The 142,581-nt window shown below is 51.5% G+C and overlaps 15 protein-coding genes across 15 annotated transcripts; 7 read left to right on the forward strand and 8 right to left on the reverse strand.

Moving 5' to 3' along the window:
• Positions 1 to 6,994: 6,994 nt before the first annotated feature.
• On the reverse strand, positions 6,995 to 8,338 carry IUM83_19439 (Rio kinase; the record flags this gene model as incomplete). Its single annotated transcript, XM_067944489.1, has 2 exons — positions 6,995 to 7,480; positions 7,556 to 8,338. 2 exons carry the CDS (start codon positions 8,336 to 8,338, stop codon positions 6,995 to 6,997), a joined length of 1,269 nt encoding a protein of 422 aa, XP_067789553.1.
• Positions 8,339 to 26,677: 18,339 nt separating this feature from the next.
• On the forward strand, positions 26,678 to 27,087 carry IUM83_19440 (uncharacterized protein; the record flags this gene model as incomplete). The annotated part of the gene is made up of 4 exons (XM_067944490.1): positions 26,678 to 26,809; positions 26,867 to 26,898; positions 26,971 to 27,005; positions 27,074 to 27,087. The coding sequence occupies 4 exons, from the start codon at positions 26,678 to 26,680 to the stop codon at positions 27,085 to 27,087; spliced, it is 213 nt and encodes a 70-aa protein (XP_067789587.1).
• A 247-nt stretch (positions 27,088 to 27,334) lies between these two features.
• IUM83_19441 (NADP-dependent malic enzyme) lies at positions 27,335 to 36,610 on the reverse strand (the record flags this gene model as incomplete). The annotated part of the gene is made up of 2 exons (XM_067944491.1): positions 27,335 to 27,534; positions 36,322 to 36,610. 2 exons carry the CDS (start codon positions 36,608 to 36,610, stop codon positions 27,335 to 27,337), a joined length of 489 nt encoding a protein of 162 aa, XP_067789568.1.
• Positions 36,611 to 36,637: 27 nt separating this feature from the next.
• On the reverse strand, positions 36,638 to 36,930 carry IUM83_19442 (NADP-dependent malic enzyme; the record flags this gene model as incomplete). The annotated part of the gene is made up of 2 exons (XM_067944492.1): positions 36,638 to 36,838; positions 36,898 to 36,930. 2 exons carry the CDS (start codon positions 36,928 to 36,930, stop codon positions 36,638 to 36,640), a joined length of 234 nt encoding a protein of 77 aa, XP_067789569.1.
• Positions 36,931 to 41,531: 4,601 nt separating this feature from the next.
• On the forward strand, positions 41,532 to 42,756 carry IUM83_19443 (Leishmanolysin M8 metalloprotease; the record flags this gene model as incomplete). Its single annotated transcript, XM_067944493.1, has 2 exons — positions 41,532 to 42,659; positions 42,745 to 42,756. The coding sequence occupies 2 exons, from the start codon at positions 41,532 to 41,534 to the stop codon at positions 42,754 to 42,756; spliced, it is 1,140 nt and encodes a 379-aa protein (XP_067789570.1).
• A 3,835-nt stretch (positions 42,757 to 46,591) lies between these two features.
• IUM83_19444 (uncharacterized protein) lies at positions 46,592 to 46,933 on the forward strand (the record flags this gene model as incomplete). The annotated part of the gene is made up of 1 exon (XM_067944494.1): positions 46,592 to 46,933. One exon carries the CDS (start codon positions 46,592 to 46,594, stop codon positions 46,931 to 46,933), a length of 342 nt encoding a protein of 113 aa, XP_067789571.1.
• Positions 46,934 to 46,947: 14 nt separating this feature from the next.
• IUM83_19445 (uncharacterized protein) lies at positions 46,948 to 47,766 on the forward strand (the record flags this gene model as incomplete). The annotated part of the gene is made up of 1 exon (XM_067944495.1): positions 46,948 to 47,766. The coding sequence occupies one exon, from the start codon at positions 46,948 to 46,950 to the stop codon at positions 47,764 to 47,766; it is 819 nt and encodes a 272-aa protein (XP_067789588.1).
• A 157-nt stretch (positions 47,767 to 47,923) lies between these two features.
• On the reverse strand, positions 47,924 to 48,139 carry IUM83_19446 (uncharacterized protein; the record flags this gene model as incomplete). Its single annotated transcript, XM_067944496.1, has 1 exon — positions 47,924 to 48,139. One exon carries the CDS (start codon positions 48,137 to 48,139, stop codon positions 47,924 to 47,926), a length of 216 nt encoding a protein of 71 aa, XP_067789572.1.
• Positions 48,140 to 65,337: 17,198 nt separating this feature from the next.
• On the reverse strand, positions 65,338 to 109,839 carry IUM83_19447 (succinyl-CoA:3-ketoacid coenzyme A transferase; the record flags this gene model as incomplete). Its single annotated transcript, XM_067944497.1, has 3 exons — positions 65,338 to 65,475; positions 68,144 to 68,586; positions 108,966 to 109,839. 3 exons carry the CDS (start codon positions 109,837 to 109,839, stop codon positions 65,338 to 65,340), a joined length of 1,455 nt encoding a protein of 484 aa, XP_067789573.1.
• A 9,412-nt stretch (positions 109,840 to 119,251) lies between these two features.
• Positions 119,252 to 120,562, forward strand: IUM83_19448 (uncharacterized protein; the record flags this gene model as incomplete). Its single annotated transcript, XM_067944498.1, has 1 exon — positions 119,252 to 120,562. The coding sequence occupies one exon, from the start codon at positions 119,252 to 119,254 to the stop codon at positions 120,560 to 120,562; it is 1,311 nt and encodes a 436-aa protein (XP_067789566.1).
• A 4,190-nt stretch (positions 120,563 to 124,752) lies between these two features.
• IUM83_19449 (uncharacterized protein) lies at positions 124,753 to 125,340 on the forward strand (the record flags this gene model as incomplete). The annotated part of the gene is made up of 1 exon (XM_067944499.1): positions 124,753 to 125,340. The coding sequence occupies one exon, from the start codon at positions 124,753 to 124,755 to the stop codon at positions 125,338 to 125,340; it is 588 nt and encodes a 195-aa protein (XP_067789567.1).
• A 765-nt stretch (positions 125,341 to 126,105) lies between these two features.
• On the reverse strand, positions 126,106 to 127,473 carry IUM83_19450 (uncharacterized protein; the record flags this gene model as incomplete). Its single annotated transcript, XM_067944500.1, has 1 exon — positions 126,106 to 127,473. One exon carries the CDS (start codon positions 127,471 to 127,473, stop codon positions 126,106 to 126,108), a length of 1,368 nt encoding a protein of 455 aa, XP_067789565.1.
• An 810-nt stretch (positions 127,474 to 128,283) lies between these two features.
• IUM83_19451 (uncharacterized protein) lies at positions 128,284 to 129,122 on the forward strand (the record flags this gene model as incomplete). The annotated part of the gene is made up of 3 exons (XM_067944501.1): positions 128,284 to 128,859; positions 128,958 to 128,989; positions 129,053 to 129,122. The coding sequence occupies 3 exons, from the start codon at positions 128,284 to 128,286 to the stop codon at positions 129,120 to 129,122; spliced, it is 678 nt and encodes a 225-aa protein (XP_067789592.1).
• Positions 129,123 to 132,738: 3,616 nt separating this feature from the next.
• Positions 132,739 to 133,270, reverse strand: IUM83_19452 (Bzip transcription factor; the record flags this gene model as incomplete). Its single annotated transcript, XM_067944502.1, has 2 exons — positions 132,739 to 133,145; positions 133,252 to 133,270. The coding sequence occupies 2 exons, from the start codon at positions 133,268 to 133,270 to the stop codon at positions 132,739 to 132,741; spliced, it is 426 nt and encodes a 141-aa protein (XP_067789584.1).
• Positions 133,271 to 133,573: 303 nt separating this feature from the next.
• IUM83_19453 (rna polymerase ii mediator complex subunit 10) lies at positions 133,574 to 133,912 on the reverse strand (the record flags this gene model as incomplete). Its single annotated transcript, XM_067944503.1, has 1 exon — positions 133,574 to 133,912. The coding sequence occupies one exon, from the start codon at positions 133,910 to 133,912 to the stop codon at positions 133,574 to 133,576; it is 339 nt and encodes a 112-aa protein (XP_067789591.1).
• Between the last annotated feature and the right edge of the window lie 8,669 nt (positions 133,913 to 142,581).

Here is a 142,581-nt window from a genome sequence, read left to right on the forward strand (position 1 = left end):
CGTCCGACGTAAAAGGTCGGATGGAGGCGCATGCTAGACGGTATGTCTAGCGTGTAAGCGTTGCCGTGCCGTACCAACACAGTGAACGGCCCGATGAAGCGAGGAGCAAGCTTACTTGCTCCGAAATCCGAAACTGCATGTTTAGGCAGGTTTTGCGTAGCTAACAAAACCAACGAACTAACTTTGAATTCAATTGTGTTGCCTCTGCCCACATTGTCTGCGTTCAGCTTCTTTTGATCAACAGAGGCTGCTATTGCATCCTGGACAAACCGGATTACGGCTTGTCTTTTGGTAATGAAGTTTATTGCATCCGAGCTGAAGTCATTCACCTCGCTCTCCGCTAGAAGCCCGGCCTCGGCGAGGTTCTTCGCGGTGTCTGCGCCCTGCGCAGACCCGTGGTCTTTGTCCTTGTTGTTGGGGGAGTCTGCACCTTGCGCAGACTTATGCGTTTTGTTCGTTGTTGCAGCTGGCACTGTACAAGTGTCAGCGGTTTTCTGCGGCTGCTGTATTGCAGTCGTAGATCCTCCCCCACTAGAAGTGGGAGCCACCACTCCGAGTAAACTCGGCAGACGGGGATGTCGCGTGGCATTCACGTAGAACGTTGTATGCCTGGTCGAGGCATGCACTGAGTTATTGATGGCAAACTCTGGCATCGATAAGCACTCGCGCCAGTATTGGAACGAGTGAGCGTAGCTCTTCAAAATGTCGACGAGCACGCGATTCACGCGCTCGGTTTGACCGTCCGTCTGCGAATGATCCGCAGTCGACATTTAAAGTTGGCTCCCAAGTAGTGTAAACACTTCTAGCCACAGGTGCGCTGTGAAGCGCGGGTCTCTGTCCGACACGATGTCGGTCGGCATGTCATGGTGTTTGAACACCATGTCGACGAACAGACGGGCCGTCAGCTTCGCGGTCACCTCTGCCGGCACCGCAGCAAGATGTACCATCTTGCTGAAGCGGTCGACGAAGACCACAACACCGGTATTCCCTCCGCTGTCCGGGGAAAGACCAAAGATGAAGTCCAAAGACATGGACTTCCAACACTCCGACGGAGTCGGTAGTGATTGCAATGGAGCCTGCGCCATTCGCGCAGGCTTTACGCGTTGGCATATCTCGCAAGCACGGATGTACTTGCGCACCCACTTATACTGGTGGTGCCAGTAGAAGTCGCGCGTGAGAAGGACGTATGTCTTCTCACGTCCGAGATGTCCCGCAGTCGGGGCATCGTGATATTCGTACATGATCCTGAGTCGCAGGTCAGGGTCATTCGGCACGACAACGCGATCCGCGTTGTCGTCGACTGCATTGTAAAGCAGTAATCCGTCGTGCACTCGAAAGCGGTGTGCACGCGCTCTAAGGTGCTTGGGCAACTTCTGACGGGACTTGTCAGAAGGCGCTGTGCCATAGGCCAGCAAGAGCTTCGTGTCCGCGTCGTGCGCGTACGCGGCCTTCACATCGTCCAACCGAGACGATGTGGGTTTGCTTGATCGCATGACGTCAATGGCATTGACGTCAACAGCTTCTGCGTAGTCCGGCCGACGTGATAACGCGTCAGCCACCACATTCAATCTTCCGTGTTTGTATTCGACCCGGAAGTTATACTCCGCAAAGAATGAGAGCCATCTCGTCATTCTTTGGGATATGTGTGGTGACTTCACTGCAGTGTGCAGTGATGCATGGTCGGTGTAGACCACAAATGGTCTATTTCCAAGCAAATACACTCGGGACTTTGCGAGTGCATACTTCATGGCAAGGAGTTCCTTGTCATGCACCGGATAGTTGCGCTCAGCTGGCTTCAGCTGACGCGATTGGTAGTAGACGAAACAATAACGGCCCTCGTAATCGTGCTGCGTCAACGCGCATCCGATCGCGAAATCGGATGCGTCACACACTACGTGAAATGGGCGATCTTGGTCAGCCACTGCCAAGATCGGCGCCTCCGTCAAGCCCCGCTTGACTGCATCGAATGCCTTTTGGCAATCGGTTGTCCACTTCCACACAGCTTCTTTCTTAAGAAGTTGTGACAGCGGCCCACGTAATCCTCCACGTACTTGCACAATTACGTGGCCAAGCCAAGGAACTGCCTCAGTTCCTTGACACTTGAAGGCGTTGGCCATTCATTAATCACTCTGACCTTTTCCGGGTCAGGGCGAACACCATTCTTCCCTGCGAGACACCCGAGGACGGGTATCTCGCTCGCCCCGAAGATACACTTCTTCAGGTTCGCGTAGAGCTTATGCTTTCGCATAAGCTCAAGCAGCTTCCGGAGATGCACCCGGTGCATCTCAATGTCGATCTTCCTGTCCACAGCCCGGCTGTGGATGAACACATCATCGAAGTAGCTCGGCACGAAGTCGCGCACCGAGCACAACAAGTGCGTCACGCACCTGTTGAAAGTCGCAGGGGCGTTCTTAAGCACCTGTGGCATTACTAGCCATTCCCAGAGCTTGCCGCTTGGCGTGCTCACTGCCGTGAGAGGGATATCGCTCTCACGCATTAGGATTTGATAAAATCCATCTCGCAAGTCCAGAGCACTGTAAACGGTGCTCCCGGCCATCGAATCGATGATAACATCTTTTCGTGGTATCGGCGTCTGCACCGGTACCGTCGCATCGCTCAGCTTATTGTAGGCATGAACGATGCGCCATCCGCCCTGTGGCTTTTTGACACAGAACGTCGGAGCACTGTGCGGGGACTCTGATTCCCGCACTTGTCCTGCTTTGCGACGACTTTCAAAGAAGTCGTTGATTGCTTTTACTTGCTCTCGCGGCAGTGGCCACTGCCGCGTAACACAATACTCCGTGCCCGGCACGAGATCAATCTCGTGATGAACACCCTTATCCTGCGGAAGCTCCGCAGGAATCTCTTCCGGGAGTACGTCTTTGTACTCCCTCAACAATTCGTGATAGGGACTCGACTTCAGCGAGTCCCAACCTTGTTCCTCGAAGCGCTCTCGCTTCGTCTTCGCACTGAGAGTGTCTTCACTCTCAGTGGTACTTCCCATGAAGAGCTGCCTCAGCTCTTCGCTCTCGCTCTCCGTTCTTTCGCTGTTCGAAAGAACGCAGACCTGCTCGATGCGTCCATCGTGCAAGTCGCGCGTGAAGCGCTTCCAGCTCATTACTGGAAGCGAAGTCAACTCCGACGCCGTCGTCGGAGGAGTAGCGAGTTCCATTTCCTGATACTGGAATCCAGTATCGGTGCGCGTCAAGACGTTCAACGTCTCGACGCCCGGTGTCACCGCTCAGTCTGCTCAGCAGACGGTCCGAGACTTGCGCAGCATTCTCCGCATGCGCCGTCTTCTTGTTGTGCGGAGCCCGGCTTCCCACGGTGGTTATTTTGGCCCATGTCCGGCCATGGACAGTTGTTCGCCGGCGGACCCTGTCCGCGGGCGCGCGGTATCAAGCCCGACTTGGCCGCATGTTCCTTCGTGCAGCCCGGCTGGACGACAGCATGCAAATCGCGTCAGTGCGGGACGTTTGCAACCGTCCGTACTGTTTATAGCGTCAACTCCCGGAGTGGACACGCCGTTGTCACCTCGACGCCATTCATTGGTGGAGCCCCTCATGACCGAGGGTGCGTCGGCTCCCGGAGTCCACGCGTCGTCGTCGACCTGACCTCTTCGGGTCAGAGATTGTCCCTTACACACTTGAACGTGGGTGTTGGTTCCCGGAACCAGCACATCTTTTTCTGGTGACGTCGACAGCATTGCCGACGTTGGTCTCACTTGTGCGCGCCCTCGCGCACTTCCTGGGCACTCCGGGACAGCAGCATTAAGCACTGCCTCGACTGGTGAGCCGCGCGCACCCGCTGGTGCGTGCGCTGCGGTAACAGGGCCATCGCTCTCTGTTCCGCTGTCGTGGCCGAAGCGCACGCTCGTGCGCTTCTTCCAGTCTATCACCGGATCATGCTGTGCAAGCCACGGCATACTCATTATCACGTCGAACTTATCGTCCAGGTCCAGGACGATAAAGTGTTGGACAAACACTCGTTGTTTGTACGAGAAGTGCACGTTCACGACGCGCTTCTCAGTCTTTACGATGGCACCTGTTGCCAGTCGTACCTCCAGAAGACTTCGAGGTACATGTACCTCCTCGAAGTCAAGTCTCGGCAGGCTTCGTAGTCGAACAAAGTTGTTTGACGCGCCTGAATCTACCAATGCTCGAAGAGTGTCACTCGCTCTCTTCGAGTAAACCTTCAAGATGACTAGGTTCGGCCGGTCATCTTGTTTCTTGCAGCGAGAGCTAGTCTCACTGGGGGCTGCAGTCCTCAGTGTCGCGTGCCCGATGTCGGCACGCGCGACTGCATTACCAGTAGGGCGCCCCGCGCCTACTGGATGTTCGCGTGTTTTGTTGGTCCGCGGCGATGCCTAGCATCGCCACGACGGCCACCTCCAGGGGGCATGGGAGCTGTGCACTCTCGTGCAACGTGACCGATCTTTCCGCAACGGAAGCATCGCACGTTGCCTCCCTGCTGCTGGTAACCAGCAGTTGTTGCGTTCGAGAGGTCCATTGGTTCCGGACCTCCCGTCCTCGCTACCGGGCGCGGTTGCGACCTCGGCACGTTCACATGCAGTTTAGCCTGCCGCAGGCTAAACTCTTCTTGCATGGCAAGGGTGATTGCAGCTTCGAGAGTACTCGGGTATTCTCGGAAGAGATAGGTCTTCACGGGCCCATCTCTAAGTCCCTTCATGAACGTGACGACCTTAGTCGCCTCGTCAATTGGATTAGTCACGATATTTGAGACCAAGTATCGTGCGCGCTGCGCGTAAGCATGAACGTCATGCTTACCCTGCTGAAGGTCGAAGAACTCCGCCCTCGACCGGAACTCGTTTTGCGGGGGCTCACACGCTTGTCCGAGCTCCTCTTTGAATACTTCGTACGTGCTGAAGCATGGTTTGGTGTTGCGCGCGGCGGTCTCGTGCTGGGCTGCTCTGAGCTTGAAATCACAGGGGCCAGCGGTCCAGAGCTTAGCAGAGCCGTGCTTAGCGGCGCAGAGCTATGATTAGTGGTGGAGGGGTCGGCGCGACGGTGCTTGGTGGCGCGAGGTCTAGCGGCGCGGGGGACGGGATCATGTCAGCGACTGGTATTGCAACGGTAGGTTGTAGACTGAGGCAGGAAGCTCGCTTTAGTGACGGCTTGGATTTTCAAAACACAAAAGCGGCCGTTTCTCGAAACTTCGTTTAAGTTCGAAAAACAATCGCCCAACTTTAAGCGCGATTATCTCGATAACTCTAAAAGGTGCATTAGTAACATTATGTTCGCCGCCGTCTCATATTTGACTGAATCGTTAGAGACCAGACACTTAACTTCGGGGATTACTGGACATGTTAGCCTTTTGTTTAGTGGTAATAACGCCACTCGCCGTGTGTTTTAGCTGTTTGTCCTCTCATATACCCACGGTATGCATCCCAAAGGTTCGTGAGGATGTGAGTAAATGATGGTCCCTCCATCGCGTAAACTCCAAGTGCATCGCCTGAAGTGTCTCGTTGGCTGACGGCAGTCTTGATTATCGGTGTTACAATGAGCCCGTACAGCCGACAATTGGATGGTAGCCCGCCTTCGCTGTCATCGTCACCAGTTCATTGTGGTGCGGCCTCCGAGTAGGAGTGCACCATCGAAAATTGGTGCGATTCGTGACGACGAAGTCGCACCTGGTGTAGCGCCACTACAGTGTTCTATCCGAGGTGATCGCCGCACTGGCGGTGTTCTCTCAGGACTTGGGGTAATCGAGAGCTGGAAGGTTGGCCGCTGGGTGGGCGATGCTGGGGAAACCCCGCCGGTAGCTGGGATTCCTCTTGAACCCGTGGACTGGGGGCTATCTTGAGCGGGTTGTATGTCCTCAGGGCTTAATGTCGCTTGTAAGGACCTTCTTGCAGATGGCCGCGGAGAATAAGGTTAGGATCGTTGCATAATACGTCTTCTACGGGCTTGGCTTAGCCGGAATGACGGGTTTGCAACGTTCTCGCTGCTGGGGCCGCCATCTTCACCCTCCATGGCATGAAGCAACACTGATGTACTCAGAAAAATCATCGAATCTATTCTATACGATAGGTGCGGCTATTCGGCTGTCGGTTAACCAGGATCGATTCAATCAATCGCCCTTGGAAATTTAGAGTAAAACCCGCAATATATACTTCACGTAGCTTCCGACATGATTCCAGCATTATCTTTTCTCACATCAGACCTCGGAAAATACAGTATAGAATTGAATTGCAAAGTTTCAAATTCCATAATAGTCACTTCAATAAATTCGTGACCAGTAATACATATTTATTCCAATTATTTTCTATTGCAAAATGTTTTGTACTTATTATTTGAATGGAAATCCAATCAACTGTTTTTCCTGTCTCCGAAATAATTGCACTGGAGACCTTGATGTCCAAAAATGCGTATTTCCGTACAAAACCACAGTAATTGCAGTTCAATAATAAACTTTTCCGAGGTCTGTCTCCCATGTACCCGGTGAATGAATGTCATGGCGTCACTGATCCCAACAACACGATCGCTGTGAAATCGCGCCTTCCATGCCTTAAAGACTCTGGTGAGTCTGTCGACCTGCTGATTCACCTGGTGGACTGAAGATACGTCGAAGTGGAGAGGATGGTGATCGTGCGGTGAGCTATGACGGAAGGCCAGGAGGAATTTACAGGCATGCACTCCGACGAGTATGGGTGGTGTAGCGTTCGCCAGAATACAACGGAAACCGGCGGAGAAACAACTACGCCGACTGTCATCGAGACTTTTGCGAGGTTCATTCCTATGAAGCTTCCCACTCAGCCCTACGATAAGGCGCATGCGGATCAGTTCGCTAAGTTTGTCGTGTCATCGGGAGAAGACGATGGGGCAGAAATCTCTCGCATGATGGAAACACTTCTACTAGATGATCCGGTTAGCTAAGATATGGTCGCAACATAGACATTTGATCCAGTTTATTTTTTTCTCTTTTTTCATGCTGTGTTGCAAACTATTCAAAACGCCACGAAAAGTTCTGTACGTTAGAGTGACAACGAAGATAAGTCGCCGTTCTCGTCGATGTCCAATCCGTCCGTTGCGAGCGCGTCGTCTAGCAAGAGTCGTTCCATCATGCGTTCGATTTCTTGGTTATCTTCAACTTGAGTTTTGACTACTAGTGCCATGAACTGACCAATTTCCCCCTCCTTGTCGGGGTTTCCACACTGAAAGTGCATCGGCACCAAGCGAATGCAAGCTTGCACAAGTGTCGCAGCAAAATTGTCGTCGTTAGTTGGCGCATGGACAACGGCCCATCCTGTCTCGTCCGAGTTTAATCCTGGAAACTCTTCGTCCGCCTCGCAAAGGTCTCGCCACACCACCACCATCCGTGACTTCTCGACATAGCGTCGCACCACATGATACCAACGCAGATTGCACACTTCCCCGTTCTCTCTACGATGAGGGGAACAAAACTGAAATGCCAACGAGTTTTCCGGGTCGGGTAACCCATCATACACCTTCCGTCCTTCCTGCCGATATGGCATCGACGTCAGCTCCCAGACCGCGTCACAAGTCCGTTGAAAGGTAAAGGGAACTCTGCCTACCCCAATCCTCTCCAAGTACTCAGTATCCTCGTCCATTTTCCTCGTTGGTTCCCCACTCAAAATTCCACCCGGCGTCGGCGTCACCCCAACTTCTTGGAAAACCTCGTCGATCCTTTCATAAAGAGCGTCCAGATTTTCGAAATAGGTTTTGTAGAGCATGGCATCCTTCATTCCGAGCCTCGCTTTCTTATCGAACAGTTCGGGAACCTCCACGGAAGTCAACTTTTCGACTTCGCGCATCCGTTTCCTCAGCAGTGTCTCCAAATCTTGGATCATCAACGCGTGGCTATTTACTGCGGCTCGGAGTCTTTTCTGAAGAGCTTCAGATTCCAATCTGCTCTCGTACTGCCTGGTGGCGATGGCTTTCCAGGCCCCGAGAGCCAACGTGTCCCCAGGTGCACTTTGCGTTGTCTCTCGACGTTTGAATTGCTGCAATTTGGTCAATTGTCGGCTCAATTCGGCGTCTTGTAGCCGCAAAATGGCCCGTTCCTCCTTTTGGCGCTTGCGGTAGGCATCTCGACGCTGTCCGGCTTTCTCCTTGGCGAGCTCTTGTTTGGACTTTAATTTGGTGGCGCTGATCAACATTTGTGTGTGTGGGCTATAGATCTGGTCTGGTGAGGCGGTATGAAGCGACTGCAGCAGCGCGTCTGTGTCGGCCAGAAGCTGCTGATTGTCCAGGTCTTCGAGCGTGATGCCGTGGTCCGGGGCTGGACGAGAGTCATGCGCCGACAAAAAGCCGCTGACGCCGCGCAGGAGCTGGTGTCTAGCATGGTCGTCCGACATGACTGAGCGAAAGAGAGAGTGATCAGGTGTGTGGCACAGTACCGTACCGGGTACACGTGTACACATGTACACATGTAACCCAGTTGTGTGCTTAGTCATTTTTTTGTCGCGGACAGTTTGTGGCGTAGGTAAGGTTACAAAATAGGGATTATTGTGAAAACTGGTGATTTTGTCACTCCGTATAGCTCTGTAAATCAGGGCTGTGAGCAAAAACGATACGTGGTAATTTGTACTGAATAGGAAGTTAATGTGTGTACTAATCTGAGTAAGTCGGCTTAAATAGGAGTGGGGAACTGGGCTCTAAAGCCATCTTGTCAGAACAGAGTGGTGAGGGAGAGAGACAGCGGAGACACGATGTATGCCGCAGAATTTCGATGGAGAGCTGTGGTTAAAGCCACCCAGCCCTGCTGAGTGGCGCCTTGACTTGGCTTACCGTAGAGATTAGTATCAGGGCGCAACGTTCTAATATCGAAAGCAGCTAGCGCGGCTACGATGCGCTCTTCCGCTCTCGCGTAAAGGTCATCAAAGGTGCCATCTGGGTCGAAGGGAAACTCCGCGTCCTCGACACGGACGCTGGTTCTGCTCGTCCTGGTGATTCCTCCTCTTTTGACTGATATTTTGGCTAGTGTTTGCATAACCGCTTGCTCGGTGGATTTATTTGTGCGGACTTCCTCGGAATGCCGAGGTTGGAGCTGACATTTCAGCCTATTTAGAGACCAAATCGGTTCCGACTCTAAAATAGCTTTGACGCGATGCTCCATAAGACTGATTATAATTAGGGGTTCCCAATTCTAAATAAGGGATGGGTCGAAATAAATAAGGGTTCCCGTATCTAAATCAGCCGATTTACTATCCGATTAGACATTCTGAGTGCTTTTCACAATAGTAAACTGCCCATTATTATACGTACTATCGTCAGAGCAATTATGGAAAAAGACGAGAGTAATATTTAGCATACCTAATCGTTTAATCTACTGTTCGAAACATGGACGCATTCTTCGTCCCCCGCCCTCCAAGTTTGAATTATCCCGCCGAAACGCCAAGGCTACTTCCGAATTCAAACCCCCTCAGCAAACCCTATGTCTTCACACCATGGCCACCGCTACAATGTAGCAACAATGGCAAGTGGTTCACTGTTACGCAAGAAGTACCAGGTTATCCTCGAGCACCGCTGGCAGGTGACGGATTGGTGAGGCGGGGTAAGCGCCGACACCATTGCGCATTGTCAGTTTGGCGTGGTATTTCCTGGTGATACTAGGTCATATAGGGAGTTGGTCGGCACCTCAGCAAATATCGCATCTTTGGTGATAAAGTATAGATCCTCCCGAGACCATGCCAAATCGCATGAGGGGCCTATTAACCTACAAAAGACTAGGTAATTCGGGATAATCTATGGTTTTTCGTGTGCAAATCAGTCGCTCAAGAGACGCAATGTAACTATTTGAATATCACGCTTTTCACGAACTCCTGCACTTGAGCACTCCCATGCCAACTGTAACGCGCTTACGCTCGCTACCCTTCGATCTTATCCAAGTGCATCGACTCGAGCATGCACTGGTTCGATCGGGAGCGAGATCAACACGTAGAGGCGCGGGTTCTGAGCGAAGTATGAGGGGGCATACTGCTTGCTCGGTGTGGTAATGCACAGACATGGTATTGAATTGGTTCGAATATGAACCCGCTAGCATGCGAGGACACATCTCGGCATCTGTCCAGTCACCAGCGTACCGGTCGAGATCATTAACTGGGGTTCGTCAGTGTGCAGGCAGCACTGGACACACTTACACTGGTATTTTGACTTTGTCTTGTATGTGGGCATGGAAAAGTCTACGTAAATCGGCAGAACACACAGCTACACGCTGAAAAAACCGTGATTTGCTGGGAGATCGATTTAATCACGATATGCCTGCCGACTCGAGAAAGATGTGTCTCCTCAGAGAACCACCACTAATCCGCGCAGTTAGGGGTATTTCACCATCTACCGGGTATCCCGCTGGGTTTATACCCGGTCCCAGTAAAAGACCCAGTCTTCGACCAGAATATGCCGAACAGGGAAAGCGTTCAACGAGAACCCCCCGACGATGTGATAGGAAGGTCTAGTACGCACCAGCTATTGTATACTGTAATATCACATTACTATTGGTTTTCTCTTTGAACTAAAAGGTTGAAGGTGCCAAAGTTTTTCAGAGGTACAGTACATGTATCTATATTCTGTTTCATGGGACATGTCATCTACTGTGATTTGCCAATGACATAGTGTGGGTATCTAGATACCGCATCGCCCCTGTCCTAAGCGAAGTTTTGTCCTAAGCGAATTTTTATTTTAGCCAATGAAAACAATGCATTGACACCACATGTCTGTAGTTAAAATTCCATGTTGACCAGCTAATTATAGGCTGCCACCAGCCATTCGGTCTCAGTGTTCAAAGTGCTATGGGTAGACCACGCACCACAGGAACCGGCAAAAAGCCAAAGCGCTACACCCGCATTGCAGTCGACAATACGCACAAGCGCCGCCTTCTCGAATTCCTGGCTGCTGACTATTCTGTAAACGAAGCTATTCCACACTTCTACCCAAATTGCAGCGAGTCCGATACTCTGCGGAAACAGAAGCAGATTTCAAAATGGAAAAAGCAACAGGGCCACATTGTAGCGGTCTGTGATGAAGGAAAGGGTCACCTCAAGAATCTACGCTACAGTGGACAGGGCACCGTCCTCTCTAGTGACGCTGAAGGTGATATTGTGCTGTGGATCAACTCTATGCGTAAGGATGGCTGTCCTGTTTCGTGCCAGATGCTTAAGTACAAGGCGCTGGAAGTTGCAGCCGACGAAGGACTTTCCCTCGCAATTTTCAAGGCGTCTCATTCATGACACTGTCGGTTCATGCGCAGACACAAGCTGTCTATTCGAGCACCGCAATTTTATGCGGATGGACGCGGGTTCAATTCCCGCCGTGTCCATACTTCGATTTGTCCAAAATACCAAGAATTATTATAACTTTTACTTTTTATCATTTAATTCTGAGACTTGGCAACAGATGTACCGTAAACTGTGTACATTGCAGTTCGCTTAGAACAGGGGCGATGCGGTACCTACAGACAACGACGGATAAATCCGGAGTCACTCAATAACATCCTCCATACTATAAGGCAATCTCCGCTCCCGACACAAGAATCCGGAGAGTAAAAATTCTGCGATTGGATTGGTTGATAAACTAACCTATGGTACAGAAAACGAAGTTGAAACCGTGTGGAAAAGCAAAAAAAAAACGTCTTTTTAGACAGTTACCTTCGGGTACCTAGGAATTGTTTTTTGATGCTGCGAATTATCGCCTTTGTCGGTATGGCGTTCCACACAGCAATAGTGACATGAATAGCACGAAGGCGTTTTTCTTTTGACGTGCCTCCAGTAGCTTTAGCACTATTTCTTAGCTTCGCTTTTTAGTGGCCCCATGACACCAGCACTAAGCGGTTGGCACAACGGTGAGCTGTTCAGAGGCAACCTCACACCCGGATATGCGTCATGCTAACCTCCCACACCGCAGCGCTGCTCGCTCTCCCCCCCCCCCCCGCGTGCTCCAGATGCCCCCAACCACGTTCCCAAGACGGAGGCGCTTCAGCTGGTCCGTGCTCTAGTCCTACAAGGGAACTGGGTGGCTCATGAGCATGGCCTTCCTGGACTCAGGGAACCTCGAGGCGGACCTGCAGAGCGGCGCCTACACGCGCTACCAGCTGCTTTACTTGGTTCTAGTCAGCACGTCCTTGGGAGGGTGCTGGCCGCCCGCCTGGGGGCCACCACCGGCCGCCACTTGGCCCAGTTGTGCCGCTTCGTACCCTGTAGCCGTCACGTGCTCGACGCGCTTCATTGCGCAACTGACCTCAAATCACTGTGTCGGCAAAGGAGTTTCGCTTCACACCACTCATTATCTTTACCTTTCTGATTGGCTCTAAAATAATTCATTTAAGCGTTTCATTGGATAAAAATGGGGTTAGATGTTGTATGGGGATCGAATGGGGATCTGTCTCGCCCGGATTTATCCGTCGTTGTCTGTACCGCATCGCCCCTGTCCTAAGCGAAGTTTTGTCCTAAGCGAATTTTTATTTTAGCCAATGAAAACAATGCATTGACACCACATGTCTGTAGTTAAAATTCCATGTTGACCAGCTAATTATAGGCTGCCACCAGCCATTCGGTCTCAGTGTTCAAAGTGCTATGGGTAGACCACGCACCACAGGAACCGGCAAAAAGCCAAAGCGCTGCACTCGCATTGCAGTCGACTATACGCACAAGCGCCGCCTTCTCGAATTCCTGGCTGCTGGCTATTCTGTAAACGAAGCTATACCACACTTCTACCCAAATTGCAGCGAGTCCGATACTCTGCGGAAACAGAAGCAGATTTCAAAATGGAAAAAGCAACAGGGCCACATTGTAGCGGTCTGTGATGAAGGAAAGGGTCACCTCAAGAATCTACGCTACAGTGGACAGGGCACCGTCCTCTCTAGTGACGCTGAAGGTGATATTGTGCTGTGGATCAACTCTATGCGTAAGGATGGCTGTCCTGTTTCGTGCCAGATGCTTAAGTACAAGGCGGTGGAAGTTGCAGCCGACGAAGGACTTTCCCTCGCAATTTTCAAGGCGTCTCATTCATGGCGCTGTCGGTTCATGCGCAGACACAAGCTGTCTATTCGAGCACAGCAATTTTATGCGGATGGACGCGGGTTCAATTCCCGCCGTGTCCATACTTCCTGATTGGTCCAAAATACCAAGAATTATTATAACTTTTACTTTTTATCATTTAATTCTGAGACTTGGCAACAGATGTACCGTAATCTGTGTACATTGCAGTTCGCTTAGGACAGGGGCGATGCGGTACTGTATGTATGGCATTTGTATTGAACATGATTACCTGATGATTACGCTTAACAACCTTTCTCATTTGTCATAAAAAGGTGGAATTGCAGTTGAAGTTTTGGTAAAAGGGCGCAAAATGCGCTATCTCATCACGAAAGGGTTAAATCAAGCATGCTACATGTATCGAGCAGAGGACCAAGCGAGCTAAAAAAAAAACTCAAGTTCGAAACTCTCGCCAATCAAACGAGCACAACGATTAAGGTTTTAGGGTGACCGTACCGGTCGAGCTATCCAGCCCACAAATGCCAAATTTGGCTTGGATTTGGTTGCAGGTGGCACCAACAGTAGCGCCAAATGAGACCCCGCCAAACAAATTGACGCTTATTTACGTTTTGACGTTTTCGAGATATCGGCGTTTAAAGATGTGCCATTCATTTTCGCACTTAAATGAATATCGGAGAAATGGGCTTTTTAGTTTTTATGACCGTTAAAATACTGGACTGGAGCTCACGCAGTCCAAGATTAGCAAAGATGGAGGGAAGGCAGGAGAAACCAGCTTCCACGTGGGCGCCCGTGCACCGTCAGTCGAAGATGCGGACTCTGCAGTCGCCTCCTCTAGCTCGGACGACGTGTTGAGCGCGGATGAAGGCAGTGACTGGTCAGGGAGTTCGCCTATTGCTTCTGTGGTTGACGATGGTGACTACGAGACAAATGAAAGCTGTGAGGAGGTTGATGCTGAGGAGGAAGACCTCGCCTCGTACCTGTGTGATGGAAGTATCGCTGATCAGGTGCATTCTCTCGTTGCCAAAGACCCCTGTGAAGCTAAATGCTTGAAATATATAGAGAAGTTGCTGGAGATTTTTTTGCTGTAGCTTCAGGGAATGGACAAGACGGAAATTCAGACCAGGGTTTTGACAGCTATTTCCATCCTTCTATGTTCTGACAACACGGCGGTGCGTCGAGGACGCGGGGAACGAGATAAGTTCCATTACGTTTTACCTATAGTGGGGCGGGTGTGTGTACAGAGCTTTTGTGCCGTTGTGTCGTGTTGGGCCCGAAGAGTGTTTGTCGTTGAAGTGGGTGCGAGTGTTGGTCCTGTCGAGAAATACTCCTTTTGTCTTGCTTGAGCTTCTTCCAAACTCTTCTGAGCACGTTCTACGATCTCCTGTCGCTCCTTCGCAAAGTTCTTCGCGAACTCCGCGAGCGTCACATCATTCTCCGATTGCAGCAGGTCTTTCATCTCCTCTGCCACGATGTTTGACACCTTACGTCCTGTGTCAAGTTCGAATGGCGCGAACTTCGTAGACGCGTTGACGAGGGTCGAATGCGCATGTTCGATAGTCCCTAGGTGCTTAACCCAATCGTCACCGTGATGCGAGATCATACATCGCAATGCATCTTCGAGCACGAGGTTCTGGCGCTCTGTCTGGCCATCTGCCTGAGCTCGGTGCCCAGTTGTCATGCTGAGTTTGATACCCATCAACTTCATCAATGACTTCCAAAATTCCGAGATGAACTTCGAGTCGCGATCACTGATGATGACCTTCGGCAATCCGTGATGCCGAACAACTGCATCAAAGAACACTTTAGCCGTGTCCTTCCCAATACGTTATTGCATACTTCGCTCGCTTGGACAACTTGTCCACTGCAACTAGTATTCCATCAAACCCTTCCGACACTGGCAAATCCGTGATGAAATTGACGCCACTTCCCAGCATTCCTTTGGCACTGGTATCGGCATCAGTAGTCCTTTTTCTTCTGTCTGCTGGACTACCATCGTGCACAAGTCTCACATGTGCGAACGTATTCCATTACGTCGCGGTCCATAGTCGGTCAGTAGTACCATTGCGCTGCTTTCAGGTACGTACGTCGACTTCCAGGATGCGCGGACGTCTTTCCATCATGAAATTCGATCATGACATTTGTGCGAAGTTCTTTACCTTCGGCACACAAAGTCGGTAGACAGTTTCACCTTTCGTCTGTTCGAAAAACAGAAGCCCATTGTACTTGACGAACTTCTCCTTTCCTGCTCCATTAGACCACTGTTGCTTGAAAGCAGGGTCTGATTCGTATCCTTCCTGAAACGCTCTTTTCGTCTCAGGGGGCCAAGTGCGGACTTACAAAATGATAGTCGACGCTGTTGACTTGCTGCTGTACTACGCCAACAGGGCGACTCTCCCCACGAATGTCGACATCGTCGAGTAGCAGGTGAGTATCATCCGTTGACAAGTTGCGCAACACTGCAGACTTGTGGTCATGAACTGGTGCAGGTTTCTTCGCGCATTTGTCGTCGCAGTCATGAACCGTATACGTCACATCCGGAAGAAGTGGTTCTTTCTCCTCTTCGTCTTCCAGTCCATCTGGTGGAGGCCGTGAGAGCGCATCCACTACAACGTTCATCTTACCTCGCACATGATACAACGTAAACGTGTATAGCGAAAAGCGAACCATCTTTGGTGATACTCGTGAGTGATGCAACATCCACGAACAGGCTGTGTTATCCGTATAGACGTCGAATGGACGTCCATTCAGATATGTGTCTCCACTTCTCCGTAGCCACTTCGGTAGCAACTAGCTCCTTCTCATGCGTAGGCCATCCACGCTCGTGTTTATCCAACGTTTTTAATAGAAGACAATCGGATGATCTGCTCCGTTATACTTCTGTGACAGAACTCCGCAAATACAATGTCCTGACGCGTCCGTCGTCACGATAAACGGTCGCTCAAAGCCCGGCAACTTCAGCGTAGGCGCTTGTTGAAGTACGGCTTGAGATGCAAATACACGTCCTCCACATGCTTCGTCCAATTCTATGGGGCATCTCCCTTCGTCAAATCCCTCAACGGACGAGCAATCTCGGCAAAATCACAGATAAATCTGCGATAATATCCTGCCAAACCCAAGAAACTCAACAACTCCTTTCGATTCGTCGGAGTCGGATACTTGGCTATCGCTTCCGTTATACGTGGATCAACGCTTACTCCTGCCTGTGAGACAACATGTCCTAGGAAAGCCACTTCGGACTGATCAAACGAACACTTTGCCATGTGCACAAAAAACTTCTCGTGACGCAGTACCACGCAGATGCTCCACATGCTCTTCCATACTCTTCGAGAAGACGCAGACGTCATCGAGATACACGACGACAAATTCGTACTTGTCGAACAGCTTGCGCATGAGCCTGGACCATGGCCCTGGCATCCCAGCCACTCCCATGGGCGCTACACACCATTGATACGTTTGCTTGTGTGTTCGAAACGCAGTGTACGGACGACTTGACCTCACCACCAGCATTTGATGACATCCCTGCGCAAGGTCGATCAACGTGCAGATGACACAACCTACCATCTTATCGAACAACTCCTCGATTAATGGCAACGGGATCTCGGCAATGACAGTCATGCTGTTGAGATAGCGGTAGTCGAACACCCAACGCAACGGAATCTTCAAATTGCCGCTACGCAACCATTCAGCCCTTTTCGGTATTTGACTTGTGACTGGGTCCTTCTTCGGGATAGCGAAGATGTTCGAAACCCACGGCGAGTTCGACACTTCAATCCATCCTTTCTTCAACTTGTCTTTGACAAACTCTTCGAAAGCATCCTGTTCCATCTTCGACATGCGGAACGGTGCACGAGAGCTTGGGTGATCCCCCTTCTTCAACGTCACTTCAAATTTGACTTCACGCATCGGAGGCAATCCGCCTGGTAATTGCTCCGGAAACACATCCTTGAACTCCTTACCGACTACGTTGAAGATCGGTACTGGAATTCCTTCCACTTCGGGCACAAGTTGTATCTTCACCCGAAACACCTGCTCATACTCGCCTTCCTTCAAGTTGTGCGAGAACGACGGTGCATCGACGTCGATGAATTGCATCCGGTCACGTATGACAACCTCCTCCTTTTGCCAATCCACTTGAGGGTTGTAGTCCTTAAACCACGGTTTCCCCAAAATGACGTCGTGCGACTCCGGCAACTTCCATTCCACGAACTCGATTGCTGGAAAGAAGTACCCGTACGTTCGGACTTCACTGCGTTCACCTTCAAGGTCTCCGTTGTACTTGTTTGTTGCGATCCTTGCTGAACCAACTTCACTGGTTGCTTCTCATGCAACTCAGCTTCCTGCTCTGGCGGCGATCCGCACACACCAGACTCCAATTCCAGTTGCATCGCATGCAAACTCGGTTAAAAAATTTTGGCACTTTTAATTTTCTCTGGAGATACGTTTTTCGACTGGCCATTACAAATACTTCCACTACGTATTTTCGGGCAACCGATAGCTCAAAATGACCACAGAACATCGGGCTCTAACGTGATATGGCTGGTTACAAAATGAACCAAATGTAGATAAGCGTCATTTTGTTCGGCGGGGTCTCAAATGCCAAACAAAAAATAGCTTTCCGATCCCAGCGATATTACTGTGGCCAAATTTGGCCGTGAAAATAGCTTTGAGTAGCGTGAGTAACGTCGGCTCACAATCAAAATGAGCGGCCACATGAGGACCAAACTGTCGGGTATCGGGAGATAAAGCTCTCTATGAGGCCTGGATAGAAGTTATCCGTGATGGTGACACAGACATCACGTTGGCGGGGGAGGAGGGGGGGGGGAGGGGGAGTGGCTACATGACCTTGGTGGCGGGCGCCGTCGTCGATGGGGCTCTTGTGGCGCAGGCCCAGCAGTCTAATGTCTACCGGCAGGGGCTCTGGACTTGTTTGGCGCCCGATCAGGTCGTGATCCCCCCGGAAGGTACCTCCATACCACGAGGTGTTCGTTCACTGGATGCAGCTTCGTCTTCATTGGCTTCGTCCAGGAAAGCTTCCACCCACCTCGCACCAGCATCGCAATCCATTACCTCACGCATTGTGTGACAGGAAAATAGCAATACCGCTGTGAGATTTCCACTCGCCGTTATGGATAGAAAATACTTGCTTACAATGCTTAGAAAGTTCGGGTTCGCCGAGGATTTCATCGAGCTTGTGGAGAAGCTTTCGCTTCGCGGTCAACGGAGAAACTTCAGAACCGATTCAAGTCGCTTCAGGCATCAGACAAGGGTGCCCTCTAGCACCACTACTGTTGATAAACTCCTGCGACTAGCGATAAGACAATGCCAGACCATACAAGGGATTAAAGTAATTCAGTCGGAGCAGAACATAAGGCACAAATTCTCAGCCTTTGTGGACGACTCCACGGTGTATCTGGATTATTGTAATCAGCTACCACAAGTCCTCCAAACTGTGCACCAATTTGGACGCTTGTCCGGGTTACAAGTTCAGCCCACGAAAAGCAAATTTATCTTCCTCAATACGCAGGAGCAGAGGCCTGTCTCCCATGGGACTCCCGTTCTAGCATCAGGAGAAACTGTGAGATACCTTGGTCACCAAGTTGGGCTTGGCAACCTGGTGGAGATCAACTGGGCAGATCGTAAACGTAAGCTGACACGCCGATTAGCCCCACAGCTGATCGAGTAGCAACGAATGTAGCAGAGAGAGTGGACTTGCTCAATGTGGTATTCCTACCGTCTCTTCTGTTCATGGCTAGTGCATTTCCGTCAACAAAAAACATCGTTCGGGACTTGGAAAATCGTCAAAAACATTTATTGTAGAGAGGCCTCGCGCGAATGGAATCCTGCAGACACAAGATCACACCAAGTCTTGTTTATATACCAAAGAAAGCAGGCGGCACTTGAACAAGGGCCTAAAGAGCCAGCGAGTCAAGCACACGCTACTCTGGCTCCTTAGCCCGGATGATATATACCGAAAAGCGTGGCAAAATTGGCTAGCCACAACGATTACAAGGAACCTATGGCAAGAACCTTGGGTAATGCCTAGAGTGTTCTCTAAACGGGGGACGCCAGAAAACTGGAAGACCCACCGGTTCCTCTTCCAAGAAGACGTAAGTCTTTGGCTAGCACCCACAGGAGAACAAAGACTACAGAGACAGCAACGAATTCAGGAAGCGTGGCTAGAGTACAAAGGCCAGATCAGATCTTGCTTTGGAAAGAGCACGAAGACATCTGGACGGTTCGAGTGGCAGTGATTTTTCCACTAGAACTACCAGACTACACAACCAACATGCCAAACCATATCGGGAAATACTGGTCCCACATGACCTGGGCGGACAATCCATGGATCCCAGAAGTGGCAAAGGATTGCCTGGACCGCAAAACCTACATGAAGACCGCAGTAACCTCCATGCAGATAACCAAAGATACTCCAAGGGTGTACACGATCCGCATCCCAAAACGTGAAGTTGGACAGACAATGCATGGGGCAAAATTGCTAGCACGCTGGATATTAGCCATCTTGATCTGTCCTCCAAGCAGTTCACGGAAAGTCGTCATATACCAGCGGCTGAAATTACACTCCGGCATGCAGATTGTGAGAAATTACGATATAGCTGGTCTTTACTCTCATCCAAGCAACCCCAACATCGGATGGGCACCAAAGATCCACCGGGATTCGGCTAATGCAAGTCGCCAACCAAGTCGAGTGGAATATTCACCCAGATGATGAGTTATTACCTGACGCAGCTCAGCTCAAGGCATTAGCCGCCTTGGAAGGGCTAGTATTTGACTATCACCCCCAGTTACACAAAGTTCCTTGGGAAGTAGCGAATAGGATAAAAAACAAACATGCATTGCAGGCATTAAAAAAGCAACCATTCAAGCAAGCGAGAAAGTCGTTAGGAAAAGGACTGACACAAGCAATCACGAAGATCACCTCGAGAGACACAGTCGATGCGTGGGAAGGAGGTCAACTGACCCAAACTCCACGGCAAGTCTGGGACAAGAAAAATATGGTCACGAGTTTTCAAACGTGGGTATGGTACCGCATCACGGTTAACCAGCTGAATCTACGACACGGCTCGGAAAGAATAGCTGGCTATGAAGACGAAGTGAGCGAGTCCAACAGACACATATTTTGGGAGTGTCCACGGGCAAGCAGCATTTGGTTAAAGATGGTCAGCCACGGGACAGGATACAGCATCACGAAGACAGATCTACGGAAATTTCTGGGCAACATCAGCACCCAAAGAGCCCACCAACCTCCCAACGCATACAGGACGATCTCCAACAAGTCTTCGGGAGGTGGAACGAGGAATTGGCTGGATACTATCGCAAAAATTGGTAGGTCGCATGTAGCGTCACCCCGACTCAACTTTGGATCCACAGGATCCGAGCTGTACATGAGAATGCCACCATGAATGAGAACGTCCAAGAAGCCGCTATCTGGACTGCGTACTTCGACAACTTCGACCCATATCGAGACGAGATAAGTCACCCTAAAACACGAGGTTAAGCGGACTATATCTCCAAGTATGCACCGAACGCTTTGCGGGCGAGACACAGATAACGTCTCATCAGCAGAACGTATCAACGCTGCAGGAATTCACGCTGCCCGATCTAGGATTAGTGCAGCGCATGAGAGCTTACTAACTGTCTATCCTCTAGAGTAACTAAGTGAATAGACGCACATTCTCTCTCATCACAATGTTAAGTGTACATATAACGTAGAATACCAAATAGTACGCGGTAAAGTATTTGAACACTCTGTGAATTAAACGCCCTCTTCTAGGGCGTTCTACAACTAATACAACACCACCAATATAGTGCGGTCTAACTTGAACGCTTATCGTGTATAACACACTCCTTTGCACTGACGGGCGGTATGAGGCCTGTGCTGCTCACAGCCTCAGATACTTGTAGTTTGTATGGTGTTTGTAGTCGCCCGCCCGATCGATACTTAGTTTAGTTTAGTACAACGCGTTTTCTCTTAAAGGAGTCCACTCTGGTGGAGCTCCCGCAATCCCAAAACTGCTAAGTGGGCGAACACTGCGTTGACGTGTCTGCTGTGCGTGTTCACGACCTCTACAAACTCGACTCAAGTGGCAGCGTAAAGCTGTTAGGTTATGAGCCCAAAGGGAGACTCTTCCTGTGATTACGTAACGTGAACAATGTCGCGCTTTCCGTCAATGGCAGATTTGCTCAGTGGTACGGCATCGACACCTGGAAGTCGGCGGATGATGGCTGTGTCAACTCCATCATCGACACCAATGCCAGTACCAGCATTACCGATGACGAGTCTTGCTGAAGTCTCTGTTCTGCAGCCTCCGTCATCAGCAGTGCCGTACACCAGTTTGGAAGCGGAGTCCCAGCTGCAAATGTAACTGCGGGTGTTCAAGTTCCTGTCGTGAACACTGTTTCACAAGTGGCGCCGCCACGTTCATCGACCGACGTGAACAAGACACCTCCAAAGATGGCAGGCAGTTTTAATCTTTATCGAGCGCAAGTCAAGGCTTATTTGCACCGGTTCAATACGTGGGGTCTAGTGGATGGCACCATTCTGCGCCCTGCTGTAGCTGGTCCTGCTCAACAACAGTATGACCAGTTGGATTTCTTTGTGAAGGATACTTTGCTTCGTGGGGCAAAAGTGGAGGATGCTGAGAGGATGTGTGATCTCCCCACGGGAAGAGAGATGTGGGAAGATTTGGAAGCTCATCATACTAAAAGAGAGTTTTCAAATTATGTCTGGGTGATGAAGAAATTTTTTCATGCTACCTATTCTCGTGAGCAGACGATGGATACTTGGCTGCAGGAGATTCACGACACTCGCCGTGCACTGGCGAATTTAGGTCGCGTGATAGATGATGATCTTACGGTAGATGTGATCCTCATGGGTGTGGTGCACACTCACAGAGCAGTGGTGCGTCAGTTCTCGCGGATCATGGTTCCTGGCACACGGCCAACGCTCCAGCAAGTACTGAACACGCTGAAGTCTGAAACAGAAATGGATGAGCTTGTTCGTGACGAGGACGAGGACACCGGGAAGATCATGCACGTGGCCAAGAAGCACAAGACTGACAACGATTCTTGACAGCAGAATAGTGGGGGCAAGCTCAGCACCGGACATGCAGGAGGAAAACCTCATGGTAAGGGCGGCGGATCCAAACGAAAGAAGGGAGTGTGCTTCTATTGCGGCAAGGAGGGGCATTACCAGAATGTGTGTCGAAAGCGGCAATTTGATCTGAAACATGGTGCTGCCGGTACGTCAAAACAAGGTGCTGGAGGCAAGTTCAACAGCGATGGTGGCAAGAAGCCAGGCCCGAAAGGCGGTCCCCCTCAGCCATCACCATTAGGAATGATTGGACGTCTGGAAAATACGTGTGCTATAACAAACTCAGAGTTGAGTATTGCTTCTCCGCCGAATGTATCTAATTCTTTGGAGTGGATTTTGGATTCTGCTGCAATTACTCACGCCTGTGCTGACCGATCGCTCATGCTCCGTTTTCCGCATTTTGAGGAGACGAACACACCACATGAGTCCTGGACCGGCGAAATTACAAGGGAACATTTGGTATCAGAATTGGAAATATCATTTGTGTCCACAGAGGATCCGCGTGGAAATAGCGGAGGCAAACTAAGGTACACTTTGACTGGGGTTCGTAATGTTCCTGGTTGTCATGTGAATTTGCTGAGTGTGAATGTATTGGCGGAAGAAGGCTGGAAGTGCGAGCCCAGATACCCCGAAAATGGCCCTCCACAGCGTCTAATGTGGAAGGATGGAAGAGCAATTGTGTTTGAGAAGAGTAATGGATACTATCGTACTCGGAGTCATCATGCACCTGCTCGTGTCGTCGCGTCTGTGGTTTCTACCGATAATTCTCTGTTTCGGTGGCATCTTCGGTTCGCACATATGAATGCTGACGCATTGCAGAAGGTCTATCGTAATCAGGATGTTACCGGGATGCAGATTCCTCCTAGTGAGCAGACTGGAGAAGTGGCTGACTGCTTGAGTTGCACGTTGGCCAAGTCGCGGAGAATGTCCTACAAGCGGTTGCGGTCGCGGCGTTCAATTCGCTGTTGCGAAAAGTTGATGTCTGATGTATGTAGCTATGGAGAAAACACAGTTGGCGGAAAAACAAAATTCCAACTTGTCGAGGACGAATACTCTCGTTATTTATGGGGCTTCTTGCTACAGCAAAAATCTGAGAGTGGTGATAACTTGAAGACGCTCATACTACAGCTACATCAAAGTGGACTGCGCGTCAGATTTATCGGTTCAGACCAAGGAACTGAGTTCAAGAACGAAGCCTTGAAGAAGTACATGCGGGAGACTGGAATTCGCCCTGTACGCACAAATACGTACTCGCCCGAAGAAAATAGTCTCGTTGAAAAGATGAACAGCATAATGCTGCGGGCTGTTCGCACGATGTTAGTGACGACAGGATTGCCGACGAGTTTGTGGAGAGAAGGATTGAAATTTGCCGTAACAGTTTCTCGCCTACGAAAGCCAATCAGGGTCGTACGCCGTACGAGCTCTATGAAGGTCGGAAACCTGATGTGTCTGGCTTACGTGTATGGGGTGTGTGCTGTCACGTATTTTGTTCCGAAGAAGAAACGGAAAGGCAAGCATGCTCCAACAGCGCGGGAGTCACTTTTCCTCGGTTATCCTGAAACGACGATTGGGTATCGCATGCTGGATCTAGTCTCGGGTCGAATTGTTGAATCACGCGACGTAAAATTTCGTGAACAGTGGACTGTAGCAGGTGACTATGTAAGTCAACTATTGGAGAAAGTATACTCTCATCAGTTAGGTGTGGTGCTACCCGATACAATTCCGTACGTAAAGTTGCCTCTTCATGATTACACGTGCTCCGATTCTGCCAACGAGGTCGCCGTAGCATCTCACGACTCCGGTGATGAGAGCATGGATGACCAGGAAGTTGGAGACGGAGGCATTGGCAAGAAGAGAGTGAGAACTAGCGGTACGGGGAAGATTGAGGCGGCCGAAGCTGCCTCTATTCCTGAAAGGCACAAATGTACGGGGGAGCTGGCCCTGAGTGATGATGCGGAGAATTCTGACGATAGTTTACCTGCTAGTGAAAATTCGATCGAGTATGGTGATCAGCAGCAAGACGTTGAAGGTGATCAGCAAGGCAGTCGCAAGAAACGAAAGCCTGGGTTGGTAAAATACGAAGGAAAACCCGGCTTGGTCGAGGTGAAGCAGCCTCTTCGTTCGATGAAGACACAGCCTGAGCCTCTCCGACGATCAACTCGCCTTCGCCGACCAAATATTCGGCTCCGTGGGTATTCGTTGGCGAACTATTTTATTTCGACTATGGACAAACTGCCTAAGAATGTTCGTGGAGCAATAACTGGTCCTGATCGAGATAAATGGCTAGAAGCACTGGAAGTTGAATTCAACCTCATCCAAAAGAACGAAACGTGGATACTGGTGGATCGTCCACCAAACAGCAAAGTCATGACAAGTCGTTGGGTTTTCGTAATTAAACGAAATCAACACGGAGAGATTGAACGGTATAAGGCCAGGCTTACCCTTCGAGGCTTTGAGCAAGTATTTGGTTCGGACTATTGGGAAATTTATTCACCAGTAGTTAGCATGGAGGCAATTCGTGTGGTGATTGTTTTAGCATTCTATTACGATCTGGACCTTCGTCAAATCGACTTCACTACAGCTTTTCTTAATGGCTGCATGGACGTCGATGTGTACATGGAGCAACCAGAATTATTCAACGATGGGAGTGGTCGTGTTTGCTTGCTGAAGAAAAGTTTGTATGGCTTGAAGCAGGCTCCTCTCATCTGGAATGAAACTCTGAAGAAATACTTGTTAAAACTTGGTTTCAAGGCTAGTGTTATTGCAGATGGTGTCTACGTGACGTGGATAGGCGACACCCCCCATGTTTCTTACAGTCTACGTCGATGATGTGGTCATTGCTGCTAAGACCGAACACATCGAGTGGCTAATCGAAGAGCTCAAGAAGGAGTTTCAGCTGAAGGATTTGGGCGAGGTGAACCTGCTGCTAGCCATGGATGTGAAACTTGAGACAGATCGAGTTACACTTTCGCAGGAGTCGTACGTTCGCCATCTTGTGGAGAAATTTGGTGTATGTGACGCTCGTGTTGCACGTACTCCAATGGATATGAAGGTTAGGCCAGCCAAACCCAAAGAACCGTATGGACCTGAGGTGAATCGGTCTGATTTACCTTACCGTCAAATCGTAGGCTCGCTGCAGTATCTGGTACGTTGTACGCGGCCCGACATAGCGAATGCAGTTTCAATTCTGAGTAAGTTCATGAATTGCTACACGGAAGAACACTACACTTTGGCTCAGCGAGTGTTAGCATATCCGAAAGGATGTGCTTCCTATGGGCTGGTTCTACCGAAGAAAATTGCAAAAGAAGATTCGTCGATTGTTGGCTACGCGGATGCTGATCTCGGCAACGACCCTGACACTCGTCGTCAATTTCGGGTCAAGTGGTGAAACTTGGTGGTTGTGTTATTGCTTGTCAGAGTAAGCATCAAGATGCTGCACTCACCGACACATGTAGTGCAGAACTGACTGCTGCAAGTTCATGCGCCGATCGAATTCGATGGCTACAAAATCTGCTTGTCGAATTAGGAGTGCCTGTGCAGTTTCCTGCAACATTGTGGACAGATAACATGTCTGCCGTTCAAGTGATGACACACTCAAGCGGCCACCACAAAATCAAATGCTTAGATTTGGCAGTGTACAAGGTCATTGACTACGTGAATGCTGGTTACATGCAGATCAAGCATTTGTCGTCAGCCGATATGCCAGCAGATGCTCTAACCAAGGCGCTGGGAAAGAACAAGTTCCGCAAACACCGAAAGCAATTAGGTGTTGAATGCCTGTGCACTGAAGAATCTGAAGTGGGTCAACCGGATTGATGATGCAGACTACAAGTTTCGGGGGAGTATGAGGCCTGTGCTGCTCACAGCCTCAGATACTTGTAGTTTGTATGGTGTTTGTAGTCGCCCGCCCGATCGATACTTAGTTTAGTTTAGTACAACGCGTTTTCTCGTAAAGGAGTCCACTCTGGTGGAGCTCCCGCAATCCCAAAACTGCTAAGTGGGCGAACACTGCGTTGACGTGTCTGCTGTGCGTGTTCACGACCTCTACAAACTCGACTCAAGTGGCAGCGTAAAGCTGTTAGGCGGTTTATAACAATAGACCGCCGTGTACTATTCGGTATTCTACGTTAGTTTGTCTTGAGATAGCTGATAGTAAAAGTTACTGTGATTGGCTAATACATGTACCAAGTGCACTTTATGATATGAGAGTGATTATTTTGCCCGACTGGATTACCCTTTCCCTAGCAAATCGATTGCTCCTCGCACTGCGGATAGTATACCTCGCGTATACCGCTGCCAGCCACAGAATTTCTGAGCGCCAAACGGGGAGGGGGAAACGGAGCGCGCCGCCTTCGGCGGCGGCGGAGCTGCTTCCGCCGCGGGAGGACGGCGGCGGCGGCACCTCGTCGGCGCGCAGTATCATCATCTTGTTCGGCGGTGCAGATAGAGGCCGACGCACGGGACTCGGCGGAGAGACACACGGACGGCGAGTGCCAACGAGAGGCAACGGCGCTCTGCTCTGCTCGCTTGCGCCTCTTCCGTAAGAGCTTCGTGAGCGCGTCGCGACCAAGCGGGCTCTGGACACGGTGGCGTTGATGAGGGTGATTTCGGCTTCGTGGAGACAGTATGCTAGGACGTTGGTGTGCACGCACCACGGAAAATACAAATCCAAGTCAACAAGCAAGCGATCTCGGCAGGAAATCCCGGCGGAGGGCTGCAGTGCACAGGTGAGACTGGTCTTGGTTTGGTCTGGTCGAGCCTAATCGGGTCGGATTGCCATCCAGGTCAGTCGGTCAGTCGGCAAGTCGGCAAGTCGGTCAGTCAGGCATGTCAGTCAGTCGAGTCAGTCGGGCCAGTCGGGGGCTCACGCAGCAGACTGATTTCCCAGCCAAGTTGAAATGCACTCCGCTTTTGTCTCCAACGGTACGTAAGACCAAGCTTGACGTCTATTACAACAATTCAAATATTCTAACACTTGAACTAAAATACAGGCGGGACTGCTTGACCTTGTAGGTGAAAGTTCAGCTCTCGGACGATACCATGAACGTTGTTATATCTACATTGTTCAGATAGAGAACTGATGTCATCATTGTCAGCCCTAAAACGACTTCCGTTCCTATGAGTGTCTTCACGGGCATGTTTGTTGGAATGTCCACAGAAAAAGTTTTGATTCGGGGACCCAGGTGGTGGACCCGTGGGGAGACGCAGTTCGAAGGCTGAAACAAACGACATATAGACTGAAAAGGAATACATTAATTGGTGTTAAAAGATTGCAAAACGGCAGCGGATTGAGCGCATAACCGTTTTTCTTCTTGCAATGCCACCTCGAAATTATGCTCGACGCAGGTGTTCACGGGCTCGTTGATGAGCCAGACGAAGAAACCGGCCGGGTGGCCGTAGTGAGCGGGCGGCGCAGCCGGTGCGGCGGGGATCTCATGAAAGCGCACTCTCCCTGCAGCGACAAGAACAGCACGTCCCTCATGGCCCACGACTTGCCGAATGCCGAAGTAGTCGTAGATCTCTGGACGACTGCAAACGCTGTTGATGTTTAACCGCCCTGTATTCCAGAGATGGCTGGTGTTGCACTATGTTACTCGATGACATCCCTGGAGTAGGAGAATGTTGCACGAATGTTAATTGATGACATCCGAAAACAGCCCCAAACGACAGTTCTTCGAACTGCGAATTATGATGGATCTAACACTAAAAGACGTGTCCATCTACGACCCGATGGGTCTGAGCTTTAAGCATGGTGTTCGCGCACTTGCAGAGAAGTTGGTGTTGACCCCGTCGGACTTTGCGCTAAGAAAGTATAGAGTGCAGTGTTTCACGTATCCGACTATACGTATACAGTCATTGCGTTGCTTGAACCGACTTTTTGTCCAGTCGGGCTTGTTCGGGCATCAGTCTGGTGAAATCGGGCATGTTTCGCCTGTCTCTTCCACGCCAGTCGGGCTAAATAACGCGTGCCTTATGATATACTACAGTGTTTTGCCTCAATAGCGCAGCCATCACATCTAATAACCTCGCAGACTATATATAATCACCCTGTTTTTCACGAACAGCAAGATTCAGCCAATCACGCCATCGACAGTATGGTTCCGCCAATCAAATTACCACAACCGAGGACATAGGGGAAAACGTCAAAACAAAAAGCGTCACACTCATGTCATTGCGCGCCAAGATCACCTTGGTCGGTCGGAGCGACCGGAGCGACTCGCTCCTCATTCTTTCATTAGCCAAGCCTAACCAAGTGCGGTCGACTTAGAGGCTGCAGCGCCTGAAGTTGAGCGCTTGCGCGGCATCATTGCGACCTACTCCCACTCGTAGGCGACTAGTAAAACCTCTGTCACCCCATTTACTTGAGAAATTGTATACAAAGTACGACTGCGCTATTGAGGCAAAACACTGTAGTATGCGGGAATACGATGCGGTATTTGAAGAACTTTTTTTGAAGAACTTAATCTCCTCAGTAGATCATCCGCTCGCGCTATTACTCGCTGAACTAGATCCCATCCTTTATACGTACTGTATGTATTATTAAATAATAATAATAATACCGAATTTCCTTTGTAATAGGGCACACTCGTTTGCCCAAAAAAGATGCAAGGATTTGAAATACAAGAGTAGAGCTCCCTAAAAGTTGTCTTCCTGTTCAATGTGATATCAGTTTTGCAAATTTGTTTGGTAATTGTTAAAAATCATATAATGTTTGTGCATTTAACTACAGTTTGTCCCTCCATACTCCTATTTCGGTTTGGTCCGTTTACGAGCCCTGCAGTAGTGCTGTGTTTGGTTGTCTTTGATCGGATTTGTTTGTTTGTTTTGCGTTTAGCACTCCTTTTCTTCGGATTTGGTGAGCTTCGACCTATGTTTGTTAGCCATGTAATCAGTGTCTCGCTTACATCATCCCGTCGAAGCTTTTTATGGAGTCTGGTCGTTTATATGCTGATATTACTGGGATAGCAGTGACCCCGGAGGGAGTGCTGTGGCCAGCCCAACACACATTAATTAGGCGTCCGGTAACTGGCTCCAGTAAAACTGAAGCCGGTAAACTGAAGCCGGTAACCAGTATTGAAATTTTGGGCCTTTCCACAACCGGTCTGCATCCATCCGAAGTCATCAATCGCTTACTGGAATGTGTCGGCTAATCTGGATGCTGTCCAGCCGAAGCAACAGATCAGATAATGCTTTCGGACTACAATGTGAGCCGGCCTCTTCGTTGCCGGCGAGCACCTCGCACGCAGTCAGCAAAGACTCACTAAGCACATTAGTGGATCAATGCAGCAAGACGACTGAGCAAATAGAAACTATATAGATCTAATCCTTGCTCTTGGACTGACCGATTTAATATCATGTGTCAGGCGCTTAGAAACAAGAGTTATAAAAAAATTATGAGGAAACTGTGTGGGAGGATGTCACTGTTTCTACACATGTGCAAAATATGTACTCGGGTGCCCTTTGACAAAGGATTATCCCAGTCGTACGAGCTCCCATTGCTATTGGCCAATCTGCTTTTCTTAGGATGTGAGGGAGGTGCCCTATTACAAAGGAATGTCGGTACGCTTACGGTACGGTACATGTAATGGCAAGGCGGCGATCATATTTTAGCGCCTCAGCACGAGCGCCAACTGGATCTGACGCATCCCGATGCAAACGATATCTTTTTTGCCAGGGTACTGGTGATTTGTCCGCATTTTTCAGAGTGCCACCATTTGTTGGGGGAAGTCATGATTTGACTACCGGTAGATTAGTGAAACAGTGCCAGCATTTGGCAAAAGTCCGATCAGCATGGAAAAGTGGCTGGCAAATCGAAGTCCCGTGCTTGGGGAAATGATAGATTCGGCATAAAAATGTCCAAATTGTGCGACAAATGACAGAATAGCTACATAGCTTACCTTGCCAAGAATAAAACATTTGTTAATACAGCTGGGCTGCAACCAGAATAAACACAGTAATCAATCTGGCAAAGTCTGCTCTTTGCACGTTTTGCTTTCGGCGATCTGACGTGCGTTAGTAAAGCAACGGTTATTATACAGTAACTGAAGACGTAAATCCATGGTGCGATGAACTGCACATCGCGCGTATTATAGTACTTGCGTTGTCGATCGTCACAACTGGTCAAACCGGTTCACGAACTCCGTGTTGGAATTGTTGTCATTTTGCTTTCGATCGCGCAACGAGTAGCCATGAGTGTTGGTCAAATCCTGTTATTGTCCATTATACTTTTGGTTGCCCAGCGAGGTCTTCTCTACGAACTCAAAACAATTCAAGATGGCAAGGTTGTCTCATCCCGATGCTCCAATTTTGCCTCCGCACCAGGTTGGGATGCAGAACGCAGGTATCAACCGGTTTCTTAGCGGCGTTGAAGAAGAGCGGCAGATCACCGTGACAAGCGCCGTTGGTGCCATTGCGAGCTCTATCAAGAAGAAGGTAGAGCTAAAGGTATATCTATCGCTTGGATTTACGCCCGAGAAGGTCAGGGGGCTTTTGAAGGTGACGGGCCGAGAAGACAAAAACTACGGACGCTACTCCAAGTACTTTTTCCGGTACTACGTCAAATACTTCGATGCTCCGATATCGCATTTGCCGGCCTCGACTGTGGAAGACATCATGAAAGCGCGACTTAGCAGTTGGCTTGACGGTTTGCTGACCCCACCGCAGGTCTTTCCGAAACTGGGACTTACCGGCACGTGGGGTTCAGCCAGTGGGCAGGAGAACTACAAATACTTCTTGCAGTATCGAAAGATGTACAGCGATCTGCAAGTTAGGGAATCCAAACCCATCAAGGGCTTAGAGAAATATGCCAAGTCCACAAAATGGACTGGTAGAGAAAAAAATCATGGTTGATACCCTCCACCTGTTAACCCTGCGGAATCTCGCTACATCTATCAATTGCCAAATCTACGATAGGGGTTGTCAATTGTGCAGCAGCAAGCATTTTTTTTTTTTTGCAGCAAGACCGGATTTTTTTGCGGTCATCTGATTGGCTGAGAGTGCTTTTTGCTACCTGCACAAAAATCGATGCTTTTTGGGCTGCAGCAGCAAGTAGAATTTTTTTTCGCGGCCAATACTGCCGCGTATACTGTATGAGCAGTAATCTCTTTAAGAGCAGCGTTCTCTCTCCAGCGATGAGGTGGATGTTCAACGGGTGGCTTACAAAGACAATAAAACATGGGAAGTGTATTATCACGCCGTAGTGTCGGTAGTGGCGCCCTAACTTACCTGTTAGTTTTTTTTTACACCTAAGTGACTTCACTTTTCATCAGCCGGCCTGTATGCACGTAGTAGAACAGTTCAAAGCGTCGTTTAATAATAAGCTCTGTCATATCCATCGTTTGCGACGCTTCCAAGAGGCTTCGTTTGATGAACATCTGTTGGTATTGTGCGCCGCGAGTGTAGACAGGACTGATGGTATTGTGTACCGCCAGTGTAGACAGGACGGACCCAGCGAAGACTCATCCGGAGATGGGTCGGACCCAGCGAAATCTCGTCCGGAGATGACACCGCGGTGTACGAGTTGACGGTGGGTACGGCACGTGCCTAGCCGTGATGCGGTTGGATAGACCGAAGACTAGCACGGAGTCCTCGGTAGGGTAAACAACATGATGAGAGGCATCAAGGAGCACAAGGGGAACAACAGGAAGAGGAGGACAGTAACGTAGATTTAGGCTTAACGATAAATCATACTTCGGCATTTGCCCTCTTCCACACAAGCACCAAAAACAACAGGTTAACAGCTGCACACACTCTAGCCCACGACGACGGACATGACGACGTCCAGCAAGAAGGCCGAAGACATCCTGGGAAGCGACAACTACTTCCACTGGGAGTTCGCTGTGCGGATGACGCTGACGAGGAAGGGGCTGCTGGCGCACGTGCAATTGGTGAAGGACCCGAATGAGGTCACCGAGGCCTGGTTGCTCAACGACATGAAGGCGCTCGGACTCATCGCCTAAGGGGTGGCGGTGGAGCACCACACGAAGATTCGGTCGGCCACCTCGGCCATTCAAGCGTGGAATACTCTGGGAGAGTTTTACAACCGGACAACGATGCATAACCGCGTGGCGATGACTCGTCGCCTCCATGAGTTCAAGATGGAGCAAGGCTCGGCGATGGCGAAGCATCTGGACAAGTTCGACGAGCTCATCGTGGGCCTGCAAACGCTAAGCGAGCCGCTGGACGATGGCCGACAAATCATTATTTTGCTGAGTAGTCTGCCTGCTGAGTACGAGTTGATCTCATCGATCGTCGAGAACTCCAAGGACGTGACGCTCATCGAGGTCAAGGAGAAGTTGCTCAAGGAGTACGAGCGACAAGAGAAGAAGGAGTCTTCGGAGCGTGCGCTGAAGGCTACCTCGTTCGGAGGTAAGGGTAAGAACCAAAGGTTCAACAAGGTCGGCAAGGGGTTCGACCGGAAAGAAGATTCGCGTGGCTGGGACGGGATCAGTAGGCTTGACGGGCATCGACAGCAAGCAGATCCGAATGGTGGAGGTACTCCACATACCCGGCCTCGACCGACGACTGCTCTCGGTTGGAAAGTTGGCTGAGCGCGGCATGAACGTGGAGTTCCAGCGCAAGTCGTGTGTCATTTGGAACAAGTCGACGGCGATCGCTTCGGGGAAGAAGATTGGCAAGGCGTACGTGCTGGAATGCCAGCAGGACACAGTGTACTACACGGAGTACTCGGGGGTCGAAAGCGGGTGGGATCTTTGGCACGCTCGCATGGGACACCTCAACGACGACTCGTTGGCGAAGACTCGGCAAGCCACGACTGGGCTGCCGATGACCCAGAAAATGGTTAAGACCCTATGCGGCGGATGCATGAAGGGCAAGCAGACGGTCGCGCACTTCCCATCGCGTTCGTTGACGAAAACGACACGTCCGCTAGAGCTCGTTCATACGGACGTGATGGACCCCATGAAGACGAAGTCTAAGGGCGGGGCCAGGTATGTGCTCACCTTCGTGGACGACTACTCGCGGCACGTCGTGGTGTACTTCTTGACTAAGAAGAGCGAGGTCGCGGTCAAGTTCAAGCTGTTCATGAAGCTGTATCAGAATCAGTGGGGAGAGCGCATCAAGTGTCTGCACTCGGACAATGGCAGCGAGTTCGTCAACAAGTCGATGAACGAGATCTGCCGGCAGAACGGGATCATGCACCAGAAGACCGTCCCGTATAGCCCTCAGCAGAATGGAGTGGCAGAGCGGATGAATCGTACGATCATGGAGAAAGATCGGAGCATGCTGCATTACAAGGGTGTGACAACGTTGTGGTGGGCAGAGGCAGTCAGCACGGCAGCGTACTTAATCAACCGGTCGACCAACAGTGTGCACCCAACGAAGACTCCGTACGAGTTGTCGTTCAAGGTGAAACCTCGGTTGGACCACTTACGTGTGTTTGGATCGATCGGGTATGCACACGTTGACAAGGCAAAACGCACGAAGTTGGAAGCAAAGAGCTTCAAGTGCATGTTCCTGGGGTACGCCGAAGGCTCGAAGGGTTACCGAGTGTACGACTTGGAGTCAAACAAGGTGAAGGTGACCAGATCGGTGAAACTCGACGAGCGAGAAGTAAATGGCATCTACGACACGGCGTCCACCGAAGACTCGGTGACCATCCAAGTGACGAAGGATGGAGAGGATGCTGCATTATCGGACCCTGCGCAGCAACCTACGACTGATAACCCATTGGAGTCAGTGGGAGACACCGCCGAAGACTCGGAGATGCGAGAGGCGGAGTTGAACGAGTCATCGGTACAGGTTCTGACGAACTTCCAAAGGGTTGGGGATCCAGCGATGACGGAGGAAATGGTGTTCCGCCCAGAACCGGAACGAATCCGGCGCGTACGTGAAGCTGCTATTCTTGGAGATGGATTAGCAGGCACTGAAGACTCGATGATGCACAGCAGCGAAGACTTGGACAACGACGATCACTTCTGGCCTCCATCGCCTAAGCCACGAGGATAACCTACTTGCAGAAGCTGTGTTGGCGTACGCTGCAGATGTCGGTGAGGCGGACGACCCGCCAAGCACGTATCAACAGGCGATGCGTAGCAACGAGTCTTCGGAGTGGATCAAGGCGATGAACGCGGAGTTAGAAGCACACGCCGACAATGGGTCCTGGACGATGGTGCAAAGGACTGCGAATGCTCGGCCGATCGGATGTCGATGGGTGTTCGCGAAGAAGCGCAACGAGCACGGCCAAGTAATCAGGTACAAGGCTCGCCTGGTGGCGAAAGGGTTCAAGCATAAGTTTGGCGTAGACTTCTTCGATACATACTCGCCAGTGGCCAACATGAACTCAATCCGAGTTGTGTTGTTGTTGGTGGTGGCGAAGGCGTACGTGGCCGACCAGTTGGATGCGGACACTGCGTTCCTCAACAGCGGACTCACGGAGCGAGTGTACATGGAGGTGCCCTATGGCGTCGCGAACGCGAGGAACATGATGTGCAGACTCGAGAAGGCGATCTACGGTCTGAAGCAAGCAGCGTATGCTTGGCACAAGACTATCCACCGAGTCTTCGTGAACATCGGATTTCGGAGTTGCGGTGCCGACCAGTGCGTCTACGTCAAGGGCAAGGATAACAAGTACGTGTACATCTGCCTGTACGTGGACGACATGATCATTGCGGCCAAGACGACTGCCGAGATCCAGGAGGTCAAGGTGGCGCTCAAGAACTCGTTCAAGATGAAGGAGTTGGGCGAAGCCAAATTCATCCTTGGTATGGAGATCAACCACGACTACATGGCCAAGACGCTCATGATAAAGCAGACGCGTTACATTGACGACGTGGTGAAGAGGTTCAACCAGCAGGACGCCAAGGTGGTGGTGCACCCGTGCGAGTCGGGTCTGAAGCTGACGAAGACTCAGTCACCGACGACTCACACCGAACGTGAGATAATGCAGGTAAAGCCATATCGAGCACTCATTGGATGTCTGTTGTACATCACAACGTGCACTCGCCCGGATGTGGCATACATAGTCACACAGTTGTCGAGATTCTTGGAGAATCCTGGGCAACAGCATTGGAAGGCTGCGGTCCGAGTGCTCCGGTACCTAAAGAGCACCCGAGACGTCGGCATCATCTACAACGGCAACGAGGAGAAGATCGTGGTCGAGGCGTACACGGACGCGGACTGGGGCAGCAATCTGGACGACCGCCGCTCGCTGTCCGGAATGATGGTGATGATCAGCGGGGCGCCGGTGGTCTTCAAGTCGAAGTACCAGCGCACGGTGGCGCTAAGCTCGGCGGAGGCCGAGTACATGGCACTCGGACTGTGCACCCAGGAGGTGCTGTGGGCCCGAGCCATGCTGAAGGACCTGGGCCACGAGCAAGTGGGAGCTACGCAAGTGTGGGAGGATAACCAAGGTGCCATCGCGTTGGCAAGTAACGCAGGCTACAACGCTCGAACCAAGCATGTGGACATCAAGCACCACTTTGTCCGTGAGAACGTGGCGCGGGGAGTCATCGCGGTCGACTACGTGCCGACGAAGGATCAGCTCACCAACATGTTAACGAAGGCTGTGGGAACCAAGCGCCTGCAGTACCTGCTCGAGGCGAGTCGAGTCATCGCCAAGGCTGCTCAACACTAGCGGCGAGTGGGAGTGTTGGTATTGTGCGCCGCGAGTGTAGACAGGACTAATGGTATTGTGTACCGCCAGTATAGACAGGACGGACCCAGCGAAGACTCATCCGGAGACGGGACGGACCCAGCGAAGACTCGTCCGGAGATGACTCCGCGGTGAACGAGTTGACGGTGGGCACGGCACGTGCCTAGCCGTGATGCGGTTGGATAGACCGAAGACTGGCACGGAGTCCTCGGTAGGGTAAACAACATGATGAGAGGCATCAAGGAGCACAAGGGGAACAACAGGAAGAGGAGGACAGTAACGTAGATTTAGGCTTAACGATAAATCATACTTCGGCATTTGCCCTCTTCCACACAACCACCAAAAACAACAACATCCAGCAGACGTAGACGCCGCAACTAAATGCATCGGATTGAAGCGGATTATTGTCGGTCACAATACGAAATGAGTGCAAAACCCTGGTTTTTAGACTCGACGCGAGAACTTCGATTGCGGTCGTATATTGCTTGTGATTGAGAGGATCATAGCAATATATAATTTTCGTGTGCGTTTCGACAATAATACTACACCAGTGAGCATTGTTGAAGTTGATTGGCACGAATATGGAAACGAAGCGCTTGCCGTTGCACACAACAGGGTCAAACGGACTACTGCCTTCAAAGATGCACTTGCCGTCTGTAAACGTGTACGCCTCCTCGGCTGTGCGCTCGGCCTTCGAGGTGGGGTTGCTCAGCGCGAAGCTGATCGGCCGCTTGCTGATCTCGCACATCTTTTGGCACACCTCCTTGCTAAAGGCCTCGGCAATCGTGCACACACCGATGAGGGCGGTGGACTTGATCTGGTCGATGGCCGACAGGAGGTCCGGGCACGCGGGGGTGTCGTGGGCGAACAGTAGCTTGTGGTGCTGCAGGGACTCCTTGCAGGACTCGACGATCAGGCCACGCGAGTCCACCAGCCAGATCTGCTAGCCCGAATCCTCCACTGACTTGCCGGTCGCCTGAGCGATGGCCTGGGCGATCAGGTCGATGATGCTCGTACCGGCTCCGAGGAACAGGAAGATCTGCTCCGAGATGTCCTTGCCCGAAAGAGGCACAGCGGCCAGCAGGCCACCGAGGACGACCGAGGCCGCGCCCTGGATGTCGTCGTTGAACGTGCAATGTGTGTTCTGGTATTTGCGAGCAGGTTGAAGGTCGTCGAGTTGCCGAAGTCCTCGAACTGCAGCACCTTATCACCGTACTTGGCCTTGGCGGCGTTCATGGACTAGTCCACGTGAAGCGCTGGGCTAACCGGTAACATGGTCGTGGTCATTTCTTAGGAATAGCACAGCGCTGGACAAATTTAGCCTATTCCGCACGCTTATTTTTTGCGGTAATTTAAATATATTCGGTCCAGTACAATCCTGGACACATATGTAAGTATAATCCTGGGTAATCCTGGACGATTAGGGCTAAAATAATCCTGGCATCGACAGTTCCGAAAAAAATTCTATTATGCTTTATAATGCGTTTGTCGTTTTCACCTAGTGTTTTGCCCGAGTTATAATATCTGGCGCCCGATATAAAAACAGATGGCCACTAACTCGACCAAGTTATTTTCACCAGTCTCGATCTCGATCTCGATTTACGCTATCTGTGGTCGAATTGCCGATCCAAAAACGCAATTCGGCCCGATTTATTTTAAATCGCGATGGCTGTGTACGGATTATAATGCCGTGCTTTATATATATATAATATGCAATTGGACACTTACATCTGGACACTTGACGAGTGGTCGGCAGATCGCGCTGCCGATCTGTCGAAGCACCGCAGTTTCCGAAAACCTTCATCGTGCACAAGTGCAGCATGCACTCTCCCTGTTGGAATATGTCACCACAAAGCTCACACGCACAAATACAACTTGTTCTTGGCGGTAAGTTGGGGAATGGCCGCAGCCAAGCTCCTTCTCCCTCTCTCCTAGACATGCATGCAACCGTTAGACTACACTACCTCAACTGCCTCGTCCCTTATCTGCTCCAGCAGCACTTCACTGTAACTTCAACAGCAGCAACTTGGAATGCTTTCCAACACTCCCGACTACCGTTGACGAGCTGTTTTTCTTATGCATGTGTATGGAATCTGTGTGCAGTATGTTAGCGATATATTTTGGGCTAACGTGCGAACACTGCAACGTTGGTACAAGTTGGTTTTGACCGATGGTGTGGTTGATGAAGGAGATCGAACTAACCGCTCGTCGCGTTGGCCGAGTGCCGTGGTTACCCGTGTTCGAAAGTACGTGAAAGCCCACCCTACATTTTATTTAGAGGAGGTACAGCGGTTCATACGAAACGCTTTTCCTAAAGTAAACTGGTAGCGTAGTATCAACATGTGGTCTTACATGGCGGGGAGCTGCTCACGCCACAGAGAAGCGGAAAACCCAGTGTTGCAGGAGCCGCTCGTGCACTCACAGACGAAGCTAACGAGCCGTTAAACACGTCCAACAGAGCCGTATCGGACCGGCGACGTTACCTCGGTGTCCTGAGAACCAACGATGCGCCCGTTATGTTAAGTAGGAAGAGGTGGTGCGACTTACCTACGCCTGGAGGTCGATTTACTACCGTCTCGCTTTTTTATGTCTTCGAATTATTTTATCTCAGAGATCGATCTAAGCCCTAAATCCGAGCGACAAAATATCTGCAAACCACAATACTTGCTGGTGCACAATTGACAACCCCTAATTACCACATGGTTTCTTGCCAAATTTAGAATAGGGATAGCTCTGCCGGTACGGTCACCCTCAGTGCTCCCCCTACTAAGTACGCCCGAAGCAGGGGAATTGGCGCTCTCCTGTCGAATCGAATTCGTAGGGAGCGCTCAAATCCCGACGAGCGCGCTCGCAGGCTTTTTGCTGCTCGTGCTCGTGCCCGCGAGCAGCGCTCCCGCTCAGTTCGTGGGATGCTTGGGTTAAGTATGGTTACGATTGAATATTTATGCATAAAAGACATGACGTGCACTTCATAAATTTGTATTTGTTCTTGCCGACAATCCGCGAATTACGCCTGGAAAAGGCGTAGGGGAGCGCAGTATTTAGGCGTGAACAACAGAAATAGCTAAAAACTTGCGTTATTGCGCTATAACATTGAAAACGACGGGTCGTCCTCCATGGGAAACGTCATGAACACCACCTTCAGCACTAATATAAACGTGCACCTCTCTAACCACGTATTTTGAGGTATTCGCTGATCGTGTGCCAACGTTTCTCAGCGATATCTGTACCGTGATTTCGTTAAAGGGCGAATTCTGTGACCTTTTACAAGTGAATGCCTTATATTTGTACAGAATAGTTAATAATGGTGGCTTGCGAAAGGGTTGAGTATCTTACAGTTGGCAAAAATTCTGCTGAATTACTACTTGCACTTGACGAATTTGTTTTTAGTCTTGCCAAATGTCACCGCACTCCGCGAATTACGCCAGCAAAAGGTGAATTCTGGGCTCCAGTATGGCTTCAGTGCATTTGGTAATCTGCAAAGTCACAGCTTATACTAGGGGCTGGGATTGGAGGATTCTGAATCGATTTGTGTTTAGCGACGAGGGTATATTTTTTGCGGGCATCTCCTGCGCCTGCTTCGCAGCCGCAGCATCTGCCCGGTACGTCTTAATATGTAGACGTAGGAAAAGATGTATGATAGGTGTCAAAGGGGGTCATCTTTTGATTTGATATACCACGGATATAATCCTATTTGGGCTGCGATAGAGCATTAACGTTGCTTCGTATCCCAGTTTAAAAATCTGCGAGCGTGTCTCTCCTGCTATTCAAATAAGATTAAGGAGTAACTAAAATAAGTCGCCGTTCTTGTCGAACAACCCCTCTGTTGCTAGCGCGTCGTCCAGTAAGAGTTTTTCCATCATTCGCCCTAACTCTTCATTATCTTCAACACCAGTTTTGACCGGCAACTCCATGAACTGGTCGGCTTTTCCTTCTTTTTCCGAGCTGCCATCATGAAAATGCATCCGGACTATGCGAATGCATGCCTGTACAAGTGTCGTCGTGGGATCATGGGCGCCACTTGTTGGAGCATGCACCACGGCCGACCCCGTCTCGTCCGAATTCAATCCAGGAAACCCTTCGTCCGCCTCACAAAGCGCTCGCCAAACCATCACCATCCGTGTCTTCTCGACATATCGTCGCGCCACATGACACGTCGCCAAATTGAACACTTCACCATTCCTATTTTGATGTGGAGCAGAATATTTTAGTGCCAATGAGTTTTCCTGATCCAGAAATCCATAGTACTCTTCTCGTTCTGTCTGTCGATGCGGACCGATGCCAATCCCCACACTGCATCGCATGCCCGGCGGAAGCTAAAGGGTACTCTACCCACCCCAATCGTCTCGACTCAAAATCCCTCCAGGAGTCGGCGTCACCCCAACTTCTTGGAAAACCTCATCGATCCTTTCATAAAGAGCGTCCAGATTCTCGAAATAGATCTTGTAGAGCATGGCGTCTTTGGTGCCGAGTCTTGTCTTTTTCTTGTAGAGGTCGGAATCTCCCTCCACGGAAGTCAACTTTTCGACTTCGCGCATCCGTTTCCTCAACAGTGTATCCAAGTCTTGGATCATCAACGCGCGGTTATTTACTGCAGCTCGGAGTCTTTTCTGAAGAGCTTCAGATTCCATTCTGCTCTCGTACTGCCTGATGGCGATGGCTTTCCAGGCCCCGAGAGCCAAAGTGTCTCCAGGTGCACTTTGTGTTGCCTCTTGACGTTTGAATTGCTGCAATTTGGCCAATTGTCGACTCAATTCGGCGTCTTGTACCTGCAAAATGGCCCGTTCCTCCTTTTGGCACTTGCGGTAGGCATCTCGACGCTGTCCGGCTTTTCTCCTTGGCGAGCCCTTGTTTGGACTTTAATTTGGTATCGCTTGCCATAATTTGGGTCTTTGGGCTGATGTTCTAGACTGAAGTATGAAGTGACAGCAATAGCGCGTCCGTGTCAGCCAGTAGCTGCTGGCTGTCGAGGTCTTGGAGCTCCAGGCCATTGACCGGGTCGATGGTAGCGCCGTGGAAGTACAAAAGACCGTCCATGTCGCGCAGGTGCTGGTCATCTGTCATGGCTGTTAAGCACACACGTGCGATGTCGGCAGTTGTAGAAAGGATATCACTTCATGGCCGAACAAGAAGGCTCATTGCTCTCCGAGCACTATACATGGTGGCAATTCCGTTGAGTGAAGAGCGCATTTCAGGAGTCTGTGCTTCAACTACCAGTTTAGACGCGCCATGCCAGAGATCTACACAAAGATAGCTAATACGTTGGTGTACTTCTCGAGCAGAGCCACAACCATGACCTCTTCTCGCCGGGAAGTGCAGTTCATATCCCAACCAGCGAATAGCGACCAAGAGTGCCGACAGTAGCGAAAACCCTCGGTGCGAGTTCATCCATGGAGTTTTGTTCACTACGAAAGCGTGCCCTGGCGCTGTTTCTAGCTTGGTACTTGTTTCAAGTAGTGGAGAGCTGCATCCACGATTCGCTGGAACACAAATACGTCACAGGGGCCCAAAACTACGACAACAGTCACCCTTTTCAAGTGAGCGAGCGGAAGCGGAGACTGCGGGATGAAGACAATACACAACGGCAACTGGAACATACAATCTACCAACCCATCCGCATCACGTCATACTACGACAATTCTAGTTTGAGCCACCTTACAGACGCCACCCGCGCACGGGTCTTTGAAGTCGTTGATGAAGCTATTCGGCGTATCAGCAGGGCCCTTCAAGTCGTTCCTGTTAGTGGCAACCTTTTCGCGGAGCGCTTTTGCACCAGCTCATTTTCTACCACCCCACCAGTGTGCCATTCGATCTCGCAGAACCAGCTATGCTTGGAAATGCCGATTCCAGACCAGCACTTCGCCTCGCTGCGGTACTGCGACAAATGCACCTCGAACGGCTGCACGAGCGATGCCTGCACAATTTCCCCACCAGGAACAGGAGTTTCAAACTCGGACTTTGTGATCTACGTTCGAGCTGAAAACACTACAAACTGCAAGAGCGGCAGCACGCTGGCGTACGCGTCGACGTGCCAGCAAGACCAGTACGACCGCCCTACGTTCGGCATGGTCAACTTTTGCCCGCTTCAGATCAGTACGGCAGACTCTGCGTTCGAGCGCCAGGTCTCCACGGCTCTCCACGAGTTTTCACACTCTCTCGGGTTCTCGGCGCGCTTCTTCCCTCTAATGCGTGATGAAGACGGAAACCCGCGAACGCCTAGAGACGAGCAAGGGAACCCACCAACGTATTTGGCGGGGACGTGTCCGAATAACAATAAGATCGACTACTACGTGGAGCCTGCCAACACAACAATAAAGTATTCTACAGAACGAGGCCACGTCGTGGCCAAGATGGTGACTCCGCGCGTTCGGGCGTATGTGCAAGATCACTTCAACTGCTCGACACTGGAAGGCGCCGAGATTGAGTCGCAGGATGGAGGCTGTCTGGGTTCTCACTGGGAAGAACGCCTCTTTGAACCCGAGTACATGTCCCCGGTCGACAGCTACCGCAATGTCTTCAGTGCTCTCACCCTCGCATTTTTCGCTGATTCGGGCTGGTATCGAGTGAATGCTTCGACTTCCGAGGTCATGCACTTTGGCCAGAAGAAAGGTTGCGCCTTCGCGACCCAAAAGTGCGTGGATCCGTTTACCGAAGTTCCGGTAGCAGCAGACCACTTTTGCACCTCCAGAGACTTCCAGGGTTGCTCCGTCGACGCTACATCACGCTCGGTTTGCTCGCTTAGCACCAAAGATCAGGTCATCCCTGAGGAATACCAATACTTCCCGAGCAACCCGGGAAAAGGAGGGGTAAACATCTTTGCGGACTACTGTCCGCTGAACGTTGGGTATGTGAGTGGAGACTGCACGATCTCGACGAATCTGCTCAAACTTGGTGATACAGATATCAACGCGTTCGGTGAGACCTACTGCCCCACCTGCAAGTGCACGTCCACTTCGTTGCGAAGTGTTGATTCCTCGAACTGGAACATTAGCCCAAGCAGACAAACGGGATGCTACGCGATGCGATGCGTTGTCAACGCTTCCGCTACAGTTGTTGAACTGACCATCCCTCGGAGTAATTCGAGCGATACGGTGATCGTCAGCTGCGCCAGAAATGGAGAATCGCTCTCAGTACCAGGCTTTACGGGCACCATCACCTGTCCTGACCCGCTTGTGGTGTGCGAAGTCGACGATCCCAGTCGCATTATACTGACGGAGGAGCTAGTTGGCAGTGACGGCAACACTGGAGATATCAACGTGGCAGTTGGAAGCGACGACGACCTTGGAAGTACTTCGGACGCAAGTTTAACTAGCGGTAGTGAACCATCTCTAGGTGACAGTGGAGGCACCTCGAACTCCACCAACCATGGCAGCACTAGTTCTGGAAGCAGGACACAAGCCACCACCGCCACGATAGCCACGGGAACAACAACCAATGGAGCTACCGAGGAGCGTTTAACTTCATTGTGGATAGTGCTTGGTGGGACATGGCTAGCCTCACTGTTGCAGCACTGAATACTGTACAGATACGTGTATGTAACCGCGAGATGAATGAATTTTCGCATGAAGTTTGCATCCAGTGCAAGCGCGAGTCGTGATTCAATTGACGATGCGACGGGTTCCGTATACATGTACGAGCTTCGAGTGGAACGGCTGTCGTCCTTTTCCGCAGTGCGGTTCATTCGGCGGGAGAGGATATTCATTGAACCATGCTGCGATGTTTTGTGCATTTGTATACGTCATCGTCTTCCTCGATCCCTCCACGCCCAAGGCTCTTCTCGATACAATAGCCGTGACCTTGAATTTACTGCATTATTTTTGTTAGTTTCTCGCGCGCCAAGCTGACTTGATTCGGTATTCTTACATTCAGAACGATTTTGTGTAAAACATAAAGGCCTGCGCAGTGAAGATTCGTTCATACTCTCACTATTCAGGCATGGTAGCAGCTGCAAAATAACATCGAGGCTACTATCCAACATGATTTTGGCACTCGAAGGGTGGACGTGTCGCTCGAAAACGTCAGCATGCTACTAGTTTTGTGGACAAGGATAACTTAACTTCATACTTGTCCATGCAGCACTGTGAAAGCAGTTCGGACGACAAAAATACGCAAGATTCGATCCACATGATGAAATTGGCACAGACTGACGCTGTGGCCTTCGTAACACCTGCCTTGTAGACGGGCTGCTTCCCAAACGGCCGGCCGATGGGGAATCTGAGAGATCGCTTGCTTTCTACCAACCTCGCCTAGAAGTGAGTGCAACGCAACGATTTATGGCAGCATATTCTTGACGCTGACATTTACATATCAGGAGACAAAGCACAAATACGACATCACCGCCATTCTTGCGGATTTCGCCGTACTCTCTGCGTAGCTGGCAAGGGAGTAAGGTTAGCCAATGGTGCCAATCGATAAGTCTTCTGGAACATGGCGCAAACTCCGTCCCTTGCGGAACACACACACCAAACCAGTCCTGCGCGTTGTAATTGTACTTATAGTTTATCCAAACCATGGCCGCCGTTCGCATCTCACGTTGTACATCAATGCCTGTTAAAGTCCTCTCTTATAAGATAACTCGGCACACGAAGTGGTCGTACAGGGGCGCCCTTTCTGGAGAAAGCACTAAGCTTCGGCTGCACTTAACACTTCAACGTGATGCATGCATTTCCGGCACAATTTGCTATCATCTATCTGGCGCGCTGAGGACAGCCAGCCCCAGTCCTAGTGTATTAGTCCGCGTGCTTGAGTCCTACACTTGTAGGGAGTCCTATTAATACGGCTGGACTCCTGCAGATTGTCGGATGGCGATAAGGAATCCGTCAGTGACAGGAAGGCATTCTGCTCACACATGTCAATTCAGGCTCGCGCTATGAAATCCGCTGTATAGTTCTGCTCCTTTACGTCCAGCGCAATCATGAGCAACATCCATCGCGGGAACAACTTCAAGCTTTGTCGCTCTGAACATGTACGCAAAAGATGTCTGTGACTGCTGCTTGGGAAAAGAAAACATAGGTTGCCCTCCAGCACCGCAGACCAATCACTCGACAAGCGGCTATGCTCACGGTTGAAACAAGCAGATTTGCCAATAGATGAACGGCCTTGGTCCACAGTATAGGGCCAGAATATCCACTCCAGGAAGTGTTCGCCGGTGGCTAGCGATCGTGTCTGTTGCTGCTTACTTTGCTCATGGCAGTGCGATGACACCGTGTCCTGTGTCGACAATATTGCGTGTACCATCCTGTTTGCAGCCGAAATGAACGGCAGGATCGATCGACGTATCGTGTAGACGCCACTTGTCTCCAGTTGTTTTGATTCGTGTTTACTCTGGCCGCTGTGGTGCAAACGTGCACTCAAACCCTCTGCGATGGTGAGAATAGACAGCCGCACCGCCTCCAACGGAGATTCCAGTGCTCGTTGCCGCCGAGGTCAGTCAGTTCAAAAGAATCCCGGAAACTGAGATGTCGACCGATGCCGCGCTTTTTGACGAGGTAGCAGCTCTGCTGGGTCCAAATTCTGCCAGCTTGGGTTGGAGCAAGGAAGGCATGATGAATAATCAATGCTACTTACCACCAAGGCCACTGCTAGTAACCGACTCCCGAGCCTTCAGCTGCATCACCCCGCAAAGGCAAGCACTGAAGCGCAAAGTTCGAGAAGAGAAGGAGGCCATTCGCAAGCGGCAGTACCATCAGCGCGTCAAGATTGAGCGTGACGCCCTTCGTCAAAAGGCGGAGGCGTTGGCTTTGGAGCTTCGTGGGCTACAGCAAAGCAAATGCTGCCAAAGCGGCGAGGCAGGAGCTGACGGGTTTCCCCAGATGTCTTCTTCGTGGAAGGGCTTAGCAAAGTACCAACGTGATCAGCGGAAGAAGGCGGAGATGGAGCAAACTCGACTTTTCGCCGCCGCAAAAATGCAAGCTGTGTATATTGGACAGCTTTGCGAAAAACTGCCGGGCAGCTCCAAGAGCTCCAAGTCAGGGACTTTTACTTCGCAAGGAGATGGTAGTTCAGCGTCGAAAATGTCCGTCGTGGAATCATAGCACGCGCAACGTTGTTGAGAAATCAAGATGGCTGCACAGAAATGGATACCCTGAACTAAGCCGACAACCTCTTTTTCCTTGAGGCAAGCAATTCCTTCACGAACGACTGTCGCGGAGGCGTTAAAATGACGCCAATTTGCCTGTCATCAAACCGGTGGACTCGTAATTACTGATCGACATCTTCTATCAACGTCCGCCAAGCCGTGAAATAAACTTCCTTACCGCATTGGCGCTGTGCTGGCTTCACAACTGACGTCCACACAAGTCACCCACACCGGTCTGTAAAGTCTCGGCGGTACTTTATTGAACCACGGCGACTAGCCAAGTCGAGTGACTGCTGCATCGACGCCAAAGTACATGTAGGAAGGTCGGCGATTGAGGATATTGGCGTCGTGGATAGCCCATGAGAAAAACATTACTTGTAAGAGTGAACATTGCACTTAGCACGGTAATACACGAACGCGTACTGCCTACTTATCCTTTTGAATCGATTGGCGCCGTCTTGGGTTGATTTCATCGACAGCCAGAACCCAGTCGAGCCTGCTTTTCTTTTTCTTTTTTTTCCTCCGAAACACTTTGAAGATGTTCCACACCACTGCACCTGCTACTGACAGACTACCAGCATTTTAAAAGAATTTTTGCTTAATATAATATATACTATATATAGTATAAATTAATACACTTACACTGTATTCGTACGTTGCCTAACGTTGCCAACGCAGCAGCTGTCCTCCTCGCGGCAGCGGCGATGGTGAGAGTGGCAGCTGAAAGGCTGTTTGCCGTCTTTCCACTCTATTCAATGCCAACGCATCAGTACAGTATACTACGTAGTATGTAGAAACAAAGCGTCAAGTCGCGCAGCGATGATGTCCTCCGAGCCAACGCGTCTGGCGATGACAGCATTCCTGGGCCCCGGTATCGAGCGCCGGGCTCTAATAGAAGAAGACGGGAAGACCGAGCGGCCTGCACCTGACGACGGAATCGGAACTTTACCATCAGACGAACTAGGCAGCATCAAGACTTCGACCAGTAACCCGGCGAAGTGTGAGTCTCAACCGGCCGTGCGCAAGACTCGGCGCGAAAAGGAGATGATTCGCAATACCACCGACGGCTCAAGACTGAGCGCGACACTTTACGCAAAATGGTGGATGGGTTATCTCGACAGCTTTAGGAGTCGCAACGGACCCAAGTCAACTCCACGGTAGGAGCGCAAGGAGTCATGGTAAAGTCGTCCTGGAAGGAATATGCGCTGCATCAACGGGATCTGCGAATGTTTGCGGAGACTGAGCAGATGAGGCTCTTCGCTGCAGTGAAGTTGCAAGCCTCGTTCATTAAGAAGTTATGCGAGGAGTTGTCCAATGGCGCGACGGATTTGACGCCACCGGGTCTCGCTGGACGTGTTTCTCCACATCTAAGCCGTCCTCCAATCGATGAAAGCTTGTATCATGCTCTGGTGAACCAAGCGACCGCGTGTTATGCTCAAATCGACGACGTGCTGGGCGAATTCGACCGTGACGGAGTAACCACATCAGTGCATCGCAACGAATGCGATGGAGAAATCCAGTACTTTCAGCACCTCAACCAGTTCACAGAGCCATATGACTACCAGCACACGCACCAAACGATGTGGAAACTAGCCAATCTGCTGCACCGACACCAGGACAGACGAGATTTGCAAGGGCCGGGGACTCCGAACGACACGGTTGTCATTCGGTTCCGATTGCTCCGGACTTTGGCAAATGGGGAGACAATTTCAGTGCTGCAGCGGTATGTGCAGGAAGACAAACGCACGGTTTTCATTTGGAAGACGCTGTCGGAGGGTGAAGACGCTTTCCGCGGAGCGCACTCAGAAGAAACAGGGTGGGTTTGTCTGCAGCCGTCGACGGAGGAAGATTCGACTCTTGTGAAGGTCTGCGTGCGCCAAGTCCCCTTGAAGGTTCAAGTTCCATATCGATGTGATGCGCTTGCGGAAGAATTTCACCAGGTTTTACAGAACTCAGTAAGCGAGGATATGCTAGAGACAGTGCTCCGAAAATGAAATAAGAAATTGAACTCGATTTTAGAAAACGCGTAATAAGTTAATGCAATAGCATGACTTTCAATAATAAATATCGCAATAAATAAAAATATTGATAGGGGTCTGAACGGTGTAATGGTTGGGGAACCCTACCAATCCATGCACTGGGGTTCGAGTCCTAGATGCCATGAGCATCCAGCGTTTGGCTAGCGTTCCGCTGACTCTCCTCATACATTTCGTCGTAGCCGGGGTGCTTGATCTTGAGAAGGCTGATAAGATTCGTGTAGCCGGTCCCTGCAGTTTGCTTGCGGGCCTTGCCGCAGTGCGTGCACGAGAAGAATCCGTCGCCACAGTCCGCGAAGAAGAAGGTCAAAATTGCTCGTGAGGTCGGCATGGAACTTGTCAAATATTAAAATGAGGCAGCCAACATGACTGGAAGCAGCAATCCATGCAGAAGACTGGAGCCAGTCGTTTGATGGAGGCCGGTTCGGGCGTATTTACGCCAGGAAAATATCAAAATACCTATTAAGGACATAATTTCGTATTGTACGGTAATCTCGATTTTGCTATAATAAGTTATTCCGTCAATATAATACAACAATTACTGTATTAATATTATCTTTCCGAGCTCTGGCTAGAGATTTCTAGCGCGCTAGACAGGATGTTGCTGGATGACACGCTTGAAGGCATTGACATTTACTAATAATGGAACGTCGAACTACATTGCGCTGTATTTGCCAAAAAGAAATATGTTATTAGAAGAAGAATTAAATTTGATTAACTATTTAGCGGGCGTTTCGTTTTGCTAGCTACAGGTAGACCGATTGGCTACAGTAAACAATTTGGTCTTATCTTGGGATCCAAATTGGTTGGCTTGGTGTGGGTAATCGTATTGATGTCGGTGCATCAAAACCTAGTCGTTTAAGCACGCCAGCAACTGCCTGTTTGGATAGCTTGAGCGTATCGGGATGCTGGAAGATATACTGGCAATGTCTACCAAATGATTTCACCAATCTGAATATTTGGCTGGTTATCTTGTGTTTCATGTAAGTGCAATTCATTGCGTAATCGCCAAGTTGAATGAAAACCTATTGCTGTATGAATTCTCCATAATATTAGTAAAACCTTGTGTTGGTGTCTCCATCCCGCATCGATGTCTTGTGGTTGTGGAAAAAGCAAAAGCCGCCAGCATAAGTATGTGCGGAAAGCGTTTCTCCATGGATTCCAAAGAGTCACCCACATTTCATGTATTGCAGGGCATGTGAAGAAACAGTGTTCAACTGTTTCAATGGCTGTACATGATTCCCGAACACATTCCTGTACTTTTGGAAGGCGTGACTTGAGAAAGTAGAGCCTTGAACCAACAATCAGATCTCCAAAAAACAGTCGAAGCATGACGTCATGGATTACAGGAGTAAGATACCGGCGCAGTAGATTGTACTGGGATAGTGTCGAATGAATTCGTATTGTTGAACAACCTAGCTCTTCCATTGGATGAGTGCTGATCACGTTAGCAGGTCGTAGAAGTTCGTTCCAATCTGTCAACTGAAGGTTCAGGAAGAATCTGGTTCCTTTGTCTGTTATCACTCCAAATGTTGGTGGAAAGTCATCGGCCGTACCAGTGTGCAAATCTTACAGAAAAACCCGTAAGCAGTGGGCCAGGGATGACATTCATCCAGAAAGTCAGCTACACATCGAAGTTGTTTATGCGCTAGTTCACGGCACAGGAATCTAAAGTTATTTGTTCCTGTTCCCAGAGGTGTACGAGCCGCTTCTTGACGAACTTGAAAGGTTGTTGATATATTCCACCAGATTGGACTACACAGCGCGTATTGAACCTCTTTTGCTCTCGTGTACTGTAAAGAGTAACGGTGAGGCCATTTTAAACGGTTCCAATCCTTAATAGCTGACGCCACCAAATGGGTAACTTCGTTGCCCTCCAACCAGGCAGTTTTGGTGGGTTCTAGATAAGAAACTCAGCCGACCACTTCCGAGAAAATGCTCCGTATCGTTGGAACAATAATTCCGTTATTGGACGGTACCACACAGAGTCTGTATCTTCATTGTGAGTTTGCAGCGCCTGTATAAATTGTTGAAGTATCTTAAAACACTGTCTTTTGACAATTACTGCGATGTCCGGTACACCAATTCCATCTTTTTCTCGTGGTAATATCGCCATTCCTTTTTTTACTATGTTTATTCCCCCGGATCTTGTTGACACTCTATTGTACAGCACGTATCGTGTCACAACACCTTGCCACTGATTAATAAAACGAAGTGGGATATTAACTGTGGTTGTGAAGTACCAAATCGTTGATACTATCATCGCTTGAACAATTAACCGGCGCCCCATTAGAGTACGTGCCCTTCCCTTCCACAAGCGAAGACGATTCATTAACTTTTGATCCAAAGTCTCGGCTAGTTGGGTGGAGGTATCAAAATTTCCGAACGGAATTCCAAGGTATTTTACGATCTCGTCATTCTGCAGCAAATGTAGCGGTTCAAGCTTGGGTGCTGAGCAATGCCTATTTAGACTCATAATCACACTCTTGGCAGGGTTAAGCTTCGCGCCTGATCCAGCACAATACATGTCAACTATTCGCAATTGTCGTTGTAGATGTGTTACATCCATTGAAAACAACACAGTGTCGTCTGCGAAAAAGGCCACAGGAATCGATACCTCCTCATCAACCGCAACACCGCACTGCCGTTGTGCACGATGCAAATTTCCCAAAGGTTCCAGAGCGAAAGCAAAAAGAAAAGGTGATATCGAATCACCTTGCTTAACCCCTCGAGAGGTCTCTAGAGCAGCTTGCGCCCATCCATTTACCATTAATGACCATTGTGACCGACTGTAGAGGAGCTTTATCCATGTTAAAAACGTGGGTCTAAAACCTTGACGCTCCATTACTTTCAGTAAGTAGTCTCTATTCACGCGGTCATATGCTTTGGCAAAATCAAGAAATGCAGCAACAGCTTTCCCCCCTCGACTAGTTACCAAATGTTGAAGATCTCAAACTAGCATTCCTTGGTGATGAATGGATCTTCCAGGAATGAAAACTTTTTGATCTGGATGAACTGGCAATATCATGAAAGGTTTTAGTCTCTCTGTCAGTGTTTTGGATAGTGCCTTGACTTCCACGGGCATTAATGTTATCGGTCGATAATTACCAGGGTTCGAACGGTCCCCTTTTTGAAAAGGAGCACCACCGATGAATACCTCTGGTGTGGTAGAAGTTCTCCCCGTTGCAGTTGATATCGAAACACAATGCGTAGTATTTCTCCAAACACCGCAGAATCAATTTGATAAAAGGCTGTGGTGAATCCATCGGGCCCCGGAGCAGAATGCCCGCGCATGGATCGTATTGCATCAGCTACTTCTTCCCCGGTTAGCTCCGAATCAAGAATTTGTTTTGCTTCCGTTGTAAGCGTACGATCAATTGAGTCCAGTAATTGTTGTTGGGCGGCTGTGGTTCACTTTGCGCGTATCAAGAATCTTCGAGGATTTTCCCCCAATGACGTTGAAAGCCACTAACAATGTCTGCTGGGTTGCTAGATACTGTTCCCTCTGAGCGCATTTTCGAATCCAACGGTGTATGTCGTAGTTCAAGACGTGGAGAGCGAAAGATAAACGTCGAGCTTTTCTCTGATTCAGTTACCATGCGTTCAAATCCAACTGTACTTTGAAACGCCTCCCATTCTTCCTTACATTCCTCGTATCTCTCCTTTGCAAAATAAAGATCTAAAGAGATCTACTCGTTGTCGCTATCTCGAGCAGCAGCCGAAGCACATTATTCCAATTGCTGTCGAGCATGGGTGAGTTCAGTTCATGCAGTTGCTTTTAAATTATGCTGGCATTTCTTGAGGTAGCTCTTCATTCGGTGTTTCCATGTTTTCCACACAATTCCGGAGTTCCTCGAGGTTTTTAGAATCTGGAGGACCTTTTTAGCTTCCTCCCGTATATCATCTCGGAGTTGTGGTATCTGAAGTAACCAGTCAGGAAGTCGCCAAAAACCCGGCCAGTGGGGTGATGCCACGATGTGAGCTCAACATGGTGAGCTCTGTGGTCACTGCCTTCCCAATCTTTATATCCAGAATCATGATAACTTGATGATATCAAATCGTTAGAAATAAAGATATAGTCTAGACGAGGAATTGGACCCGAAAATATGGTTGAGTCTGGATGATGGAGTCTCCATGCATCTACCACATTTAGGTCTGTCATCCATGATATCAAAGCATTCCTACTGGAGTCAGGTCGAGAACATGCAGTGATCGTATCAACTCGCGGATCCAAAGCTAGATTAAAATCTCCACAGATCACATGGATCACATGAGTATTGTCTCCATCATTATCAAAATCAATCGGAAGTCGTTCAAATAGTGCCTTCCTCGAAGCCGCATCGTTTGGTGCATACATGTATGAATATAGCATATAGTTTCTCCCCAGTCCATCTTCACCAGCAGGTATCGATTCTGAATTGTTGCTGATGAAACAATCTCCGCAGTTTCAACACCCGGGCAAGATCCGTGAATAAGGGTTGCTACACCCCCACTTCTTGGATAAGTAGTCTGCGGTGCCGCACCATTTCTATCCGAAATAAATATTCGTCCTTCAAAACTGTGCTGCACCAAGTAGCTAAATCGATTGACTTGATGTCGGTTTTTAAACCGCGTTTCTTGAATACATGAGAAATAAAAATATTTAAGGTGCTGCGATATAAGAGAATGTCCACCCTCTTTTTACTCCATGCACATTCCAGGTCAAGATCTTGCAAGATTGAACTAGATCGCATTCGGCGGCCATATTAATCGTTGGCGGCCGCCTTCGTAGCTGGCGACAAACTTTCCAGTTTCACACTCGGAAGTTCCTGAACAGTCAGTGACCTTGAACATAACTTGAGCATGCCAACAATTAGTGAGTTCTTTGGCAGCTTTTGACTCAACTTCTTCAGCAATTGCTGGCCTAATGAGGACTCCATCAATTTCAAAAGGGTCTGATCAGAGAGAAAGAGTGTGTTCTCCGCATCGAATAACTTCCTCATTTACCCCAGTCAGGCACTCGATCCATTTAGTGGAATTGGTCGGAAATGGGCACATCGCATTTAGCAATAGTTCAAATGCACTAAGCAGCCGTAAAATGCCCCATTTGGCATTCACTTTGTCACTTCGGTTTTCCCGTTCCTCGACCAAAAACTGCATGAACGTTTTCCTTGTTTTTCCAAGAGGTAGATGACATGCAACCATGCGCTTGTTAAATGGTGATTCACATTCGTCCCCGCCCGTTTTGCGAGGACGCGGTTGAGCAGGTGGATCGAAGCAAGCTCTTCGGCATATTGTCCACCTTCTGCAAGGTCCGCACAAAGCGCAGTAGACCATGCCAGTGACATCGCCGTGATAGACGCTGCAATCTTGCCCATATTCTTAGAGGTCTTCTGAAGTGTTTCACTTGCCTTCAAGTGCTGCATGTTTTGGGCAACGCGGTCCTCATGAGATTCGAGTTCTGCTTCTTCAGCAGCGACCAGGATGTCTTCCTCCGCCACTAACGTGCTATTAGATGTGTTTCCAGAGGTGGAGGAGCGACGCTTCGTTGGTAGAGGCTCAATATCCTCTTGGGTTGCCCCGTAGGTGATAGATGAGGGATTACGAGAATGCCAGTAGTTGTGCCTAACGTGACGCCTGGTTCAAAGGTTTCAAACTCACAATCCATAATTTCGAGAGACGAGTATGGATTTTCATCCGCAAACGACGCCTGGGATCGATCAATGCGCTTGAAACCGGTTTCCACACTCATGCCCATGTCCACATCCTCGTCACTTGCATTTCAACGTCAAACCCATCCGTTTCTAGCTCTGTGGAGCATGGGTTGTGAAGATCACCATTCGGGTCTTCTGGGCATTCATCCACCTTATTTTCGCTTGATGATTGAGAATGTTGGTTGCTTACAACCAGCTCAAATTGTTCTCGTTCATACAAAGAACTCGCTTGTAACGGGGTTACAAGCACAAGTGGCTACAAGCCACTTGTGATTTTAACAGATAGGTTATCTGTTAAAAGTTTTGGATACTTCCTCACCTTGGTGTAAGTCACACCAATGGATACATTGAAGTGGGCCACCACAATGAGTGGTCCACACCTACCCAAAGATCCTATTGATAGAAAGCAGCATCTTTCTACCAATTAGAGACGTGCATATTGGTGGGCCAGCCGCTGTCAACCCCTTTCATAACGGAAATTCCCGATTAATACCCTCTATCCAAATAGTACCCTCTCAGAGTAACCCGGTAGTAACCCTACAGTAACTCACGTACCCTACCCTGCTCTGATGACCAGTCATCTTGTTACACCTCATTTCACTGACAGCAACACTGTCATTAACTCAGTCTCTGCTGCTGGGTTTGCAGACAGCTACCTGGACTGGCACGTTGCGAAGCACGACGTGTATGGTGAGCAATTCTGTACAAGCTGGGAAGCCGCTGACGAGGACCACGAGGATATGGACGACTTTAACCTGGACGAGCTGCACGACGCTCTTGATGATGCTGCACTGATCGACGAGTAAGCTAAGGTAGCGATGTAACCTTTTGGTAATACAGAGTAACCTTTCGAGATTTTGTGAGGGGTACTATTAAATAGTGCCCGGGGTATTATTCCGTAATTTCCGTTATATGATAAACAGTTTTAGCAGATTTAGGAGGAAGATCAATTTACAAACAATACAGTTCTCATTTTACCTAATCTAAGTCACTTGGAGTCTTATCTGATTTATATTATACTTGTATACTCAAGTATAATTAACCTAAGTAATTACTAAGTACTTACGCTTCCTCATACACGTTGCGCAACGTGTAAGCAAAAGTAGTGAGTCAAGTTAGACCCACTACAGCTGGTAGCACTTGGTAGTCCGTCCAACGACCGACTGCTTGACGTTCGTGCGAGGTGTACGAACGCGGAGCCGAGAACCACATGAGCACGGAGGTGCCCATGGAGAGCTCTAATACGCCTGCAACGCATGTTGCACGCGCGGACTGCCCCCACCTGTCTGACCCAGAGTGAGAGGCCCTCCAACGACTGTCAACAGTGATTGGGGAGGCGGCGATAGCCACAATGCTGCGTACGCTATCGCCGACAGAGCAACATGGTGTTGCTCTGGGGTTCATCATGAAGGAGCAGCGTGATGCTGCTTCCTCAGTGACGGCGTCGTCAGGGACGACACCGCGTGCTCAATCATTAAAATTGAGCGTAAGCAATTACGTGGGAAGAGAGGGTGAGCCTCTCCTCCGGTGGCTTGTCGAGCTCGACACAGCCATAGCGGCTCGACGCATCGTCGACCCGCTGTCGAAGGTCGCGATCGCCATGTGTTGCCTTGGCGAACGCGCAAGGCGTTGGGCGTATGGACGCCGGCTCTCCGATCCTACGTGCTTCAGCACGTACGAAGTGTTCAAAGAGGAGCTCAAGCAAGCGTTTGAGCCCCCGCAAAACGAGTTCCGGTCGAGGGCGGAGTTCCTCGACCTTCAGCAGGGTAAGCATGACGTTCATGCTTACGCGCAGCGCGCACGATACTTGGTATCAAATATCGTGTCCAATCCAATTGACGAGGCGGCTAAAGTCGTCATGTTCATGAAGGGACTGAGAGATGGGCCCGGGAAGACCTATCTCTTCCGAGAGTACCCGAGTACTCTCGAAGCTGCAATCACCCTTGCCATGCAAGAAGATTTCAGCCTGCGACAGGCTAAACTCCATGCCAATGTGCCGAGGCCGCAACCGCGCCCGGTAGCGAGGACGGGAGGTCCGGAACCAATGGACCTCTCGAACGCAACAACTGCTGGTTACCAGCAGCAGGGGAGACAACGTGCGATGCTTCCGTTGCGGAAGGATCGGTCACTTTGCACGGGAGTGCACAGCTCCCATGCCCCCTGGAGGTGGCCGTCGTGGCGATGCTAGGCATCACCGCGGACCAACAAAAACGTGAACATCCAGTAGGCGCAGGGCGCCCTATTGGTATGCGGTCGCGCGTGCCGACATCGGGCACGCGACACTGAGACTACAGCCCCCAGTGAGACTAGCTCTCGCTGCAAGAAACAAGATGACAGGCCCAACCTAGTCATCTTGAAGGTTTACTCGAAGAGAGCGAGTGATTCTCTTCGAGCTTTGGTAGATTCAGGCGCGTCGAACAACTTTGTTCGACTACGAAGCCTGCCGAGACATGACTTCGAGGAGGTAAATGTACCTCGAAGTTTTCTGGAGGTACGACCGGCAACAGGTGCCATCGTAAAGACCGAGAAGCGCGTCGTGAACGTGCACTTCTCGTACAAACAACGAGTGTGTGTCGAACACTTTATCGTCCTGGACCTGGACGATAAGTTCGACGTAGTAATGGGCATGCCGTGGCTTGCACGGCATGATCCGGTGATAGACTGGAAGAAGCGCACGCTCGTGGGCTTCGGCCGCGACAGCGGAACAGAGAGCAATGGCCCTGTTACCGCAGCGCACGCACTAGCAGGTGCGCGCGACTCGCCAGTCGAGACAGCGCTTAATGCTGCTGTCCCAGAGTGCCCAGGAAGTGCGCGAGGGCGCGCACAAGTGAGACCAACGTCGGCAATGCTGTCGACGTCAGAATAAAAAGATGTACTGGTTCCGGGAACCAACACCCACATTCAAGCGTGTAAGGGACAGTCCCTGACCCGAAGAGGTCAGGTCGACAACGACGCGTCAGCTCCGAGAGCCGACGCACCCTCGGTGATGAGGGGCTCCGCCAATGAATGGCGTCGACGTGACGAAGGCGTATCAAGGGAGTTGACGCTGCAAACAGTACGAACGGTTACAAACGTCCCCTACTGACGCAATTTGCATGCTGTCATGCAGCCGGGCTGCACGACGAAGCGCCATGCGTTCAAGCCGGGCTTGATACCGCGCGCCCGCGGACAGGGTCCGCCGGCGAACAACCGTCCATGGCCGGGCCTGGACCAGAAGAACCACCGTGCGGAGCCGGTCTCCGCACAACAAGAAGACGGCGCAAGCGGAGAACGCTGCGCAAGTCTCGGTCCGGGACCGAGACTCTACAAGAACTGTCTGCCGGGCAGACAGAGGCGGTGGCGCCGGGTGTCGAGACGCTGAACGTCTTGACGCGCACCGATACTGGATTCCAGTATCAGGAAATGGAACTCGCTAATCCTCCGACGAGGGCGTCGGAGTTGACTTCGCTTCCAGTCATGAGCTGGAAGCGCTTCACGCGCGACTTGCACGACGGACGCATCGAGCAGGTCTGCGTTCTTTCGAACAGCGAAAGAACGGAGAGTGAGAGCGAAGAGCTGAGACAGCTCTTCATGGGAAGTACCACGGAGAGTGAAGACACTCTCAGTGCGAAGACGAAGCGAGAGCGCTTCGAGGAACAAGGTTGGGACTCGCTGAAGTCGAGTCCCTATTACAAATTATTGAGGGAGTACAAATACGTACTCCCGGAAGAGATTCCTGCGGAGCTTCTGCAGGACAAAGGCATTCAGCACGAAATACTGTGTCACGCGGCAGTGGCCACTGCCGCGAGAGCAAGTGAAGGCGATCGATGACTTCTTTGAAAGTCGTCGCAAAGCAGGACAAGTGCGGGAATCAAAGTCCCCGCACAGTGCTCCGACGTTCTGTGTCAAAAAGCCACAGGGCGGATGGCGAATCGTTCATGCGTATAACAAACTGAACGATGCGACGGTACCGGCGCAGACGCCGATACCGCGAAAAGATGTTATCATCGATTCGATGGCCGGGAGCACCGTTTACAGTGCTCACAACTTGCGAGACGGATTCTATCAGATCCTAATGCGTGAGAGCGATATCACTCTCACGGCAGTGAGCACGCCAAGCAGCATGCTCTGGGAGTGGCTAGTAATGCCACAGGGACTTAAGAACACCCCTGCGACTTCGCGCCGAGCTACTTCGATGATGTGTTCATCCACAGTCGGCTTGTGGACGGTAAGACAGACATTGAGATGCACAGGGAGCATCTCCGGAAACTACTTGAGCTTATGCGAAAGCATAAGCTCTACGCGAACCTGAAGAAGTGTATCTTCGGGGCGAGCGAGATACCCGTCCTCGGGTGTCTCGTAGGGAAGAATGTTGTTCGCCCTGACCCGGAAAAGGTCAGAGTGATTAACGAATGGCCAACGCCTTCAAGTGTCAAGGAACTGAGGCAGTTCCTTGGCTTGGCCACGTACTTGTGCAAGTACGTGCTTATAATGCAGTCGACGACAACGCGGATCGCGTTGTCGTACCGAACGATCATGACCTGCGACTCAGGATCATGTACGAGTATCACGACGCCCCGACTGCGGGACATCTCGGACGTGAGAAGACATACGTCCTTCTCACGCGCGACTTCTACTGGCACCACCAGTATAAGTGGGTGCGCAAGTACATCCGTGCTTGCGAGGTATGCCAACGCGTAAAGCCTGCGCCATTCGCGCAGGCTCCTTTGCAATGACTACCGACTCCGTCGGAGTGTTGGAAGTCCATGTCTTTGGACTTCATCTTTGGTCTCCCCCCGGACAGCGGAGGGAATACCGCTGTTGTGGTCTTCGTCGACCGCTTCAGCAAGATGTACCATCTTGCTGCGGTACCGGCAGAAGTGACCGCGAAGCAGACGGCCCGTCTGTTCGTCGACATGGTGTTCAAACACCATGGCATGCCGACCGACATCGTGTCGGACAGAGACCCGCGCTTCACAGCGCACCTGTGGCAAGAAGTGTTTACACTTCTTGGGAGCCAGCTTTCAATGTCGACTGCGGATCATCAGGAGACTGACGGTCAAACCGAGGGCGTGAATCGCGTGCTCGTCGACATTTTGAAGAGTTACGCTCATTCGTTCCAATACTGGAGCGAGTGCTTATCGATGGCAGCGTTTGCCATGAACAACTCAGTACATGCCTCGACTGGGCATACACCGTTCTACGTGAATGCCATGCGGCATCCACGTCTACCGAGTTTACTCGGAGTGATGGTTCCCACTTTAAGTGGGGGAGGATCTACGACCGCAATACAGCAGCCGCAGAAAACCGCTCACACTTGCACAGTGTCAGCTGCAACAACGAACAAACCACATGAGTCTGCGTCCTGCGCAGACTCCTCCAACAACAAGGACAAAGACCACGGGTCTACGCAGGGCGCAGACACCGCAAAGAACCACGCAGAGGCCGGGCCTCTAGCGGAGAGCGAGCTGAATGACTTCAGCTCGGATGCGACCAACTTCATTACCAAAAAACAAGCCGTAATTCGGTTTGTCCAGGATGCAATAGCAGCTTCTGTTGATCAACAGAAGCTGAACGCAGACAATGTGGGCAGAGGCAACACAAATGAATTTAAAGTTGGTTCATTAGTTTTGTTAGCTACACAAAACCTGCCTAGACATGCAGTTTCGGATTTCGGAGCAAGTAAGCTTGCTCCGCGCTTCATCGGGCCGTTCGCTGTGTTGGCACGGCACGGCAACGCATACACGCTAGACATACCGTCTAGCATGCGCCTCCATCCGACCTTTTACGTCGGACGGCTGAAGCCATACCTGCAGCACGAGCCATCTAGCTCGGCTGACCCGAAGCCTCGGCAGGAGCCGAGGCAGAAGCGGAGGACTTGGCCTCGGCAACGAGGAGCCTCTCCTCCAGCGCGCGGACGCGCTGGAGCAACCTCTTCATCTGGGTCCCCAGCTCGACCTGGATATTCGAGGCGGCCTGCGAGACCGCCGCGACTTGGGCCTTCTGGTTCGCCAGCTCCTGTTTCAGGGCGGCGAACCCAGCGCCCTGTAGACGCTCCACGGCGGGCTCCACCCGGTCATGGAGAGACGCGTACTGATCAGCCCGGGGCTGATCATACCCGGGGCGTGTTCCCACCCCCGCCACCGCCGATCCGTGACGCCCGCGGCTCAACCCGCTGGATTGTTGAGCGGGTCGTTGACCATAGTATCCCGAAAACGAACCCTCAAGGGGCTCGTTTTCGTATTCGTTGGAGAGGATTTCCTCCCCATCGAGATACATGGGAGCCGCGGAACGACTTGCTGGAGGACGTTCCGGAAATGGAGAGGGCGTACGAAGAGCAGTCCGCGCTGGGGCAGCGGAAGTAATACGAGCGCTGCGATCATCGCCAGCGCCCGAACCCTCACGTGCTAAGAACTTAGCACGGAGCTCTTTGAGCCTTTCGGGCACACGGAACGACGTGTACCCGTTCAGGTCGCGGTCGCTCAAGCGGACCGCGCCTGGGAAGCACTTCGCGCACTGAAAGCCCTCGGGCACAGCGCACGGCACGTTCGCTTCTTCCGCCGCAACGTGGAGTTGCTCCAACTTTCCACGCTTCGAGTACGTCTCAAAGCGATCACGCGCTTGCTTAATCCGATCACGGTAAGCACTCGGCTTCTTGTTGAAGTTTTCAACAAAAATGTTCCAACTTTGACAAAGTGCCTGCCATTCGGGCACTTTGCTGCGAGAAGATGTCTTCTTGCTTTGAAACCATCGGAGCTCATGGAAGAGTCCGATGTAATAATCGCGCCTTTGATGCGTTTCCGCATCAAAGTGCAGCTCGGGAGCCACGGCGTCATTTTTGATGGCGCTACATACGTACAGCGGCACCACATTCGGAGGTACCGAGTTCCCATACCGGTCCGTGATCTCGGACGCGGACGGCATCCACGGATCGCGCGCTGCAGGCACAGCGTGCGGAGAGCCTTGAGCTTTGAAATCACGCGCTGCAGCAGCAGCGCGCGTAGTACTGAGAGCCCCAGCGGAAGCGAGTGGGGTATCGCTCTCAGTTCGCGAACACTTCGGACTCGAAGCGTCCGAATCGTCCCCTTCACGCGGGCGAATGTTCTTGGCATGAGGGTCGAGCGATTCGCTCGACACTGAGTCTTTGCCCTTTGAGGACGAGTCCTCCTCGCCCTCCATGTCTTCATCGTCGTCGTCGAAGTCGACGACGTCGCCATACTTCGCCTTCTAGCGTTCGAAGTAGTCGTCGATGGAGAGATGACTCCCCACCGACTTCGAGGTCTTCTTCTTTTGAGGCGCGCTCATCGTTGAATGAGCGCGGATTTCTTCTCCAAACGCGGAGGATTGACGAATGGTCAATTCAGAAGATTGACGTGCGGAGACCCCGCGCGTCTAACCTTAAGGGGGGATGGTGTAACGGGGTTACACGCACAAGTGGCTACAAGCCACTTGTGAATTTAACAGATAGGTTATCTGTTAAAATTTTTGGATACTTCCTCACCTTGGTGTAAGACACACCAATGGATACATTGAAGTGGGCCACCACAATGAGTGGTCCACACCTACCCAAAGATTCTATTGATAGAAAGCAGCATCTTTCTACCAATTAGAGACGTGCAAATTGGCGGGGCTTTGACAGCCAGCCGCTGTTAACTCCTTTCATAGATGATAAACAGTTTTTAGCAGATTCAGGAGGAAGATCAATTTACAAACAATACAGTTCTCATTTTACCTAATCTAAGTCACTTGGAGTCTTATCTGATTTATATTATACTTGTGTACTCAAGTATAATTAACCTAAGTAATTACTAAGTACTTACGCTTCCTCATACACGTTGCGCAACGTGTAAGCAAAAGTAGTGAGTCAAGTTAGACCAACTACAGAACTCGCTGGTAACTTCGACGTTATCGTAGGCTGCAGGACACGTCTTGGCAACGTTTCGCAGCAGCTGAGTCTTTTTGATTTTTTCGCAGTCGGGTTCGTATCATTTGGCTGTTCACCGTCTGGTGGAAGTACCACCGCATACGGCGATTTTCGGAAGCCGACAGCACGTGTCGGCGGAGCATCACATCGTTTTCCTCGAGCAATGTAGTACTTACGACCACAGATCAACTGGTTGGTGACGTATCCACCCACTTTCAGGCACGCAGGAACTTCTTCTTGTCCAAAGTAGAAACCCCACGTGGATGTAGTTACGTGCGTTTCCATGGTAACGTCACGTGGCGTCAGGAAAAATGGTCTGGCGCCAAGTCGAGTCAAACCCATGAAGAGTTCATTGGCAGTTTCAGTGGAGCGAACTCCAAAAACATCAAAGTAGAACTTGTTGTCAAAAGGCGATTGTCTCTTGATCTTGAACTTGCGACCAAGTGGGTTGATGTCTTCGCCTACCAGCTTTCGTTCGGCTTCACCGGAACGAACATGAACAAGTATCCCACCAGCAGGTGCTTTTTCCACAAGAACGACTTCATAGCGCGAGAGTAGTTCTTGCACAACAGCGTTTCCATGGTCCTGAAGGAAGGAGTTGAAGATGACAGGCATCGCGACGGTCGTGCAGTACGTTCCGGAGTCAATGATCACAGCATGCGTCGTCGACGTTGGCATGAGTGGATGGTTCTCCGTCACTAGCGAGAGGTATTGCGACGCCGATGTGTCGTTGCGCTGGTACGCTTCAACTAGTCGCGCCGCGTCTTCATCAGACAAGCGCGGCTCAGCTAGCATCGACTTGGAATGACGCACACGCTCATATTCCTGCGATCGGAGGTGATCCACCATGGAGATCATTGTTCTCAAGGGAGAGGGTTAGGGTTCGTTCTTCTAGGGTGGTAGCAAAACGATTTGTCAAGAAATATATTATTATATTCTTCATGTACTACAGTAGGGACCCGCGGACACTCCCGATGCAGCTATTAGTCCAAAGTATCGCAAAAGAGAAGAAGACTGCGAGATTTGTTTTGGCATCTTCAAGTTTGATTACCAAGTTCTGGAACTGTGCTTTCTCCAAGAACATTCTTGCTATTGTTTGCTTGATCTGGTTCGGCGCCGGATCAATGAGCATACATGAATACGATTTTTTGTACCCGGCACAGGGTATGCAACGCAAGGTAGAAACAGTACGAATGATAATCAACATCTAGAAGCGCCGACATGAGTTGTCCCAGAACGGAACTGTGCCAAGGATCACTCGACACTCGAAACAGTGGGAAACTGTTTCGAATGCTTCGCCCACAAGGAGAGCGCATTAGTGGCACTGGCTAACACTACTTTCGATTTGAATGAGCCTTTGAGTCATTGGCAAAATGAAGGTTCGCTTTATGCGGTATGAGCGGATGAACTTCTCGCCATGCTTGCCACAGATTGTTGAGGATGATCAAGAGCTTGTCTAAAAAGCATAAAGCGGAATTGTTTCAGGCCAATTCCAATCAATATCTCATAACTTTCGGTTCAGTATAGTGTGACGAAAGCACGGAGTCACGAATACTGAAAATTGTAAGGATGAAAACTGATGATAACTGCGTTGGAAATACAATCTTTCAGACAATTGAGAATTGTGTTTCGGGTCCGTTAGTTTCAGTTTAACTGGCGTTGCCTATAAGAAGGGACAACGACCGAGTGGGAAATCGAAAAGTCATAATTCCGGTTTTTTTTATGGAGGAGGCAGCGCTGTCATGCACACTAGATATGTATAATGATTAACTAGCTACGATATATGACGTCTGCGTGATAATCCCCCAGGCAAAGTTCCCCCTCTCGAGCTGCACCTAAGACTGGTGCAAAACCCTACAAGTGCAAGCGGAGAAAGTATTAGCCGCAACTGCGTCGCTTTCTGCGGAATTTCAATGCCCGTTTGGTTGAGTTAGGCTGGATTTATGAAATCCAACAAGCTGATGAACCTGCCCAGCGCTCCCAGTGAAAAAGGCGAGTACAATTGATGACCACCAGCTCAGTCTTGTCAACAGCCTTGCCGACACAATGGCAGCCGTAATCCACGTTCTGGCTGTCATACTAGCAAATGCTCAAGGCATAAAACAATTCGGTTTGTTTGATTTCCTGAAAGGTTTATGGCAACTCCCACTAGCTGAGTGGTGCCCGGAGATTATGTCTTACACGACTGATGCTAAGATTTTCACGCCCAGGCAAGTGCCCCAGCGATGCAGTGTGTTGGAGTGCGTACTCAAGCCAGTGTTGAACGAAAAGACACACAACTTGTTAGTTAGAAAGGAAATTTGAGACTGAAGCCTGCCTGCGCAGTACTTCCTCTGGTGCGTACTCGGTGCTGCACTTTCTACCATCACTCTTGCTGTTCTCGTATACCTAACTACAGTATACTACTGTGTACGTCCTGCGGTTGAAGGCTGACTCCAACACGCCCTCCTCCGAAGGTAGTCACTTCGAAATATGCTCCTTGGTCATGCCGACCATGCCGTTTAACATCTCGAATCGGTCGCTTGCGAGTGGCATCGTCATCGAGTCTGATGGGTTAACATCAGTCTTCACATTCCACAGTTCAACTGTTTTCTTCACCACTTGATCTCTGACGTAGTGCCAACGCAACTCAATATGTCGGGCCCTTCGGCTGTAAGTAGGATTCGTGGCCATCACGTAGACATCCTGGTTATCAATTCCAAGTCGAGTCTCCATCTTCATCATGGAGAACACCTCGATGAGATCGTTACGGAGGCCTTGCCCTTCCATACATGTCTCACAGGCAGCGACGTACTCTGCCACTGCGGTGGATTGGGCCACAATCGATTGGCGGCGCGACGACCACGAAATAGCACCTCCAGCTATGTAATGCACATAATCGGTAACGCTCTTTCTGGTGTCGGGATCGTTGCCCCAGTCTGAGTCACCATACCTGTCAATAACGAGGGTATCTGGGCCTTGTGCAGCTGCATCTATTAAGTACACAGTGCCTTGAGCTTTCGTACCTACGAGGTACCTCAGTAACCTTTCCGCAGCGCCAATGTGCTGCTGGGTTGGGCTTTGCACGTAGCGGCGTAGCTGTCCGACAGCATACGCTAAGTTGGGTCTGGTACAAGTCGCTAAGTGAGTACCCGCACCCACCCGACAGCACCGTTCGGGTACCCGAACTTTACCCGGGCCATTATATACAAACAGAGCCATTCAAAACAAAATGTGCAATATATTGTGAGTTCATCTTTACTGTCAGTCGATGAGATCGCTATTTGATCTCACTACGAGAATATAATCTAGGATTGAGGGAATTCCGCGGTTTTCGCATTACGGTTCCCGCAGTAGAGAATTGCTTCCGATACGGCGCTTGACGCCGGAATGCTCAGTACTGCCCTTGCCACCATCGCAAGCTTCGGATATGCTGGTTTACCTGTGAAGTTCCACCATTGAAATATGTCGAGGCTGGTTTTGTCGTCTTTACCCAGGGAGAAGCTCATGTATATGTCGGATGGAAGTCCACCAGCCCCACAGAGATTGGAGCCACAATCTGTCACCGCCGTACAACAAGAAGTGTCGTGGATGCCAAAATCTAAAACAACGATTCTGTAAACACTCCTAACAGGAAGCTGGCTGTGTGAGAGACCCAATCCACATTTTTAACTTGCAGCGTTCGAGTACACAGTTTAAAGTCCTTTGTAAGATAATATAGTGTCACGAACATGAACGACCTGCTCTTGATTGAGTTCGTCCACAAATCGGTGGTGAACCCAGCAAAGTAGTCACTGAAATGTGTATGAAATATTGCCTGCAGCTTCTTCCGGCTTACAACCGTGTCGGATTGAACATTATTTCGTACTGTGTCGGGACGGGTAGAAGCTCGCTTGGGAGTCTGTAGCCTTCTCGCTCTCCATGGTGGCTGGGTTTGGAGATGTTAGCGTTCGCCTAGTCAAGCAGCGGCGCCGTGATGAAGAACGGGTGCTCGTCGCACGGGATGGTGAAACACTGAAAGCACTGGTACTCTCCCAGCGTCTTGAACAAGTGCTGTCGTTTCTTGGGATGAAAAAGGCTCGGATAAGTGGACTATATCAATAACAAAGGCAAGCGGTTGTACGTAAACAACATTACAGATACACTCGGGTATACCCGCACCAACTCGAGGGTGATTTCGGGTACCCGCACCCTACCCGAAGTTCGGGTATACCCGGTCGGGTAAGCATTTTACCTGGGTTCGGGTACCCGATTGCGAGCTCTGGTAGGGAGCTGTTGCGTAGGATATCATCCCACAACTATCGATTAGCGCTCTTTCCACTTTGTGAATTTTCGTGTTCACTCTGCACGTTTGACAGACTGTTGCCCGAAACGCTGGATTGAGGTGGTCTACTGCGTAGTCGTTCTTGCCACACATTTGTACGATCGTAGTCGTTGCTTCCATCCACCGATTCTACGTCTTCCATCTCGACATTAGTCGCTTCGCCGCATTCAGAATCAACCCCACATTCTACTTGCTGCGACGAGTCATCATCATCGTCATTCGTGAAATCATCAAACTCGTCCTCCTCGATGAACTCATTGAATGTCTGTAGCCATCTATTCACTTTGGTCCTGTATCCGCGTTTAAAGCGAGCTTTGTACTTGATGGCTTCATTGATTTCCACGTCGGATACAAAGCCCTTCTTGCATTCCGTTGGGAAGTACACATGACATCCGACCACATCCTCGTGGTATCCCAGCAAGAATATCATTTTGCAGTGCATGGCGAGCTTCTCGCGTTTAGACATAAGCGTGTGGCAGAATGCGAGTGATCCAAACGCTCGAATGTGATGCAGGTCCTGCTTTGAGCCGAACATCAGCTCATATGGCGTGCTTCCAGAGCCCTTACAAAAGACACGGTTCTTCACATAGACTGCCGTCTCGAGGCCAGAAGGATGATGGCAAACCCGGTCGATGCATCATGGTCTTCACCATCCCAATCAGGGTCTGATGCGTCCCTCGACATGAGTTAATTGTGACGCATTACTCCCAACTTTAGTGTTTATGATCCCTTTCGTGCGGTATTGATCCATTACAAAACTCTTGGCCTTGATCAGTTAGCACCTGCTTCACTAATACTCCGCCACTTTCGTCCTCCTCGTCATTACTCCAGTTGCGTGTGATACGTGTGATCACCTCAGCGCCATTGACCCCGTGTTGTCGCTCGGCCCACGCAATGTACTCCTGCATGTGCTTGTTTACTTCCACATCGCCTTTCGATTACAAGAGGTAGATCTTCACGCAGCGTAAATACCCGTCCACCACGACAAGTACTGCAGCGTAAGACGAGCCATTGCTTGCTCCTCGTATCGGTAAGTCGGCAGACACCATGTCGTTCACCTTCTCGAGTGGTCTATCGAGGCTCTTCCGGAAAGTTTTGCGGAGCTGCTTCCCAAAATGGCAGCCGACACAGTCGGTTTCCCTCGGCGATTGAGCATGGTGCCCTTCGCCATTCCACGGTCGACCATCAACCGTATTCGGGGCATGTATGTCCCAAACGTTCATGCCACACATCGATGTCCTCGACACCATCTGTGACAGTTAAGTTTGCGAAGACTTTCTTCTTCACCGCAATATTCTTCTTGTTAGCGAGATTGTTACCCCATTCTGTGCGTTGAATGTCCAGAGTCTGTTCTCAAATTCGGTGCGAATTACTTCCGTATTCTCCTTAGCCATCCCGAAGATGCGAGCTTCGGAGTCCCACATCATTGTGAACCCTTGGTCCAGCGCTAGACCGGGTGAGAACAGGTGTTCTGCTGCATCCTGTCGACAGGGTGCAGGCAGATTGTGTTTCATGTCGACACACAAGGATGTTCAGATAGCGTTCGGAAGTGGATGTGAACCTAGGTGCATGTTAGGAGTAGCTAGGTGCAATTCGTGTGTTCCAAAGGAGACCAAGAGGGCCGCAGAAAAGGTAAAAAAAAAAACAAAAGATAATAAAAAAAAACCAGTTGGAAACTGGCAGCCGAGAGCACAAGTGAGTGCGAAGTCGGATCAACAGGTTGCAACCTGCACTGGGTACGTACAACATGTCTTCTACCAGCATAAACACAATTTCCTCATCAATCATTGCTGCTAACATAATTGTTCCGAAACCCTCCGCCTTGGTATCAGCACCATAAGCAAAACCTGAAATGGTAGGGTTCCAGTCGCTATCTTCCTTGCTCTGCAATATTGTGAAGTACTCCGCACGCGCTGTGATGTGCGCATTAGTTCCAGTATCAAAGTACCATCGAGTCGGATCATAGTCTTTCAGAGCTCGTTTTACTGCTTCTCCAATGACAACATCGCGTTTTCCCGCGTGTCCTTCACCCTCATTTGTTGATTGCAGTGGTTTAGACTTGGGGGTGTTCTGAGCATATTTGGCTTGTGCGGTCCGTCCGCTGGTGTTTTCTCCCAAGCCAGCACGGCGCGCTTGTAGTGGTCTGTTCCTCCCCAATGGAAATAACCACTACCTCCTGATTTGTTGCGTTTCTTGTCTCCACTAGCTTTTTTTCTTGTTGTTTCGCTGCACGCCACTCTGCTTTACTTGACTTTAACTGGTTTGCTTGTTCCCAAAAGCGTTGTTTCCCCAGTCTTTACTCCGCAATTCTGCTGTCAAAATCATCTCACGAACCAAATCAGGCGTATATTTGCCCATGCTGGAGCTAAAAAGTACTTTCCGGCGTAATTCGTTGTAGCAGGGTAGTGCTGGTAAGCTCCGTAGCATTCTGTCTACCATTTGCAAGTCATTGACAGGTGAACCAAGGTCTGCAAGCCTGTTCTTGATGTCGAACAGCTTGTAGAGGTGGCTTCGGACGTCGTCCTTTCCTCGCAGATTCGTCTTGTGTAGTTTGTATCGCAAGCAATACACTTTCTGCGCCGTCATCGCTGGGTTCGACTTGCCCTCGTAGAAGTCCATGAGTTCTCTCCACATCTCGGTGCCCGTCGGCTTCGCCATCACCTGCTTAGCCAGTCTCATGGAGAGCGAGCCTTGAATAATAATCTTGATCTTGGTTTGCTTTTTCTTGAAGTCACCTTTCTTCTCGTCGTCCCAGCTCGCGTCTTCGGTCTCGCTACCCGTAGTGATGCCATACAGCAAGATTTTCTCGAAGGCGTTCAGGATAGCGTGCTTGTAGAATGTCCAGACCTCGCTGTCCCACCTGACAGGAGGGTAACCTCCTGTTGGGGTCATATACGGTACAGATCGGGGTATAGGATCAGCCAAATTACCCTAGCAGTGATCAGAAAGTGATCAGACAGCTCATCCAGGTAAACAAACGTGTATTACTCTCCTCGATTAGGTCTACCTGCTTGCTATAGCACCTCCTCATTCAGCCCGCCAGGATCCTCATCGGGCTAGGAAGCGCTGTCAGTTGGCAGCTCGACTGCTGCAGGCTCCTCATCCTCGGAGTCATCAGCAATGTCATTTGGTATCTCAACCGGCATAGGTAGCTCGATTCGTTCGCGTGGTAGGTGGCGGGCGCGCCCTCGAGGAACGTCAGCAAGACGCTGTACATACTGTGCAGATAGCGTCTTAATGACACCCACAAAGCTCGCCATACTTGGGCGAGGCTTAGGAAACTGACTATTGAGCTCCCTATTAAACCTCTCAAGAGGATTATTCGTCCGCGCAATGAGCTCGTTGTTTAGGCCGGCAACATTCCAGACACTCACATCGTAATACTCCAGCCACGTTCGCTGAAAATACCCCCAGAACCCTCGCCACTTAGCTTTCGAATAGGATATCCCAGCCTCACCGCAACGCTGGCGAATTTGACGCTTCACCCACTTGATAGCTTGCTCTATCAAACAATGCTCAACGACAGTCAGCATGTCAACGACACCACGTGTCATAGCGATGCAGCACTCCTCCTCAGGAATCAGAAACCTCTTCATAGCGCGTCTGAGCGGCTGCTTAAGGTGAAATAGACACCCCAGCACAATTGCGTTGGGAAATTGCGTCTGAATCGCTTCAATTAAGGCGCTCTCAAAGTCGCACACGACTTCGGCAGGCTCTAATTGCTGATCTGTACCTTGCACTACAAAATGCACCATGTCCCAAAACGAATCGCCACTACGAGAAGTACTCAAAACGTAGTAAACAGGTACAAAAAGTCCTGAAGCTCTGTCGTGCACCATGAAAACTACGCACTGTTTGTACCCTGATGGTACACAGCGAAATGTACCGTCACCAAAAAGCGTAGTTCCATTGTAGCGTAGGAGGTTGATAAGGGTAGGGTGGGCCCAGCCGATCAGTCGTGTAGGTTTGCTGAGATTCTCGCGGTTCATCGTGATATAGTGAAACTGAAAGAACGAGGCAGCTTCGTTCAACGCCGATGAAAGTGGTGGAATTTCAATCGCTCCATGTACATCTCCACTGAAGTGCTTGCTTCTTGCTTGATAAACACGCCGAAGCACTTGGGTCTCAGACAACCCACGCACCACATGCTCATTATTCGCACCATCAAACTCGTTGCGGAGATCTTCCCAAATACGTCGCGCAGGTAGCGCAACCTGATCAATTGCTAGCATGTCCGCTCTATCCTTCATCAGACCGGTGACATCCACTAGGCTACTACCAGCAGCATCAACCTGGCGACAGGTGTGAGGGCGTCCTGCCGTGTAGCCCATGGTAGCGATGAAGAAAGCCATCGTGCCACGGCAACCTTGGCGCCAATGAGAACAACGGTAGGATATCTTCCTGGACGACGCCCACGCGCGGGTGTACTTGAAGCCGCGAAAGTAGCACGTGGTCTTCTCTTGCCGCACTTGGCCCCTCGGGCGGCTTGATATTACGCTGGACAGCGTCCCCACGTCACCAGGAGGTTCAGCGTTGCCCGCGATAGACTGCGTAGGTGCCTGCATGTTACCGAATGAGCGCTACTTCACAGCGGTCCCGCAGGGACCACCGTTCCACGTGGTCGCCTTAGGACCGTGCATTTTCAGATCTCACACCTGATCATTTCAAAACGTACATCTGTTCACAAAGCAGATCTGTACCGTATATGACCCCAACGAGGTTTTACCGACAGGAGTTCCCGACGGACCGATCTTGAAGCCCTTGCGCTTGCTCTTGCCGCCGTCGTCAGAGTCGGACGAAGAAGACATCTCTGTTGCGGCACTTACGCTCTTGGAGGCTGCGTTACTTGCGGTCATAACCCTGCTGAAGCTCGTACTCGAGCCGGTGCCGAACGATAAGACACACAACTTGTTAGGTAGAAAGGAAATCTGAGATTGAAGCCTGCCTACACAGTGCTTCCTCAAGTGCGCACTCGGTGTTGCACTTTCTACCATCACTCTTGCTGTTATCGTATACCTCGTAAATCTAATTACAGTATACTACTGTATACGTCGTGCTGTTGAAGGCTGACTCCAACACAGTGACACTGCGATATATTTTCAGCAGACTATGGAGAAATGTTTCGGTGCGTTTCTGTATGAACACTTACTAATATGGATTGATAATCTGATTTTGCATGCCGAAAATATGGAAACCTGCCTGCAGTAAATGCAGGAGCTGTTCTGTCTCGTCAATGGCTTTGGACTGAAGCTGAGTATTTAAAAATGTAGTCTCTAACAGGCTTCTGTGAAGTCGTGCGGTAAGTTCGTGAACGAGAAGAGAATTGCTCATGATCCTGAACGAATTGAAAGTATGAGGTCGATGCCCGAACGAATGACCGCCGGAGAGCTACAACAGTTTCTCTGCGCGGTAAACTGGATGCGAGAGTATAGTGGGTCTAACTTGACTCACTACTTTTGCTTACATGTCGCGTTACGTGTATGAGGAAGCGTAAGTACTTAGTAATTACTTAGGTTAATTATACTTGAGTACACAAGTATAATATAAATCAGATAAGACTCCAAGTGACTTAGATTAGGTAAAATGAGAAGTGTATTGTTTGTAAATTGATCTTCCTCCTGAATCTGCTAAAAACTGTTTATCATCTATGAAAGGAGTTGACAGCGGCTGGCTGTCAGAGCCCCGCTAATATGCATGTCTCTGATTGGTAGAAAGATGCTGCTTTCTACCAATAGGATCTTTGGGTATGTGTGGACCACTCATTGTGGTGGCCCACTTCAATGTATCCATTGGTGTGTCTTACACCAAGGTGAGGAAGTATCCAAAACTTTTAACAGATATCCTATCTGTTAAATTCACAAGTGGCTTGTAGCCACTTGTACGTGTAACCCCGTTACACCATCCCCCCCTTAAGGTTAGACGCGCGGGGTCTCCGCACGTCAATCTTCTGAATTGACCATTCGTCAATTCTCCGCGTTTGGAGAAGAAACCCGCGCTCATTCATCGATGAGCACGCCTCAAAAGAAGAAGACCTCGAAGTCGGTGGGGAGTCATCTCTCCATCGACGACTACTTCGAACGCCAGAAGGCGCAGTATGGCGACGTCGTCGACTTCGACGACGACGATGAAGATATGGAGGGCGAGGAGGACTCGGCCTCAAAGGGCAAAGACTCAGTGTCGAGCGAATCGCTCGACCCTCATGCCAAGAACATTCGCCCGCGTGAAGGGGACGAATCGGACGCTTCGAGTTCGAAGCGTTCGCGAACTGAGAGTGATACCCCACTCGCTTCCGCTGGGGCTCTCAGTTCTCCGCGCGCTGCAGCAGCAGCGCGTGTTTCCAAAGCTCAAGGCTCTCCGCGCGCTGCGCCTGCAGCGGCGATCCGTGGATGCCGTCCGCGTCCGAGATCTCGGACCGGTATGGGAACTCGGTACCTCCGAATGAGGTGCCGCTGTACGTATGTAGCGCCATCAAAAATGACGCCGTGGCTCCCGAGCTGCACTTTGATGCGGAAACGCATCAAAGGCGCGATTACTACATCGGACTCTTTCATGAGCTCCGATGGTTTCAAAGCAAGAAGACATCTTCTCGCAGCAAAGTGCCCGAGTGGCAGGCACTTTGTCAAAGTTGGAACGTTTTTGTTGAAAACTTCAACAAGAAGCCGAGTGCTTACCGTGATCGGATTAAGCAAGCGCGTGATCGCTTCGAGACGTACTCGAAGCGTGGAAAGCTGGAGCAACTTCATGTTGCTGCTGAGGAGGCAAATGTGCCGTGCGCTGTGCCCGAGGGCTTTCAGTGCGCGAAGTGCTTCCCAGGCGCGGTCCGCTTGAGCGACCGCGACATGAACGGGTACACGTCGTTCCGTGCGCCCGAAAGTCTCAAAGAGCTCCGTGCTAAGTTCTTAGCACGTGAGGGTTCGGGCGCTGGCGATGATCGCAGCGCTCGTATTACTTCCGCTGCCCCAGCGCGGACGGCTCCTCGTACGCCCTCACCATTCCGGAACGTCCTCCAGCAAGACGTTCCGCGGCTCCCATGTATCTCGATGGGGAGGAAATCCTCTCCAACGAATACGAAAACGAGCCCCTTGAGGGTTCGTTTTCGGGATACTATGGTCAACGACCCGCTCAACAATCCAGCGGGTTGAGCCGCGGGCGTCACGGATCCGCGGTGGCGGGGGTGGGAACACGCCCCGGGTATGATCAGCCCCGGGCTGATCAGTACGCGTCTCTCCATGACCGGGTGGAGCCCGCCGTGGAGCGTCTACAGGGCGCTGGGTTCGCCGCCCTGAAACAGGAGCTGGCGAACCAGAAGGCCCAAGTCGCGGCGGTCTCGCAGACCGCCTCGAATATCCAGGTCGAGCTGGGGACCCAGATGAAGGGGTTGCTCCAGCGCGTCCGCGCGCTGGAGGAGAGGCTCCTCGTTGCCGAGGCCAAGTCCTCCGCTTCTGCCTCGGCTCCTGCCGAGGCTTCGGGTCAGCCGAGCTAGATGGCTCGTGCTGCAGGTATGGCTTCAGCCGTCCGACGTAAAAGGTCGGATGGAGGCGCATGCTAGACGGTATGTCTAGCGTGTATGCGTTGCCGTGCCGTGCCAACACAGCGAACGGCCCGATGAAGCGCGGAGCAAGCTTACTTGCTCCGAAATCCGAAACTGCATGTCTAGGCAGGTTTTGTGTAGCTAACAGAACTAATGAACCAACTTTAAATTCATTTGTGTTGCCTCTGCCCACATTGTCTGCGTTCAGCTTCTGTTGATCAACAGAAGCTGCTATTGCATCCTGGACAAACCGAATTACGGCTTGTTTTTTGGTAATGAAGTTGGTCGCATCCGAGCTGAAGTCATTCAGCTCGCTCTCCGCTAGAGGCCCGGCCTCTGCATGGTTCTTTGCGGTGTCTGCGCCCTGCGTAGACCCGTGGTCTTTGTCCTTGTTGTTGGAGGAGTCTGCGCAGGACGCAGACTCATGTGGTTTGTTCGTTGTTGCAGCTGACACTGTGCAAGTGTGAGCGGTTTTCTGCGGCTGCTGTATTGCGGTCGTAGATCCTCCCCCACTTAAAGTGGGAGCCATCACTCCGAGTAAACTCGGTAGACGTGGATGCCGCATGGCATTCACGTAGAACGGTGTATGCCCAGTCGAGGCATGCACTGAGTTATTGATGGCAAACCCTGCCATCGATAGCACTCGCTCCAGTATTGGAACGAATGAGCGTAGCTCTTCAAAATGTCGACGAGCACGCGATTCACGCCCTCGGTTTGACCGTCAGTCTCCGGATGATCCGCAGTCGACATTGAAAGCTGGCTCCCAAGAAGTGTAAACACTTCTTGCCACAGGTGCGCTGTGAAGCGCGGGTCTCTGTCCGACACGATGTCGGTCGGCATGCCATGGTGTTTGAACACCATGTCGACGAACAGACGGGCCGTCTGCTTCGCGGTCACTTCTGCCGGTACCACAGCAAGATGGTACATCTTGCTGAAGCGGTCGACGAAGACCACAACACCGGTATTCCCTCCGCTGTCCGGGGGGAGACCAAAGATGAAGTCCAAAGACATGGACTTCCAACACTCCGACGGAGTCGGTAGTCATTGCAAAGGAGCCTGCGCGAATGGCGCAGGCTTTACGCGTTGGCATACCTCGCAAGCACGGATGTACTTGCGCACCCACTTATACTGGTGGTGCCAGTAGAAGTCGCGCGTGAGAAGGACGTATGTCTTCTCACGTCCGAGATGTCCCGCAGTCGGGGCGTAGTGATACTCGTACATGATCCTGAGTCGCAGGTCATGATCGTTCGGTACGACAACGCGATCCGCGTTGTCGTCGACTGCATTATAAGCACGTACTTGCACAAGTACGTGGCCAAGCCAAGGAACCGCCTCAGTTCCTTGACACTTGAAGGCGTTGGCCATTCGTTAATCACTCTGACCTTTTCCGGGTCAGGGCGAACACCATTCTTCCCTACGAGACACCCGAGGACGGGTATCTCGCTCGCCCCGAAGATACACTTCTTCAGGTTCGCGTAGAGCTTATGCTTTCGCATAAGCTCAAGTAGCTTCCGGAGATGCACCCTGTGCATCTCTACGTCGGTCTTCCCGTCCACAGCCCGGCTGTGGATGAATACATCATCGAAGTAGCTCGGTGCGAAGTCGCGCACCGAGCGCAACAAGTGCGTCACGCACCTGTTGAAGGTCGCAGGGGCGTTCTTAAGCCCCTGTGGCATCACTAGCCACTCCCAGAGCATGCTGCTTGGCGTGCTCACTGCCGTGAGAGGTATATGGCTCTCACGCATTAGGATCTGATAGAATCCGTCTCGCAAGTCGAGAGTACTGTAAACGGTGCTCCCGGCCATCGAATCGATGATAACATCTTTTCGCGGTATCGGCGTCTGCGCCGGTACCGTCGCATCGTTCAGCTTGTTATACGCATGAACGATGCGCCATCCGCCCTGTGGCTTCTTGACACAGAACGTCGGAGCACTGTGCGGGGACTTTGATTCCCGCACTTGTCCTGCTTTGCGACGACTTTCAAAGAAGTCGTCGATTGCTTTCACTTGCTATCGCGGCAGTGGCCACTGCCGCGTGACACAGTATTTCGTGCTGAATGCCTTTGTCCTGCAGAAGCTCCGCAGGAATCTCTTCCGGGAGTACGTCTTTGTACTCCCTCAATAATTTGTAATAGGGACTCGACTTCAGCAAGTCCCAACCTTGTTCCTCGAAGCGCTCTCGCTTCGTCTTCGCACTGAGAGTGTCTTCACTCTCCGTGGTACTTCCTATGAAGAGCTGTCTCAGCTCTTCGCTCTCGCTCTCGTTCTTTCGCTGTTCGAAAGAACGCAGACCTGCTCGATGCGTCCATCGTGCAAGTCGCGCGTGAAGCGCTTCCAGCCATGAGCTGGAAGCGAAATCAACTCCGACGCCGTCGTCGGAGGATTAGCGAATTCCATGTCACGATACTGGAATCCAGTATCGGTGCGCGTCAAGACGCTTAGCGTCTCGACGTCCGGCGTCACCGCCTCAGTCTGCCCAGCAGCCTGCTTTTGATGCGTCTCGGTCCCGGACCGAGACTTGCGCAGCGTTCTCCGCTTGCGCCGTCTTCTTGTTGTGCGGAGCCCGGCTCCGCACAGTTGTTCTTCTGGTCCAGGCCCGGCCGTGGACAGTTGTTCGCCGGCGGACCCTGTCCGCGGGCGCGCGGTATCAAGCCCGGCTTGACCGCGTTTTCCTTCGTGTAGCCCGGCTGCATGGTAATGTGTCCTTTCGCCGGTAGACCCTGTCTGCGGGCGCGCGATATCAAGCCCGGCTTGATCGCATGGCGCTTCGTCGTGCAGCCGGGCTGCACGACAGCATACAAATTGCGTCAGTAGGGGACGTTTGTAACCGTTCGTACTGTTTGCAGCGTCAACTCCCTTGATACGCCTTCGTCACGTCGACGCCATTCATTGGCGGAGCCCCTCATGACCGAGGGTGCGTCGGCTCCCGGAGTCGACGCGTCGTCGTCGACCTGACCTCTTCGGGTCAGGGACTGTCCCATGCGTACTTGAACGTGGGTATTGGTTCCCGGAACCAGTACATCTTTTTATTCTGACGTCGACAGCATTGCCGACGTTGGTCTCACTTGTGCGCGCCCTCGCGCACTTCCTGGGCACTCTGGGACAGCAGCATGAAGCGCTGTCTCGACTGGCGAGTCGCGCGCACCTGCTAGTGCGTGCGCTGCGGTAACAGGGCCATTGCTCTCTGTTCCGCTGTCGCGGCCGAAGCCCACGAGCGTGCGCTTCTTCCTGTCTATCACCGGATCATGCTGTGCAAGCCACGGCATGCCCATTACCACGTCGAACTTATCGTCCAGGTCCAGGACGATAAAGTGTTCGACACACACTCGTTGTTTGTACGAGAAGTGCACGTTCACGACGCGCTTCTCGGTCTTCACGATGGCACCTGTTGCCGGTCGTACCTCCAGAAGACTTCGAGGTACATTTACCTCCTCGAAGTCAAGTCTCGACAGGCTTCGTAGTCGAACAAAGTTGTTCGACGCGCCTGAATCTACCAAAGCTCGAAGAGAATCACTCGCTCTCTTCGAGTAAACCTTCAAGATGACTAGGTTGGGCCTGTCATCTTGTTTCTTGCAGCGAGAGCTAGTCTCACTGGGGGCTGTAGTCCTCAGTGTCGCGTGCCCGATGTCGGCACGCGCGACCGCATTACCAATAGGGCGCCCTGCGCCTACTGGATGTTCACGTTTTTTGTTGGTCCGCGGTGATGCCTAGCATCGCCACGACGGCCACCTCCAGGGGGCATGGGAGCTGTGCACTCCCGTGCAAAGTGACCGATCCTTCCGCAACGGAAGCATCGCACGTTGCCTCCCTGCTGCTGGTAACCAGCAGTTGTTGCGTTCGAGAGGTCCATTGGTTCCGGACCTCCCGTCCTCGCTACCGGGCGCGGTTGCGGCCTCGGCACATTGGCATGGAGTTTAGCCTGTCGCAGGCTGAAATCTTCTTGCATGGCAAGGGTGATTGCAGCTTCGAGAGTACTCGGGTACTCTCGGAAGAGATAGGTCTTCCCGGGCCCATCTCTCAGTCCCTTCATGAACATGACGACTTTAGCCGCCTCGTCAATTGGATTGGACACGATATTTGATACCAAGTATCGTGCGCGCTGCGCGTAAGCATGAACGTCATGCTTACCCTGCTGAAGGTCGAGGAACTCCGCCCTCGAGCGGAACTCGTTTTGCGGGGGCTCAAACGCTTGCTTGAGCTCCTCTTTGAACACTTCGTACGTGCTGAAGCACGTAGGATCGGAGAGCCGGCGTCCATACGCCCAACTCCTTGCGCGTTCGCCAAGGCAACACATGGCGATCGCGACCTTCGACAGCGGCTCGACGATGCGTCGAGCCGCTATGGCTGTGTCGAGCTCGACAAGCCACCGGAGGAGAGGCTCACCCTCTCTTCCCACGTAATTGCTTACGCTCAATTTTAATGATTGAGCACGCGGTGTCGTCCCTGACGACGCCGTCACTGAGGAAGTAGCATCACGCTGCTCCTTCATGATGAACCCCAGAGCAACACCATGTTGCTCCGTCGGCGATAGCGTACGCAGCATTGTGGCTATCGCCGCCTCCCCAATCACTGTTGACAGTCGTTGGAGGGCCTCTCACTCTGGGTCAGACAGGTGGGGGCAGTCCGCGCGTGCAACATGCGTTGCAGGCGTATTAGAGCTCTCCATGGGCACCTCCGTGCTCATGTGGTTCTCGGCTCCGCGTTCGTACACCTCGTACGAACGTCAAGCAGTCGGTCGTTGGACGGACTACAAATTGCTTCCAGGTGTAGTGGGTCTAACTTGACTCGCTACTTTAGCTTACACGTCGCGCTACGTGTATGAGGAAGCGTAGGTACTGAGTAATTATTTAGGTTAATTATATTTGAATACACAAATATAATTTAACTTAGATAAGACTCCAAGTAGCTAGTTTAAGGTAAAATGAGAACTGCATTGTTTGTAAATTGATCTTCCTCCTAAATCTGCTAAAACTGTTTATCATCTATGAAAGGGGTTGGCAGCGGCTGGCTGTCAGAGCCCCGCTAATATGCATGTCTCTGATTGGTAGAAAGATGCTGCTTTCTACCAATAGGATCTTTGGGTATGTGTGGACCACTCATTGTGGTGGTCCACTTCAATGTATCCATTGGTGTGTCTTACACCAAGGTGAGGAAGTATCCAAAACTTTTAACAGATATCTTATCTGTTAAATCCACAAGTGGGTTGCAGCCACTTGTACGTGTAACCCCGTTACACGTAGATCCTCCCCCACTTAAAGTGGGAACCATCACTCCGAGTAAACTCGGTAGACGTGGATGCCGCATGGCATTCACGTAGAACGGTGTATGCCCGGTCGAGGCATGCACTGAGTTATTGATGGCAAACGCTGCCATCGATAAGCACTCGCTCCAGTATTGGAACGAATGAGCGTAGCTCTTCAAAATGTCGACGAGCACGCGATTCACACCCTCGGTTTGACCGTCCGTCTCCGGATGATCCGCAGTCGACATTGAAAGCTGGCTCCCAAGAAGTGTGAACACTTCTTGCCACAGGTGCGCTGTGAAGCGCGGGTCTCTGTCCGACACGATGTCGGTCGGCATGCCATGGTGTTTGAACACCATGTCGACGAACAGACGGGCCGTCTGCTTCGCGGTCACTTCTGCCGGCACCACAGCAAGATGGTACATCTTGCTGAAGCGGTCGACGAAGACCACACCACCGGTATTCCCTCCGCTGTCCGGGGGGAGACCAAAGATGAAGTCCAAAGACATGGACTTCCAACACTCCGACGGAGTCGGTAGTCATTGCAAAGGAGCCTGCGCGAATGGCGCAGGCTTTACGCGTTGGCATACCTCGCAAGCACGGATGTACTTGCGCACCCACTTATACTGGTGGTGCCAGTAGAAGTCGCGCGTGAGAAGGACGTATGTCTTCTCACGTCCGAGATGTCCCGCAGTCGCGACTTCACTGCGGTGCGCAGTGAAGCATGGTCGGTGTAGACCACGAATGGTCTACTTCCAAGCAAATACACTCGGAACTTTGCGAGTGCGTACTTCATGGCAAGGCGTTCCTTGTCATGCACCGGATAGTTGCGCTCAGCTGGCTTCAGCTGACGCGATTGGTAGTAGACGACACGATCACGGCCCTCGTGATCGTGCTGCATTAACGCGCATCCGATCGCGAAATCGGATGCGTCACACACTACGTGAAATGGGCGATCTTGGTCAGCCACTGCCAAGATCGGCGCCTCAGTCAAGCCCCGCTTGACTGCTTCGAATGCCTTTTGGCAATCGGGTGTCCAATTCCACACAGCTTCTTTCTTAAGAAGTTGTGACAGCGGGCGGATCTTGCCCGCATAATCCTCCACGTACTTGCACAAGTACGTGGCCAAGCCAAGGAACTGCCTCAGTTCCTTGACACTTGAAGGCGTTGGCCATTCGTTAATCACTCTGACCTTTTCCGGGTCAGGGCGAACACCATTCTTCCCTACGAGACACCCGAGGACGGGTATCTCGCTCGCCCCGAAGATACACTTCTTCAGGTTCGCGTAGAGCTTATGCTTTCGCATAAGCTCAAGTAGCTTCCGGAGATGCACCCTGTGCATCTCTACGTCGGTCTTCCCGTCCACAGCCTGGCTGTGGATGAACACATCATCGAAGTAGCTCGGTGCGAAGTCGCGCACCGAGCGCAACAAGTGCGTCACGCACCTGTTGAAGGTCGCAGGGGCGTTCTTAAGCCCCTGTGGCATCACTAGCCACTCCCAGAGCATGCTGCTTGGCGTGCTCACTGCCGTGAGAGGTATATGGCTCTCACGCATTAGGATCTGATAGAATCCGTCTCGCAAGTCGAGAGTACTGTAAACGGTGCTCCCGGCCATCGAATCGATGATAACATCTTTTCGCGGTATCGGCGTCTGCGCCGGTACCGTCGCATCGTTCAGCTTGTTATACGCATGAACGATGCGCCATCCGCCCTGTGGCTTCTTGACACAGAACGTCGGAGCACTGTGCGGGGACTTTGATTCCCGCACTTGTCCTGCTTTGCGACGACTTTCAAAGAAGTCGTCGATTGCTTTCACTTGCTCTCGCGGCAGTGGCCACTGCCGCGTGACACAGTACTTCGTGCCCGGCACGAGATCAATCTAGTGCTGAATGCCTTTGTCCTGCAGAAGCTCCGCAGGAATCTCTTCCGGGAGTACGTCTTTGTACTCCCTCAATAATTTGTAATAGGGACTCGACTTCAGCGAGTCCCAACCTTGTTCCTCGAAGCGCTCTCGCTTCGTCTTCGCACTGAGAGTGTCTTCACTCTCCGTGGTACTTCCTATGAAGAGCTGTCTCAGCTCTTCGCTCTCGCTCTCGTTCTTTCGCTGTTCGAAAGAACGCAGACCTGCTCGATGCGTCCATCGTGCAAGTCGCGCGTGAAGCGCTTCCAGCCATGAGCTGGAAGCGAAGTCAACTCCGACGCCGTCGTCGGAGGATTAGCGAGTTCCATTTCCTGATACTGGAATCCAGTATCGGTGCGCGTCAAGACGCTTAGCGTCTCGACGTCCGGCGTCACCGCCTCAGTCTGCCCAGCAGCCTGCTTTTGATGCGTCTCGGTCCCGGACCGAGACTTGCGCAGCGTTCTCCGCTTGCGCCGTCTTCTTGTTGTGCGGAGCCCGGCTCCGCACAGTTGTTCTTCTGGTCCAGGCCCGGCCGTGGACAGTTGTTCGCCGGCGGACCCTGTCCGCGGGCGCGCGGTATCAAGCCCGGCTTGACCGCGTTTTCCTTCGTGTAGCCCGGCTGCATGGTAATGTGTCCTTTCGCCGGTAGACCCTGTCTGCGGGCGCGCGATATCAAGCCCGGTTTGATCGCATGGCGCTTCGTCGTGCAGCCGGGCTGCACGACAGCATACAAATTGCGTCAGTGCGGTACGTTTGCAACCGTCCGTACTGTTTGCAGCGTCAACTCCCGGAGTTGACACGCCATCGTCACCTCGACGCCATTCATTGGCGGAGCCCCTCATGACCGAGGGTGCGTCGGCTCCCGGAGTCGACGCGTCGTCGTCGACCTGACCTCTTCGGGTCAGGGACTGTCCCATGCGTACTTGAACGTGGGTATTGGTTCCCGGAACCAGTACATCTTTTTCTTCTGACGTCGACAGCATTGCCGACGTTGGTCTCACTTGTGCGCGCCCTCGCGCACTTCCTGGGCACTCCGGGACAGCAGCATGAAGCGCTGTCTCGACTGGCGAGTCGCGCGCACCTGCTAGTGCGTGCGCTGCGGTAACAGGGCCATTGCTCTCTGTTCCGCTGTCGCGGCCGAAGCCCACGAGCGTGCGCTTCTTCCTGTCTATCACCGGATCATGCCGTGCAAGCCACGGCATGCCCATTACTACGTCGAACTTATCGTCCAGGTCCAGGACGATAAAGTGTTCGACACACACTCGTTGTTTGTACGAGAAGTGCACGTTCACGACGCGCTTCTCGGTCTTCACGATGGCACCTGTTGCCGGTCGTACCTCCAGAAGACTTCGAGGTGTATCTACCTCCTCGAAGTCAAGTCTCGGCAGGCTTCGTAGTCGAACAAAGTTGTTCGACGCGCCTGAATCTACCAAAGCTCGAAGAGAATCACTCGCTCTCTTCGAGTAAACCTTCAAGATGACTAGGTTGGGCCTGTCATCTTGTTTCTTGCAGCGAGAGCTAGTCTCACTGGGGGCTGTAGTCCTCAGTGTCGCGTGCCCGATGTCGGCACGCGCGACCGCATTACCAATAGGGCGCCCTGCGCCTACTGGATGTTCACGTTTTTTGTTGGTCCGCGGTGATGCCTAGCATCGCCACGACGGCCACCTCCAGGGGGCATGGGAGCTGTGCACTCCCGTGCAAAGTGACCGATCCTTCCGCAACGGAAGCATCGCACGTTGCCTCCCTGCTGCTGGTAACCAGCAGTTGTTGCGTTCGAGAGGTCCATTGGTTCCGGACCTCCCGTCCTCGCTACCGGGCGCGGTTGCGGCCTCGGCACATTGGCATGGAGTTTAGCCTGTCGCAGGCTGAAATCTTCTTGCATGGCAAGGGTGATTGCAGCTTCGAGAGTACTCGGGTACTCTCGGAAGAGATAGGTCTTCCCGGGCCCATCTCTCAGTCCCTTCATGAACATGACGACTTTAGCCGCCTCGTCAATTGGATTGGTCACGATATTTGATACCAAGTATCGTGCGCGCTGCGCGTAAGCATGAACGTCATGCTTACCCTGCTGAAGGTCGAGGAACTCCGCCCTCGACCGGAACTCGTTTTGCGGGGGCTCAAACGCTTGCTTGAGCTCCTCTTTGAACACTTCGTACGTGCTGAAGCACGTAGGATCGGAGAGCCGGCGTCCATACGCCCAACTCCTTGCGCGTCCGCCAAGGCAGGACATGGCGAACGCGGCCTTCGACAGCGGGTCGACGATGCGTCGAGCCGCTATGGTTGTGTCGAGCTCGACAAGCCACCGGAGGAGAGGCTCACCCTCTCTTCCCACGTAATTGCTTACGCTCAATTTTAATGATTGAGCACGCGGTGTCGTCCCTGACGACGCCGTCACTGAGGAAGCAGCATCACGCTGCTCCTTCATGATGAACCCCAGAGCAACACCATGTTGCTCCGTCGGCGATAGCGTACGCAGCATCGTAGCTATCGCCGCCTCCCCAATGACTGCTGACAGTCGTTGGAGGGCCTCCTACTCTGGATCCGACAGGTGGGGGCAGTCAGCGCGTGCAACATGCGTTGCAGGCGTATTAGAGCTCTCCATGGGCACCTCCGTGCTCATGGGGTTCTCGGCTCCGCGTTCGTACACCGCGTACGAACGTCACGTAGTCGGTCGTTGGACGGACTACAAAGTGCTACCAGGTGTAGTGGGTCTAACTTGACTCACTACTTTAGCTTACACGTTTCGCAACGTGTATGAGGAAGCGTAGGAGTTTATTAATAATTTGAATTAATTATACTTGAGTCCACAAGTATAATATAAATCAAATAAAACACCAAGTAGCTAGTTTAAGGTAAAATGAGAACTGTATTGTTTGTAAATTCATCTTCCTCCTAAATCTGCTAAAACTGTTTATCATGTATGAAAGGGTTGACAGCGGCTGGCCCGCTAATATGCATGTCTCTGATTGGTAGAAAGATGCTGCTTTCTACCAATAGGATCGTTGGGGAGGTGTGGACCACTCACTGTGGTGGCCCACTTCAATGTATCCATTGGTGTGTCTTACACCAAGGTGAGGAAGTATCTAAAACTTTTAACAGATATGTTATCTGTTAAAATCACAAGTGGCTTGTAGCTGCTTGTGGGTGTAACCCCCTTACAGAGAGAGTATTGTTGACTACGCACGTAATGTAGCCCTACTACAAGCGCGTCTTGGCACGGCCCTAGCCTCAGGAAAATGGACAAAGCGAATCGGGAATTGGGATTGCTTTGACTGCCCACGAACGCCAAGCATTTGAACAAGTGAAAACGATGTTTAGTGACTCTGCAACCCTAGTTTTCCCGGATGACGATGCGGTGACCCGCCTTTTGTCCGATACAAGCGCCTACGGCTGGTCCTTATTGTTACCCAGATGACAGACTGGCAGCCAAAATTTGTGACGGAGCAACTCCATAAACTACTGACATGTCTGAGCGAGAAACTCACCGGCTCGCAGCTTAATTGGAGCGTGCTCGGGAAGGAAGCCTTCCCAATTATCACCGCATGCGAAAACCTTGACTACCTGTTGTTTCGACCTCAGTAATTTCGGATGTGTTGTGATCACAGAAATCTTATTCACGTGTTTGCCCCGGACAACGAGAGTAAGAAGCATGTACGGGGCAAGCTGTTTCCTTGGGCTTTAAAGATCAGCGACTATCAATACATTATTGAACACGTTAAAGGTCCCAAGAATGTTCGGGCCGATATTCTTTCCCGCTGGGGAGGCAACCACGACTCGGTAGTTCGGATCAAATGACTTTCTGTCCAAACCGCGCGCAAACCAAGAGTACTGCTACTACTCAACAGCCTGTGCTACGCCCCCTCGACAATGGTGGGTTTGTGTGGCCGTCGTATAGTGACTTTCGCTAGGTGCAACGCTGTTTGGGGACACCTGTCGATGCTCTTCGTGACGCTAATGGATTGCTACGTTGTATGAATCGAATATGAATGCCATCGATAGCCGCAGAGCCAGCTTTGCATCATTGCCCACTATGGACGGCAAGGTCGCCGGGGCCAACACGCAATGGTATCTCATCTCAATCGCATCGTTAAAATTGCAGACTTCTCAATGATTGTTTCACATTTCACAAACGCGTGTTTGATGTGCCAACACGTGAGAGGAGGAAGGGTGGTCAGAAGACCATGGGGGAGACAATTGAGTACGACGAACGAAACGTGGTTTTGTACTTCGAATTTCTTTACCTAGGCGAGAGTTACGGGACACTAAATATATGTTTGTCCTAAAGGGCCATGCCATGCCACACATTTCGTCAAACTAGTGGTCTGTGAAAGCGCCAATAGCAGCGTTACTGCTGAGGCAATTTTGGTTCGGCACAGCCGCTTTGGCTGCCCTCCTCTGTCGATAAGCAACAATGGCAGCCATTTTAGGAAAGGGGTGGTCAGTGAACTCAGGCGGAGGCTAAAGATCCAGCAGACGTTTACTCCAGCATATTGCCCATAGATTAGTGGCTCCGTGGGGCGTGTAAATCGAGATATCCTACAACTCCTACGAGCTACGATCCTGGAGTATAAATTTTCTTACAAGCATTGGGCCTACCTTATTACTGTGGTACAATTGAGCTTAAACCATACCCCGGTTCCGTCACTCGGAGGTAAGCCCCCGCGGAACTTTTCACGGCATTACCTTGCCCGTCGTCACTCTACAATTTCTACAATCCCGGCAGCAAGGCGGTGGTGCATGTTCCTCGTGAAACTGAAAAAAAAACTCGAAAGGTCTTAGACAGTTATACGGGCCCGTATTCAGGTCATACACAGACATGTACAAGATGAGCGCCTAAAGTAACGCCCGCTAAACAAACGCAGAAAGCGAGGCATGCACACCGTCAACTTTGATGTCGGAGACTACATCCTTCGCTCTCGTATTGATGAGAAACACGAAAGCAAACTCCAGGTGACGTGGCCGGGACCACACACCGTTGTCTGGACCGATTTCCACTCGTCTAGAATCCGTCATTTGTCACTGGACATGAGTCTGATGTCCACGCGTCTAGGTTGCAGTCCTATGCGGACAACAGCCTCAACGTAAGCGAGGAACAGCTTGAGCACATCGCCGCACAAGGCATTGTTCTGGCTTTGAACGAGATCGTGGGTCATCAATGAAACACTTCCGTCAAGGACTATGAGATTCGCGCCAATTGGCGTGGTTTAGAGCCGATGGAGGACTCGTGGGAATCGTGGTACCTTTGCGTAGCGAGGTCCCTGCTCTAGTTGACACATACACTGTACCTCAAAAGCCAGAATAATGCACTGTATTCAGACCTCTCAAAATTAGGCAGAAATATATACCTAACTAATTTGACCTCGATTAGGTATTTTGGGAAAATTCTGAATAGGTAGTTCTGAAGTAGTTCGATACAAATGGCTCAATCCAAATTAGGCATTCAGGTGGTATACTTTATTCAAGTGAATTAGCTACGTGGACTCCTAGCGACGCGTTCAGCTCGATCGACCAAAAAGAAGTACTGCAGCGACTGGAGTTGGCATTCCATTGCATAGTTGGTTAGAGCTGTTCTCTGCGGGTTCTTGACTTGCTTCAAGACGCTGAACTCACTCTCAACTGAGTGAGTGCCGGGCGATATCGCCGCCACTCCAGCGACGAATGCGAACAGTAACGTGTAATTGCCTTCGCAGTTCACATCAGACCACGCATCAAGAAACGAATATCGATCAACACTGTCAACACGGCGATGAAAAGAAGTGTCGACCTTGTATCGCTCGATCATATCATGTCTTTGCTTCCAAATGTCATGCGTTGCTGTCGGACCATACGCAGCATTCAACCGAGCCTTGTGCGTCTCAATGAGAATGCGAAACTGGAGACAACAACACTTGAACTCAAAGGCTGAAGGCCAAGCTCAGCCTCGTATTTGGGGATCCATTTTTGTCGCTGCTGCAGGGGGTGATTTTAGTTTGCACAAGGGCAGTGTTGACGCAGCGGTTTGCACCAGTGACTTTTGGCTGTGGTGCGGTCTGTTGGTCTTCACGAGCACCCTTCTTAAACCCTCGTCTTGATCCTTTTGTCTTCCCCATTCGTGCTAGGAGGTGGAGAGCGCCGAAAGGTGGAATGCCCGGGCAGCAACGCGAATAGACTGCGAGCTAGGGTGGTTTCAAGCATGTCTGCAATTAGGTATTTTAAAAAACTAGGATTAGGCATTTTGCACTTTCCCTTCACACACTACCTAATTTTGAGAGGCCTGACTAGCAGTACAGTATATTATAGAGCTGGTACAATCGATCAGGAAAAGTGCGACAATTCCATATTTTTCATATGGAATTGTTGGTAATGTGCACCGCGAGTGTAGACAGGACTGATGGTATTGTGTACCGCCAGTGTAGACAGGACGGACCCAGCGAAGACTCGTCCGGAGATGACTCCGCGGTGTACGAGTTGACGGTGGGTACGCCACGTGCCTAGCCGTGATGTGGTTGGATAGACCGAAGACTAGCACTGAGTCCTCGGTAGGGTAAACAACATGATGAGAGGCATCAAGGAGCACAAGGGAAACAACAGGAAGAGGAGGACAGTAACGTAGATTTAGGCTTAACGATAAATCTTACTTCGGCATTTGCCCTCTTCCACACAAGCACCAAAAACAACAGGTTAACAGCCGCACACACTCTAGCCCACGACGACGGACATGACGACGTCCAGCAAGAAGGCCGAAGACATCCTGGGAAGCGTCAACTACTTCCACTGGGAGTTCGCTATGCGGATGACGCTGGCGAGGAAGGGGTTGCTGGCGTACGTGCAAGTGGTGAAGAACCCAAGTGAGGTCACCGAGGCCTGGTTGCTCAACGACATGAAGGCTCTCGGACTCATCGCCCAAGGGGTGGCGGTGGAGCACCACACGAAGATTCGGTCGGCCACCTCGGCCATTCAAGCGTGGAATACTCTGGGAGAGTTTTACAACCGGACGACGATGCATAACCGTGTAGCGATGACTCGTCGCCTCCATGAGTTCAAGATGGAGGAGGGCTCGACGATGGCGAAGCATCTGGACAAGTTCGACGAGCTCATCGTGGGCCTGCAAACGCTGGGCGAGCCGCTGGACGATGGCCGACAACTCGTTATTTTGCTGAGCAGTCTGCCTGCTGAGTACGAGTTGATCTCATCAATCGTCGAGAACTGCAAGGACGTGACGCTCATCGAGGTCAAGGAGAAGTTGCTCAAGGAGTACGAGCGACAAGAGAAGAAGGAGTCTTCGGAGCGTGCGCTGAAGGCTACCTCGTTCGGAGGTAAGGGTAAGAACCAAAGGTTCAACAAGGTCGGCAAGGGGTTCGACCGGAAGAGCAATGGCGGACGAAAGCTCGGCAGGTTCAAGGGCGAGTGCTTCAACTGCGACAAATTCGGTCACATGAAGCGGGACTGCCCGGAGCAAGTCAATGGTGACACCAACGAAGACTCAGTCTTCGCTGTTGGTGAGGATCGGTCGGCAGGGTGGCTGATCGATAGCGGTGCGACGGCGCACATGACGCCACACCGCGACGACTTGTTCGAGTACGCGGACATGTCGGCGGACATGTTTGTGACAATCGCGGATGGAAAGAAGATTCGCGTGGCTGGGACGGGATCAGTAGGCTTGACGGGCATCGACAGCAAGCAGATCCGAATGGTGGAGGTACTCCACATACCCGGCCTCGACCGACGACTGCTCTCGGTTGGAAAGTTGGCTGAGCGCGGCATGAACGTGGAGTTCCAGCGCAAGTCGTGTGTCATTTGGAAAAAGTCGACGGCGATCGCTTCGGGGAAGAAGATCGGCAAGGCGTACGTGTTGGAATGCCAGCAGGACATGGCGTACGACACGGAGTACTCGGGGGTCGAAAGCGGGTGGGACCTTTGGCACGCTCGCACGGGACACCTCAACGACGACTCGTTGGCGAAGACTCGGCAAGCCACGGTTGGGCTGCTGATGACCCAGAAAACGGTTAAGACCCTATGCGGCGGGTGCATGAAGGGCAAGCAGACGGTCGCGCACTTCCCGTCGCGATCGTTAACGAAAACGACACGTCCGCTAGAGCTCGTCCATACGGACGTGATGGGCCCCATGAAGACGAAGTCTAAGGGCGGGGCCAGGTATGTGCTCACCTTCGTGGACGACTACTCGCGGCACGTCGTGGTGTACTTCTTGACTAAGAAGAGCGAGGTCGCGGTCAAGTTCAAGCTGTTCATGAAGCTGTACCAGAATCAGTGGGGAGAGCGCATCAAGTGTCTGCATTCGGACAATGGCAGCGAGTTCGTCAACAAGTCGATGGACGAGATCTGCCGGCAGAACGGGATCATGCACCAGTAGACCGTCCCGTATAGCCCTCAGCAGAATGGAGTGGCAGAGCGGATGAATCGTACGATCATGGAGAAAGATCGGAGCATGCTGCATTACAAGGGTGTGACCTCGTTGTGGTGGGCAGAGGCAGTCAGCACGGCAGTGTACTTAATCAACCGGTCGACCAACAGTGTGCACCCAACGAAGACTCCGTACGAGTTGTCGTTCAAGGTGAAACCTCGGTTGGACCACTTACGTGTGTTTGGATCGATCGGGTATGCACACATTGACAAGGCAAAACGCACGAAGTTGGAAGCAAAGAGCTTCAAGTGCATGTTCCTGGGGTACGCCGAAGGCTCGAAGGGTTACCGAGTGTACGACTTGGAGTCAAACAAGGTGAAGGTGACCAGATCGGTGAAACTCGACGAGCGAGAAGTAAATGGCATCTACGACACGGCGTCCACCGAAGACTCGGTGACCATCCAAGTGACGAAGGATGGAGAGGATGCTGCATTACCGGACCCTGCGCAGCAACCTACGACTGATAACCCATTGGAGTCAGTGGGAGACACCGCCGAAGACTCGGAGATGCGGGAGGCGGAGTTGAACGAGTCATCGGTGCAGGATCTGACGAACTTCCAAAGGGTGGGAAATCCAGCGATGACTGAGGAAATGGTGTTCCGCCCAAAACCGGAACGAATCCGGCGCGTACGTGAATCTGCGATTCTTGGAGATGGATTAGCAGGCACTGAAGACTCGAGGATGCGCAGCAGCGAAGACTTGGACAACGACGATCACTTCTGGCCTCCATCGCCTAAGCCACCGAGGTGACGAGGATAACCTACTTGCAGAAGCTGTGTTGGCGTACGCTGCAGATGTCGGTGAGGCGGACGGCCCGCCAAGCACGTATCAACAGGCGATGCGTAGCAACGAGTCTTCGGAGTGGATCAAGGCGATGAACGCGGAGTTAGAAGCACACGCCGACAATGGGTCCTAGACGATGGTGCAAAGGACTGCGAATGCTCGGCCGATCGGATGTCGATGGGTGTTCGCGAAGAAGCGCAACGAGCACGGCCAAGTAATCAGGTACAAGGCTCGCTTGGTGGCGAAAGGGTTCAAGCAGAAGTTTGGCGTAGACTTCTTCGAAATATACTCGCCAGTGGCCAACATGAACTCAATCCGAGTTGTGTTGTTGTTGGTGGTGGCGAAGGCGTACGTGGCCGAGCAGTTGGATGCGGACACTGCGTTCCTCAACAGCGGACTCACGGAGCGCGTGTACATGGAGGTGCCCTATGGCGTCGCGAACGCGAGGAACATGATGTGCAGACTCGAGAAGGCGATCTACGGTCTGAAGCAAGCAGCGTATGCTTGGCACAAGACTATCCACCGAGTCTTCGTGAACATCGGATTTCGGAGTTGCGGTGCCGACCAGTGCGTCTACGTCAAGGGCAAGGATAACAAGTACGTGTACATCTGCCTGTACGTGGACGACATGATCATTGCGGCCAAGACGACTACCGAGATCCAGGAGGTCAAGGTGGCGCTCAAGAACTCGTTCAAGATGAAGGAGTTGGGCGAGGCCAAATTCATCCTTGGTATGGCGATCAACCACGACTACATGGCCAAGACCCTCATGATAATGCAGACGCGTTACATTGACGACGTGGTGAAGAGGTTCAACCAGCAGGACGCCAAGGTGGTGGTGAACCCGTGCGAGTCGGGCCTGAAGCTGACGAAGCCTCAGTCACCGACGACTCACGCCGAACGTGAGACAATGCAGGTAAAGCCATACCGAGCACTCATTGGATGTCTGTTGTACATCACAACGTGCACTCGCCCGGATGTGGCATACATAGTCACACAGTTGTCAAGATTCTTGGAGAATCCTGGGCAACAGCATTGGAAGGCTGCGGTCCGAGTGCTCCGGTAACTTAAGAGCACCCGAGACGTCGGCATCATCTACAACGGCAACGAGGTGAAGATCGTGGTCGAGGCGTACACGTACGCGGACTGGGGCAGCAATCTGGACGACCGCCGCTCGGTGTCCGCTCGGTGTCCGGAACGATGGTGATGATCAGCGGAGCGCCGGTGGTCTTCAAGTCGAAGTACCAGCGCACGGTGGCGCTAAGCTCGGCGGAGGCCGAGTACATGGCACTCGGACTGTGCACCCAGGAGGTGCTGTGGGCCCGAGCCATGCTGAAGGACCTGGGCCACGAGCAAGTGGGAGCTACGCGAGTGTGGGAGGATAACCAAGGTGCCATCGCGTTGGCAAGTAACGCAGGCTACAACGCTCGAACCAAGCATGTGGACATCAAGCACCACTTTGTCCGTGAGAACGTGGCGGCGCGGGGAGTCATCGCGGTCGACTACGTGCCGACGAATGATCAGCACGCCGACATGTTAACGAAGGCTGTGGAAACCAAGCGCCTGCAGTACCTGCTCCAGGCGAGTCGAGTCATCGCCAAGGCTGCTCAACACTAGCGGCGAGTGGGAGTGTTGGTATTGTGCGCCGCGAGTGTAGACAGGACTGATGGTATTGTGTACCGCCAGTGTAGACAGGACGGACCCAGCGAAGACTCGTCCGGAGATGACTCCGCGGTGTACGAGTTGACGGTGGGTACGCCACGTGCCTAGCCGTGATGTGGTTGGATAGACCGAAGACTAGCACTGAGTCCTCGGTAGGGTAAACAACATGATGAGAGGCATCAAGGAGCGCAAGGGAAACAACAGGAAGAGGAGGACAGTAACGTAGATTTAGGCTTAACGATAAATCTTACTTCGGCATTTGCCCTCTTCCACACAAGCACCAAAAACAACAGGAATTAAATATCAGGCACAAAATCTGTAGTTGTGTACGTGTGTCAGTCACATCACGTTCATAATCACGCAATGTAATCATGGGTAAAACCATGCAATGCAAGCAAATCTGGAGATCCAAACAAGGGGCTGTACAGTGGATAACAGGGTGAAAGCCTTGTTGGCATCTGCAGTAGATGAGACGTGACGCCACTCATGCGCCAGTGTTTCTCTCTCACATGGCACGCCTAGCATCAAATCTGCACGGCATGCATGATGTGTAGCCTACTAGATGCGCTGTTACAGGGAGAGGCCTACGAAATAAAACGGCCAGCAAGCCACTGTAGAACAATCTAGCAGGGAGCGGCCGACTCCCCCAACTGTGGTTTTTAGTGAAACGCTATAGTGAGGCAGTAGCTTAGACACGTGTTCGATGCTCGCGGCCTTCAGTCTGACTTGAACAACTAGCTGCACGTGTATAGCCTTTGACTTAACGAGCTGCTCGTGCTGTCTTTTCGCGTTGCATCTACACTCGGGTTTCAGTGGCCCCTATGTTGACTGCGGGTCTGGTGCCAGTGTTTTTGCTTTCCTGCACGTTGGTTAGCTGTAGTGATAGACGTGTGCCGTTTAAGGAAACATATTACGGTCTTTCCTGACCCGTCGTTGATAGAGTCGCTTGCGAATGACTTCCTTCGCTCTCCTCATTTGCTCGGTGAGAATTGTCTGTGCGCCCGTCGACTGCTAGCTTGATGCCACGGGCGTCACTCCGCGAGAGGTAGGCGGGAGCATAGAGTCTTTTAAAGGGTTTCGCCCTGTGTTCTCTTAAGGCACATGGAAAAGAGAGCAAAACAATCGATCGGAGTGACGGCTGTCAACAGTGTCGACACAACACTTTAACTCATTCAGTACATTCTCAAACGAACCCATGCGGCTGCACCGCGTCGGCTGAGAATGAAGAATGATGCCACGCGGCAGGGTATTTCCTTCCTGAAGGGGGATCTAACCACTCCATGGTCAGTGGTCGCGGTCCGGGGCGAAGGGAAGTGTCTTATGGGACATCGTACGATAAAACCTCGTGGAATACTGATACATGAACTCGAAAGTCGGCAGGCGTGATGTAGCTGCTCCCGAGATCGTCGCATTATGGTGGTATTCGTTGTGGATGATTAGCCATGTGCAATCCTCTCTCTCAGCGAGCAGTGGCTAAACTTACTGCAGTTAGGGCTTAAACATTGCTCGGTGATGTGACAGACATTTGGTGTAAAATGCAGGGTAATTTCCGATAGAAGTCGGAACGATGACGAGATTTCGTTGTTCTCTCCTGGCAAGACGAACTGATCTCAAGTATGTTAGACGCAATTTGAATCGTAACCACTCCAGTCGAAACTAACGTACTCAGTGACCATGTTTGTGAATTCAAAATCATATACTAGTACGTAGTACTAACAGTATGCTGTTGTAACATTCACAGTTAACACCACTGTACGTGCTTGTTGGTTGTATGTCGCCCTACGTATTCGTTCGTGGCTCGAGACCACTACACTGTACTTTATGGATGGAGTCCCATCCTCCAGTCAGATGTCTATGTCTGACAAGGTCTCCTCCACCAGCATCTTCGTCAGCATTTGTGTGGCGACTTGGGCATTTTCGTGGAGTAAGTCGTGCATCATTTCGCAAAACTCGTGGTCACTACCTTTTCGAGGCGTTGCAGATCCAAACTGGACGGGAATTTGACGGACGCACACTCCAACCACTGTCACTTCGTCCTCGGGGATCTCTTGAAGACGCGCCCATCCAGTCTCCTCCATGTGCATTCCGGCGAAAATTCCTTCGCCCTCCGAGTAAGTTTTCCACGTAAAAACTATGCTGGATTTCCCCACCACTCGGCGAAAAATGTACCGCTGGATAAAGGACACAGTAGCACCAGTCATCAGCGTCCGCACCAAGCGAACTCTGAGGATTGTTGCTTTACCTGGGTCGGCCAAATCTGTGTAGTCTTCTCGGTCCTTGATCACGCCCTGAAAACTACCAAGAGGTCACCAGGATTGTTGCGTCTGATGCAACGGAAATGACTGCGTGAATCTGTTGAAATGCTGAAAGTACTCACCGTCACTGCCGGTGGTGGGCTTTCGCATTGAGCAGGTCATTCCGTTTGGCATCCCGAGAACATCCAATTCGCGAAAGATTTCGTCCACTTGATCGGAGTCCGCGACGACCTGACTCAAGTGCTCAGCGAATAGAGCTCGATTGGTCTGCTTGTTCATTTGGAGACTAGATGCCAAGGCAAAAGAAGTCCCCTGCTTGACAGCGTCGATTCCGAGCACATTTTCTGGAACAAGACTACGCAACGTGGCTATGTAGGAGGCTTGCATGCTGGCGGCGGCTATTAGGTCCTTTTGCTTCGTCTTAGCTTGATCGAGGTGCTCACGCTGCATAATGGCCAGGTCTCTCCAAATCGAGTTCACGGCAACCACATTGGCCGCGGTGTCGTTTTTCTTGTGACGGTATTCTTGCTGGAGGTGAGTCAGCCGCGAAGTTAGCTCTCGCTCCAAGCGTCGGAGGGTTTCTCGCTCGTTCTTGAGCCGCTGCTCGTATCGTTGCTTCCGACGAACCTCCTTCTGCCGTCGAGTGAGTCGCTTGATGGCTTGCTTATCATTGACACTGCTTTCGTCGCGGAGGTGCCGAACCGCTTGGGCGTCGTTGCTATTGATTCGACCGGGGGATACAGTGGCTGGGTGTACCACAACGGGATGGCCACTTGCGTTTCCCTCGGTTTCTTGGATACTTGAAATAGTTCCAACGACGTCGTTAGCGTCTAGCCACATCGAGATCTCCTCCAGAAACTCTGCGTCAGTGGCCATCGCGGTCGTCATGTTTGCTGTCCACGAATTGACTCGTGCTGAGGTAAGCCCAACGAATAATATCTGACACTGAGAACGACAAGTGATCGCTCAGAGTAGCCAATCCTGCACGTATGGATCGCCAGCGTGGCAGCTGCGAGAGCGACCGTCGCTTTGTTTACAGGAGGTGCATGTACAGGCACTATGGCGTCGGTAAGCCGTTGTTGCGTAACCTCGCCACGTGGTCCTTAGTCATTTGTTGTGTGACGTGGCCACATCGTCAATCGTCGACGTGAGGTTACCAGTTGGCGCTCAACCCCCTAACTTCAGGAGCACAAAACCATACCGCGCTTACGCGCAGGAATCGACTCGCTGCAGGTAGGTTAGCTGTAGTGTGTCGTTTAAGGAAACATATTACGGTCTTTCCTGACCCGTCGTTGATAGAGTCGCTTGCGAATGACTTCCTTCGCTCTCCTCATTTGCTCGGTGAGAATTGTCTGTGCGCCCGTCGACTGCTAGCTTGATGCCACGGGCGTCACTCCGCGAGAGGTAGGCGGGAGCATAGAGTCTTTTAAAGGGTTTCGCCCTGTGTTCTCTTAAGGCACATGGAAAAGAGAGCAAAACAATCGATCGGAGTGACGGCTGTCAACAGTGTCGACACAACACTTTAACTCATTCAGTACATTCTCAAACGAACCCATGCGGCTGCACCGCGTCGGCTGAGAATGAAGAATGATGCCACGAGGCAGGGTATTTCCTTCCTGAAGGGGGATCTAACCACTCCATGGTCAGTGGTCGCGGTCCGGGGCGAAGGGAAGTGTCTTATGGGACATCGTACGATAAAACCTCGTGGAATACTGATACATAAACTCGAAAGTCGGCAGGCGTGATGTAGCTACTCCCGAAATCGTCGCATTATGGTGGTATTCGTTGTGGATGATTAGCCATGTGCAATCCTCTCTCTCAGCGAGCAGTGGCTAAACTTACTGCAGTTAGGGGCTTAAACATTGCTCGGTGATGTGACAGACATTTGGTGTAAAATGCAGGGTAATTTCCGATAGAAGTCGGAACGATGACGAGATTTCGTTGTTCTCTCCTGGCAAGACGAACTGATCTCAAGTATGTTAGACGCAATTTGAATCGTAACCACTCCAGTCGAAACTAACATACTCGGTGACCATGTTTGTGAATTCAAAACCATATACTAGTACGTAGTACTAATAGTGCTGTTGTAACATTCACAGTTAACACCACTGTACGTGTTTGTTGGTTGTATGTAGCCCTACGTATTCGTTCGTGGCTCGAGATCACTACACTGTACTTTATGGATGGAATCCCATCCTCCAGTTAGATTTCTATGTTTGACAAGGTCTCTCCCGCCAGCATCTTCGTCAGCATTTGTGTGATTGATGATTCGGGTATTTTCGAGGAGTAAGTCGTGCATCGTTTCGCAAAATTCGTGGTCACTACCTTTTCGAGACGTTGCAGATCCAAAGTGGACGGGTGTTTGACGGACGCACACTCCAACCACTGTCACTTCGTCCTCAGGGATCTCTTGAAGACGCGCCCATCCAGTCTCCTCCATGTGCATTCCAGCGAAAATTCCTTCGCCCTCCGAGTAAGTTTTCCACGTAAAAACTATGCTGGATTTCCCCACCACTCGGCGGAAAATGTACCGCTGGATAAAGGACACAGTAGGTCCAGTCACCAGCGTCCGCACCAAGCGAACTCTGAGGATTGTTGCTTTACCTGGGTCGGCCAAATCGTCGTAGTCTTCTCGGTCCTTGATCACGCCCTGTAAACTAGCAAGAGTTCACCAGGATTGTTGCGTCTGATGCAACGGAAATGACTGCGTGAATCTGTTGAAATGCTGAAAGTACTCACCGTCACTGCCGGTGGTGGGCTTTCGCATTGAGCAGGTCATTCCGTTTGGCATCCCGAGAACATCCAATTCGCGAAAGATTTCGTCCACTTGATCGGAGTCCGCGACGGCCTGACGCAAGTGCTCAGCGAATAGAGCTCGGTTGGCCTGCTTGTTCATTTGGAGACTAGATGCCAAGGCAAAAGAAGTCCCCTGCTTGACAGCGTCGATTCCGAGCACATTTTCTGGAACAAGACTACGCAACGTGGCTATGTAGGAGGCTTGCATGCTGGCGGTGGCTATGAGGTCCTTTTGCTTCGTCTTAGCTTGATCGAGGTGCTCACGCTGCATGATGGCCAGGTCTCTCCAAATCGAATTCACGGCAACCACATTGGCCGCGGTGTCGTTTTTCTTGTGACGGTATTCTTGCTGGAGGAGAGTCAGCCGCGAAGTTAGCTCTCGCTCCAAGCGTCGGAGGGTCTCTCGCTCGTTCTTGAGCCGCTGCTCGTATCGTTGCTTCCGACGAACCTCCTTCTGCCGTCGAGTGAGTCGCTTGATGGCTTGCTTATCATTGGCACTGCTTTCGTCGCGGAGGTGCCGAACCGCTTGGACGTCGTTGCTATTGATTCGACCGGGGGATACAGTGGCTGGGTGTACCACAACGGGATGGCCACTTGCGTTTCCCTCGGTTTCTTGGATGCTTGAAATAGTTCCAACGACGTCGTTAGCGTCTAGCCACATCGAGATCTCCTCCAGAAACTCTGCGTCAGTGGCCATCGCGGTCGTCATGTTTGCTGTCCACGAATTGACTCGTGCTGAGGTAAGCCCAACGAATAATATCTGACACTGAGAACGACAAGTGATCGCTCAGAGTAGCCAATCCCGCACGTATGGATCGCCAGCGTGGCAGCTGCGAGAGCGACCGTCGCTTTGTTTACAGGAGGTGCATGTACAGGCACTATGGCGTCGGTAAGCCGTTGCTGCGTAACCTCGCCACGTGGTCCTTAGTCGTTTGTTGTGTGACGTGGCCACATCGTCAATCGTCGATGTGAGGTTACCAGTTGGCGCTCAACTCCCTAACTTCAGGAGCACCAAAACCCTACCGCGCTTACGCGCAGGAATCGACTCGCTGCAGGTAGGTTAGCTGTAGTGTGTCGTTTAAGGAAACATATTACGGTCTTTCCTGACCCGTCGTTGATAGAGTCGCTTGCGAATGACTTCCTTCGCTCTCCTCATTTGCTCGGTGAGAATTGTCTGTGCGCCCGTCGACTGCTAGCTTGATGCCACGGGCGTCACTCCGCGAGAGGTAGGCGGGAGCATAGAGTCTTTTAAAGGGTTTCGCCCTGTGTTCTCTTAAGGCACATGGAAAAGAGAGCAAAACAATCGATCGGAGTGACGGCTGTCAACAGTGTCGCCCCAACACTTTAACTCATTCAGTACATTCTCAAGTAGACCCATGCGGCTGCACCGTATCGCACAGTTATGTGTCATGCGGTCGCATCGGCTGAGAATGAAAAATGATGCCACGCGGCAGGGTATTTCCTTCCTGAAGGGGGATCTAACCACTCCATGGTCGGTGGTCGCGGTCCGGGGCGAAGGGAAGTGTACTATGGGACATCGTACGATAAAACCTCGTGGAATACTGATACATGAACTCGAAAGTCGGCAGGCGTGATGTAGCTGCTCCCGAGATCGTCGCATTATGGTGGTATTCGTTGTGGATGATTACCATGTGCAATCCTCTCTCAGCGAACAGTGGCTAAACTTACTGCAGTTGGGCTTAAACATTGCTCGGTGATGTGACAGACATTTGGTGTAAAATGCAGGGTAATTTCCGATAGAAGTCGGAACGATGACGAGATTTCGTTGTTCTCTCCTGGCAAGACGAACTGATCTCAAGTATGTTAGACGCAATTTGAATCGTAACCACTCCAGTCGAAACTAACATACTCGGTGACCATGTTTGTGAATTCAAAACCATATACTAGTACGTAGTACTAATAGTGCTGTTGTAACATTCACAGTTAACACCACTGTACGTGTTTGTTGGTTGTATGTAGCCCTACGTATTCGTTCGTGGCTCGAGATCACTACACTGTACTTTATGGATGGAATCCCATCCTCCAGTTAGATTTCTATGTTTGACAAGGTCTCTCCCGCCAGCATCTTCGTCAGCATTTGTGTGATTGATGATTCGGGTATTTTCGAGGAGTAAGTCGTGCATCGTTTCGCAAAATTCGTGGTCACTACCTTTTCGAGACGTTGCAGATCCAAAGTGGACGGGAATTTGACGGACGCACACCCCAACCACTGTCACTTCGTCCTCAGGGATCTCTTGAAGACGCGCCCATCCAGTCTCCTCCATGTGCATTCCAGCGAAAATTCCTTCGCCCTCCGAGTAAGTTTTCCACGTAAAAACTATGCTGGATTTCCCCACCACTCGGCGGAAAATGTACCGCTGGATAAAGGATACAGTAGGTCCAGTCACCAGCGTCCGCACCAAGCGAACTCTGAGGATTGTTGCTTTACCTGGGTCGGCCAAATCGTCGTAGTCTTCTCGGTCCTTGATCACGCCCTGTAAACTAGCAAGAGTTCACCAGGATTGTTGCGTCTGATGCAACGGAAATGACTGCGTGAATCTGTTGAAATGCTGAAAGTACTCACCGCCACTGCCAGTGGTGGGCTTTCGCATTGAGCGGGTTATTCCGTTTGGCATCCCGAGAACATCAAATTCGCGAAAGATTTCGTCCACTTGATCGTAGTCGGCGACGACCTGACGCAAGTGCTCAGCGAATAGAGCTCGGTTGGCCTGCTTGTTCACTTGGAGACTGGATGCCATGGCAAAAGAAGTCTCCTGCTTGACAGCGTCGATTCCGAGCACATTTTCTGGAACAAGCCTACGCAACGTGGCTATGTAGGAGGCTTGCATGCTGGCGGTGGCTATGAGGTCCTTTTGCTTCGTCTTAGCTTGATCGAGGTGCTCACGCTGCATGATGGCCAGGTCTCTCCAAATCGAGTTCACGGCAACCACATTGGCCGCGGTGTCGTTTTTCTTGTGACGGTATTCTTGCTGGAGGAGAGTCAGCCGCGAAGTTAGCTCTCGCTCCAAGCGTCGGAGGGTCTCTCGCTCGTTCTTGAGCCGCTGCTCGTATCGTTGCTTCCGACGAACCTCCTTCTGCCGTCGAGTGAGTCGCTTGATGGCTTGCTTGTCATTGGCACTGCTTTCGTCGCGGAGGTGCCGAACCGCTTGGGCGTCGGTGCTATTGATTCGACCGGGGGATACAGTGGCTGGGTGTACCACAACGGGATGGCCACTTGCGTTTCCCTCGGTTTCTTGGATGCTTGAAATAGTTCCAACGACGTCGTTAGCGTCTAGCCACATCGAGATCTCCTCCAGAAACTCTGCGTCAGTGGCCATCGCGGTCGTCATGTTTGCTGTCCACGAATTGACTCGTGCTGAGGTAAGCCCAACGAATAATATCTGACACTGAGAACGACAAGTGATCGCTCAGAGTAGCCAATCCCGCACGTATGGATCGCCAGCGTGGCAGCTGCGAGAGCGACCGTCGCTTTGTTTACAGGAGGTGCATGTACAGGCACTATGGCGTCGGTAAGCCGTTGCTGCGTAACCTCGCCACGTGGTCCTTAGTCATTTGTTGTGTGACGTGGCCACATCGTCAATCGTCGACGTGAGGTTACCAGTTGGCGCTCAACTCCCTAACTTCAGGAGCACCAAACCCCTACCGCGCTTACGCGCAGGAATCAGCTCTTTGCGCTGGCAAGGTATTATATTTTTTTTTGTTGCGATAAATGTGTGGCTGTGTAACTTTTTTTTATGTCGCTGTGATCCGTCTCAAACAACTTAGATAAAATTCCGCAACAACTTATGCATGGATAAAATCGCGTTACATAATACTCGTGACTTGATTGTTGATAATGCTGACGATGGTGATTTTTAGGGAGTCATAATCATCTGGGAAACAAAACAGTATTATAGTTTTCTACTGTACCATAAAACGTTACACAACCACACCGTCATCGAAACACACATTTTCAGGCAACAATACTACTAATACATGCAGTACATGATATATAATACCTTGCCAGCGCAAAGAGCTGATTCCTGCGCGTAAGCGCGGTAGGGTTTTGGTGCTCCTGAAGTTAGGGAGTTGAGCGCCAACTGGTAACCTCACGTCGACGATTGACGATGTGGCCACGTCACACAACAAACGACTAAGGACCACGTGGCGAGGTTACGCAGCAACGGCTTACCGACGCCACAGTGCCTGTACATGCACCTCCTGTAAACAAAGCGACGGTCGCTCTCGCAGCTGCCACGCTGGCGATCCATACGTGCGGGATTGGTTACTCTGAGCGATCACTTGTCGTTCTCAGTGTCAGATATTATTCGTTGGGCTTACCTCAGCACGAGTCAATTCGTGGACAGCAAACATGACGACCGCGATGGCCACTGACGCAGAGTTTCTGGAGGAGATCTCGATGTGGCTAGACGCTAACGACGTCGTTGGAACTATTTTAAGCATCCAAGAAACCGAGGGAAACGCAAGTGGCCATCCCGTTGTGGTACACCCAGCCACTGTATCCCCCGGTCGAATCAATGGTATTATGGAGATTCCTCCGTAACCAGTTACACTGATGGTGAAAGACCTTCCATTTGGGTGTTATTTTTTTTAAACTATAGTAGCTGGGTATGCAGTAAGACGAGCAACCAATGTGTCCGTCGGTCGAGTTGTTTTGCTTTGCCGCTCTGGAGCCTTCCGGCTATCTTTGCGATGTAGCTCTGCGTAGGGTTGCTGTAGCTTTTATCGTAAAATGCATAAGATTGCGTTGTGTAGGACTCATGCCTGGGGCGTGAAGCCCATTTTACTTGGTGGTGCTTGGACAGTAGAAGTCGGTCACCATTGTTTCGTTGCGGTGAATTCAATCCTTTTACACCTCTTCCCAACATCCCGTCGAAGTCGACACACTTTCACGAAGCAGCTTGAACTGGTTGGGGCACTCGGGAGGGAACGCGGACCCGTTGATCAAGTGCCCGGGTGTTAGTGCATACGTACATTTAACGTGACTAGTGCGGTTGCTTTAAGCTAACGCACGCAGCGCGGGGACAGGGGGCAGAGGGCCTGGAGGCCGGAACCGATACACCAAGTCGGAAATTTCCCGGTCTAGAACGAGTCTTGCCAAATGATGAGCTCTTTTGTCAATCTTGGAGAAGACGTCACACACCCAGATCTAGTCGCTTTGCAGCCAAGAGCGAAGCTGGGGACATACACAAACCGGAGACTGAATTTCAACGGAGCTCGCGCGCTCCATGCAATTCACTTCCATCCGACCACGTCGCTCAAGCGGCCGCCACGACGAAGCTTGACGAGACGAGGAAGTCCTCGGATTCCATAATATGCTCACACGTGGGGTTCACCAGGTCCCACGCGCTTAGGTAGGTGACATTTGGGGGACACACGAGAGGGCTACCGAGTCTCTCGTGTGCTGGCGAGTCTTGTTCATCATGAACGCGAAGGGTCCGCCTTGTCCAACGCGCCTTGGTCTTGAAATTGGTGCCGCGGTAGGCAGTAAAGTATCAGGTGGACATCGCCTGGCACGTCGCCGCTCGTGCCAGACGCCTCGATCTCCTCCTCCGCCATTCTCAGCCCCACCCAGGGGGACTTCGCCTGAGAAGGGGGATCCTCCGTAGAGGCGCCGGAGAAGATCTTGGGTCCAAGTGCGCCAATTACACTCAGGGTTTGGTAGTACAGTGAGAATTTTGGGTAGTACCGTATATGAGATCTCCTACTTCAGAGAGATCTCCTAATTCCTACCGGTCGATAGCCAATCAAATACATGACAGCTTCCACGTCGACAGTAGAGATCTCCTAATTCAGAGTCTAAAAACGGTGCAGAACGTACAAACAGTGCCCCTTCGCGCACAAACAGTGCCCCTTCATTCCAAGAAAAGCGCCATGGTCCGCACTCCGGGGCAGCAACAAGGGCGGACCAGGACAACCGGAACTGGGAAGCTACCCAAGCAGTTCAAGCGGGTGGCAATAACTTACCACCACAAGCGCGACGTCATTGAATATTACGACGCTGCTGGAGGAAGACAATGTAGACAACGAGGCTTAATACATGTATATGCATACCGGTAGGAATCTGCACTCTACTTTCAACATCGTTTTGCTAGACATTCATGGTACATAAATTCATCGGTACTTGTACATCTCGTGTACCATTTACAACAGTACAACTTCAATATTCTGGGGTCTGAAGTAGGAGATCTCATATACGGTAGTAGTAATACTACTACTAACCAACTCGAAACCAGTGTCACTACTACTACAGTAGAACGAATTTGGTGTTAGTGGTATCACTACTAATTAGCACTACTAATTTGCACTGTGGACCCATATTGACGTCTACTGTCCCGTACCCAGGAATCTGGGTGACATTCCAGGAGGGTCTTCGCTGGGCCTGGACCCTGAAAGACCCGCGCCGAGGCCGCCTGAGGTGACTCTCGCTCGTCCGATGGCTACAACTACGAATGGATACACCCGAGTGACACAGCGTACCGCTTTGGGAGGAGTCGCCCGGAAGATGACGCGAGACCCAGAACTCAGCTGAGCTTCGCGACGACGACGGGAGTTTCCAGGGCTAGCATGGTGGCGTCGAGGACGGGTGTCAGGGCGTGCTACGGTGCTCCTCCGAGCCAGGATGGAGGAGGTGTCGCAACAAGGAAGGATGGCACGCCAGGGTGCCCCGGTGAGTAGAATGGAGAAGGCGTCATGCTTATGGGCGTGCGCGGTGGAGGCCGACGCCCGCAGTTGCTTGTCAGCGAAACATTTTTCCCGCTAAGAACGAAGTCTAACAAGTACCGTTTTACATTCGTTTAGCGCCGCCTCGTTCCTGTACCTACCGAGAAAGGCCCCTCTGAGCTCCAGCCACCCTTGACTGAACTCTCCGTGGCGGGAGGGTGCGCGACATTTGGTGGAGAAGCAGGGTACCGCTTGCTGCGAGGGAGACCAGTTTGATGGACTTCAAGGACAATTCGTGTGATCGCTGTGGCGGAGGCTACGTGAGGAGTAGTTTCAAGATTCGTTTGGTGTTGCCCGCGGTTCGTTTGTGTGTTCGGCCAAAGCGCGGTGCCTCAGGAAAGACCAACACAGCGTAGCTTTTCTTTTTTCGGTTCAGGCTGAGGTAGCCTCAAGGAACCCGGTTCATTTCTTCTTTTTGGAGCGCGCGGGAACATTTTCCAAGTGGAGACGCTAGTTTTGGCACAGAGGTGCTCTGGTCTACAGGAATACAAGTTGTTGGAGATATCTACTCGACTGGTACGGTCTCAGTAAACAGTAGCAGGGGCTACTAGACCAAGTGGAGTACAGTCGTCGGTTTGTCGGGAGTGAACGATGTAATGCATTGGTGCGTGATGGAACGGCTCGATAGCCGTAGTACGAAAAAAAATGGTTGAAGAAGAGTACTTAATCATGGTTTACGCCGCTCTTGCCTGGCAAGACGGCGCGGAGGTGACACGAACAATGTATGATGAGCAGCGGGAAGGATGGTGCGACGGAGATGAGTGGTGGGTGATCGGCGGACAGCATGACAGCGGCGCGTTTGGGGTGAACGACGAGCTCTATCTAAGTCACAAGCAAGTCCGCGGCGCTTTGGAATTTTCTGGATATCGGTTTATGGAGTTGGCTAATTGGAACGCTAGGCAGCAGTGGAGACCAATTCCTCAGTACACAGTAGACGGAGTGACTGCGCGTATCGTGGAGATGAATGGGTTCCCTGTATTTTAGACGTTTAATCAGCAAGAGCCTTGGACGGCAACTACAGCTCCCGTTCTGTTCTCGTTCGGCTATTCGACGGAGACGACGCACGGTACCACAGCGTACTCTGGTGTGCCAAGTCAAGGAATTTGTATCGATACCACGGCGTGTGCAAGTGATTGTAGCATCCCGCTGAGACCTGTTGAAGTCGAATCGCCTGTGGTGTGGAATGGCGTTCTGGGAACGGCTTCCGCGTCGGATTGTGCTGATGAGATAGTAGCCTGGGAACACGAATGGACAACAAGGTGCTGTGTTCAGGGCAAGGTGCTCTCGGAACGGATTGCTATCGACGGCGGTCATCACGGACCGCCAGAATGCTGTTCCGCGTACGCCATATCGCTTGCCTTTGAAAGCAGTAGTGAACTAGAAGCTCCACTACACGCTCGCCTGGTAGTTATGGAAGAGGGACGTCGACACGGCGACGGTGCGGATGACGAGGCTTATTATATGGAGACTGGCGAGGACGCCAGATATAGTAGTATTGCTGATTAAAACAGTGCGGGACGCTTCCTTGGTGCAGAGAGCGTAGGCGTTCACAATCTGATACTGTTGGACGTGATTGAGGAGAACACGCCGGACGAGGTCCGCCAGCACGTGCAGGGCGTTTTCGACTTGCGAGACTTGTGACTGCAAGGAAGCAGAAGAAGACGTTGTTGTTTGGGAACAGGATACGGACGAGGTCGACGTCTGCGAGAAACCTTGCGAACGGCTGGATCCGTTCCGTTCTGTGAGTGAAAACACAATTAGCAGAAGCATGGTGCGTGCTGAAAGTGCTTTGATCAATTCGGACATGGGTCAGCTTGGTCAACAACGGGTGGAGCCTGCCTCAGATCCAGTCACGGGCGAACTGGATGAGGTGATGAGTGATGCAAACCTTGATTGGGTCGCTGGGGACCTCATTGCGTCAACGTTTGTTGGAGGTGATTGCGAGATCGTCGAAGGAGAACATGCTGATGCTTAACAGGGAACGCTGGTGATGAAAGACTTTAGCATTCGGGAGATACGATAACGGATGAACACGATGAGGTGGAAATTGACGGTGCTGTGACCAGTAATTCTGCTGGAAACGACTCGACCAACGGCGCTGCGACAGCAATGGTTGAAAGTCCGCGTGGGAGCCAACAAGGTGCGGAAAAGGTTTTGGCTGCTGCTATCAATAATGAAGTGATCAATCTTCGGGTGAGTGTCGAACTAATTGGAGGCGTTTCAGTGCCGAACGCTGGAGCTCCGAATCGTGTTCCTCCTGGGCGTGATAAAGCTCACCTCAAACTGAGCGAGATCGGCGAATCTTTCGTTATGTTGGCACGAGCCCAGACGCTGAGCACTGCATTGAAGACATGCACTGTATGGTAGAACGCTGTTGCGTTGGAGTAGCGGACGATAAGTGGTCGCTGGCGTTGCGGGTGTGAAAGCAAGGATATTTGGCGAGGCGAAGAAAACCAATTGGCGGGTAAAGGATCAGGGCGTCAGTAACGCCTATGAGTGTGAGAGCAGACCCTGGTGGTCAACAACTTTGTATGCATTGTGTCGATAAAGGCTCCAGGAATGGGTGCGATCGGGGCCCATGGATGTTCATGTTGGTTGGCAATATGGTCAAGTTCAGGCCGGGGAGCGTGAGGCGCACACTCTAGTGTAACTGAACTTCAGGACGTGCGGGTATGGTGCTGCCGAATGTCTTCGGATGTGGTGGGTGCTTCGCCTTCGCAACTTGGCTTCAGATACGGAGAGCGTAGTCAAGGCGCGGCCGGGGAGCGTACTACGTCTCGAGGGACGACTACTATTTGGAACAATATCACGAACTACAGCTTTGAGAATGGGCTCAGGAATCAAGCAGCACGCAGATGTAACAGGACTCGGGAATGAAACACAATAAGGATCCGTCGAGGGCGACGGATATTCGGCCGGGGAGAATGTCCCGTGTCCTGGTATACAGCCCGTGTGCCAGGGGTCACTGACTCGGCCCTGGTGTGGCACACTCCAAGCCATCGCGATGGACCTGCAAAGATGACGCGAGGTATTCCCGCGGCTCCGGAGGGGCGACGCGTCGGTCTACAAGGGCTATTGCACGCGTAGATTATTTTGGGGGTCGCATTTGGGTCGGGTCGGGATTTATGGTCGGGTGTTTTTCCCGACCTAAACCACCGACCCCGACTGAACAAGCTTTTCAGCTAAATCTATTCCTGTTGAACATGCAAACGCTGGTGGCAGCTCAATAGAGTGCTCTAGCAAGCAGTGCACTTATGCACTTACACTGTTCCAATTAGTGTAGCATATTGGTTTCCTTCGTAGCGCCCCTCGCCGTCGTAGTCGAAGGAAAAATCGGGCTCGTCATCTTCACCTTCGTCACCACTGTTGTCGGTACCGCGATCGCTGTCTCCATCGCTTTCACTATTGCTATCGCTACTGTTGCTACGGTAAGTGGAGCTCTCAGCACAGCTGGACAACAATCTACATGTTATGGGGTTTGTTGCATGCGAAGGAGCTTGCATCGCGTTCATTGTGCTGGTTGCTAACTTCGCCCCGACCTAAAGTCCCGGCCCGACCCAAACTACACAATTTGAACTACCGACCATAAATCCCGACCCGACCCAAATACGACCCCCCAAAAAAGTTTACCATTGCACGGGCACGACGAGAGGCGACACGACGGGAGCGCTTCCAGCTGCGAGGTCCTTCCGAGGACGGGCGTCATGGCGACTTCAGAGCTACCGTCGGTACGAAGAGGCGGGTTGCCATTTATGAGGATGGGGGTCGCCTCGGGGGCGCGCTGCTGTACGTTGAGATGGGATGTCATGCTTAGGAACGTGCCGGCACTGACAGCCCGAGCTACTTAGTCACTTTTCTTTTGGCGCTGTTGAGAACAAGACCACACTAAACAACACAACAAGCTTTTTTTTTTCCTTACATTTCCCCGCGCTTGGTGCTCGGCCGCCTGACCTCTTCCGTCCGCCCCCGTCTCCAACCGGCACGGAGTGCTACGATTTAGGCGACGTTTTATCGTCCCCGGGCCACCGTACATCCCTGGCTCGGGACAACAGGGCCGACTTCTTCATCCTCACGGACAAACACAGCAACGGAATCAATTTTTGTCGCTGCTCCAGAGGGGTGATTTTGGTTTGCATAAGGGCAGTGTTAAGAAGAAGAATGAAGTTGATCAAATGGGAGGTAGACTTGTCTTAGTATTGGCTAAGCGAAAACTAAACCAAACCTGGCTGCGGTATCCACACACGCGTAACTGCGAGTCGAACGTCATCATCAACTAGTTCAGGGAACCCTAGGCGGCGCAAAACTATCCTCGTCTCGTCACTATCAAGATTGAGCTCGGATTGGCGATAGAGGTGCAGGTAGTGTTGCCGAAACGAGCAGCTAAAACAGGGAATGTTTGGGCTGATCGCACGCACATCGTGGAACTAGATATCGTTCCGGAGATGTCATAAAGCGTGGAGTACAATGAATATAAAATGAGGAGAAACTCACGAAGATAGCGCTAGTCGTCATGCGCATTGCGGTCGGACGGGAAGTCCAACAGCCTTCACCCCAGGGAGCATCGAAAAGCTGGGTCCATGATTCCCATATCTTCTGTCATAACCCCTAGGCGGGGTCACACTCGAAGAAGCAATGCGTCGCAGTGCCGATAGCCCGGAAGGGCAGTGTCAATTGACACAGCGATTTTCACCGGTGACTTTAGTGGTGAGGTCTGTTGATCTCCACGAGCACCCTTCTTAGACCCTCGCCTTGATCCTTTTGCCTTCTCCATTCGTGGAATGAACAGCCAGCGACGCGAATAGACTGAGAGCTGGTGTGGTTTCAGGCATATCCATTTTGAAAAAATAGGATTAGGCATTTCGCGCTTCCTCGTCACACACTGCCTATTTTTAAGAGGCCTGAGTATGATTGTCCGTTTCCTTCATTTTGTCCGTCTAATACCAACTTCCTTTGTTTGTTACTGACAACAATGTTGTTGGTACAGGACTGCATTAAAAATGCAATGTTCATGCCTACGACGCGACGAGAATGTTATCGCAGTTCACCCAACCAGTAATATCTCTATCGTCGTCTACTTGCCCGACACTGCGGCCAAACAAGCTTAGGCTAGCTAGCTCACCTACTAATGCACTAGCAACCACCTCAACCGTGGGCACATCAAGCCCAGCCCTCGAGTAACCTGCGGTAATCGTGTGGGCGTTCAGCTCGGCGTGCTGTCGCGATTTTGTGGTGACTGCTGTCCTTGGCGTGTTCTGGCACGCATAGACATTTTGTGACGCGCTTTGAACGCCTTCACCCAGGACCATGATGCGCGGAATTAGTCACATCGTAGGCAGCAACATCTAATGCCTGCAAATGAGGCATCACAGTCGAAATAGGAACGCCCCCCCCCCTCTCTCTCTCAAGTCATTAGGCCTCGAAATCAGAAGCTGGACATCGTGCACGGTAGGGTGTACTTGCTCAAATAGGGTCGGCCTTTCGATGAAAGACTAAAAAGGATCAAGAAGGTAATGTGCACTACGCGATACCAGCTTTTTATTTGGACCAACTACATCTACCGCGAATGCAATGCGTTATAGTAGGCTGGTCGGTATCTGATTGAACACAAGGGGGTGGAATTTTGTATAGAAAAGCTATCAAATTCTAGTACTCGTTGCTCATCACAGTAAAGTCGCTGTCGCTGTCTGTGACGGCAACCTCCACCCGCAGCTCACGACGCCTTCGTGCTCGCCGATTGGTTTCCAGACGTCTCGCTCTCCTTTCTGCGCCAATTGTAGTCAGACGCCTTAAGTAGTCGCGGTAATGCTCTCCGTCCTCCGCTCTCAGTGGATGATCTCGTACGTGGAGGTTAGTCAAAGCCAGACACGCTCGAAAATACGTTTCGTATTTCACCTCTTGCCAGCGGTATTTGTCAGAGCAGACAGCCCACAGCGTACAGAGCCTACCGAAGTAATTTTCGACGACGACCCCATCCGAAGAAATATCGTGGTTAACAGCTTCTTGTTCGACCGTCAACGGCGTGGAGGGGCGGCGGCGCGTAGGGACCAGCACACGCATTTCAGCAGCTAGACCTTGGTAGCCCTTGTCTGCTAAGATGACCCAGGACTCAGGATACTGATCGTGCAGAGGACCGTCATCAGCCATGTCGTCGTCGGTTGCCGGCTTGGTGGCGGCCACCACATGAAACGCGTTGTTTTTCCTGAAGATAGTGATGTCAGCCTCGGATCCTCTGTAGTGGTTCGAGCAGGTGATAGCGAGCCCCGTGGGAAGCACGGACACCTCCGTCTTGTAGCCGTGCAACTTGTATTTCTTGCTGTAGTAGCTCGCCCTTTCTTGCTGACTACCACTCGGCATGTTCGCCTGCTGAAAGGTTACATCGACGGCGTAGCGCGCTGCACGATAATGTTGAAATGCATGGCCTGCCAGCACCTCCTTTCGCATCGTTCGATCACGCTCAGCGTGATCGACGAATACGTAAGGAGAGATGATCTCCAAGTAGTGCACGACCTTTTTCTCAAAGGTGGGGGCTTTGATGTGGAAGGTGGCCGCCAACAAGACCCATCTACCACCGTTTTTCAGCACGCAGAGACAGATGAAAAGGATGTCCATGCCAGACTCACGATGCTTGTTGCCTTTGCCTACGTTCCACCGCGTGGACATAAAGCCACTCAGGCGGCTCCAGAGCCTGGAGATTTCGGCCATCGTGAAGTTGGAGAGCTTCAGCACACTCTCCGTGCCGATATCCTGAAACATGTCGAGGATGGGGTGGTCGGCGTCCTCGTCGTTGTCGCTGTCGGGCAGCGGGTCGTGATGTGCCAGGCGCGTTTGCTCACACGGAGCTCCTCCAGCTCCTGCAGTTGTATGATGCCCTGGCGTGCACTTCGTCTCGCAGCTGCGGCGTCATCGGTACAAGCGGGTGGAGTGGAGCGTGTAGGAGGTGATCCGGAAGCTAGGCGATCTGGCGGGTCGTGCGGCGAGGGGCTGGACCGGCGCGAGCCATGGGTATTCTTTAATAGATGGGATTTTGAATAATAGGGTAGACTGACTGAACGAAAAGCAGAGCGACTTCATGCGAGCTCGGCTCGCACTCAGGGTATGAGAAATCGATCGAGGGGAGGTATCTGCGAAGCTAGGAAGACTTGGACCACTTGGTACGCTCCCTCTCAAAAGGTGTATAATTTCGCATGTCACACTAGCATTTGCATAAGATGGACAGCTCTCCGTGTAGTAGTCGGTATCTAATTTCGAGGTCTATTGATCCAAACCACCAGCTCCTTCTCAGTGTCCTTGGGAAGGGCGGTACGACGTCCACGGCGTCGGTCCTTCTTCTTGCGTCGGCCCTTGGCTGTTTTGCATGGAGCCTCGATGTGGCCATGGTGTTTGCGCCACTGATAGATGAGTTTGTGCCGCTGCTCGTGCACAAGCCCTGGATAAAATGTGGCAATAACGGCATTGACATCGCCACATTCCACCCGGATTGACAGCACTCTCGGCTGCTCGCCAGCCGAGATTGCTACGTCCTGTGTGGCATGGCGCCAATTCGATTCTGATGGCCAGCACGCAATGTGGTGATGCTGGCAGTAACAAATAGAGGAATAAAATGCTGCGATTTGATTGGGTCAGAGCTTTTGTCAGTAATAAGCAGGCGTCAGTAACAAACAAAGGAAGTCGGTAGGTGGCCTTAAGCTGAGTGTATGGAGGGGTTAGGGTTACATTATTCAACACACCAAGCTCAGTTAATGAAGGCACTCAAGTCACTCAATACACATTAGTAAATACAATGTATCACTCAATAGCCGCCACTTAGGTCCCCCCCCACAGACACTATTCATTGTCTCGTTGACAGTATCTTGAGCAATGCGCACGCACACGCGACGAATGTCAATTTAAGGGGGATGCACTTAGAGGGACTGTCGCCCGAATGGGTTAATGCCACGTGGCAACTTGCTGCTGCGTTCCCGTCGAATTTGTTTCTTACAGCGGAACCCAGTCTTCTCGAACTTACTAGTCCAGCGCCGGACGCAGCGTCATGACTTTCAAATATTGTCCCCGCCATTTCAGCATCCGTACCATGTATGTAGACAACCACCCTCTATCGCAGATCGTCAGAGCAGGTCATCTTAAAGACAGTATTCTCCGGATGGCCAGGAAAATCTCCGCAAACTGAGGCTGTCGGCTTATTCCGGAAGACTATCACCGCATCAGAACTTTTTCGTTGGTCCAGTTAATCCCATGTTGCCTTAATCGTAGTCTTCTCTTAATACGAGTCAGTTTACCTATCCCTATGGCCTGCTGGTTTGCTACTCGAAGTTCTCTGGATTTTATCCAGAGTAGTTGGGGCGATACAAGTGCGCGTACTAGTCCCTATATAAACACAGATCCCTGAATCACTTATAATATGACAAAAGAATAATCTATCCGGACTAACCTGTTAGGTTTTATACATGGGCAGATAGTATATTATCCGGTGCGTGTTGCTTGAGTCTTTTAGGGGCGACATTCGCGTGATAAGATAATCTGGACGTTGTTTGTAGTCATTTAGCCTTAACTTTCATGAGGGGCTCAAGTTACGAGGCCAAGCAGTAGATATCCGCCCGACTACAAATAGATCGATGCCATTCTCGGCTAGTACAATCCCACGATTCCATGCTCGCTAACCGAGGCTACGTTGTTCGGTCGTATATGATCTCCCGTGCACCCGTAGCTGCAAGCAGGCGTATCCGGGCTCAGTTATCTATGTTTTTGTTGCCAAGTCCCAGTAACGCCAGAAATTCTGGCCCAGACTTGCGTGGCTATGAGCAGGAGTCTCAGGACCCAGCTAGCTATCCAGGCTGTCTCGCCAAGTCCCAGCAACGCGTCTCAGGGCTCAGCTATCTAGGCTTTCTTGCCAGGTCCCAGCAACGCCGCGCTGCTTCTCGCCGCAGAAGAACTGGACGGTGAACGGCGGTGTGGACAAGATCATCTCCGCGCTGGAGTCTGTGAAGGAGTCGTATCCAACGCTGTCGACGGTCGCAGATGTACAGGACCTGTTTGATATGTTGATAGTCCAGCATGGAAGTCCCAAGGAGCAGCTCGGAGCAAACGCAAAGTGGTTGAGTCGACGATATTCGAGCACGTGCACGTCAAGCTGCAGAACAAGAAGGCCTTCCTCTTCACGAGCTTTCGAGAGCCACCATCGAGGCCAGGCACAATTCAGATGTGGAGTCCGACGAGAGTGACAATGAGTTTGAGGACTAGACTGCTGTGCAAGTCGACCGAGGAGGGCGCATCTTGCGGATGTGTATTGTATGTTGGATTGTTCAATAGATTGCAAAGATTGAAGACTTGATGCCCGGCAGCGACAATACAATTTTCAATATGTATTGTTCCAGCCCTGCATAATTATAGCGAAGTCTCTATGATCGACTCTGGCTGTTTGTCTTTCTTTCACTTGACAGCGTGGTGACACTCTTCTCATTCGTACGAGGTTCTGTTCATAGTGGTCCGACATAGGCACCGTGGTTCGGGCGCCGCAATGTGAGTCAAACTTAATCACTTTTGCAATTTTGAACAAGGTAGGCAGCGCTTTTGGGGTCAGCCGTGACGTTGGGGAGGGGGGAGGCTCAACTTACATGCTAGGCAGTCGCACTACCAATAGATAATCTATTGTCACAGCACTACTCTCAATCGAAGCACTCAACCAGCAAACGACAAATGTCAAAGACTCACGGCTCACGGTTGATCGAATGATTATTGGTCCTTTGCCCCACCCAACGCGTCCTAACTCACAAAATACGTCATTTCATATCGCGACGACCCCAGTTAAGACGATGAAAGAACTCTTGTCTAACGGAATAGATTTACTACAATGCTTCAAGATGTACTACTAGAAATAGAGAGGCTGTGTAGCTAAGAAGCAGCACTTACTTCATCATAAATCCAGAGCTTCTCCGTGCTTTAGCACGGCGTAGTATAAGAGTCCGATTTGGACAATCTGTCTGAAAGGCACAATACATGTAGTACATGTATTATGTAACGTGATTTTAACCCTTTGACTACCAGCCAGCTGGAGTGATTTATAGGTCCATAGGGACCCATAAGAGGTCTAATCGCAAGATGCGATTGGCCAAAACTAAAAGCTACGAGACGACGGCAAAGCACTGTACAACCTAACAGGTCTCCATGGACCTGTAAAATGCATTACCGCACGAGCCACAAACAGTTCGTGTGACCTGCCATAATTGTTTTCTCGTCTAGCTAGCAGCCCCGCCTCCCCTTCGTGGACAAAAGAACTTCGATGCGTTGTTCAATGTAGCCGACGACGACACGTGAGACTGGGAGACCGACATGGACCCTGGCCTGGAAGGGTGCGGAGCAGGTTCGAATGTATACGAGCTAATATTCAAATTCATACATCAGGCAACGCTACAGAATCCTAACCAAACTAGATAAGCTTACAGTGATAGCGTTATAGCAAGCCAGTGTGAATGTTACGCAGGATTGCATGTGCAGGAGTGCGAGCGGTTGGCGGATGTAGATTGGAAACTGCTACTACATGGGGTGCTCGGCTAAGCACGCATACTTGGGATAATGCTATAACGGAATGACGCTGAGTCGAGAGCGCGCGGGCTCCGACGCCACCGCTCGGAGGTCAGCATCCTCAGTGGGCTCGCCGTGATGTCCACCCCAAACGGCTCCTACTTCCATAGACCATTGCCGTTGTAGCGACACTGACCAGGGCGCGACGGCATGTAGCTCGACCTCTCAAACTTTTGATTGGGAGTACCGTGAAGTAAACCACCGTCGCCACGTGTAAAAATTGGTGTTTTTGATTGGTCGTTTTTTCCCCTGTGCGTTGAATTGATTTGCTGGAGCCATAGGTCCAAGGAGACCCGTAAGAAATCTCTGGTAGTGAAAGGGTTAACCATGTATAAGCTGTTGTGGAATTGTTTTATCTAAGTTGTTTGAGACGGATCACAGACATAAAAAGTTAAACAGCCACACGGTCATCGCAATCAGGAGTGTAATAGCAGTTAACACTGCAAGCCGGTGAGAGGCTCGTGGTCGTCCTGCAAGCCACATACAAGTGAGCTCCGTCACACACGGACCAACGTCGACCTTGTCTACCTTCGTGCGCAATCCTAAAGCAAGCGGCAGCGTGAGTTTGCTTCACTGGGTCTTCTGTCGCAGCGAAATGCATCGGTAATGGGCAGAATTAGCATATGACCACGCCACACACAACTACACAACGGGTCGAAAACCGAAACTCGTTCTGTGCCGCAAAAGAGATTAGCCAATGAAAACGCAAGTTCGTTCAGAACGAGTTTCAGAACTTTTACTTAGACCAGGGCCTAAGCGCGGTAAGCGCGGTAGGGAGTTGAGCGCCAACTGGTAACCTCACATCGACGATTGACGATGTGGCCACGTCACACAACCAATGACTAAGGACCACGTGGCAAGGTTACGCGACAACGGCTTACTGGATACCCCGTACCTCCTGTAAAAAAGCGACTGGCGTTCTCTCCCAGCTGTCACGCTGACTATCCATCCATAAGTGCGGGATCGACAACTCTGAGCGATCACTTGTCGTTTTCAGTGTCAGATATTATTCGTTGGGCTTACCTCAGCACGAGTCAATTCGTGGACAGCAAACATGACGACCGCGATGGCCACTGACGCAGAGTTTCTGGAGGAGATCTCGATGTTGCTAGACGCTAACGACGTCGTTGGAACTATTTCAAGCATCCAAGAAACCGAGGGAAACGCAAGTGGCCATCCCGTTGTGGTACACCCAGCCACTGTATCCCCCGGTCGAATCAATAGCACCGACGCCCAAGCGGTTCGGCACCTCCGCGACGAAAGCAGTGCCAATGACAAGCAAGCCATCAAGCGACTCACTCGACGGCAGAAGGAGATTCGTCGGAAGCAACGATACCAGCAGCGGCTCAAGAACGAGCGGGAGACCCTCCGACGCTTGGAGCGAGAGCTAACTTCGCGGCTGACTCACCTCCAGCAAGAATACCGTCACAAGAGAAACGACACCGCGGCCAATGTGGGTGTCGTGAAGTCGATTTGGAGAGACCTGGCCATCATGCAGCGTGAGCACCTCGATCAAGCTAAGACGAAGCAAAAGAACCTCGTAGCCGCCGCCAGCATGCAAGCCTCCTACATAGCCACGTTGCGTAGGCTTGTTCCAGAAAATGTGCTCGGAATGGCCGCTGTCAAGCAGGAGACTTCTTTTGCCATGGCATCCAGTCTCCAAGTGAACAAGCAGGCCAACCGAGCTCTATTCGCTGAGCACTTGCGTCAGGTCGTCGCCGACTACGATCAAGTGGACGAAATCTTTCGCGAATTTGATGTTCTCGGGATGCCAAACGGAATAACCCGCTCAATGCGAAAGCCCACCACTGGCAGTGGCGGTGAGTACTTTCAGCATTTCAACAGATTCACGCAGCCATTTCCGTTACATCAGACGCAACAATCCTGGTGGGCTCTTGCTAGTTTACAGGGCGTGATCAAGGACCGAGAAGACTACGACGATTTGGCCGACCCAGGTAAAGCAACAATCCTCAGAGTTCGCTTGGTGCGGACGCTGGTGACTGGCGCTACTGTGTCCTTTATCCAGCGGTACATTTTCCGCCGAGTGGTGGGGAAATCCAGCATAGTTTTTACGTGGAAAACTTACTCGGAGGGCGAAGGAATTTTCGCTGGAATGCACATGGAGGAGACTGGATGGGCGCGTCTTCAAGAGATCCCTGAGGACGAAATGACAGTGGTTGGGGTGTGCGTCCGTCAAACCCCCGTCCAGTTTGGATCTGCAACGCCTCGAAAAGGTAGTGACCACGAGTTTTGCGAAATGATGCACGACTTACTCCACGAAAATGCCCAAGTCGTCACACAAATGCTGACGAAGATGCTGGTGGAGGAGACCTTGTCAAACATAGACATCTAACTGGAGGATGGGATTCCATCCATAAAGTACAGTGTAGTGGTCTCGAGCCACGAACGAATACGTAGGGCTACATACAACCAACAAACACGTACAGTGGTGTTAACTGTGAATGCTACAACAGCATACTGTTAGTACAGACGAGGGCGTGAATAAGGAACGCCTGATATATAACAACTTTCAAGTGGTATGAGCCAATTAGAGGGCATAAATTGCCATTGATGGGACAAAATACTTGATTTAGTTAATTATGTCAATAATCTGTGTCCGGTCCACGTATAATCCGGCGTGGCGCCAACAAGATTTGATGGTGTCGGCGTCCAGCGCATTCCACGCGTTGCTGCACCACGGAGGGCTTCCGCGTAGAGACGGCCTAGGATCATCAGCATCCGCCCAGATATGGGCACATGCTCCTGCTCGGCGTACAGCACCATCTCGACGAGGCAGGTGTCCAGGGCCACCATAGACGCCCGCGACACCTTCTTGCGGCAGCGAAAGTCGACCGCAATGCGCTTGAGCGAGCTCTCGTTGTCCAGGATCCTCTTGACGGACGATTTGCCCGGCGCCTTGTCCAGTACAAACTTCTCCCGAGCCCATTCTCCTAGCGTCGCGAGGCTCCACGTTGGCTCGCGGGTGCGCATTGCACAGAGGTCGAGCTGTTGCTGCTTGGTGAGGCGCATTCTCCGTGCTTGCCGCTCCATCTTGTTCATGTCAAATTCGAATTTCCCGATTCAAAACCCAGCTCTGCCAGCAGGCCTAGCTGGCCAATGGCGATGGCCAATGTCAGTGCTTCAAGCTCTTACCTCTAGAATTGCATAATATTAGGTTTTTAAGGTTATAGGATGACACCCGTTCCTTATTCACGCCCTCGTCTGTACTACGTACTAGTATATGGTTTTGAATTCACAAACATGGTCACCGAGTACGTCAGTTTCGACTGGAGTGGTTACGACTCAGATTGCGTCTAACATACTTGAGATCAGTTCGTCTTGCCAGGGGATAACAACGAAATCTCGTCATCGTTCCGACTTCTATCGGCAATTACCCTGCATTTTACACCAAATGTCTGTCACATCACCGAGCAATGTTTAAGCCCCTAACTGCAGTAAGTTAAGCCACTGCTCGCTGAGAGAGAGGATTGCACATGGCTAATCATCCACAACGAATACCACCATAATGCGACGATCTCGGGAGCAGCTACATCACGCCTGCCGACTTTCGAGTTCATGTATCAGTATTCCACGAGGTTTTATCGTACGATGCCCCATAAGACACTTCCCTTCGTTTCTTAAAAATCCCCGGACGACCACCGACCATGGAGTGGTCAGATCCCCCTTCAGGAAGGAAATACCCTGCCGCGTGGCATCATTTTTCATTCTCAGCCGATGCGGCCGCATGACACATAACTGTGCGATATGGTGCAGCCGCATGGGTCTACTTGAGAATGTACTGAAGGAGTTAAAGTGTTGGGTCGACACTGTTGACAGCCGTCACTCCGATCGATTGTTTTGCTCTCTTTTCCACGTGGCTTGAGAGAACATAGGGCGAAAACCTATAAAAGACTCTATGCTCCCGCCTACCTCTCGCGGAGTGACGCCCGTGGCATCAAGCTAGCAGTCGACGGGCGCACAGACAATTCTCACCGAGCAAATGAGGAGAGCAAAGGAAGTCAATCGCAAGCGACTCTATCAACAACGAGTCAAGAAAGACCGTAATGTGTTTCGATAAACGGCACACTACAGCTAACCAACGTGCAGGAAAGCAAACACACTGGCACCAGTCCCGCAGCCAACATGGGGGCCACTGAAACCGAATGGAGATGCAACGCGAAAAGACAGCACGAGCAGCTCGTGAAGTCAAGGGCTACACACATGCAACTGGTTGGTCGAGTCAGACTGAAGACCGCGGCCATCGGGCACGTCTGTAAGCTACTGCCTCACGTCTCGACAATTGGGGGGGGGGGGGGTATCTGAATCGCGATTGCAACGTTGACGTAAATATTTCTAGAGCCTTGAAGACTGTCTTGGTACTCATCCGTGGGGATTGAAGCCCAACCTTCTTGGTGGTGCTTGGACAGTAGAAGTCGGTCACCGTTGTTTTCTTGTGGGCAATTCAATCCTTGTACTCCTCTTCCCAACTGCCCGTCGAAGTCGACACGCTCTCACGAAGCAGTTTCGCGTCTCGATAATTACTGACCTAACGCCGCATTCCAGTGTACCCTGGCTTCCAAGTAAACCGCCCATCGATCCCATTTGTTTCGAGCTCACCTGACGACGCGTACGCCCAAGCTGATGTAGTCATTAGCGGGATCACGCCGACGGATGGAGTGGCATTGTCGGTGCAGTTTCTGGAATTGGGCGACGAATGGAGTACTTCCAGCATATTTCGCGTTTACGGAGCCGTACAGCTACGAGCAGACTAGAGACTCTTTTTGGAAACTAGGAAACTGCTTCAGAACTTGACGACTTCGAGGACTTAGCAAACCCGGACGACTCGGTTGTTATCAGGTTTCGTTTGGTGATGCAGCTCGGTACCGGAGCCGTGGTGCCGGTGTTGCATTGCAACGGTGCATTCATCGCAGGTTTGTGGGGGTTGTGCGACGATCGTAGAGCGATTCCATCAAGTTCTGAACAGCCCCATGAACTGTAAATCTCGAGCGCATTAGATAAGCTCCTGCTCGACGATACGTTGGACTCCAACTTGGAGGGGGTTGACATGGTTAAGTAATTGCGGTTGGAAACATACGTGCATCTGTATGTATTAAAATAAGTGGAGTGGTTGGCTCGGATAGCCTGGAGAAGAAGATTACTGAGTTTTTCAGGAATTCGCAGTAATCACTCGCTTGAAGTTGTCGTTATGCCATTCGTCCGACAGGAGCATCTGGCAACTACAGACACTGTAGAAATTTTCTACTATTTAATCCACCAACACAAAAGCGAATTGTTCGGCTCGACAAATATTAATAGCTATCGATACCTGATGCATGCCGCGTGAGCACGAATGCAGCGACCCGATACGTTAAACCAGTTCTTCCGTAACATGCGAAGGCGAAGGCGTTCTCTTTAAATTGTCATAATCGAGGAGAAGCAAGTGCAATCAAGTCCAAGATTAGGGGTTACAGTAGTTTTCAAAGTTGTCTTTTTGCAGCAATATGTTTTTATAAAATAAATAAGATGATGACGGCAATTGACACTAGTATTACGTCAATTTTACCAAACACGTATAAGAGGTTATGGGTTTTCATTTATTTTAAGTCCGGGGTCAGCAACAACCGGCTGTCATTTCTTGGAGCTCAGGAGCACGATGGTGAAGATTGGCTTCTGTCCGGCTCAAAAGAACAACTCGGAAGTCGCCAAACCACCCGCACACCGAGCGATGGCGAGGAAAACCACATTTCTCGCGGGTCGAACAACGATCCTGGAAACGGACAGCTCCCAAATGAGGGATCTCTCGCAGAGCCCAACAGAAAAGCAGATTCGGGATGTCGCGCTCGACGCGTCGAAGGCAGCGTCCGCAACCGACTCCTCTTCCGAGGATTCCCACTCTGAGACACCGAACCGACAGGTCGAAGCTCTGACCACGAGTCGAAAAGAACGAGAGGCAATCCGGAAGAAACTTTACCACCAGCGACTCAAGAATGAGCGTGAGGCACTGCGGCAGAGTGTAGTGGATTTATCCAAGAAACTCGAAGACCTCAAGCACTGCGACGATGCTGGCCGGCTGGTGGCCAGAGACTCGGTGTGGAGAAGAAATGCTATTCAGCAGCGCGACGAACTCCGAAAGGCTCATGCCGAGCAATCGCAGTTGCTAACCGCTGCGAAAACTCAAGCTGCGTATATCAAGAATATGTGCAAGCAGCTGCCCGAGCTGACGAGCGAATCTGCAGCCACTGGTGTAGATCCTCGCATCAGTGTCTTGTTGCGTGGTCGAAACTACCCGCCATTCGATGTCTCAATGTTCCGCGGCCACGTCCAGCGGGTGGTTGAGAGTTATGCCCTAGTAGATGAAGTCTTCCGAGATTTCCCTGGTATGGCTGAAGGCGTACAAACCTCTATCAAGCGACGGGAATCGGATGGAGAAGTGGAATACTTGCAACACTTGAACAAATTCACCCAGCCGTTCAGTTTCGAGAAAACCCACAAGGCATTCTGGCATTTGTCCAAGCTACATCACCGACAGCACGACCGGAACGACTACGAAGGTCTCGTTGACCCAAAAGATACCATCGTGATCAGGTTCCGTTTGATTCAGGAACTGACCTCGGGAGTTTTAGCGTCGGTCCTGCAGCGGTATGTTATGCATCGATATGAAGAGGAAAACCGCGTCCTCTTGGTGTGGAAATCCCACGCGGAAGGAGAAGGGGTGTTCACCGGGATGCATTCGGATGAGACGGGCTGGATTTATCTGCAACCGGCTTTGGAAGAGAACTCGACGGAAATTGGAGTTTGTATCCGCCAAATTCCGCTGCGCTTCAGCATTTCGACGGAGGGGGATGCAATTGCCCTCGAATTTCGTCGAGTGTTGCAGAGCAACGTGGACGAGGACATGGTTGTGGTCACTCGTGCATTAGATAGGATGTTACTTGATGATACGCTGAAAGACATCGATCTGTGAATTCTGGGGCCGCGTGTCATCAATAAATGGACCAACAACGAAATTACAATCAAGTCGGGCCTGCCGACGTACTAGTAGCTGCATCCATGCGGCCGTGCTCGAACCGATTGTGCCCCTATTCGTTTTCGTTTTAGTTCTTCGCCGTCTGTGGTCACAATAGAGCTACTACAGCAACCTGTAACACGATTTTATATGCAGCTAATGTGGAGTATTTCCAAAGCGCCATACCGGATTGATTGTTTAATGTAGGCAGGACAGTACGGCGTCTATAGTGAGTCCATCCTTCCAATTTGTAGTATACAAGTGATGCTGTTAACCGACTGGCACAGCTGCGAGATGGGCTTCCGGTAATGGTATCATTCAAGACAAACCCCACACCGCCAACGTGTTGAATAGACCTTTCTTGACGATGTGACGGCTTTCCTCGACGCGAGTTCACGTGAAGAAGAGGTGCCGCTGTCCGGGACGGCTGGAACCGATGTCGATTGTCTACGCATTTCAGGCGGGCAAGCTCTTGCTGTCGCGCCAGAGTTCTGAACACCAACGACAGAAAGCACCGCCGCTGGTGGTCTTAGCCTCGACACAAGCGAGGTGATGGGAACCAAGCGTAAAACACGAAAAGAGAAAGAAGCGTTTCGGAAGAGGATGTACCACCACAGGCTTCGCGCAGAATGAGATGCACCAGGACGAGAGGTGAACGAATTGTCTCTTCAGCTCCAACAATTAAGACAAAATGATGTCACCACAGCAGGAGCCAACTTGAACCTAGCGAACTGGGTATGCAGAAACCTTGCGGTCCATCAGCGCAAACAGCATGTCAGAGTGGAGACCGAACAGATTCTGCTTTTCGCGGCCGCGAGGTCACAAGCTGCGTGTATCGAGTTGTTTTCTGATTGCCTGCTTAGCTCTGCAGCCAGCACGAGCAAGGCTACAGACCCTGTTGTACTCAAAGTTCCCTCCCACGCAACCTTCGACCACATTTTGTTTGAGGTTCATCTGAAAGGATTAAATTCGTGCTATGCCCGAGTTGATGCAGTGTTCAGCGAGCTGGGGTCAGTTGGCATGCCCGACGGAGTGACGGCGTCGCTGTATCGATGCGAGGACAGTGGTGAAATCACGTGTTGCCAGCATACGAACAAATTTGTCCAGCCTTACAACTATCAAGAAAAGCAACAAGTGATGTGGAGACTAGCCAAGCTACAGCACCGGCAATAGGATCGAGAAATATTTCATCGTCTGCCTAAGGCAGAAGATTTTATTGTGATCAGGTTCCGCTTGGTTCGCACGATACCTGGTAGAAGATCGGTTTCTGGGTTTCAGCGGTACATAATCCGTGACGAGTGGAGAGAAATCACACGGTGTTTGTTTGGAAGACGATTTCGGAGGGAGAGGGATGTTTCCGTAGCTTGTATATGGACGAGTCGGACTGGCTTAGTCTGCAACCTACCACCGAAGAAGGGTCAACTTTGGTGCGAATTTGTGGTCGAAAAGCTTCGGCGTGCTATAACTTTCCGGCGTCTCTAAGTCCACGATTAGGAAATTACTCGTTATGCAGAGCTCCGTGCACGAGGATATGTGTGAAATATCACGTTCTCTCGACGAAATGCTACTGAATGATACGTTAAAAGGCATCGATATTTAGCCTTACGATTCCTCGTGTAAAAAATTGTGTCCATGGGACTCCTGGTGGTTTGATTTTGGCATGGAAAATAGCAGTTGGCTAATTGATAATGTTGAGCCTACCCAGAAAAACGGTGACGCTACGATTCGTAGTTGGATCGCATATTGCGATCCAACCCCACGATAGACTTTGCCTACATAGTATCTTGCAGGCGTGATAATCGGTAAACGAAATGCACCCATCTAATATGTACTGGGTGATGCGCTTCCTCGCAATTTTTGCAACCAGAGCATCCGCCGTAGGTATCATCTCCTTCATGCGGAAATTCGGTGATGTCCAGCGGACTTTATCTTCCCAAAGTTTGGGAAAGCAGCGGATTGAACGCACAACACATGTTTTCAATGAGAGAGTGGAGTGTAACTTATTCACAAGAGCAACTTCGAGCTGCACCGACAGCTCCACAAAATATCGATCAGAGAGGCAGCGACAATACTATACACAGCGACAACATATACTATATCCCCAAACACATGTGCTGCTGGCTCCTTGACGTGAGTACTACAAGCGTACCGGTGGCTACAGGTAGTGTCATATTTCGTAGCGCTTTCATATTCTCGCATCCTCGGTCTTTATAGATAATACAAATTATGTAATCCCCACGAGTTCCTACGATTCTTTCCCACAAAGCTGAAATGCTGTGCGGATCAGTATTATTGTTCTGAGTGCTAAGTGGAAAACATCTATAGAGTCAATCCTGGCGCACAATCAAAATCAGAAGTGCACAAACCCGTCACGATCACCCTCCCAGAATTTCGTGAATTCCATTCACCCTTGATGATCACGGCTCTTCCAAGAGACAAATTCTCGCAGATGTTGATGTTGCACGAGCATGGCGGGCCGTTTGGTCACTTATGCAGTGCTTTATGCATAAGTTATGCACAATCGTGACAACAGAAACCTTGAGTCCCCCCTCCGAGTTTTTCGACGGTTTCTCTCGCCGTCCAAGGCGTCCAACAAGTGGTGAAGTCAATTCGGTCCTGCAACACTATGAACCACGTTTCTAAGGTCATTTCAATTGTAATGCGGAAACCAGCCTCCAAGCACACGCGGAATGCGTTAGGAACCATTATCCAGGGAAGTGCTAACCCAAGACTACGTGCCCGACAAACTTTGCAGTCATTTGCAAGACCAAGTTACTCAGGACGGTAGTGAACAAACTCAAGATCGATTATCGATAAGGCTCTGCCTACAGCGATACCAGGACTAGAAAAAAAACGTAAATAGAGGGCCTCTGAACACGCAAAAGAGCCAGTACTTGTGCCGCTAGTTTCGGAATACTTGCGAGAATACGAACGGCCTACTAAAAGCCATCAAAACCGTGATAAACTGACAAGGGAAACAGGAACACAGGATCATCATTCGACCTCCAGCGATACCAGGACTCAATTTTTTTTACTAGTTTTAACTGGTTTAAAAACGTAAATATGGTAGCTACCGCTGGGCCCACGCCTAGCGTGGTCTCCGTAGGCGAGGATGTAGCGCAGCGCCTCGGGAGTAGTAGCCTTAACCGCAACAAATACAAAAACAAATGGTTTGAAAAACGTAAATAGCGTATATAGGTACGGCTATTTATACAACTTGTGCGATCACTGGAAATGGAGGAAGTTGTTGGGGAACGGCTGCAGGCAGATCCTGTAACTTCACCCAGTTGACTATTATAGAGCGCGAAATATAGAAAAGGGCGAACAAGCGTGAATGTACACTGTAGTACGATCTACGATACACGCCATCTTTCGCACCATCCGTCTGTCTTCGTGTCGATTAGATATGACCGGCCGGTCTGTAGACCGACTCTTACAGTATTGAAGAACGAATGAAAACTCATGCGCCACCACTATTTCCTAAAAAAAAATAGCGAGTGTACAGTCCTGCGCCTTGAATTTGGCACCCGTATAAACACATAATTTCAGATAGTCTATACGGATTTGAACACTTATCAAATCACAGATACACCCAAGCTTTCTATTCTGATTTAAAATATGGTACATCCTTCCGAATTAGATGGGCACGACTGTACGAGCCAGCTAGATCTTACTTAAATATATCCACTCAGGATAAGGTGTGAGACATACAGGTGTCCTCACCTAATTTGGTACATGTACTGCGTCACCCAATATACCTCGCACAGCATGTGCAAATGCAAATCGAATTTGCTTGGTCTGATCGATGGATATACTGAGTTAAATGAAATATTAGAGAAAGTGTCGCATCATGGTTGCATATTTGTATAAGCTGGTTCCTTGTATTGAAGGCGTAATCCCCGTTATTTCAGTAGACTGGCATATATGTGCGACCTGCACAAATCTTGCATCCTTGCAGACTACTAGTATTTTTCTATCCCACTAGGCAGGGACACCTGTATTGTAGTAACCTTTGTAGGATTACACGAGAGTTGCTAACGCAACGACAATGGATTGGTCTCCGCACAGAGCAGGGAGGCAGGAGTCACCCTGAGGAGAAGACCCGTTTTTTCGGTTTGTCAGTCCGCGTAAGACTCCGACGAGACGGCATGGACTTGGGCTTCCTGGACAAGGTGGCGGCTTTCCTGGGCCCGGACAGCCTTCTACTAGTGGTCACACCGTGCGAGGCAGAGGGTGAGAATGAATACGCCATTCGTGGCTTCTGGGCCATTGACTACTTGAGCTCTTCGTCTGAAGATGCCGAGCCTGAAAGCCAGACGAGTGGCGGCAGCGATTACACGAAAACTGCGGACAACAAGAAGAGGGACCCGCGGGAGGAGGAGGCTGGCGACGATCGCCGCAAGAGATACCGCGTGAAGGTCAAGAACGAGCGCGAAGAGCTCAAACGAGTGGAGAGGGAGCTGACATTATTGGTGCAAGACTTGATAGACACTCGAGAGGGAAGAAAAACTAGCGCCAGGACGGACTTGGCGCTGTCCAAGAACTTTTGGCAGGACCTTGCGAGCGCGCAACGCGAGCTAAGACTACGGTCTGAGGCGGAGCAGAAGCGGCTTGTAGCCGCCATTCAATCGCAAGGCATATACATCCAGAATCTCCGCGTTGTACTGCCTGGCGACTCTGCTGTTGTTCCATCAACCTTCACGAATAGCTACAACCAAATTGGCAACTACAGGTGACTGCGACTGAAATCAACAGACTCGGCTTTCGTGGAGGCATGCCTCAACGAAGTAGGCGAAAACTACGCTCGAGTGGACAAGGTTTTCGAAGAGTGCGGCATGGAATCAGTGCCGATTGGCTCTAGCAGCTCTATCCGTCAGCACAATCCCAGCGGTGAAGTCGAGTACACGCAATACATACACAAGGTCCTGCAGCCTTTCAGCTTCGAGGACACTTGCAAGAATACATGGGCAACCGCAAAGCTGCCTCACAGGCAACACGATCGCCAGACGTACGAAAACGTCTCCGACCCGAATAACACGCTGGTTTTTAAGTTTCGCTTGAAAAAGACCCTCACCACTGGGTCATCCGTGTCGATTTTGAAGCGCGCGGTATCACGACGATTTATTAGTGATACGCGCGTGGTGATTGTGTGGAAGATATTTTCCGAGGGGGAAGGCATCTTCAGCGGCATGGATTTAGACGAGACCGCTTGGATCAGCATCCGTCCGCACTCCGATGCCGATGGCCTGAACTGTGGAGCGTTGATGGAAATTTGCTCACGGCAAGTTCCGGTGCGCTATCTTATATCTAACGCCGACGATCCAGCTGTGAAAGCGTTCAAGTCCATGATGAAGGACGCCATTAAAGAGGATGAGCGTGAAGTCATTCGCTCACTCGAGAAACTTCTGCTTGATGATACATTAGCAGGATTAAATGTTTGACAATGCAATGGGATGAACACGTTCACTTGTAACTCACATTTTATTCGACTATGCTTGAATTCAGTAGGATACGGCACAAACATCATTTTGCTTGCTGTCGATAAGCAATTCCCCCATAAGCTGCGCGAGCTTCAGTGAATCTGGCTGCGAGGATCGTACAACAGCTTTTGCGAAAAACTCGTCGGCAGGTGTGACGGCTGCTTGGTTATTTCGGTGCATGGGTATCGAACGCACGCATGTCCAAACATCGGTTGAGTCTGACGACGTTGGTCGCAGCACACTCCAGCCTGTCTCGTCCAAAGCTGTACCAGCAAACTCGCCTTGGCCTTCGATAATGCAGCGCCAAACAAAAACCGTTCGCTCCGATTCAACAAAGCGGCGTTGCACGACATTCATCGTCATAGAGACCACTCGTCCTTCCTCACAGTGGTGAACCGTGCCGAACTTGACGGCAATAGTGTTGGAAAGATTCTCGTCTGTCTCGTAGAGGCTCCGTTGAGGATTCTGTCGATGCACTTGGCGCATCGCGTCAAACATAGCGTTGGCTGTGTTCGGGTATTTGCCGGGCATGGTCAAGGCAGATGCACTCTCGAAGTACGTGGGATTCTGGGCAGCATCCCGCCGAAGAATGGGATCGTAAAAGCTTGTAACAACTTCCATCTTTCCATTAAAGCCACATTCGTGAAAAATAGCATCGGTCTGAGCATAAGCTGCCACCAATTCGCTCTGGAAATTCTCGTACAGCTTGATATCGTCAACTCCCCAGCCCTCCGGTGCTGAGGTGTTGAAGAACTGCTGCGTATAGAGTATTTCTTGGAGCGTGTGCATGACAGCAGCACGGCGTTCGACTTCCATTAGAATCTGACGCTGCTGTGCTTCCGCTTGCGATCGCGCGGCCAGTTCCTTCGACACCATCTCTTTCCATATCCGCGTCTCCATGTCGTTGCCTTGAGGACGTTTTACCCTCAGTCCTTCGAGTTCTGCACTCAAGAGCGTTTCCTGCAGCCTCAACGACTGCCACTCTTCTTTCACGCGCTGGCGGTGTCGATTGCGCCGCTTGGTTGCATTGGCGCGTCGCACCATCAGTTTGAGGGCTTCGTCCGAGTCGATTGGGCTGGCCTTCTCAGCAGGTGCGACTTCAAAAGCCCGCGCCACAGGATGCTGATACCCCACATTTGGTAGCAGGGCAAAGCTCGGGTCAATCGACTCGCCATAGCCGTCTAGGGCGACCAAAAGCGCGTTTTTGTCGTCTTCTTCGAGCACGAGAGTTTCTCTCAGTGGCTTAGATGGGTCTTGGGCTTCTTGGAGGCCCGAAAATGCGGTGGGAGACGGCTCCCACCACGGATAAGTCGAGTCGGAGGGCATGAGGAAATCTTTTTCTTGCAGCGTGAGTAGTGGACCCTCGGAGCTGACGACGGCGTCGCTCATTCTCGGTTAATGTGGGAGTGACAAGTATCACGTGTGGGGTGTGAGTGGTCCGTGATGCCTTGATGACCAGTTTTTCTCACGGTGACACAGATCCTCGTCGTGTGGTTGCAGCGTGTGCGTGAGTAAACAAGCGCCAGTCTGGCTGGATGTTTAGTCACGCTGCTTCCAGCTGCCAGCTGCCCGCGGCAGGCGCTGCCGGCATCTGAAGTAACACATGTACATGCACATGGCGTGTTCTGAGGTCGTCTATCCCTGATGAGTCCTCCTGGGGGTCTCCAAAGTCTCCTTTACTCAATTGCAACAAAAATACTGCTACATTATACTATGTGATACAGGACACTATAATACATGTACATGTAAATTGTGTTTAAAAAATATTTTTTTATCTCTACCCCTATCACATCACTTCTTTGGCTAACGACATTTATGCCCTATCCAACCGGTGTCTCCTATCACCGACTCGCTCTGCCAGAGCCTCCTTCCACTGTCAAGGTGGGAAGGCCACGAACCCCGAAGAGTTCTCATCGGTGTTCTGCTCCATCCAGAGACCTACGTCACCAATCGCGTAAGCGTAAAGTGAATCCCATTTCGAGGCGAAGCCCAGCACTCGGATAAGTTGTTGTTGCTGGCTGCGGCGTGAATCCATAGCTTGATTTGCTAGGAAATCGGCCATTGTGTTGTACACACTGTAGGCTGGCGCCACAATAGCATCGTAAGCTTGTCTTTGTCCAATAGCAGCAGAGTACCGAAAACTCTCGTCCAACCGCAGCAAAGTGTCCAGGTATCTTTGGTGAGGGACCCTTCAACGCGATGATCATGCTGCTGTCTCGAGGGCAACGCGTTGCCACGTTCTGCGTCGCCGTTCTACTGATCTACACGTGGCCGCTGCTGTCGATGAGCAACTCGGGCGACTGGGACTTCGTGCACATCTGGGACGACCGCACCAACTTCCTGGACAACCGCGTCCTGCGTGACCCGCTGAGTCTGGAGACGCTCTACGCCATGTTCACAATGGTGCGACTCAATGTGTACGAGCCGCTGGGGTGGATGCTCAAGCTTGCAATAGTGAAAGCGGTGGGGCTGGACGCGTGGTGGGTTCGACTCGTGTCGGTTGTTGTGCACTTCGCGGCGGGTTTCGTCTTGGCGAAGGTGTCGGCGGCGGTGCTGGATATCGACTACCTGCTGTCGGATTTGCAAGGACCAAGAGGTAGAACGGGGCTGAAGCTGCAGAAGAGAAAAGAGAGGAGCAGTCTCCACTTGCATGCCTGCTGCATGAGTGCGGCGACGTTCATGGCCCACCCTGTTCACGTCGAGGTCGTGGGTTGGCCTTCTGCACAGCCTTACACGCTCGCAGCACTTTTCAGCTATGGGGCGCTTCTCGTTCACGTACGGAAAATCTACTATAATCTGGAGCAGCTAGTTGGAGGTGACAATGGTGACAGTTTGACGGGTGATTCGGGTGCGAAGCTAAGAGTGCTGCTCAGAGATTCCACGCCAAGCACTCTAGTTTCTGCAGGTAATGCAACTCTTTCGAGATACAGAGACTTGAATGGCTGACTTCTCTTCTGCTGGTTTGTAGGGTTGTATATGTGTGCGTTGTTGTCGAAAAGTGCAAGCTTGATGTTGCCCACTGGATTCGTTCTAGTTGACGCTTGGGTGTTTCTGCAACTTTCACCGCAGCAAAACCAGCTTAACGCACGGCAGCTGCTTTCGTACGCTGTCAGGAGATCGCCCTCGGTCACGATTTTGTTTGCATTTGTCTCTATCACGGCCATTTCGAATTCGGAAGGTTGGATTCCAGACGTGGTTTCGCTGTCCCTCGCGGATTGCATGCTTAAAGCACTTGCGGCACCAATGTGGCTGCTGCGGTGTCTGCTTTGGCCTTCAAAATTGCGACCACACTACCAAATACACCCAGGAGATCTCAGTATAGTGAACCCGGAGTGTATCCTACCGGCGATGATCACGCTAGTCGTGCTAGTTTCGGCGTTTTGGAAGTTATGGAACCGTACCGCTTCGAAGAACGTGCTTGCACTTGTTTTCTTTGGATGTATGCTTCTGCCGGTGTCTGGTTTGATTCGCCATGGTATTGTCACCGGTGGTGCGGATCGATACGCTTACCTGACTACAATTAGTGCTGTTCCCTACGCTGGATATGCAGTTGCGCATTTGCTGCTCCGAGGAAATAACACTCCAAATGAAAATCGACGACTGGCAGCGCCAGCATGGGATGCACCAGAACGGAAAGCGCCAAGAAGTGTTCGATACTCAAAGCAGCAGGCAAACATCTCGGATGCCTCGCTCGCTCGCACAAGCAAGGCGTATTGGTGGGCGATATGGCTATTACTGAGTGGGACACTGCTTTCGATTTCAACGAGTCTTTTGAGTCATTGGCGAAATGAAGATTCGCTTTATGAGTATTCCCTTCGGTACGTCGTGCTATAGTAATGAACTAGTTGCCATTCTGCTCTAATAAATTCTTTGTGCGATTTAGGACGGACCCGAGTGATTGGAAAATCTACGGCCAACGAGCCGAATATCTTCTCCGTGTCGGACGATGCGGATCTGACAATATCGAATGCCGACAATTATGGACTCTGGCTTATCAATTTTCGCCACGCGGTACACTGAAGTCAGAGCTTTATCGGCTACATCTTCTCGTGGCTCTTGGTGACAACGACCGCGCTTGTGATGGTTATTTTGCACTCCTGAAAGACAACGCCGAGAACAGTTCTGTACACAACAACGTCGCGGTGTGTCTAGCGATGCGTGGGATGCTGGATGATGCACATGCACACTTTTATCAGGCACTTCAACGCTCGACGATCGCGGAAACCATGGCGACACACATTAGAAACTCGCAAGAATTTCACGAATGGGAAGAAGCGCAGCGTATACGCGGCGGTCCAAACGAAGGCTCAGGTTTTGTAGGAACCATGACATATTAGCGGCGTGAAAAGGTCTACAAGTACCAAGTGCAGCCATGAAGTACATAATTTTACTCCCGCACGGGCAGGATTGATTCGCAGGCTTATGGAAGGGAGAGTGTAATGATTTACAGTACTCAGGTCCTCAATTATCGACGAGTTGAGTGATCTAGGCATGATCTAGGCATCATCAGCAGTCCGAACTGAATCATACCAAGTAAGTGTTTACCAATGTAAGTGCTCGTTTTATAGGTAGATTACTCCAGGTGTTCTTACTCTGTAAGTTACAGTGAATGATAAGGAACAACCGCCAGCTTTCCCGCCTAGCGGCGGCCTGCTGGAGCGCGGCGAGCAGCGAGCTGGTTGTGACAAAGGCGTGACTAATCAACGCAACGATTGGGTAACACCATGTACACGCCACCGTGGGGCGGCGCCGTACACACCGAGCATGTTATCACTGTGCTCACAATTCAATATCTCCGGTCAAGACAATGGAAACCCTGTCACGTTTCGAAGTTCCCAACGCGCCAGACAACTCCGACCTATTGGACCTCGAAGACGTAGACGACGAACTCTTGCTCCGAGATGCTGAAGAGCTACTCGCGACGTTCGCCAAGAAGAAGCTGCCACTATCCGGAGCGGAACGACGCGAGCGCTCCTGCAAACGGCAGAAATCAGAGCGTGAAAGACTGGAAGAAGAAGTAGTGGTTCTGACTAAGCGACTGGAAGCTCAGATGAAGCAACAGGGCCCCAACGAGCTGCTGGCCTTGTCTCTCAGGCAATCAGTCACAACGTGGAGAATCATTTCTATGAAAGAAAAGCGAAATCGTCTTGTTGCTGAAGCGTGGCAAAACCAATTGCGAGGCGCGGTAGCGGACCAGGCGGCGCTGATTGTCGATCTTCAAGACTTGATCTCGAGACGGATGCGTCGGGGGGGAAACAGGATGACGTTGAGAAGTTGCTATCGCTGACGCAGACGGAGCGCTGTTTTACTCCAACAACGGGATGCTGATCGAGGCTTGCTTGGGAGAGCTGACGAACGTCTATCGAGAAACGGATCGAATTTCCATTCGTGTGCGTCGAGCGTAGCTCCGCTGGGCGGATTCAACTCCGTGATGAAGGACAATGGTGACGTCGAGATCTCCGAGATCGCAAATGTGCAGTATCAGCTTTTTGGCTACCAAAGTGCCTGTGAAATTGCCTGGGGAGGTAATATAATTACCTCACCGTCAAACGGAGCGACGGCTTCACAACGCGTCCGCAGGCTGCGAAAACGAGTTTCGGTTCAGTTTCGCGTCATTTGCCCACAAGACCTCGGAGAAGACGTGGTTTTTACAACACACTTTGTTGCGAAGCGATGCACTAAGCAAACCCGCACGGTAATGGTGTGGCGCGGCCTCATGGAGGGTGAGGGGGAATTCGCAGGTCTCCGCATGGAAGAGACGGGGTGGTGTGTGGTCTCTTCAGAGCTCAGAGGTGTTTCAGACGGCCCCTTGACGATGGTCCAGAAGTATGCGCGTGTCGTACCGCTACATTTTAATGCCCCAAAGGCAAAAGTGCACGAATTTTCTGAGCTTATCCTCCGATGCCTTCACGAGGTTGACTCGACAATCGCTGCGCTGATTGGCAAACTGAGAAACAAGGCGCCAGATGATGTCGTGGCTGTAGTGGAGTTCTGAAAGCGAGGATAGATTATTTTAATGAAGATGCTTTCCGCTGTGGTTATTGTTTGTGTGGGTCTAGCATGGTTCGGCAACGTAATAGATATCAAGGCCATTATGCTCAAGAACTATTGTACTTCAAGCTCTAGAACTACCGTCTCCTTACATTGCGCTTCAAGCTCTAGAACTACCGTCTCCTTACATTGCGCTTGAAGTGCCCAGTACTCCCTCGTGTGTAATGGACGCGCCATCGAGCACGTTGGCAACATCCTCCATACTCCCCAGCAGCCGAAGCAACGCAGTGATCCAGTCGACATTGACTTCCAAACAGATAATGCGACTGCTAACTTCGTCAAATACAAAGCTCATCGAGCAGTGGCACGTGATCCGCTGACCCAGAAGGCGCTTTCCCAGCGACACTTGAGCGTCGGTGTTGCCGCGATCCTTGTCAAGGTGCGGAAACACCATGTGTAACGTGGCCGCCGATATTGTGACAGTGAACATTGCAGTAGCTGTGAGCACTCCCAGAGTTGCTGCTTCCACCCGCTTAAGGTGTATCGCTGGGTACAAAAAGTACGTTGCGTATCGGCGTAGCTGCCGCAGTAGGCCGCCAACCCCGGACACACTCCCCATGACGATGTCTGGAGCGAACTTCAGTTCCACCACAAGTGACTTGATCAGCTCAGACCCACCGATTCCGATAAAATCCCTGGATTTTGGAAGCTGGTTTGCACGAAGGAGAACACCTTGGCCATGAGGCACCACGTATTCCCGTTGCCGTTGTCGCGATATGGGCCTCCTTGCTGAACTTGCATGAGGCCATCAATTTCCTTTCGCAGGTCCGCGTTGCCCTTCTCCAGACTGAGTAGATATTCTCGCTGCCTTTGGCGGTAACGGCTCTGGTTAATGCGGCAACGCTCTTCACGGCGTGCCACCTTGGCGTTCTGCAAAGTCGGATCTGTCCGTGCACGCGACTTTCGGCCTTCACGCTGCTGCGATGTTCGCGAAGTAGCATCGTTTGAAGGTCTCTCCTGGGACAGAGTGGAGTGGTAGTAGACCTGCTCGTCACCGTAAGGCATGTCGACTTGAACGGAGTGAAGTAGGATGCTGGAGAAGTTGGTGGCGGTACGTCTGAAGGAGAACCGTGGAAACTGAAACTCAGCTCCAAACGCCCGGAAACGTGCACTTACCTCGATTGCGAACGCTCAACTAAGCGGTCGTCGCGATGTCCTCAGACCCACGATATTTCACATGCACCATACATCGACATTTTGGCGTGAGTAGGGAACCACACATAAGTGGTGGTGGTGTGTTCAATTAGATGAGCACGGACTGCTTTGAGTCGACAGATTGTGCTCAGGTATGATACTTGCCTCTCACAAAATTGTGTGCAGTATTCCTGCCAACCTCACGAAGTGGTGATTGTTCTAGGTTACACCAGCCAGGGCGTCAAAGTTGGGTGTGCAAGCAAGGTCGTCCCTGCCGTGCTGCTGTCCGTTAGAAAGAATGGAATCACTCGATCTCTTCCTGCAGCCCGGTCTGCAGCGCTACCCTGAGCATCTCGAGCGTGTCTGCCTTGGCGGCGGCCAGCTCGCTCTCGAGCTGGCACTTGTCCAGCTGTGCCTTGGTGAAGAGCTCCGGGTTGGACCCGCTCTTCTCGACCAGCACCTTCAGCACCTGCAGTGGGATGTCAGCAGGGTAGTCGGCGGCCGCCGCGTCCGACGCCTTGAGCAGCTCCACGTAACGCGCGGTCTTATCGTTGAGGAAGCCCAGCTGTTCCAGACGAAAGTCCGCCGCGCCGTCCGTGAGCTGTTCCAGCATGCGCACCACGTTGACCAGCGTCTCCAGCAGCTTGGGCCCTCGGAGCGGCCCGGAGGCGGCAGCTCCGCCAGGAACTGGCCACCTCGGTTGACGCAAAATAATATTTTATTTTCAAAGATCACAACGCATTTAATCCAACCACTATTGAATAAACGGCGAAATTATTATTGGTTGGATTAACGTTGGCGACCGGTTCTGTGCCTTTTCTTTGGTTACAATTGCGCCCTGTTCTGGCACGCTTTTCTATACCAGCTTTTGGGAAGACCGTCATTGGGGGGAGAAACCAGTGTGTACCTAAAAGCTTCCTACTCCTAAGGATTTTCCTAAAATATCATGTGGACCACATTATTTTTGGACTGGGTTGGGCCAAAACAAAAAGTACCGTAACTAACATTACAGGCAAGGGCGAACGGATGCGCGAGTGTCGTGTCAATCTATAGTTAAAACAAGATGAATTATCGGTGGATTTTAGGACGGATTTTAGGGGATTTTGCTAGGACAGATAATTAGGTTTAGGACGCTTTTAGGTAGGCACAGAGCGAGTTCCGTCAATGGGACTCGGCAGATCATGTCTGTGCTGGGGATATTTTGGCTACCGGTGCTGGACTACTGACTTCATCATGTCGGCTACTGACCCAAAACAAAATAGGGTTTGTTTTTAGCAATGTACAGTGAGGTACAAGCGCACCAGCTTTAACGCAGCCAACGTTTGGCAGGCCGCCCCAAAAGGCGAGGTCGGATGTTATTGTTATAGTGGAAATGCTATTGAAAGGATTAATAAATGAAAAAAAACTTCGCAGAGCAAGGTATAACATGCGCTATTGCCGGCGTACCATCTGCTCGCATCGCCCGCATTGAGCCGGCGACGTCGCTTGAAAAGCTAATGTTGCCACGCTGTCGCAGTGGGGTAGTGACTGGGCCAGCGAAATCAACTGGTACGGGCTATAACCTTACAATAGCGTGCAGTCCGAGACCTCGTGGGTGTGATTTCGCATTACAATAGAAAATCTGATGCTAAAGGCAACTGTCACATTTCGGGGCATCTCCGCCCGGCGGCCTCCACAACACACTGCGGCCTCCACAACGCACTGCTGTGCCTCGTTCAAGAAGGTGATGATTGTTTGTATACCTGCCCCAGCCTTCGCGAGGAAACCACCCGTGGTGACGATCCAGACATTATGTTATTTGAGGTGTTCAACTTGCACATGAATTTGCTTGATATCGGTCTCAGTATTAGCAATTTGTTGGTGTATTCTCTGTATGTATAGTTATTCTCTTTCTAGCGACCGCGCCACCGACAATTGAGCACATCAATGTTCTCATTCTGCTGGCGCATTTTAGTCGATCTACGCCTGGCTGCAGCTGCTCGAGCCAGCGATGGCTTCAGTGCACGTCCGATTCAGCAGTCTACCATTGCGCAGCTATACTTCGTCACCAATTACTTATCGCCTACAGTACGGTGAGAAAATAAGGTGGCCGAGTTGCAAGTTGAGGTGGTGGTGAAGCGATTTTTAAGTCTACACCAATGTACTTGCTTCGGTGGCCAGAGCCAGTCCAGCCCAAGTGTGTACACGTGACACCGACCCGAGGAGTTTCACCGGAGGGGTCGGGGATCCGCTGCTTCGTTTTACCCGGTTCCACTTGTGCGAGGGAAATTCCGTCCACCACATCTTATTGGGCAGCACGCACTCGATCGCGATCTTCACCCCGGCGGATAGTATGACGTGCCCAATACCTGTCGGTTTGCTTGACGGACCGGGCGAGACGCTCGGGGATTGCCCTTATAGTACCTTTCCGGATGAAATCTGCCACCTTCAACGAGTCGGTGTAGCACACACTCTTGCTCCTTAAGGACACAGCACGGGACACGCTCACTAACGGGCTGCAGACGGACGGGGTGCTTCTCGCCTTCAGCATTGCAGGTCATCAACGTTTTCTTCAACGACAAGATTGTTTGCATCCAAGTCGTTTCATCGCTGACCAAACTCTGCACATACACATCCCATGGAATTGACCATTCGTCAATTCTCCGCGTTTGGAGAAGAAATCCGCGCTCATTCAACGATGAGCGCGCCACAAAAGAAGACCTCGAAGTCGGTGGGGAGTCATCTCTCCATCGACGACTACTTCGAGCGTCAGAAGGCGAAGTACGGCGACGTCGTCGACTTCGACGACGACGATGAAGACATGGAGGGCGAGGAGGACTCGCCCTCAAGCGTAAAGACTCAGTGTCGAGCGAATCGCTCGACCCTCACGCAAAGAACGTTCGCCCGCGTGAAGGGGACGAATCGGACGCTTCGAGTTCGAAGCGTTCGCGTACTGAGAGCGATACCCCACTCGCTTCCGCTGGGGCTCTCAGTACTCCGCGCGCTGCTGCTGCAGCGCGTGATGTTAAAGCTCAAGGCTCTCCGCGCGCTGCGCCTGCAGCGCGCGATCCATGGATGCCGTCTGCGTCCGAGATCGCGGACCGGTTTGGGAACTCGGTACCTCCGAATGAGGTGCCGCTGTACGTATGCAGCGCCATCAAAGATGACGCTGTGGCTGCCGAGCTGCACTTTGATGCGGAAACGCATCAAAGGCGCGATTACTACATCGGACTCTTTCATGAGCTCCGATGGTTTCAAAGCAAGAAGACCTCTTCTCGCAGCAAAGTGCCCGAATGGCAGGCACTTTGTCAAAGCTGGAACGCCTTTGTTGAGAACTTCAACGAGAGGCCGAGTGCTTACCGTGATCGGGTTAAGCAAGCGCGTGATCGCTTCGAGACGTACTCGAAGCGTGGAAAGCTGGAGCAACTTCATGTTGCTGCTGAGGAGGCAAATGTGCCGTGCGCTGTGCCCGAGGGCTTTCAGTGCACGAAGTGCTTTCAGGCGCGGTCCGCTTGAGCGACCGCGACCTGAACGGGTACACGTCGTTCCGTGTGCCCGAGAGTCTCAAGAGCTCCGTGCTAAGTTCTTAGCACGTGAGGGTTCGGGCGCTAGCGATGATCGCAGCGCTCGTGTTACTTCCACTGCGCCAGCGCGTACTGCTCTTCGTACGCCCTCACCATTTCCGGAACGTCCTCCAGCAAGACGTTCCGCGGCTCCTATGTATCTCGATGGGGAGGAAATCCTCTCCAACGAATACGAAAACGAGCCCCTTGAGGGTTCGTTTTCGGGATACTATGGTCAACAATCCGCTCAACAATCCAGCGGGTTGAGCCGCGGGCGTCACGGATCGGCGGTGGCGGGGGTGGGAACACGCCCCGGGTATGATCGGCCCCGGGCTGATCAGTATGCGCCTCTCCACGACCGGTTGACCGTCGTGGAGCGTCTGCAGGGCGCTGAGTTCGCCGCCCTGAAACAGGAGCTGGCGAACCAGAAGGCCCAAGTCGCGGCGGTCTCGCAGACCGCCTCGAATATCCAGGTCGAGCTGGGGACCCAGATGAAGGTTGCTCCAGCGCGTCCGCGCGCTGGAGGAGAGGTTGCTCGTCGCCGAGGCCAAGTCCTCCGCTTCTGCCTCGGCTCCTGCCGAGGCTTCGGGTCAGCCGAGCTAGATGGCTCGTGCTGCAGGTATGGCTTCAGCCGTCCGACGTAAAAGGTCGGATGGAGGCGCATGCTAGACGGTATGTCTAGCGTGTATGCGTTGCCGTGCCGTGCCAACACAGTGAACGGCCCGATGAAGCGCGGAGCAAGCTTGCTTGCTCCGAAATCCGAAACTGCATGTCTAGGCAGGTTTTGTGTAGCTAACAAAACTAATGAACCAACTTTAAATTCATTTGTGTTGCCTCTGCCCGCATTGTCTGCGTTCAGCTTCTGTTGATCAACAGAAGCTGCTATTGTGTCTTGGACAAACCGAATCACGGCTTGTCTTTTGGTGATGAAACTGATTGCATCCGAGCTGAAGTCATTCAGCTCGCTCTCCGCTAGAGGCCCGGCCTCTGCGTGGTTCTTTGCGGTGTCTGCGCCCTGCGCAGACCCGTGGTCGTTGGCCATGTTGTTGGGGGAGTCTGCGCCCTGCGCAGACTCATGTGGTTTGTCCATTGTTGCAGCTGACACTGTGCAAGTGTCAGCGGTTTTCTGCGGCTGCTGTATTGCAGTCGTAGATCCTCCCCCACTTAAAGTGGGAGCCATCACTCCGAGTAAACTAGGTAGGCGTAGATGCCGCATGACATTCACGTAGAACGGTGTATGCCCTGTCGAGGCATGCACTGAGTTGTTGATGGCAAACTCTGCCATCGATAAGCACTCGCTCCAGTATTGGAACGAGTGAGCGTAGCTCTTCAACATATCGACGAGCACGCGATTCACGCGCTCGGTTTGACCGTCCGTCTGCGGATGATCCGCAGTCGACATGGAAAGCTGGCTCCCAAGAAGTGTAAACACTTCTTGCCACAGGTGCGCTGTGAAGCGCGGGTCTCTGTCCGATACGATGTCGGTCGGCATGCCATGGTGTTTGAACACCATGTCAACGAACAGACGGGCCGTCTGCTTCGCGGTCACCTCTGCCGGCACCGCAGCAAGATGTACCATCTTGCTGAAGCGGTCGACGAAGACCACAACACCGGTGTTCCCTCCGCTGTCCGGGGAAGACCAAAGATGAAGTCCAAAGACATGGACTTCCAACACTCCGACGGAATCGGTAGTGATTGCAAAGGCGCCTGCGCGAATGGCGCAGGCTTTACGCGTTGGCACACCTCGCAAGCACGGACGTACTTGCGCACCCACTTATACTGGTGGTGCCAGTAAAAGTCGCGCGTGAGAAGGACGTAAGTCTTCTCACGTCCGAGATGTCCCGCAGTCGGGGCATCATGATACTCGTACATGATCCTGAGTCGCAGGTCATGGTCATTTGGCACGACAACGCGATCCGCGTTGTCGTCGACTGCGTTGTAAAGCAGTAGTCCGTCGTGCACACGAAAGCGGTGTGCACGCGCTCGAAGGTGCTTGGGCAGCTTCTGACGGGACTTGTCAGAAGGCGCTGTGCCATAGGCCAGCAAGAGCTTCGCGTCCGCGTCGTGCGCGTACGCGGCCTTCACATCATCCAACAGAGATGATGTGGGTTTGCTCGATCGCATGGCGTCAATGGCATTGACGTCAACAGCTTCTGCATAGTCCGGCCGACGTGATAACGCGTCGGCCACCACGTTCAATCTTCCGGGTTTGTATTCGACCCGGAAGTTATACTCCGCAAAGAATGAGAGCCATCTCGCCATTCTTTGTGAAATGTGTGGCGACTTCACTGCGGTACGCAGTGATGCATGGTCGGTGTAGACCACAAACGGTCTACTTCCAAGCAAATACACTCGGAACTTTGCGAGTGCATACTTCATGGCAAGGAGTTCCTTGTCATGCACCGGATAGTTGCGCTCAGCTGGCTTCAGCTGACGCGATTGGTAGTAGACGACACGATCACGGCCCTCGTGATCGTGCTGCATCAACGCGCATCCGATCGCGAAATCGGATGCGTCACACACTACGTGAAATGGGCGATCTTGGTCATCCACTGCCAAGATCGGCGCCTCAGTCAAGCCCCGCTTGACTGCATCGAATGCCTTTTGGCAATCGGGTGTCCAATTCCACATAGCTTCCTTGTTATGAAGCTGTGACAGCGGGCGGATCTTGCCCGCATAGTCCTCCACGTACTTGCACAAGTACGTGGCCAAGGAACTGCCTCAGTTCCTTGACACTTGAAGGCGTTGGCCATTCATTAATCACTCTGACCTTTTCCGGGACAGGGCGAACACCATTTTTCCCTACGAGACACCCGAGGACGGGTATCTCGCTCGCCCCGAAGATACATTTCTTCAGGTTCGCGTAGAGCTTATGCTTTCGCATAAGCTCAAGTAGCCTTCGGAGATGCACCCGGTGCATCTCAATGTCGGTTTTCCCGTCCACAGCCCGGCTGTGGATGAATACATCATCGAAGTAGCTCGGTGCGAAGTCGCGCACCAAGTGCGTCACGCACCTGTTGAAAGTCGCAGGGGCATTCTTAAGCCCCTGTGGCATTACTACCCATTCCCAGAGCATGCCGCTTGGCGTGCTCACTGCCGTGAGAGGGATGTCGCTCTTACGCATTAGGATTTGATAAAATCCATCTCGCAAATCGAGAGCACTGTATACGGTGCTCCCGGCCATCGAATCGATGATAACATCTTTTCGTGGTATCGGCGTCTGCGCCGGTACCGTCGCATCGTTCAGCTTGTTGTAGGCATGAACGATGCGCCATCCGCCCTGTGGCTTTTTGACACAGAACGTCGGGGCACTGTGCGGGGACTTTGATTCCCGCACTTGTCCTACTTTACGACGACTTTCAAAGAAGTCGTCGATCGCTTTCACTTGCTCTCGCGGCAGTGGCCACTGCCGCGTGACACAGTACTTCGTGCCCGGCACGAGATCAATCTCGTGCTGAATGCCCTTATCCTGCGGAAGCTCCGCAGGAATGTCTTCCGGGAGTACGTCTTTGTACTCCCTCAACAATTCGTAATAGGGACTCGACTTCAGCGAGTCCCAACCTTATTCCTCGAAGCGCTCTCGCTTCGTCTTCGCACTGAGAGTGTCTTCACTCTCAGTGGTACTTCCCATGAAGAGCTGCCTCAGCTCTTCGCTCTCGCTCGCCGTTCTTTCGCTGTCCGAAAGAACGCAGATTTGCTCGATGCGTCCATCGTGCAAGTCGCGCGTGAAGCGCTTCCAGCTCATGGCTGGAAGCGAAGTCAACTCCGACGCCGTCGTCGGAGGACTAGCGAGTTCCATGTCACGATACTGGAATCCAGTATCGGTGCGCGTCAAGACGCTTAGCGTCTTGACATTCGGCGTCACCGCCGCAGTCTGCCCAGCAGACTGCTCTTGTTGCGTCTCGGTCCCGGACCGAGACTTGCGCAGCGTTTTCCGCTTGCGCCGTCTTCTTGTTGTGCGGAGCCCGGCTCCGCACAGTTGTTCTTCTGGTCCAGGCCCGGCCGTGGAAGTTGTTCGCCGGCGGACCCTGTCCGCGGGCGTGCGGTATCAAGCCCGGCTTGACCGCATTTTCCTTCGTGCAGCCCGGCTGCACGGTAATGTGTCCCTTCGCCGGCAGACCCTGTCTGCGGGCGCGCGATATCAAGCCCGGCTTGATCGCATGACGCTTCGTCGTGCAGCCCGGCTGCACGACAGCATGCAAATTGCGTCAGTGCGGTACGTTTGCAACCGTCCGCACTGTTTGCAGCGTCAACTCCCGGAGTTGACACGCCTTCGTCACCTCGACGCCATTCATTGGCGGAGCCCCTCATGACCGAGGGTGCGTCGGCTCCCGGAGCCGACGCGTCGTTGTCGACCTGACCGCTTCGGGTCAGGGACTGTCCCTTACACGCTTGAACGTGGGTGTTGGTTCCCGGAACCAACACATCTTTTTCTTCCGACGTCAGCAGCCTTGCCGACGTTGGTCTCACTTGTGCGCGCCCTCGCGCACTTCTTGGGCACTCCGGGACAGCAGCATAAAGCGCTGTCTCGATTGGCGAGTCGCGCGCACCTGCTGGTTCGTGCGCTGGGGTAACAGGGCCATCGCCCTATGTTCCGCAGTCGCGACCGAAGCGCACGAGCGTGCGCTTCTTCCAGTCTATCACCGGATCATGCCGTGCAAGCCACGGCATGCCCACTACTACGTCGAACTTATCGTCCAGGTCCAGGACGATAAAGTGTTCGACAAACACTCGTTGTTTGTACGAGAAGCGCACGTTCACGACGCGCTTCTCGGTCTTCACGATGGCACCTGTTGCCAGTCGTACCTCCAGAAGACTTCGAGGTGTATCTACCTCCTCGAAGTCAAGTCTCGACAGGCTTCGTAGTCGAACAAAGTTGTTCGACGCGCCTGAATCTACCAAAGCTCGAAGAGAGTCACTCGCTCTCTTCGAGTAAACCTTCAAGATGACTAGGTTCGGCCTGTCATCTTGTTTCTTGCATTGAGAGCTGGTCTCACTGGGGGCTGCAGTCCTCAGTGTCGCGTGCCCGATGTCGGCACGCGCGACCGTATCACCAATGGGGCGCCCTGTGCCTACTGGATGTTCACGTTTTTTGTTGGCCCGCGCTGATGCCTAGCATCGCCACGACGGCCACCTCCAGGGGGCATGGGAGCTGTGCACTCTCTGGCAAAGTGACCGATCCTTCCGCAACGGAAGCATCGCACGTTACCTCCCTGCTGCTGGTAACCAGCAGTTGTTGCGTTCGAGAGGTCCATTGGTTCCGGACCTCCCGGCCTCGCTACCGGGCGCGGTTGCGGCCTCGGCACGTTCACATGCAGTTTAGCCTGCCGCAGGCTAAACTCTTCTTGCATGGCAAGAGTAATCGCAGCTTCGAGAGTACTTGGGTACTCTCGGAAGAGATAGGTCTTCACAGGCCCATCTCTAAGCCCCTTCATGAACGTGACGACCTTGGTCGCCTCGTCAATCGGGTTAGTCACGATATTTGATACCAAATATCGTGCGCGCTGCGCGTAAGCATGGACGTCATGCTTACCCTGCTGAAGGTCGAGGAACTCCGCCCTCGACCGGAACTCGTTTTGCGGGGGCTCAAACGCTTGTTTGAGCTCCTCTTTGAACACTTCGTACGTGCTGAAGCACGTAGGATCGGAGAGTCGGCGTCCATACGCCCAACTCCTCGCTCGTCCGCCAAGAGATGACATGGCGAACGCAACCTTTGACAACGGGTCGACGATACGTCGAGCCGCAATGGCTGTGTCGAGTTCGACAAGCC

The sequence above is a fragment of the Phytophthora cinnamomi genome, assembly GCF_018691715.1.
Source record: "Phytophthora cinnamomi strain GKB4 chromosome Unknown Contig51, whole genome shotgun sequence".
NCBI lineage: Eukaryota > Oomycota > Peronosporomycetes > Peronosporales > Peronosporaceae > Phytophthora > Phytophthora cinnamomi.